Below are 144,179 nucleotides of genomic sequence, written 5' to 3'. Positions count from 1 at the left end.
ATAATATTGCCATTGTTTGTTATTCTTACATTAGTAAGCTGTTCCAAGATAGTCTGAGTTGGTCAAGAGCTACCCATGATGCCTAAGGTTATCAGTACTAATGTCTACAGGATGTACCATTTATTCTCATAATGATTAGAGTCCTCATTAGTGTCGTCCTCTTTTTGCCATTCAGGTGTTTTCCGGCTCTTGACTCCGCACTGCTGTTCCTAAAGGTACTGTCACACTTAGCGATGCACCAGCGATCCCGACCAGCGATATGACGCGGTCAGGATCGCTGGTGCATCGCTAAGTGGTCGCTAGTGAGCTGCCACACAGGCAGATCTCACTAGCGACATCGCTGGGGACGGGGGTCGCTACTTACCTGTCACACCAGGCGATCCTGACGTCCTCCCGCCAAGCTCCACGCGTCGCTCGTCGTCACAGCAGAAAGCCCCAGCAGGAAGCTGACGACGAGAAACAGTCCTGGATGTTCTCGCGCGATCAGCGATAACCAGCTGGGGAGAGGGTCGTAGGTATCAGGCATAGCGATATCGCTAGCAATATCGCTATAACGGCACAAGTTATAGCGATATTGCTAGCGATATCTCTTTGTGTGACATGCCCTTAAGAGTCTAGGTTCAGATCTCAACATGGACAACTCTCCAAGTAGTTTGTAGCTCGTTTCCCATATTTGCACTTTGGACAACTTCTCCCATCTAGGCTGGATTATTAACATCTTGAAGTCCTCTCTGATCCTGGTCCAACCAATTGTTTTTCTGTGAATAGTGTTCGACACTGAAGAGTTTTTTTTGCCCGAAGATAAATATTTTGTTCTATCACACGGGAATCTCTCCTTCAGAGGCACATCTCCTCATTCGCTCCGCTTCTGTATGAGCTGCCTAGGAAGGATGGTTACATCAATGGAAGCAGGTCCATTCGCCCAGTTTCATACGTGTCCCATTCAATTATTTCTACTATCAAGATGGGACAGGTTGAATCACACCCTGGATTGACTAATTACGCTCTCTCGCAGGATAAAGAAGTCTCTAGAACGGTGGACTTAAGGGCCCGTCACACAAAGCGAGATCGATAGCGAGATCGCTAAAGAGTCACCGATTTTGTGACGCAGCAGCAATATTGCTAGCGATATCGCTATGTGTGATACTTACCTCCGACAGGCTCCCCCGCTGGTTATCGCTGATCGCGCGAGAACGTCTAGGGCCGTTTCTCGTCGGCTGCATCCTGCTGGGCTTCCTGCTGGTGCCGACGAGCGACGCGTGGACAAGGGCGAGAGTCTTCATCGCCGCGTCTGACAGGTAACGACCGCTGACATGTCACTGGTGAGATCTGCCTGTTTGGCAGCTCACTAGTGACCATTTAGCGATGCACCAGCGATCCTGACCGGGTCGTATCGTTGTCGGGATCGCTGGAACATCGCTAAATGTGACGGTACCTTTAATCTCTCCTATTCCATTACGGAAGATCTTTCTTACACCACGTTGGAAGATCGTTACAACAGATGCCAGCATTCTTGGTTGGGGAGCAGTTTTTCAGAATTTAACAGTTCAGGGCCCATGGCCTGTCCAGGAATCAACATTCAACAATCTGGAACTCAAGGCAATCTTTATTGCTCTACTTCACTGGCAGGATCTTCTCCTCAACCATCTGATTTGGGTCCAAACCGTCAACATGCATGAACCACCAAGGAGGCACCCGAAGTCCAGTAGTATTGTCAGAAATTACGTGGTTTCTGTTATGGGCAGAGCAGAATGTACCAATGATCTCGCTTGTACTCATCCCAGGAGTGGAGAACTGGGCCACCGATTTTGTCAGCCAAGTGGGTCTCGCCGCAGTTGAGTGGTCCCTAGACCCGTCAGTCTTCCACAACATTTTTCTCCATTGGGGGACTCCCAACATCGACCTAATAGCATCCAGACTGAAACACAAGGTTCCTCCTTTCGTCTCTAGATCATTCGACCCACTGGCATTTGGTAATTCCTTGGTCTTAGTTCTCCATATCATCCTTATTCCCTCCCTTACCACTGATCTCCAGGATGGTCAAGAAGATCAAGACAAAGGGAGTGCCCATCATTCTCATTGCTCCAGATGACCCTGGAAACAGAAGTAATCAACCTCCTCGTTGGCTCTGTGGAAACTCCCGGATCTTCCAGACCTTCTTGCCAGGTCCTCTCTTCCCACCGGAATTCTTAGTCATTCAATTTAACGTCATGGCTGTTGAGGCCACAGTTCTGATATCCACCTTTTTTTCCTATCATGTTGTTCAGACCATGAGGAGAGCTAGGAAGCCTTCTTCCTCTCGCACTTACCTCTGTAGTCTTTTTCCAATGGTACGAGACTAATGACTTCCCTAATGGTCTTTCATCTGCATTCCATTTTGTCCTTCCTACATCCGGGCCTGGAATCTGGCCTGTCTCTCAGTTCTCTCAATAGGCAGGTGTCTGCCCTTTCCATCCTTTTTCAAAAGAATATAGCATCTCGCCTGCAGATCAAGACCTTCCTGCAGGGAGTTGCGCACTCTGTCCCCACCATCAGCCTCCGGTAGAACCTTGGGACCCCGATCTAGTGCTCGATGAGACTCGAGGGTACTACTATTTTACCCACCCTTGGGACTGCACATGGACATCCCATTTTTTTCCTGTGTCCCCCAATGAAGCAAAAGAGAAATGAAGGTTTTGGGTACCTACCGTAAAATCTTCTTCTCTGAGCTCTCATTGGGGGACACAGCACGCGCCCTTGTTTATTGTTGGTTCTGGTTATGTTATGAATGTTGTATACCTGTTGCTTCTCCTACTGCTTTCTCACTAACTGATTAGCTTCGTGCCAGTCAGTGGGTATACACTGCTGGGAAGGATCTAACTTTTTTTATGCATAGCATCAGCCTCCTTGTGGCAGCAGCAAACACCCATGGGTGAAGGTTCCAAGAAAGATTTTACAGTAGGTATCAAAAATCTTCATATTGTTTAAATCAGGTTTTTGTGTAATGATGTAAAAAAAATTGGCAGTTTTTTAACCCCTTTCTGACATACTATCCCATCCATGGGACCCTATGACCGGGAACAGGATAGTATGTCATCGCGATCAGCGGCGCCCCCGGGGGGAACGCCGCTGATCGTGGCCAGGTGTCAGTTGATTATCAGAGTTGACACCTGGCACTATGTGTCAGGGGCGGTCACGGACCGCCCTCGGGACGTTTACCCTTGGCACACTGCGATCAAACATGATCGCAATGTACCGGGGGATTAGAGAAGCATCGGCAGGGAGGGGGCTCCCTCCGTGCTTCCCTGAGACCACCGAAGCAGCGCGATGTGCTGCGCTGCTCCGACGGTCTCCTTCCCTGCAGGCCCCCGGATCCAATATGGCCACGGGGGCCTTCGGGGAGGCGGCTTCCTCAGTGCTTGCAGAGCGCATGCAGGAGGAAGCCTGCTGCAGCATCTGTCAGATCGCTGATCTGACACTTCACAGTAATGTCCCCCCTGGGACAAAGTAATAAAGTTAAAAAAAAAGTGTAAAAATTATTTATAAAAAAAAAAAATCACTAAATAAAAAAAAAATTATAATCCCTAATAAATTCATTTTTTGGAGATAAAAAAAACAAACAATAAAAGTACACATATTTAGTATCGCCGCGTCCAAAACGACCCACCCTATAAAACTGTCCCACTAGTTAACCCTTTTAGTGAACCCCTTAAAAAATAAAAATTAAAACAAAGCAAAAAATAATGCTTCACCATACTGCCGAACAAAAAGTGCAATAACACGCGATCAAAAAGACGAATATAAATAAATATGGTACCGCTGAAAACGTCATCTTGTCGAGCAAAAAACGAGCTGCCACACAGTTAAAAGATATAGCTCACATAATAAAGCGATGCAAAATTATTGACTCGGTGGGTCAAAATATGGAAAAATTATAGCTCTCAATGTGGTGATGCAAAAACTATTTTTACAATAAAAAGCGTCTTTTAGCGTATTGCAGCTGCCAAACATAAAATCCCGCCATATAAAGTAAATCAAACCCCCCTTTATGCCCCCTTAGTTAGGGAAAAATAATAAATTAAAAAAAGTGTATATTTCCATTTTCCCATTAGGTATAGGGTTAGAGTTAGGGCTAGGGCTGAGATTAGGGTTAGGGGTGTGTTGGGGTTAGGGTTGGAGTTAGAATTGGGGGGGGTTTCCAATGTTTAGGCACATCAGGTGCTCTCCAAACGCAACATGGTGTCTGATCTCAATTCCAGCCAATTCTGCGTTGAAAAAGTAAAATAGTGCTCCTTCCCTTCCAAGCTCTGCCATGTGCCCAAACAGTGGTTTATCCCCACATATGGGGTATCAGCCTACTCAGGACAAATTGCGCAACAACTTTTGGGGTCCAATTTCTCCTGTTACCCTTGGGAAAATAAAAAATTGGGGACTAAAAGATCATGTTTGTGGAAAAATATTTTTTTATTTTCACGCCTGGGCGTTATAAACTTCTGTAAAGCACTTGGGGGTTCAAAGTGCTCACCACACATCTAGGTAAGTTCCTTGGGGTGACTAGTTTCCAAAATAGGGTCACTTGTGGGGGTTTCCACAGTTTAGGCACATCAGGGGCTCTCCAAAGGCAATATGACACTCGCAGACCATTCCATCAAAGTCTGCATTCCAAAACGTCACTACTTCCCTTCTGAACCCCGCCGTGTGTCCATACAGTAGTTTTCTCCCACATAAGGGGTATCAGCGTACTCAGCACAAATTGGACAACTTTTGGGTTCCAATTTCTCCTCTTACCCTTGGGAAAATAAAAAAATTGGGGACTAAAAGATCATGTTGGTGGAAAAAATATTTTTTTTATTTTCATGCCTGGGCATTATAAACTTCTGTTACACACTTGGGGGTTCAAAGTTCTCACCACACATCTAGATAAATTCCTTGGGGGGGTCTAGTTTCCAAAATGGTGTCATTTGTGGGGGGTTTCCACTGTTTTGGCGCATCAGGGACTTTCCAAACGCGACATGGTGTCCGATCTCAATTCCAGCCAAAAAAGTCAAATGGCGCTGCTTCCCTTCCGAGCTCTGCCATGCACCCAAATAGTGGTTTACCCCCACATGTGGGGTATCCGCGTACTCAGAACAAATTGCACAATAACTTTTGGGGTCCGGTTACCCTTGGGAAAATAAAAATTGGGGGTGAAAAGATCATTTTTGTGGAAAAATATGATTTTTTAATTTTACGGCTGTACGTTATAAACTTCTGTGAAGCCCTTGGGGGTTCAAAGTTCTCACCACACATCTAGAAAAGTTCCTTGGGGGTCTAGTTTCCAAAATGGTGTCATATGTGGGGGGGTTTCCACTGTTTTGGCACATCAGGGTCTCTCCAAACGTGACATGGCTTCCGATCTGAATTCCAGCCAATTTTGCATTGAAAAAGTCAAACGGCGCTCCTTGCCTTCTGAGCTCTGCCATGCGCCGAAACAGTGGTTCCCCCCCACATATCAGGTATCAGCGTACTCAGGACAAATTGCACAATAACTTTTGCAGTCCAATTTCTCCTGTTACCCTTGGTAAAATAAAAAAAATTGGACCTGAAGTACGATAATTTTTTTGTGAAAAAAAGTTAAATGCTAATTTTTTTTTTTTAAACATTCAAAAAAAATTCCTGTGAAGCATCTGAAGGGTTAATAAACTTCTTGAATCTGGTTTTGAGCACCTTAAGGGGTGCAGTTTTTATAATGGTGTCACTTTTGGGTATTTTCTATCACATAGACTCCTCAAAGTGACTTCAAACGTAATGTGGTCCCTAAAAATAAAATGGTGTTGTAAAAATGAGAAATCGCTGGTCAACTTTTAACCCTTATAACTTCCTAACGAAAAAAAAATTTGGTTCCCAAATTGTGCTGATGTAAAGTAAACATGTGGGAAATGTTACTTATTAAAGTTTTTTGTGTGCCGTATCTCTGTGATTTAAGGGCATAAAAATTCAAAGTTGGAAAATTGCAAAATTTTCGCCAAATTTATTTTTTTTGCACAAATAAACACAATGTATATCAATGAAATTTTACCACTAACATGAAGTACAATATGTCATGAGAAAACAATGTCAGACTCACCGGGATCCATGGAAGCGTTCCAGAGTTATTACCTCATAAAGGGACAGTGGTCAGAATTGTAAAAATTGGCCCGGTCATGAACGTGCAAACCACCCTTGGGGGTTAAAATTTATATCATGATCTATATTGGAAAAAAAATGGTAGTCCTGCAATTGTCACACTGTTCCTCATGGGCTAATTAGACTTATACTTCCTGTCCTTTCAGGATGTTTTCAGTAGACTCTTTAATAGCAGAGGCAGTATTATAACAGGTAACACCCCCATATAGAGTTGATAACACAGGATCCACCAATCATAATAGATGATGCCCCCCTCTCCCTCTTTATACCCTTTCAACACACTCCTTAGATGCTTTAATAGAAACATAGGGTCTTCTGCTAATGTACATGTAAAGTTCCTGAAACACCAGGATGTTATAGTCTAAAATAGCCCCAGTGGCCGGTGTGACAATTGTAAGATTTCTAATTCTTATTTTTATTACAAATTGAAATATGGGAAAAAAATGCCAAAATAAAATACTGAGAAATTTTTTAATGGCTTTATTCCCTATATTGCGATTTTCTGTATGGGAGAGAGTCCCAATTTTCATACATGATCCCCAGGGGTCCCTTTCTCATTATCTATAATGATAAGCTGTTTATATGATCTGCTCAATGCAGAGAAACATCTGGTGCGGCCCAACCGCATGCAATAATGGGAGAAAAGAAACGCTCAGTGTCTAAAGGGGGTTTTACACATAGCGATATCGCTATAACGTCACCGATTTTGTGACGTTATAGCGATATCGCTATGTGTGATACCTCTGACCGGCTCCCCCGCTGTCTATCGCTGATCGCGCGAGAATGTCCGGCTCCATTTCTCGTCGGGCGCTTCCTGCTGTGACGACGAGCGACGCGTGAAGGCGGGAGGGAGGACGTCAGGATCGCTGTGTGTGAAAGGTGAGTATCGTCCGCTGCGTCGCTGCTGCATCGCTGTGAGGTCTGCCTGTGTGGCAGCTCACTAGCGATCATTTAGCGATGCACCAGCGATCCTGACCGGGTCGGATCGCTGGTGCATCGCTAAATGTAAAGGGGCCTTAAGAAAGTAAGAAGGTGCCAAACCCGAAAATTTGAAAAGATTGCAGTATAAAGAATACAAGTAATATCTTGGACTCTTATGACCATGCCAAACATAAAAGAAATATCTGCATTGTCTGTATGTCCTGACTACTATGAATTAGATGAGCTGACAAAAACTTTACAACCTTTCTACAAATGTGAATATACCAGGACGCCGAGCTGCAATTATTGAAAATTACGGTAATCGTCCTGGTCAAAGTTTTTTTCTTCTTCACAGAGCTGTATAGAAAAGAGTGAGAAAGATTTCCATAAATCAGGGTTCCCCCAACTCCAGTCCTCAAGGCCCACCAACAGATCATGTTTTCAGGATTTCCTTTGTATTGCTCAGGTGATAATTGCTTCACCTATGCAATGCAAAGGAAATCCTGAAAACATGATCTGTTGGTGGGCCTTGAGGACTGGAGTTGGGGAACCCTGCCATAAATGATCCCCCAGGATCCTGACCGATCATCCTGCTCATTAGGTACACTGACATACTGTATGTACTCTGTTTACATGATATGCTCAATGCAGAGGAACATCTGGTTCAGCCCAAAGGCATGCAAGAACGAAAGAGAAGAAACACTCAGTGTCTAAAAAAGTAAGAAGGTGCCAGTCACCTGGAAGAAATTTATTCTAAAACCAGAAAAAAAAAAATATAGAAAATATCACAGCTTAAAGGATATAAGGAATGTATATCTTACTGTGTTGTGCATTTATGACAATCGCCAAACATAAAGGGAATAATGAAATGAGTCACAATAGTAGGTAAATATTCTGGCCTTTGCAAAAAGTGGTATTCTTTAGTACTATTCTGGCGGAAAACACATTCAAGTTCTATGGATAGATTAATTTGTCAGCAAAGGGGTTTTCTTGACCAAAAATAAATAAAATAAAACAAACAAGCTGGTTTTCCCTGTAATGAATCCCAAAACCTCCATTAAGTTTTAGTTTTTTAGCTCCCCCTTGAGCCGTCCTTGTGTATGTATCTGTCCCACTGATTACACACTCCCACTCTCTGTAACCGCCAGCTCTACTTTCAAGGCACCATCTTGAGACTTCTTTACAGTCTCAAGGTGGATAAATTGCTGTATTTAGACAGTGGTTAACCACAGTGTTAAAGCAAACAGATGGACCTTGTATAGGTTTTAATTAACAACCAATGACCCTGATTTTCCAGGTGACCACACATAGATCTTCAGAGGTCAGTGATGGATTCCATCAATAGAACATTTTGTGGTAAAGGAATTATTTTGCAAATTTCAGCAAGTTATTGCATTCATGTTAGCTCAATATTATGGGGCAGTCTAATAACATTAGCAACAATGGGCATCAATTATAGGGGTTATTTAGGTTTAGTTATAGCAGTCTCCTTGGTGACAAACCACAATTGCCTTTATCTATTCCCCAAATCTGGTGACTCTAGACATCAGCTCAAGTTTGTTTTGTGCAGATTTTGAGCCATGGAGTCAATAAGCCATTTGCAATTTTTGTAAAAAAAAAACTCAGTGAACTGAAAATTTAGTATGACACAGTTCTGGTTGTTCTAGAGCTAACTATCTTGTCTCAATGAACAGTTCTTGATCCGGTGAAAGGCAAAGGATGTTCAATTCTACTGTAACCTTGCAAAGAAAAAAAAAAAAAGTATTACCACCTCTGCGCCCATATAGAATTAATTCACCATCATTTGTTCGGCCTGAGTTACAGCCGGTATTAAAATTTACACCTGCATTTACCATTCTGTAGATCTCAGAGCTGAAATCTCCCATCATCCAATATAACATTAAAATTTTCACTAGTGTCATCTGCAGAAGTAAATCTAACTGCTCCATTGCAATAAGTCACCTCAGTTATACTATTAGGGGTGTGTCTGCCTACAGACTTGCTGACTGTTTCCAATGACAACCAGCAGACCTTTTTACATTGAAGAGATTTATTTAAAAAGGTAATGCGTTTGAGATCTCTTGCACCTATATAATAACACATGATTGTTTCTATTTTGAATTATTCAGGTTTACAATGTAATCCTATATAAAGTGCTAACATGTCAAAAAACTTCATTCTGTACGTGGAAAACCAATTTTCTCTCTAATTTTCTGTATGAAGAGGATGAGCTGACATAGACTTTCTACAAATGAGAACCTGAGCTGCGATTACTAAAAAATAATGATTGTCAGACTGGTAAAACAATGTAGATCAAGGATCAGTATAATTAGTGATGGATCCTTGTAGGCCATGCATAGACATCTGCCGCCCCATGGACCCCTGGTAGTGCTGAATATCATCTTTCCATTTTCCTCCCTGTTGCTGCCCCCTGGTAATTGATATTTAGGACCCCATTATGGTGCCGGGTTTCCCCACCCAGGACAGAAGGGGTTGGTGTTAAGTTTCCCCCTCCATTCCGCACCTTCTCAAACTCCTGTTCTTTAGAGAGAGTAGTCCTATAAAGGTTGGGACCGACCAGGGCTGGGCCTCCCTCTAACGATCCGGTATTCTAATTTTTTATGGGGTAGTCATAAAACGCATGCTCTGTCTAACGCCTTCCTGTACCCCTCCATTGCATAGGTGGTCAGTGCTTATATTTAAGGGTTTACTATAAGTTGGACTACTTAGTGGATAAAGATGATATACAGAAAGTGTTCAGGGTAGGGAGTATTTAAGAAAACCCGTTTCCAGTCCTAAATGTCACAGTAATATTACTGACAAAGTTGAGATTTTTTTTTTTTTTTTAAAAAGGTGCAATATCCAGAGCCACTTTGATAAGTGGTAATAAGCTAGTGCCAGAGCAGGCGATCACTACAGATATCCACTATGATTAGTTCAGGCATTAGTGATAATCTTCTAGTAGCCATCGGCCGCCATAATGGATGTAAGACTTGGATGGCCCAATTTACAGTTCACCCTTTTTATCGTTACAAGTCTTGCACACTCGGACAGAATGATACCACCCTCGAGAAGGGACCGGCCGCTGGAAATCAGAGCAAGCATGGCAGAAACCCTGGCCACAAGCCCGACAGTGATGTCTTGACATGTTAGGCGTGAACACTTTTTTGCACCCGTGGCAGTGGGTGATCTCTTGGTCCGATACCCAGTAGCTGGGGCGCGCAGCTTCCTTCACAAAATCTGAAAACAAGAGAAAACCCAGTGAGCTGAATTGAAGATAATAATCTATCTAGTAATAAAAAGGCAGACATATTGTTCCAATCCTGGACAAACCCTTTAGGCTGTGTGCCCATGTTGCGTTTTTTTAAGCGTTTCCGCAGCGCTTTTAGACAAGCGTTTCTGCTGCGGAAATGCTTAAGAAAAGCATCTAATGTAATAGAATGGAAAACGCACATGTTGTGCTAATGGTGCGTTTTTTTCCACTGTGGAAACGCTTAGCGGAAAAAAACGCAGCATGTTCATTGATTGTGCGGAATCGCATGCGATTCCGCATACATACACAGTAATTGCAAAAACGCATAGGAAAACGCATGTCAAAACGCTTGACAATCGCGTCAAAAACGCGTGTCAAAAAGCGCATGCGTTTTCCCTGGCAAGGGCATGCGTTTCTGCTCAGGAAAAAAACGCTTGAAAAACGCTACGTGGGCACATAGATTTTAAGACTATTACTACTGCAGACATTCTCATTTTGCAACTCATTCCCACTTTCAGCGGTTTTTCAAATGAATGCCTAAAAAAAAAAAAACCCAACTAAAAACACCGCAAAGAAAACACATAAAACACACACACAAAAAAAAAAAAGTGAGCAAAGCGTTTTTCCTACTAACACCTGCTGTAAAGACACCCTGTGTGAACATATCCCTTAGGCTGTGTGCCCACGTACCTTTTTTTAAAGGTTTCCGCGGCGTTTTTAAACGCGATTCTGTTGCAGAAACGCTTAAAAAAAGCATTCCATGCATTTGTAATAGAAAACGCACATGTGCCAATGGTGCGTTTTTTACCGCTGCGGAATCGCTTAGCGGTAAAAAACGCAGCATGTTCATTAATTTTGTGGAATCGCCCGCGATTCCGCATACCATCAATTATATGGGCAAAAACGCATGCAAAACGCTTGACAATCGCGTCAAAAACGCATGTCAAAAAGTGCATGCGATTTCCCTGGCAAGGGCATGCGTTTCTGCTCAGGAAAAAAAATCGCTTGGAAAACGCTACGTGGGCACATAGCCTAAGAGGAAAACTTCAGGCAGAACTGATACACTGTGTTTAATCCCGGTCATGCTCGGACAAATCTGAGTGCATGATTAAAAATAGCTGTTGCCCGACTATTAAAGCACATGGACATCTTTAGAAAACCATCTTATTTTATTTAAATGCGTGCATTTTTGAATAAAAAATAAGTTTTGCAATTGGGTTTCATTAAAAATAATTTCACCATACGTCTTCTGTATCCTCCGGGTTGCACCGTTTATTGCCGGCTGCAAAATGGGTTAATTGAGAACCTGTCTGCAAGCTCAATCTAACAAGGGCGCTCATAACTCTCATTTTCATTCTTCAGAGCTCCCTCCGTTAAATTATGACCACATGAAAGTTTCAGCAAAGAGCTCAGAAGAAGGAAAACAATAGTTAAACTCACTGGCTAGATAAGATCAGTGACGGATTCCCAATTAAAGGGGTTGTCCAGGATTACTATATTTTTTTTACTATGGGCCTATAAAACTAACAGGCAGGTAGTTGCTAAAAGAGGCAACTACTTGCCTTTTCTATAAGGCGTCGACTCAGAACTGTCACTAACCGGCCCCCTGCCTGTGATTGCTGTTCTGTTGACAAGGAGCAGCTGACTTAAGGTACTGTCACACTTAGCGATGTACCAGCGATCCCAACCAGCGATATGACGCGGTCAGGATCGCTGGTACATCGCTAAGTGGTCGCTAGTGAGCTGCCACACAGGCAGATCTCACCAGCGACATTGCTGGGGTCGGGGGTCGCTACTTACCTGTCACACTAGGCGATCCTGCGTCCTCCCGCCCGGCTCCACGCATCGCTCGTCCTCACAGCAGGAAGCGCCGCAGGAAGCTGACGACGAGAAACAGTCCTGGACGTTCTCGCGCGATCAGCGATAACCAGCGGGGGAGCCGGTCGCTGGTAAGTATCAGACACAGAGATATCGCTAGCAATATCGCTATAACGTCACTAGTTATAGCGATATTGCTAGCGATATCGCTTAGTGTGACATGCCCTTTATTCCAGGCTGCTCTGTCAACAGGGTGCTGGCTGCCCGCAGTTAGGCAGCGGGGAACTGGCTGTCAAACACTGTTGACAGAGCAGAGGAGAAGCATTTCAGTAAAAAAAATGCTGATGAAGATTTCCATATCTTTGTATTGTTTTAAAATGTAAATAAATCACACCAATATATATATATATAAAAAAAATAGCAAAAGAGCATTACACAAAGGATATTCTATGACAGATGACACCATGTTCAGGGAGCTTTGAGCCATCTCTGTCACTTTGCGAGGTAAAAGATTACTCCCATCATCCTCCACCGACTTCTGAACTGTGGTGACAACAACACACACAAAGAAAAACAAAATTACAAATTATCACATGGCTGTCAGACTTTATATGATCCCACGGAAAAACAAAAACACACAACTATGGGCTACAATGGGGGAAAATGTAATACAAAATAACCTAAGGGAAAGAACTAATAAATGATATTCCACTGTGCTCCTTTTCATATCTCACAGTCATTGTAACCCTTAGAAAGGACTGGGCGATTTTTCATTTTCACGCTTGTTTTTCTTCCTTCCCCCTTTTCCAACTGCCAGAACTTTTATATTTTTCCATTACAAGTTGTAGATTTGATTTACACCATTCATTTTTCCATATAAAAACTAACAAAGAAACAGGGAAAAAACATAACAATCCAAATGGGGGAAAATGGTGAAAAAAGAACCAATCTGACAATTCCACCATTGTTTCTATGATGTTCATTTTGCGGTAAAAATGTCCTGGCATTATAATTCTCCAGGACTCCTGTTCTCCCGGTACATGCCTCTCTCGGCATCATCACTCTGCCCCTTACCTTTCCCAGGCCCTTTACTGTGACACTTCTTACAAACTCGCACGGGTGACGGACCCCAGCCTCTCTCAGGAACAGGCATCTTTTGATTGGAGCAGTAATGGCAGAAGCCTTCTCCACAACCTCGGCAGTGGTGCTTCTGCTCGGATGTTTGGAAGACTTTCTTGCATCCGTGACACTCCTTTAGGTGGTCAACAAGTCGTATAGAAAAATATGGAAAAGAGAAATATTTTCATTAGCAGATAAAGAGCTCGGGTTATATGTGAATATTAGGCAAAAGTTAGATTATAGACCAAGTACTAACAAAATGGTCTGTGTGCATGCCATGGGGGGGCCATACTGGTGTAACATATGCGTTTAATCTTACCGTAATCTCTGTATTGGGGCGCCAATAAGTAGGAGCCACGCGGTCAGTTACCCAGGAGGTGACGGCACGGGTGGGTCCAGCACTGTACTCGTTCACAGACTGTATGACCAGAGTAACTCCGTCCAGTACCCGCTGAGCTGCATTGTGTTGGTCCAGGGAGCAAGAGTCGCTCTGTAGGGAGATATTCACATACTGCAGTGAAACACATTCTCATGGTGTATTTTAATTGACAAGTATAACGTGTGATATGGCACTAATCGGCCTCAATTACATTCAATGGGAGGTCCCCTTTTACAAAACTCTGAAGCATTTTGTTATACAGAAAAAACAACAGTGTTCTTTACTCACCTTCCCCAGGTCCATCGGTGATTCTCCGCCGCTGTTCCTTTTGTCTGATATTGGCTCTAAAGGGAAAAAAAAAAAAAAACAGAAGTGTCATGCGCCGACACATGTACTTCCGGCTCATGTACCGGAACTACGTTTGCCAGCGCATGCGCACTTCTGTTTTTCGGCTTTACCTGCAGTTGGGCAAAGCATACTGCGCAGGTGCAAAACGCATTATTTCTGAGCAGGCGTGAGATGTCGCACAGCGCAAGTGGCGCTATCCATGAAGTAGGATGGCGAGCAACAGTCGATGGGAGTGATGTGGAGGCCCGAAACCACGCCCATCGGCCGGGACTGAGAAGATTACCATACAGCGCAGGAGACATTAAAAAACGTTTTTTTGTGAGTATACAAGGTGAGTCAGGGGGTTCTATAAGGATTTAGGGAAAGCATAGCAGACGCTGAATAAGGAAATATTTTTAGCTGCTATGTCACAAAACTGGTGACAGGTTCCCCTTAAAAAAAAAATCTTTTTAAACTTTTCTTTTTCAAATATTTGTTCCATTTCTTTGTTTTTTGCAACATTTTACTCCCACGGGATGTGAACCTGCGATCATTTGCTCTATATGTTGCAATATTTCAGTATGTAGTGAAAATGACCATTTCCTTTAAAGAGCAGGTGGGCGTTTTGTGAGTACAAAGATGGCGGTGGTGACGTGGACCTACAGTTTGTTGCTACTTTAATCCATCAGCACCTGTCATGCACATGGAAGAAAACTTGTAAATTTCTGATTTAAATTGTTAAACACCAGTGATCGAAACTAGTAGATCGATATACAACCAGTGTCAAGAAGGGGTTAAACACGACTCTCTTCTGTTATATGCACAAAAAATAACCAATATATTGCGAGCACCTCGGACCAGACGTGGCAAACCTCCTGTCGAACAACTGATCCATCAGGCTCTCGATTTCCATACCAATATTGGCGGCTGCGATAAATTATCCCACACACTCTGCATTCAAGTACGTACCTGGGAAAGAGAATTATTGTAAAAAGCATCAGTATTTCTACATGGCGTGCTTCACATGCTCAAAATAGGGATTTTTGTGTACCCACCGTAAAATCCTTTTCTCCGAGCCATACATTGGGGGACACAGAGACAGTGGGTGTTATGCTGCTTGCCACTAGGAGGACACTAAGTAAACCAGAAAAAAGTTAGCTCCTCCCCTGCAGTATACACCCTCTCGCTGGATGAGATATCTCCTGTTCAGTGAAAAAGCAGTAGGAGCTTAAACAATCAACAATAACCATAACTATGTCAAAACCTAAAAATGCTACAAATGACCCAGTAGGCTAAACAGGGCAGGTGCTGTGTCCCCCAATGAATGGCTCGGAGAAAAGGATTTTACGCTGAGTACACAAAAATCCCTATTTCTCCTACGCCTCATTGGGGGACACAAGAGACAGTGGGACGTCCTAAAGCAGTCCCTGGGTGTGGAGCATACATCTACTAATACCCCATGTACCACTGAGTCAACAATGAGGTACTGCCGATTGCAGGATGCTTCGGCCGAGAGCTGCATCCGCAGAGGCCCGAGAATGAATTTGGTAATGTTTTGTAAAAGTATGCAGACTGGAACAAGTCGCAGCCTTGCAGACCTGTTGTGCCGAGGCCTGGTTCCGAATGGTCCAAGAGGCGCCCACTGACCGGGTAGAGTGTGCCTTAATCCCGGCTGGGACACGTGCATTCCTGACACGGTAGGATTCCTGAATCGCTGAGCGAATCCACCTGGCTAGCGTTGCTTTTGAAGCAGCTAGGCCCTTCCTATGCCCTTCAGGAAGTATGAATAGGGCATCTGACATGCGGAAGGGAGCCGTCCGGCGAGATGTACCGTCTCAGCGCCCTAACCACATCCAGGGTGTGGAGGGCCTTCTCAATGCGATGGACTGGCGCCGGACAAAAGGAAGGCAAAACAATTTCCTCGTTGAGATGGAAAGAGGAAATGACCTTGGGCAGGAAGGATGGGGGCGTACTGAGAACTACCTTGTCCTGATGAAAATTCAGGAACGGAGAATGGCAGGACAGAGCTGCCAATTCCGAAACTCGTCTGATTGACGTAATTGCCACTAGAAAGACCACTTTCCAAGAGAGGATGGTCAATGACACGTCGTGCAGCGGTTCAAAAGGATCCTCCTGTAAGGCCCCGAGAACCAGATTAAGGTCCCATGATTCCAATGGCCTTCTATAAGGAGGCGTCACATGGGAAACTCCTTGAATAAACGTCATGACCTGAGGCTTGGTGACAATTTTTCGTTGGAAAAGCACTGACAAGTCCGAAATTTGGCCCTTGAGCGAGCTAAGCGCGAGGCCTGATTTTAATCCGGATTGAAGGAACTCCAATATGCCCGGGATGGAGAACACCAGAGGGGAACGACCATGATCCTTGCACCATGAAAAGAAGATTTTCCAGGTACGGTGATAGATACGCCTGGATACAGGCTTCCTAGCACTAATCATGGTGGAAATCACGTCGAGAGAGAATCCAGTCTGTGCTAAAATCCAGGATTCAATGGCCATGTCGTTAAAGACAGGGCCCCGGAGTTCTGGTGGTAAATCGTGCCCTGAGAAAGCAGATCCGTGCGATCTGGAAGTCGCCAGGGGACGTCGGCGACTAGTTGTATTAGTTCTGCATACCATGCTCGGCGCGGCCAATCTGGCGCGACTAGGATCACTGGTACCCCCTCTGCGCTGATCTTCTTGATGACCCTCGGAAGCAAGGGAAGAGGGGGAAAGATGTACGGGAGCCGTAACCGGTACCATGGCAGAACTAGGGCGTCCGCTCCGATGGCGCATGGATCTCGCGATCGGGCAATGAACCGAGACACCTTGTTGTTTAGTCTGGAGGCCATGAGGTCCAAATCCGGAGTCCCCCAACGAAGACAAATGTGGTTAAAGACTTCCGGATGAAGAGACCACTCTCCCGAGGCAATGCCTTGGTGACTGAGAAAATCTGCCGCCCAATTTTTGACGCCGGGGAAGTGAATTGCTGAGATGGGTGAATGGTTGGTCTCGGCCCAATGGAGGATGTGACTCACTTCGTGCATGGCCATCCTGCTCCAGGTACCTCCCTGGCGGTTGATATACACTACAGCCGTGGCGTTGTCTGATTGGATCTTGATGGGGTGACCTGTGAGGACATGGTGGAAACTCCGTAGAGCAAATCTGATCGCTCGAATCTCTAAAATGTTGAGGGGGAGACGTGATTCTCGGGTCGACCAACGACCCTATGCCGCGTGGTGACGAAAGACCGTACCCCAGCCAAGAAGACTTGCGTCTGTGGTTACTACCAACCATCTTACTGGGAGGAAAGACCTCCCTTGATTCAGGGAGGACCTCAGAGTCCACCACCTGAGGGCTTGCCTGACCCGCAGGGACAAAAGGATCCGACGGTCCAGGGAGAACGGGTTCTTGTCCCAAGCTAACACAAGCTAACAGCAATGCGTGTTGTAAGGGACGGAGATGGAACTGTGCAAATGGTACTGCTTCCATTTTTCCGAGAACTCTCATGCTGAAACGAATGGAGTGAGAAGCTGGACGGGAAAGAGTCAGCACTGCCTGTTGTAAGGCTTGCGTCTTTTCCGGAGGGAGAATGACCAACCCGCGGGAAGTGTCCAAGATCATTCCTAAAAAGGAAATCTGCTGAGCCGGTTTCGGGGGAAGACTTTGCAAAGTTTATCTTCCACCCCAGGCGTGAAAGTGTATTTACTGTTATCTCCACAGATTCTTCGCAGGCTGAAAGGGACGGACCCTTGATGAGCAGGTCGTCTAGATACGTTAACACTACTACTCCCCGAGAGTGGAGAATGGCCATGACAGCTGCCATGACCTTGGTAAAGACCCTGGGGGCAGTGGCGAGTCCGAAGGGCAAGGCAACGAACTGGAAGTGTTCCTCGTGAATTGCAAAACGCAGGAACTGCTGGTGAGACGGGCAGATCGGAATGTGAAGGTAAGCGTCCTTGATGTCGATGGATGCTAGGAACTCTCCTTTTTCCATGGAAGCGACAACTGATCAGAGAGATTCCATTCGGAATCGCCGAACCGTGACAAACTGATTTAACAGTTTGAGATCCAGAATGGGTCGCATCGTGCAGTCCTTCTTTGGAACCACAAAGAGGTTTGAATAAAATCCTCTGAACCTCTCGTGATGAGGGACTGGAATGATGACTCCGTCTCTTTAGAGAGCCTGAACAGCCCGAAGGAAGGCTCTTGTCTTTCCCTTGGGCGGAGAGGAAAGGAAAAAGTGAGTAGGAGGGGGAGAGGAAAACTCTATCTTGTATCCAGAGGACACCAGTTCCCTGACCCACTTGTTGTGGACGACCGCGAGCCAGGTGTGGCTGAAGGAAAAGTAGGCGACCCCCTACTTTGTCTGCGTCCGCCGGATACCGCAACAAGTCATTGGGCAGATCTATGAGATCTGGCTCCCTTGGATCCAGAAGCTCTAGGTCTGGGTTTCCAAGAGCGGTCGGGTCTGTACGAGATCTGGGAGCCTCTGTCTCCGTGTGGAGACGGACCTGATCCGGAAGACAAGGTAGAGGATGACCAACTGGAGTTGTTGTGAAAGGATCGAAAGCGTCGGCTGTTGGTTGCGAAAAGGCCGAGCAGCTTTTTGTTGAGGGAGGAATTTACTTTTTCCCCCGGTAGCATCAGAAATGAGCTGATCTAGTTTCTCTCCAAAAAGACGACCTGTTTGAAAGGGGAGAGAAGTCAACGATCTTTTAGATGTGGCATCCGCCCGCCAGTCGCGAAGCCATAGGGCTCTTCTAAAGGAGATCGCATTAGCGGCAGTTTGAGCAGCGCAATTGGCGGCATCAAAAGAGGCGCCCACTACAAAGTCCGCTGCGTGAATTATCTGCCTGGCGACCATGGTTGCCTCCGGAGGAAGATTGGTGCCCTGGAAGGAAGTGATCAAGACCTCTGCCCAAGCGGCCATTGCTTTAGTGACCTAAATTGCCGCGAAAGATGGAAAAAGCGCTGCTCCTGAAGCTTCAAAAACTGAATGGGCCAGGTAATCAGACGATCGGAGGGGTTTTTGATTGAGGAACCCTCAGAAACGGATAGAAGCGTTTTTGAAGCAAGGCGCGATACAGGCGGGTCCACCGGAGGGGACTGTAACCAATCCTTCATTAGGTCTGGATCAAAAGGGTATTTAGCCTGAGTAGACTTTTGCCCTGTGAACCACTTATGCGGACGATCGCTATGTTTTTGGACAACTTCCTTAAAGTCCGGATGGCTGGTAAATAACCTGCGCACACGCTTGGTTTTCTTAAGTGAGATAGGATATGCTGGAGCGTGAACATTATCCTCATCCAACTTCAGAATCCTGTTGACTGATTCTATAAGAGAATCAAGCGACTCTTGATCAGTTGGGGGATTCTGAGGGGCTGACGTGTCAGATTCGAATTCAGAGTCGTGCTCGCTGAGAACTTCACGAGAGGGAGAGCGAGAGACCGGAGTCGCAGACACAGAGGCGCGAACGGGACTAGGGGAAGCGTCATGGGTCCGCTTTCTAGAGCCCTGACCGTCCCTTGAACGAGTACGGCCCCTGCTGGTGGACGGTTCCCGCCCGCCGCCAGAGCCCTCCTCGGGGGGTAAGGACGCCTTCTGGCTTAAAGAGTCCTCCCGGAGGGAGAATATAGCCTGGGTCAGAGACTCCACTGACCGTGACAGGGACGCAGCCCACTCAGGGGTACTAAACGCATGAGGCCCGTCAGCAGCGGCGGCGAGGGGCGACTGAGCTCAGGTCGGAGCGCAGGCCGGGGCGCAGTCAGTGCATAACGAATTAGTCTGTGCACTAGGTAAGGCAGACTTGCAAGTGGTACACACGGTAAAAACGCAGTGTGCTTTTTAGCAGCCCGTTTAGTTTCCTTAGATTGAGACACAGTGCTCCTTAACGGCAGAGTCTGCTGCAGCTGCAGGGAATGTGCCGGGAAGGGGTTAAGCTTTAATCTGAGGGCAGATGCAGCTTACCCCGTCCTATGCTGGGTCCCCCGGGAGGAATAGCGGTGACCCTGCAGTGTCATCCGGCAGAATGCTTGCCTCACAGCTCGTCCAGAGCAGGCTGTAGGTAAAAAGATATGGCCCCCGAGACTACGATTGTGCGTCTCGACAGGGATGAGAGGCGCCAAGGCGAGGGGGCGGCGATAATAGCGCGGGTGGCGCTATTCAAATTGCGGCCTAGTAGGCCGGAAAAGCCGGGGGCTAAATTTTTAAGCCTACCCATGGAAGGTGACGGTTGGCGGGGCGGCGCTAGTGGACGGCGCTATTGAAATTGCGGCCTAGCAGGCCGGGAACTAAATTTTTCGGGCTACCCGCGGTAGCGCCGAGGGGAAGGGGGGGTGCACCGCCGCTGACACTACATCAGCGCTTCTCCCGGGGGCTAGGACCCGACCCCATACCTTCACTCCAGTGCTCAGAGCTGTCAGGCCATCGATGGAGGCTCTCATCCTCCTGGGCTGATGTAGCGGAGCTGGAGGAGTTCTTAAAGGGGCCATGCTCAATCGATCCTATGATAAGGGGATGGAGAGCTATGGGGCTGATTCAGGGCCTACGTAAGCGCTGTCCATTCCGTGCGCCTGCCCTCATATCCGTGGATTACCGGACTCCGATCGTAAGGATCATCGCCAATTGCTAGAGGAATCAGCCCCAAACGTTGCAGGAAAGTGTACGGGGAGGCATACTCTGCGTGCTTGCCTGTTGTTGGTTCGGGGGACAGCGGGCTGTAGAAAGGAACTGTTCGCCCACTTCACTCCGTTAAAAAATAAAAATTTACAGAAAAATTAAAAAATAAAATAAAAACGGTGGGGTCTGAAACAGACCCAAGTGCCTCCTACAGACACTAAGCATGAACTGGAGATATCTCATCCAGCGAGAGGGTGTATACTGCAGGGGTGGAGATAACTTTTTTCGGTTTACTTAGTGTCCTCCTAGTGGCAAGCAGCATAACACCCACTGTCTCTGTGTCCCCCAATGAGGCGTAGGAGAAAAGGAATTATTTTCAGTGTTTGCACAGAATTTTATGAAATGAATAAAAAAAAATAACAAAAAAACCCTAAATCTTAGGTTGGCAAGCTTCCTTTCGAGGATGGTTTTAGGGTACAGCTAAGGCCTCTTTCACACTTCAGTTTTTTGCATCAGATTCAATCCGCCAAAAAGTCATCGGCGGATCCGTTCTCAACTGATGTGAACGGATGGCACAGGATCCGTTTTCAGACGGATCCTGAAAATGAGGAAATTTAAAGGAGAGAGAGAGAGAGAGAGAGAGAGAGAGAGAGAGAGAGAGAGAGAGAGAGAGAGAGAGAGAGAGAGAGAGAGAGAGAGAGAGAGAGAGAGAGAGAGAGAGAGAGAGAGAGAGCTCCGTTTTGAAACCTTTGAGGATGGTGACGGACAGCAACTTTTGGCGGATCCTCAAAAAAAACCGGATGCAACGGACAGCAATCCGTCACAATCCACCGTTAATGAAAGTCAATGGGGAGAAAAAACGGATCCTCAAAAGAAAATTGAGGATCCGTTTTTTTCAAAACCTGGCGGATTGTGACTGATTGTAAAAAACTGAAGTGTGAAAGAGGCCTAACTGAGCATTTCAAGCAAAAATCCACCAGTATTATTTAGTAGTGTATGGCGGTACTATTTGTATTGCATTATTATTTGGCCTCTGCAAGGAGTATTATTGTGATTCTATATGGTGCTGGGATGAAATTACAGTACAAATCTTTAAAAATGGCAAGCATGGGAGATGTTGCCTTATTTTCTATTAACCAGCTCCACTCCCTAGGATATTATAGGCAAAACATAAAGGATTATTCCCATCTTCATATATGGATATTGTAGGATAGAGCTTAAAAAAACAAGCACTTTTGCAATGTACTGCTTATTAAAATTTTCAGCCGTTCTTGAGATATTACCTTACAGCTCGTGGCTTAGAAGACCAATCACTGCTGCTGGCTATCTTGTAAGCACAGCGTTGAAAATGGCCAGGATTAGGAGGCAACATCATCAGCAAAAATAGGATGTCACATCACACTCCAGCGATCCTGGCTAGCTTCAAAACAGTGGTTACAAGTTCAGTAGAAAAGAGCTTGTAAGCACTCTGTTCTACTGTCTACCAGCAGCAGACAGTGTCCAAGGGAACGAGCTGTATGTAAGAGAGAAAAAGTCTTAATATCTCAAGAACGGCACAAAATTTTAATTAGCAGTAAATTGCTTGGATTTACAAGCACTATTCAATAATACTTATATGAAAAGATGGAAATAACACTTTAAAAAGAATAATAAATAAAAAAAATAAGCCAACGTACCCAGACCAGGCGTACTTTGCCAAACCCAACCAGGGGCTGTCTGTGGATGCAACGGTCCTCGGGATAACCAGCATCTCTCGTCCACTCTCATAACATCGCTATGGGAAGGAAATCAGAAATTACAAAACACTTATTCCCGTTCCTTCCAGCTGTCCTATAGCGACTTTTTCTACGATTCTGTACAGCTCGATCCCATAAACCCAACGTTCAGTAAAAAGGGACTTCCTACGTCTTACTGAGCAGATACAAGTCCCTATCCTCCATGCCTCCCACACTTTTCTGTATCTCGCCCACTCACCTTACATATTAAAACTTTGTTGTTATATTCATGGGCGTAATGACACAAACCATCTGCTTGGTGGAGAACGCCGTCCTTCAGATGGTTCATCCTGTTCTTACATCGAGACCTGCGGAATAGAAATAATATGTTTGCGATGAATGGAGGAGACAGAGATGATACCCCAGATATTTAATGGTATCTTAATAATAATAATCTTTATATAGCGCTAACATATTCCGCAGCGCTTTACAGTTTGGCACACATTATCATCGCTGTCCCCATTTGGGCTCACAATCAAAATTGGAGTGTGGGAGGAAACTCACGCAAACACAGGGAGAACATACAAACTCCTTGCAGATGTTGTCCTTAGTGGGATTTGAACCCAGGACCCCAGCGCTAACCACTGAGCCAACGTTCTACCCCAATCTTGTATAAGCATTAAAAGAATGATAAACTAATTTAAGTCTTGCAAACTTTTACCATATACCCTGTAGAGCCCCTTATACACATCAGGTGGCCATCAGCTCAACCGTGCATCGGTCCGGCCATCTCGCCCTTAGGCCTCATTTACACATCAGGCTTTTTCACACATGAGAAAAACTGAATGTTTCATCAGGGTTTTCCCACACTTGGGTCCAAGCTACATCAGTTTTCTTCTACGTGAAAAGTTTCCTTTATTCTTTTCCTATCGAGAAGTCCGTGAAAATTGGACTGCACTCTAATGCCATCCGAGTGCAATTTCAATTTTTCAACGGACTTGCGAGGTTGATTTTGATCAAACACTTGAATTAAAATCAGACATTTCGATGCAATTTTGTGCACATCGCAGAAAGTCACGGACATATGAATGGCTCCATTCACTATTGCATATTCACACACAGCAGGATCATTACTGTCTAATTCGTCTTCTAATAAAGAGATATATAATTCCTAGCGGATGTATAGAATTACCGGCAGCTCAGACAACGCAATGAACATGTGAAGTATTCATCTGGGAAGAAAGAGGTGATATGAAAATGCTCGTCTGGAATATCCCCTGAGAAACGCTCGCTCAGACTCTGCAAGGGAAACACACAGCCATTACAATAGCATTACCATCCTAGACATAGCAACAAAAAGGTCAATAATGCCTAATATATGTGGATCCCACCTGATAGTCTCCAGACTCATGCCCTGCCTCGCAGGAGCCAATGAAGAGAGGTGGTTGGATCGATTTGTGCGATTAACGGTCATTCAGCCAGGTCAGTAGTCTGCAGCCGCTAGATAGGAATCTGGCGAATCTCTTACCCTCTGGAATGCCCTTGTATGATTTTTGATAAGCGAGAGCCGGTATGAAGTTGTCATTGTGGCGTGTCACACAGAAGACATTACACCGGTCTGGCTAATATAAAGCCATGCTGGGGAAGCCAGGAAGGTAAGAGATTGGCGAGATTCCAAGTCCATCGGCTACAGACTGTCCTGGCCGAATGACCGGAATAACGCCAATCAATCCAACCATCTCTAAGCACATAGCTCTGCAAAGGAGATGTAAACACAAAAGGTTGATTTTCACTTAAGACTGGATGACTTTCATTTTGGATGCTTTGGAAACAGATAGTTGCCCAGGAGGACATGCCCTAAAATTAACGGTGACTGCATCATGTTGGAACTTACAAGCATCATTCCCACATCGTACCTGCAAGGCCGTGAACACATGGGCCAGTGGCCTGGATGAACGAGTCGATGTATCCAACACCTGCTTCTTGACGATTTCTTTTAATTGGGAGAAATCAGTGGGGGGAACCACAGTCTTTGCTCCCACATAGTGGATTGAGCTGAAGGCTTCTGGAGGGGTCCCCAGTTCATGAAATCTCTTGAGAAGGTCGGTCTCCGCCTGTCCATGGACTTTACTTCCTGTGGAATAACAATATAGATATGTATAAAGTCATCGCTATATGCTAGAAGTAGTTTATCTCCAATATAAAAAAAAAACCTTCTCACCTTGACCCAGCAGATTTGTCCGTAACGTCTCATGGAAAATAAGAAGAGCTGGTCCAAGACTGGACAAAGTGACTTCCAGACCACAGCGACTCGATAAGGCTTTCAGCTCCGGGGTAAAGAACTTCAGGTAAGCCTTGGAAGCATTTCCAAGAAACTGGAACATATCATTGTGTAACCTCTCTGCCCGTGTTCTGTATATCACCAGATCGGACACCGCGAGGACCTTCAGAAGAAGACGAAGCCTCTGGTTCTGTTTATCAGTGGCCCCAAGAAGACCTTCCGTGTCCAGCAGGACCAGAGACAAGGCCGGGTAGTATGCAGCCCACACACCGATGGTGCACGAGTCTTGAGAAGGGGACGTTCTGAAGACCTCCAGACCACCAAAAAACATATGGTTGAGAGTGTGGGATTTTCCATCTCCAGTGTTGCCAAAAATACTGAGGACTTTTACAGGCTCTGATGGACTACAGCCAAGTTTGGTAATGAGGTCTGAGACATCTTTCACCTTATAGCAAAAAATAAATAAATCTCAGAACATTGCACTTATATTACAGGAGACAGCAGCAGACGTCTGGGGATGAATCAAAGTATTGTTACAGGTAATGCTTCGTAACTATTGATGACATAGGTGCTCTTGAAGTTCCTGAGCCAAAATACTACAAAGCCCCCCACCAGCTTTGTGCCCTTAATAACACCAATGTGGAGTCTCCACTGCTACTCCAGGTACCTGTTATTGTCAGCAGCTCTCCCAAAGTTGACGGCATGAGCCACTGAGCTCACCAATTGGCCACAGCGCTGTCAACGTGATGTCAACGCTGCTGACAATAACAGACACTGAAAGCAGCAGTGGAGTCTCAGTGCCGGACCCAGTGAGGGTGAGTGAAGCTCAGATTGGATTCTTTTTAAACTGTGGCTTTTAGGGAAAAAATAAAACTCAACATGCCCAATCCTCGTCTCCCGAAACCAATTTGGGAGAATTTGTCGGCCACTTCCTTACATACTGTAGTCCTACCGGATATCAGAGAGTTTGGCTGTCTGTTCTGTCCGGGTCCCTTACAATCTAGTTTCTGTGTCGGAGAAGTAAATCTCTTGGTATCATTATTAATCAGTGTATGTCTTCTCTTGGAGTCTGCTAACCCCAAGTAGTTTCCCCCAGGCTCAGGTAAAATGAGTCACAAGAATAAAAATACCCAAAACCTTAATTGTGAGCTATAATCAGACAAGAACAAATTGGAGTCTGTCCTATTTTCTTAATAACACACTTTTCTCACCATTTTGCCTTTGTCTCTGCGCTGACCCATTTTCTCCATCTAACATTACAGGGGTCCGATTTTCGATAACAGACCTCCAAATCCCCCACAGAGCTGTAAATGATAAAATCCTGTCTGCCTGCAGCTACCACCAGGGGGAGCAGTTTACTGCCCACAATGCCCTTTTGGCCCCACTGTGTGACTCTGTACACTGCGCACAGCTGATCGATGGTGGGAGTGCTAGGAGTTGAACCGGCTATCTGATACTGATGACAGGACAGGTCATCAATATCTATGATCTGGACAACACCTTTTATCAAAAATGTTTATTAATTACGTTTGAGGTGTAATAAAAACAACCATTTTGGCAAAAATTTAGGGTTTTGTTGTTTGGTACAGGGGGCCTCTGGGACTGGTACGGGGGGCCCTCTGGGACTGGTACGGGGGGCCCTCTGGGACAGGTACGGGGGGCCCTCTGGGACAGGTACGGGGGGCCCTCTGGGACAGGTAAAGGGGGGCCCTCTGGGACAGGTAAAGGGGGGCCCTCTGGGACAGGTAAAGGGGGGCCCTCTGGGACAGGTAAAGGGGGGCCCTCTGGGACAGGTACAGGGGGGCCCTCTGGGACAGGTACAGGGGGGCCCTCTGGGACAGGTACAGGGGGGCCCTCTGGGACAGGTACAGGGGGCCCTCTGGGACAGGTAAAGGGGGGCCTCTGGGACAGGTAAAGGGGGGCCCTCTGGGACTGGTACAGGGGGGCCCTCTGGGACTGGTACAGGGGGGCCCTCTGGGACTGGTACAGGGGGGCCCTCTGGGACTGGTACAGGGGGGCCCTCTGGGACTGGTACAGGGGGGCCCTCTGGGACTGGTACAGGGGGGCCCTCTGGGACTGGTACAGGGGGGCCCTCTGGGACTGGTACAGGGGGGCCCTCTGGGACTGGTACAGGGGGGCCCTCTGGGACTGGTACAGGGGGCCCTCTGGGACTGGTACAGGGGGCCCTCTGGGACTGGTACAGGGGGCCCTCTGGGACTGGTACAGGGGGGCCCTCTGGGACTGGTAAAGGGGGGCCCTCTGGGACTGGTACAGGGGGCCCTCTGGGACTGGTACAGGGGGGCCCTCTGGGGCAAATATAGAGGCTTCTGGGACAGGTACAAGGGGCGCTGGTCTTGTCACTGCCGTTGATTATCTGCCCTGTGGCCTCTATGTATCTATACACCACGTTCACACTGAAGTCTCCTCCTACCTGCAAGTTCTCGTTGTCGTCCACCAGTAAGATGCTGCCGTCCTCCTCTTTCTCAGCCTGGCCACTCTTTATGGACAGGGGATGCTCGGGGAGAACGGCAGACATGGTCCAGGCCGGGACAGAGGCGACCATTACCCGGCGCGGCCCGCAGACATTGCACCGGGACTTTCACTTTCAATGTTTACAAAACATAGCTGAGATCTGCAGTGCCACCCAGCGGCCCGGCCGAGGCACTGCACTGACTTATGCTCACGTGGTGCAGAGAAGCGGCAGCGTGCTGTCTCATTATATGTGATCTTCATCATAAATCCTCCAAATACTCAATATTTCTGCAGAATAATAACTATACATGAGCCATCAACTGTGCTTTGCTTTATTTATAAATGGCTTTATATAAAGTGACTATTAATACTACCACCCACCTCCTCTCCAACCTCACCACCACATTTATCCCATCCCTAACCCACCTCTTCAACCTATCACTAACGTCCGGTACCATCCCTTCTACTTTCAAACATGCCACAATCACGCTTATCCTTAAAAAGCCAACCCTTGATCCAACAGCCACGTCCAGCTATCGCCCAATATCACTGCTCCCATTCGCTTCTAAACTCCTGGAACAGCATGTCCACGCTGAACTTTCCTCCCACCTCTCTTCTAACTTGCTCTTTAACAATCTACAATCTGGTTTCCGCCCCCATCACACCACTGAGACAGCCCTGGCCAAAATTACTAATGACCTACTTACAGCCAAATCAAACGGACAATACTCTATACTCCTGCTTCTAGACCTGTCCTCTGCTTTCAACACAGTTGACCACTGCCTCCTACTACAGACCCTCTCCTCCTTTGGCATCAAAGACCTCGCTCTATCCTGAATCTCCTCATACCTTTCCAACCGCACATTCAGCGTCTCCCACTCCCACACCATCTCCTCATCCCACCCTCTCTCTGTTGGAGTCCCCCAAGGCTCTGTTCTAGGACCCCTACTCTTCTCAATCTATACACTTGGTCTGGGGCAACGCATAAAGTCCCATGGCTTCCAGTACCACCTGTGTGCTGATGACACTCAGATCTACCTCTCTGGCCCAGACATCACCTCTCTGCTGTCCAGAATCCCTGAGTGTCTATCAGCCATATCCTCCTTCTTCTCCTCTCGCTTCCTCAAACTCAATGTGGACAAATCTGAACTCATCATCTTTCCTCCATCTCACAGATCTTCTTTACCCGACCTAGCTATAACTAATGACATCACACTTTCCCCAGTACCGGAAGTCCACTGCCTCGGAGTAACCTTTGACTCTGCCCTGTCCTTCAAACCGCACATCCAAGCTCTTTCTACCTCCTGTCGCCTCCAGCGCAAAAATATTTCCAGAATCCGTCCTTTCCTCACTCTACTAAAATGCTTGTGCATGCCCTCATCAGCTCCCACCTCGACTACTGCAACATTTTTTTCTGTGGTCTCCCTGCTAACACCCTCGCACCTCTCCAGTCCATCCTTACCTCTGCCTCCCGACTAATTCATCTCTCTCCTCGCTACTCCTCCGCTTCTCCCCTCTGCAAATCTCTTCACTGGATTCCATTCCCTCAGCGTATCCAGTTCAAATTACTAATACTGACCTACAAGGCCATCTATAACCTGTCTCCTCCATACATCTCTGAACTAATCTCCAGATACCTTCCCTCTCATAATCTCCAGTCCTCCCAAGACCTCCTTCTCTCCTCCACACTTATTCACTCCTCACCCAACCGCCTCCAAGACTTCTCCCAAATTGCCCCTGTCCTCTGGAATTCTTTGCCGCAACAAGTCCGACTAACAACCACATTTGGATTCTTCAGACGGAACCTGAAAACCCACCTCTTCAGGAAAGCCTACAGCCTGCAATGACCCCGCTACCTCCTTCTCTCTCACAACTACCAGAGATATCACCCAACCAACACTGGAACTGCTGCAACCCCCAACCTACTGTCTCTTCCCCACCACCCTGTAGAATGTAAGCCCGAAAGGGCAGGGTCCTCTCTCCCCTCTGTATCAGTCTGTCATTGTTAGTTTGTTTACTGTAAGTGATATCTGTAATTCGTATGTAACCCCGTCTCATGTACAGCATCAATGGTGCTATATAAATAAATAATAATACTAATAATAATAATAATAATAATAATAACAATAATACTAGAGATTGCATCCAGGCACTAGGGGGCACTAGGGAGACAGCTTTCTGGATGATAGGTATTATTGCAAGTTGCAGACAGATGTACTATGGCTGCATTTAATCCCTTCATGACCAGGCCTGAAAAGATGTTGACACGCCATTTTTATTTATTTATTTTTTTTTACAATTTTACAGCTTTTCGTTTTAGCAGATGTAACATTACTTTCCTGACATGGCTGTATGAGGGTTTTTTTTAATGTGGGAGAAAATTGTTTTTATTCTTTTTTTTTTTTTGAGGTTCAGATTTATTTAAGCCCCAATTTTCTTATGAAAATAAACGTTATTTTTCTTAACCCCTTACCTACAAATGACGTAATATTCCGTCCATGTGACCATGGACCTAATTACCATGGACGGAATATTACGTCATCGCGATCAGCGGCGCCCACGTGGTGAGCGCCGCTGATCGCGGCCGAGTGTCAGCTAATTATCATAGCTGACACCGCCCCCGACACGTTAACCCCTTGCACACCGCGATCAAACACGATCGCGGTGTACCGGGGGTTAAAGGGAAGCATCGGCAGGAAGGGGGCTCCCGCCTTGCTTCCCTGAGCACCCCACGGCAGCGCAATGTGCAGCGCTGCTGCGGGGGACTCCTTTCCTCCAGGCCCCCGGATCCAATATGGCGACGGGGACCTCCGGGGGCCTGCAGAAAGCTGGCTTCCTCAGTGCCTGCAAAGCGCAGGCATGAGGAAGCCTGTGCAGTGCCTGTGACAGATCGCTGATCTGTCACAGTGATCTGTGATGTGACAGATCAGTGATTTGTCACAGGACAGTGAAGTCCCACCTGGGACATTGTAATAAAGTAAAAAAAAAATAAAAAAAAAGTGTAAAAATAATTTAAAAAAAAAAAAAAAAAAATCGCCAAATAAATTAAAAAAAAAAAAAAAATATTCCCCAATAAATTCATTTTTTGGAAATAAAAAAAACAAAACAATAAAAGTACACATATTTGGTATCGCCGCGTCCGTAACGACCCGCCCTATAAAACTGTTCCAGTAGTTAACCCCTTAAGCGAACCCCTTAAAAAATAAAAAACGAAGCAAAAAATAATGATTTATTATCATACCGCCGAACAAAAAGTGCAATAACGCGCGATCAAAAAGACGCATATAAATATCCATGGTACCGCTGAAAACGTCATCTTGTCCCGCAAAAACGAGCCACCATACAGCATCAGCAGCGAAAAAATAAAAAAGTTATAGCTCGCAGAATAAAGTGATGCAAAAATAATTATTTTTTATATAAAATTGTTTTCATTGCATAAAAGCGCCAAAACATAAAAAAACGACCTAAATGAGGTATCGCTGTAACCGTACTGACCCGAAGAATAAAACCGCCTTATAAATTTTACCGCACCCGGAACGGCGTAAACGCACCACCCAAAAGAAATTCATGAAACGCTGGTTTTTGTAAATTCTGCGTCCCAAAAAATGAAATAAAAAGCGATCAAAAAATGTCACATGCCCGAACATGATACCAATAAAAGCGTCAACTCGTCCCGCAAAAAATAAGACCTCACATGACTCGGTGGGTCAAAATATGGAAAAATTATAGCTCTCAATATGTGGTGATGCAAAAACTATTTTTACAATAAAAAGCGTCTTTTAGCGTGCGACAGCTGTCAAACATAAAAACCGCCATAAATAGTAAATCAAACCCCCCGTTATCACCCCCTTAGTTAGGGAAAAATAATAAAATTAAAAAAATGTATTTATTTCCATTTTCCCATTAGGGTTAGGGCTAGGGTTAGGGCTAGGGTTAGGGCTAGGGCTAGAATTGGGGGTTTCCACTATTTGCGCACATCAGGTGCTCTCCAAACGCAACATGGCATATGATCTCAATTCCAGCCAATTCTTCGTTGAAAAAGTCAAATGGTGCTCCTTCCCTTCCAAGCTCTGCCATGCACCCAAACAGTGTTTTACCCCCTCATATGGGGTATCAGCCTACTCAGGACAATTTGCAAAACAACTTTTGGGGTCCTATTTCTCCTGTTGCCCTTAGAAAAATAAAAATTTTGGGGCAAAAATATCATTTTTGTGGAAAAAAACTTTTTTGTTATTTTCACGCCTGGGCGTTATAAACTTCTGTGAAGCACTTGGGGGTTCAAAGTTCTCACCACACATCTAGATAAGTTCCTTGGGGGGTCTAGTTTCCAAAATGGGGTCATTTGTGGAGGGTTTCCACTGTTTTGGTACATCAGGGGCTTTCCAAACGCGACATGGTGTCTGATCTCAATTCCAGCCAAAAAAGTCAAATGGCGCTGCTTGCCTTCCGAGCTCTGCCATGTGCCCAAATAGTCATTTACACCCACATATGGGGTATCAGCGTACTCAGGACAAATTGCACAATAACTTTTAGGGTCCTGTTACCCTTGGGAAAATAAAAATTGGGGGTGAAAAGATCATTTTGTGGAAAAAATATGATTTTTTAATTGTACCGCTGTACATTATAAACTTCTGTGAAGCCCTTGTGGGTTCAAAGTTCTCACCACATATCTAGATAAGTTCCTTAGGGGGTCTAGTTTCAAAAATGGGGTCACTTGTGGGGGGTTTCCACTGTTTAGGTACATCAGGGGCTCTCCAAACGCGACATGGCGTCCGATCAGAATTCCAGCCAATTTTGCATTGAAAAAGTCAAACGGCGCTCCTTCCCTTCCGAGCTCTGCCATGCGCCGAAACAGTGGTTCCCCCCCACATATCAGGTATCAGCGTGCTCAGGACAAATTGCACAATAATTTTTGCAGTCCATTTTCTCCTGTTACCCTTGGTAAAATAAAAAAAATTGAACCTGAAGTAATTTTTTTTGTGAAAAAAAGTTAAATGTTAATTTTTTTTAAATATTCAAAAAATTCCTGTGACGCACCTGAAGGGTTAATAAACTCCTTGAATGTGGTTTTAAGCACCTTAAGGGGTGCAGTTTTTAGAATGGTGTCACTTTTGGGTATTTTCTATCATATAGACCCCTCAAAGTGGCTTCAAATGTGATGTGGTCCGTAAAAATAAAATGGTGTTGTAAAAATGAGAGATCGCTGGTCAACTTTTAACCCTTATATCTTACTAACAAATAAAAATTTTGGTTCCAATATTGTGCTGATGTAAAGTAAACATGTGGCAAATGTTACTTATTAACTTTTTTGTGTGCCATATCTCTGTGATTTAAGGGCATAAAAATTCAAAGTTGGAAAATTGCGGAATTTTCAAAATTTTCGCCAAATTTCCGTTTTTCTCATAAATAAACGCAAGTTATATGAATGAAATTTTACCACTAACATGAAGTACAATATGTCACGAGAAAACAATGTCAGAATCACCGGGATCCACGGAAGCGTTTCAGAGTTATGACCTCATAAAGGGACAGTGGTCAGAATTGTAAAAATTGGCCCGGTAGTTAACGTGCAAACCACCCTTGGTAGTGAAGGGGTTAAATACTGATCAGAAGATCACATGCAGGTTTGCACTCAATTTATAGTCCACGGGACTGGTGGAAAAGAGCAGAATACAATGCTGGGTGTCAGGGACTTATAACATATCCTAAGAAAAAGTAATAAGGAAAATTGTAGGGACATAGACGTCTTTGGTTTATGTCCTGTAGAGAAGTCAATAGGAGAAGAATTACATAAGAAAACACCTTATTATCAGCACCTTGCATTATGAGTAAATAATAGATTGAATAAAGTGGGTTACTGGTTTCAAAAGCCCCCTTTTTCCTGATGCAGTTGGTCTTAAAAAAACAAAGTAACTGGCTTTACTCACCCTCCCCAAGTCCGACACAGTCTCCGCCGCTTCTCCTACTGTCTTTTATTGTCTGCAGTGCTGACGTCACGTCAGACAATAACTGAGATCAGCGGCTCGTGCTGTCAACTCGGCGGAACTGCTGAGCTCATCGATTGGCTGCAGCGCTGTCAACATGGCGCCAGCGCTGCAGACAATAACAGACACTGCGAGCAGTCACTGAAACTGTGAACACTCTTTAATGTAACAATTAACTAGTCAGCCCCATAGGGAATGAATGGAGCGGGGGTCCAGCATGTCCGCTTCTGCTCAATTCTAATGGGGATAAAAGTGCCCCATTCTGGTGATTGGTGCAGGTCCCAGCGGTCGGACCCCCACGATCAATAAACAATCACGTATCCCATGGATGATAAGTGATAATTTGTTTTTGCAAAAGAAAGAAAAACCCTTTAACTCTCCATCTCATGACGTCACTTATTATCGAGTTAGCCTACGCGGATGGAGGTATATGATGTGACATATATATATATATATATATATATATATATATATATATATATATATATAAACAGAATACAAAGAAATATATTTTCACCTACGGTACATTACATTAAAAAATTACGCAGAATAATGCCATTATTATAAAGTATTATTACAAATAATACCATTGTTAATAATACTACCATTATTATATAATATTAATAGCAATAATAGCATTAGGTATAAGCTAAAATAAAGATATAAACAAAGAAATTAAACAAAAAAGGCACAACTATTTTCTCTATTTGTGTTGTAAAAAAAATATATAAATTACCCCACAAACAGTTAAAAAATATGATACTATTATTCCTGCATAAAACATGGCATCATAGAAGTGGGTTAGTTAAAAAATGACAAAACAAAAAAAACACATTATGGTCGCTAAAATACATAAGAAAAATCTAAAAAAAAATAAACGAAGATGGGTGTGTATACTTGATTATGGCACTTTCAGACCTGGCCTGAGATATAATCCCTAGGAGGTCCTTGTTTCTACCCTTCTTCTGGGATCTTCCTGGACATCTTTTCCTTTCCATCAGGACTTATTCACATCTATCTATACATTAAGAAAAAAAAACAGCATTTTGCACAATGCAGCAGCCGGATCGAGGATTGTTCCTGCAGATTTATGAAACAGACAGGTCTCAGCTTCCCAGGGATCAGAGGCGGCGGGAAGAGAAGGGGTATTTATTACTACTGATACGGGTACCTGAGAGCAGAAGCGTCTGTCCTCCCCGGCCACCAATCAGACTCATGATTTTTGAGCACAAGAAATATATCAGGGCTCTGATTGGTTGGGGCCGCCCACTGATCGGAAAGATTTATTGCCATATACCTCCAAGAGAAAGTCCTGACGTACGCCACTGTACAGATATGCTGCAACATATGTTGCCTATGCACCCAGTATAAGAAAGCAGCCCAGTCTGATGCTCTCTAATTACAGCGGGCTGGGGTGACAATGCCTGGTCACGGCAGACGTAGGCGTAACAATGGTCCCTATGGCTGCCATATTGTTCCTCATGTTAGACCCAAACAAACGACTAGAAAAAAAAGTTGTTTTTTTTTTTTTTTTTTTAAAAAGCTAATAGAAAGAGTAATATAAAAAAAAATCATATCCCCTAAATTAGTGCCAATGAACACGTCAACTCATCCTGCAAACAGACAGAAAAAAAAGTTAAGGCACTCAGAATATGGCGACTCAGGAACAAATTATTTCTTTTTGTAATGGATTTCTTGCCAAAATAGTAAGAAAATTAATAAATTTGATATCGCCATAATTGTACCGACTCTTAAGAATATATCATGTGATGCCTATCTCACAATGTGAACACTAAAAAAGAAAAGAAGAAAAGAAAAAATAGAAAATTTCTGGGGGGTTTCTTACCCCCTCTCCTGCCCCAAAAAGTTTTGCAGGTATTATACAGTATGTGTCCTAAAATGGTACGATTGAAAAATAAAAATTGCCTCACAAAAAAACGGTAGCCATTACTCCATTCATTATGCAAAGCACTGCCCAAAAAACGAGCGCTATACTCGGCTTTCTCTGACAGTCGACAGAGAGAATGGCCACTGCTCTAATGCAAAGAGACATTTCAGAGCCCCGTTCTCAAGATAGATGGGGTTCCCTGCAGTCAGGTCCCCACTAATCTGCAACTTATCACCTATTATTCGGATAACTGATAACTCTAAGGGTACCGTTACACTTAGCGATGCACCAGCGATCCCGACGATATGGATCGCTGGTGCATCGCTAAGTGGTCACTAGTGAGCTGCCACACAGGCAGATCTCACCAGCGACATAGCAGCGGTCGGGGGTCGCTACTTACCTGTCAGACGAGGCGATCCTGACGTCCTTCCGCCCACGTCCAGGCATCGCTCGTCGGCGCCACAGGAAGCCCCAGCAGGAAGCTGACGATGAGAAACGGCCCAGGACGTTCTCGTGCGATCAGCAATAACCAGCGGGGGAGCGGTCGGAGGTATCAGACAGAGCGATATCGCTAGCAATATCGCTGCTACGTCACAAAAACCAGTGACTTTATAGCGATATCGCTATGTGTAACGGGCCCTTTAAAGGCGCAGTCAGACGGCCATATAAATCAGACTGAGATTGGATCTCAATGCACGGACTGGCTGGCGGCTCTCCTGACCCAAATGTGACAGCTTCATATACAAGAGCTTCTCACTAAATTAGAATATCATCATAAAGTTAATTCATTTCGGTTATTCAATACAAAAGTGAAACTCATATTATATAGAGTCATTACATAAGAGTGATTTATTTCATGTGATTATTTCTGTTAATGCTGCTGATTATGGCTTACAGCCAATGAAAACCCAAAAGTCATTATCTCAGTAAACTAGAATACTTTATAACACCAGACTGAAAAATGATTTTAAAATATGAAATGTTGACCTACTGAAATGTATGTTCAGTAAAGGCACTTCGAACTTGGTCGGGGCTCCTTTTGCATCAATTACTGCATCAATAAGGTGAGGTGTTATGGAAGCCCAGATTGCTTTGATAGCAGCCTTCAGCTCTTCTGCATTGTTGGGTCTGGTGTCTCTCATCGTCCTCTTGACAATACCACATAGATTCTCTCTGGGGTGAAGGTCAGGCGAGTTTGCTGGCCAATCAAGCACAGTGATACTGTTGTTTGTAAACCAGGTATTGGCACTTTTGGCAGTGTGGACAGGTGCCAAGTCCTGCTGGAGAATGATATTTCCATCTCCAAAAGCTTGTGGGCTGAGGGAGGCATGAAGTGCTGCTAAAATTTCATGGTAGACGGCTGCGCTGACTTTGGTCTTGATAAAACACAGTGGACCTACACCAGCAGATGACATGGCTCCTAAACCATCACTGATTGTCAAAACTTCACACTGGACCTCAAGCAACTTGGATTGTGGCCTCTCCACTCTTCCTCCAGACTCTGGGACCTTGATTTCCAAATGAAATGCAAAATTTACTTTCATCTGAAAACAACACCTTGGACAACTGAGCAACAGTCCAGTTATTTTTCTCCTTGGCCCAGGTAAGACGCTTCTGGCGTTGTCTATTGGTCATGAGTGGCTTGACACAAGGAATGTGTTAGGCGTCGGGTTCCTGTCGCTGCACAGCGGGAATCCTGAGCCTTACTTCCAGTGGTCTCCCTTTCCTCTCCAGCCGCAGAGGAGGTTGCTCAGCAAACTCATTGGTCCCGGCGCTCTGCACAGACCAGCTCCGTGGGTTTGCTTGCTGCTGCCACCTCTGGCACAGCTATGGCAATACATGCTGCTCAGCAGCGAGATTCTCCAGGGACTAAGTCCCCATGTCAGGCCACTGAGCATGCCCGTGGAGTGATATCCCATTGGAGATCGAAGGTCACGTGCTCAGGTCCTGCTCCTGTTCGGATTGGCCCATCCGTGAAGCCAGGAAGGTCCCGGACGCTCGCGGCTATAAAAGGTTCGCATGGCCGCTCGGCCATGCGCTAGCATAAGACTGTATTTTCAGACTATAAGGAGTGAGTGATGAATGCACGCAAGAATGTCTCTGGTGAATGACTCATTATGAAACCCCTACCCTTGGTACGCATGTGTTGTGCAGCCTAGCCTGCTAGCGCCCAGGCTTAGGCGTAGGTAGGTCAGAGTCTGAGTTAGGCATTAGCCATCATCAGTGACTCGGCACGCCTCAGTGCACGTGCTCCATAGCCAGCGTCTATAGTGGCTTTCGTGGCAGCGACACCGCGCGCTCAGAAGGTCTAGAGAGACTCTAACCCCATGTCGTTGGGGTAGAGTTCTGTGGCCGCTTGCTGTGCGCTCTTTTGGCCGGGCTCTGTGAGCTAAACAGGCTCCGGCATCCACGATCAGCGGTTGTGCGGCTCTGTGAATTAACAGAGTCCGCTCCTGTTCACACTGGGTGACGTAACCCACGTGTGACTGTTTTCACGCCGCGCTATTCTTCCACCATTGTCCAGCAGCAGTGTACCACCTCTGGGCGGTGGACCGCGGGCTGCGAGCGCACTTACTACTACTTTATAATTTGGTGCGTTCCGCCAGCCCTAACAGAATGTGACACTTGTAGCCCATGTCCTGGATACGTCTGTGTGTGGTGGCTCTTGAAGCAATGACTCCAGCAGCAGTCCACTCCTTATGGGTCTCTCTTAAATTTTTTAATGGCCTTTTCTTAACAATCTTTTCAAGCCTGCAGTTATCCCGGTTGCGTGTGCACCTTTTTCCACCACACTTTTTCCTTCCACTCAACTTTCCATTAATTTGCTTGGATACAGCACTCTGAACAGCCGGCTTCTTTAGCAATGACCTTTTGTGGCTTACCCTCCTTGTGGATTTTATCAATGACTGCCTTCTGGACATCTGTCAAGTCAGCAATCTTCCCCATGATTGTGGATCATACTGAAACAGACTAAGGGACCTTTATAAACACTTAGGAAGCCTTTGCACGTGTTTTTTGTTAATTATTCTAATTTACTGAGATAATGACTTTTGGATTTTCATTGGCTGTAAGTCATACTCATCATCATTAACAGAAATAATCACATGAAATAGATCACTCTGTTTGTAATGACTCTATATAATATGAGTTTCACTATTTGTATTGAAGAACTGAAATAAATTAACTTTATGATGATATTCTAATTTTGTGAGAAGCACTTGTATTTCTATGCAGCGGTCACAATCAGTCAGGAGAGCCGCCAGTCAGAGCACTGCAATCCAATTTATAAAACCATCTGCCTGCACATAGGGGCTCATACTCAATTGCGTTAAAAACGGACGAGTGCAATCTGATAAAAAAATCGGATTGCACTCTGACTAATATTATTCTATGACTCCCTGCTCATCTGCGATTTTTTTTCTCAGCTTAGACTGGACTGAGAAAAGAATCACAGCATGCTGAAAATGGCCCTGTATATTGAACGTGACTCACCAATGCAAGTCAACAGGTGCACACATCCATCAAATAGGAAAACCCACATTTCATCAGCCAAGTACAGTAAATTCACAACCTGAACTCTCAGAATGGAATAGAAGAGATATACAAAATAAAAAAATAGCATGGGATCACCCAAATTTTTAAAATTGTAAAATAATAAATCACAATATTCCTCATGAAGAACTCCAGCTCTGCTACATCCAGGTGGTTTGTTGAGCGGTGGCAGGATGTGGCTGCTCAGCAAGTCAGCCGGAACAAACTGAGACAGGAGAATGTTTTATTTTACAGTAACACATGGGAAAAAGAGGGAATTTAGGAGTCTGTGTCTTTCAATTAAAGGACTTTATTTTGGCTGTGCATTTTTAACCATATGACTATGGGGCTAGTATTAGGGGCGTCTTATAGACACCTCTCCATTACTAACCCCTGAGCTTCATGTAAGCGGCCATAAAACAGCTGCCATCGACCTCAATACTATTAAGCCACATGCCACCGCACTAGGGCAAGTGAGAAGAGCGGAGGCAAATGCCAGATTTGGCCCACCTTATGGATGCACCAATTCTGGGGTGGCTGAGAGCTGATGTTCTTAGTCTGGGAGGGGGTCAATATCCATGCCTATTAATATCAGCACACAGATGCCTGCCAGTTTTTGCTGGTTATTAATTATAGGGAGGACCCCACATCATTTTTTGGACAGGTCTCCCATTTTAAAAAATAGTAAAGGCTAAGTATACAGTTGTGAGCTGATATTAATAGCCTGGAAACCTCCATGTCTATTACCCCCTTCCTAGGCTATAAACATCAGCCCCAATTACAGCAGAAAATCTAGAGAGGCAAAATCTGCACCAAAACACAAGAAGATTGGCACAGATTTCCTTGTGGAAATGTTGGGAATTTGCATTTTTCACCGGATTGCATTTCAAATTTACAGCGTTGGTCATTTCCACTGCAGATTTTGTAAAATCCCATCCACAATGGTAATGGTAATGGCTATTATGTAGAGGCAGAGGTAAATTTGTGAGTGGGGATAATGTAATATTTGCATTTTAATTAATAGTGGCCCTTGGCACCTCTGTCCGACACTGTACTGTGTATATGCCATGTGAGAACCTATCCTTAGCTACATTAGATCTTTATACTATATCAACTTTAACTATACTACTGCCCACTAGGGACATCATTTTCACAATTTACTAGAATCATTAGGCCACATTCACATTATCAGAATTTTAGTATTTGGGTGATAAATACAGAAGTGGTGATATGTTTCTATTATACTTTTCCTCTGATTGTTCCTCTCCTGGTTTTGGCTTATAAATACTGATGTAAAAAACTGACCAAATACTGATAGTGTTTCTTTTCCATGCAGAATTTAGTAGCTATGTAATTTCCTTTTTGCAGCCACTAGATGTCACTGTGGCTCCAGTATTGTCCTGCATTGCCATGTGGGTCAGTTCTAAGAGGATCACATCACTGGGCTAGCCGTTAACTCTTTAGCTCCTAGTTATAAAATATTACATCAGAGCTGACATACTAACATATTTTAAGCAGGCCAAACCATCATCATTATTACTGATGCAATAGAAAGTAAAAAAAAAAAAATTGGAAAAACATAAGTACACCTATATAATTATATCAGTCATCGATTCCAATCCAAATAGCGATTACCAGTTATTGTGCCTGACACATGCACACCTGGATAGCATACTCCCGGGCTAAAACACTTCCATGTGTAAGACACTTATGCCTTCAAGCAACCAGGACTATTCTGGCCTAATGCCAAAACCATTCCTGACTTCATCAGTTCACCAATGGAGCTGCACTATATTCTCATGCCGGAGGGTATTTGCACATGGGGGGCTTTTTGTTGTTGTTGTTGTTTTGTTTTAAGTGTTAATAATAAGTCTGCAAAATCACTTTAAAACTTTCCATTAATTTCTATTTTAAGGCACTCACAGTTTTTCAAGCAGAAACTATAAAAACCTCAAAACTCCTCAAAAACTTTTTGAAAAACACTTGATGGAAAAATAAAAGACGGTGCAGATCCTGATGGAAAGATAAAAGACGGTGAAGATCCTGATGGAAACCGCTTCAAACTAGGCACTGATCAATCAGGAGGCTGCAAAAAAAAATTGGGGGAAAAAGTCTCCCAAAAACAGCTTTAGGAAATGAAAAAACTCCTCCAAAAACTCTCCCCCAAAAAGCCATTTTCACTGCCTAAAAAAACTCTGTGTGCACATAGCCGAAATGTTAATCACGGTCTGATCGGGTCCCCCTTTCCATAGAGAAATAAGGCTGGGTTTACAAGTTGGTATTTGGATGATATTAAGCTAAAACTCCCCAGCAGCTCTAATGGTACTGTGAAATGTGGGGGATTCTAAGTGTGTAAAATCCGCGTGTAAAGTTCGGACCAAATACGCAAAGTGTGAACGCAGCCAAAGCAGTCCCATATTATGTGCTCACAAGCACAACAATATATTGCTACGTAGAATTATCGCTGATGCTTCTCCATGTAGTAATCCCAATGAGAACAAAACGGAAAGCTCAGCTCTATGACACCAGGGAATGGATAGTTCGGGTTCTGGTACCTGAGCTGAACTTTTGAGAAAGTTTGGGTATCAGAACAGTACCCCAACTTCCACCAGAACCCCATTGAAAATAATGGAGACCCAAACTTGGAAGAAAAGAAAGAAAAATCTCTCTCTCCCCTCAAACCCATACACTGCAGCGGACTTCAAAAGACAGTCCGTGTTCGCAGATCAGAACCAAACAGTGACAGTCCGGTATGAACGCCGGACATCTCTGCTCAGGTTCGCCCAGCTCTAATCTTGATGCCTCATCAATAGGATTAATCTCTTGGTGCAGCCTGATAATAGTGTCCCCTATTACAGTAGGAAGAAGTTATCTAGCCACAGGTTAGGTGATAAATTCTAGTTTTGCCATCATGCACACCCAACTGCTGCTTCACTCATTATGGACTGCCGGAGCACGCTGACATAGTGATGCCCGGTCCTGCTGATCAGTGCAGGTCCCAACGATCTAGAAGTTGTCACCTATTATATAGATCGGCAATAACTTCTTCCAAGCAGAATATCCCTTTAGGGTTGTCACGCACAGCCGTGCAGATCAAGACTCAATCCATGCAGAGCGACTCTTCTATTGATGCTCACTGGCAATTTGCAACATGTAGGACATTTTTTTTATTAGGGACTAAATTCTCTCGTTATGTATAGAAAGGACAGGATCCCTATGGCCGGTCAGTCGCACCGAGGTTCCCATATAGTCACAGGTGTAATGTCCTACTCTTTTATATGCTGATCTGTCATCCTTCTTTCCTTTAGGTTCTGTATGAACGCCATGGACTGGTCATATTGGCAATCATAAGGTTTCCCTACTCAATATATGTGTGCGAGTATGTTTGTGCGTGTGTATGTATGTAACATGTGTATGTGTATACATACGTGTATATCAAGTGTGTGTATATATTTGTGTATAATGTAATACGTGTGTGTGTATATATAATTGTGTGTGTATGTGTAGTTTCACATTTGCGTTTAAGGCCGCAGCGACGGCCTGCGCACGGCCGCCGCTAAGCCCCGCCCCCTGCCGCGCCTCCTCCGGTAGCTCCGCATACGGGCGCATGACGCTGCATGTGTCCTGCGTCCTCTATCTTTAGCACTGGGGACGCAGGCCGTGCACAGGTATGCATTTGGCGGCGCATGCGTCCTTTTGACGCTGTGACGACCAGCGCCAACGCAACCTGTTGCAATTTGGTGTGGTTGGTGCAGCGTCAAAAGGACGCATGCGCCGCCAAACGCATACCTGCGCACGGCCTGCGTCCCCAGTGCTAAAGATAGGGGACGTAGGATGCATGCAGCGTCATGCGCCCGTAGGCGGAGCTACCGGAGGAGGCGCGGTAGGGGGCAGGCCTTAGCGGCGGCCGTCGCTGCGGCCTTAAACGCAAATGTGAAACTACCCTATTATATAATACATGTGTGTGTATATATATATATATATATATATATACACTCACTGGCCACTTTATTAGGTACACCTGTCCAACTGTGTGTTAAGACTTAATTTCTAATCAGCCAATCACATGGCGGCAACTCAGTGCATTTAGGCATGTAGACATGGTCAAGACAATCTCCTGCAGTTCAAACCGAGCATCAGTATGGGGAAGAAAGGTGATTTGAGTGCCTTTGAACGTGGCATGATTGTTGGTGCCAGAAGGGCTGGTCTGAGTATTTCAGAAACTGCTGATCTACTGGGATTTTCACGCACAACCATCTCTAGGGTTTACAGAGAATGGTCCGAAAAAGAAAAAAAATCCAGTGAGCGGCAGTTCTGTGGCCGGAAATGCCTTGTTGATGCCAGAGGTCAGAGGAGAATGGGCAGACTGGTTCGAGCTGATAGAAAGGCAACAGTGACTCAAATTGCCACCCGTTACAACCAAGGTAGGCAGAAGAGCATCTCTGAACGCACAGTGCGTCGAACTTTGAGGCAGATGGGCTACAGCAGCAGAAGACCACACTGGGTACCACTCCTCTCAGCTAAGAACAGGAAACTGAGGCTACAATTTGCACAAGCTCATCGAAATTGGACAGTAGAAGATTGGAAAAACGTTGCCTGGTCTGATGAGTCTCGATTTCTGCTGCGACATTCGGATGGTAGGGTCAGAATTTGGCGTAAACAACATGAAAGCATGGATCCATCCTGCCTTGTATCAACGGTTCAGGCTGGTGGTGGTGGTGTCATGGTGTGGGGAATTTTTTCTGGGCACTCTTTGGGCCCCTTGGTACCAATTGAGCATCGTTGCAACGCCACAGCCTACCTGAGTATTGTTGCTGACCATGTCCATCCCTTTATGACCACAATGTACCCAACATCTGATGGCTACTTTCAGCAGGATAATGCGCCATGTCATAAAGCTCGAATCATCTCAGATTGGTTTCTTGAACATGACAATGAGTTCACTGTACTCAAATGGCCTCCTCAGTCACCAGATCTCAATCCAATAGAGCATCTTTGGGATGTGGTGGAACGGGAGATTCGCATCAGGGATGTGCAGCCGACAAATCTGCGCCAACTGTGTGATGCCATCATGTCAATATGGTCCAAAATCTCTGAGGAATGCTTCCAGCACCTTGTTGAATCTCTGCCACGAAGAATTGAGGCAGTTCTGAAGGCAAAAGGGGGTCCAACCCGTTACTAGCATGGTGTACCTAATAAAGTGGCCAGTGAGTGTATATGTATATATATATATATCTAATATATAAAGCTCAAAGTGTGTATGTATGTGTGTATGTATGTATGTGTGTGTGTATGTATGTGTGTATGTATGTATGTGTGTGTGTGTGTGTATGTATGTGTGTATGTATGTATGTGTGTGTGTGTGTATGTCCGGGATAGGCATCCGCACCGTCGCAGCTACAGCCACAAAATTTGGCACAGTCACACGTCTGGACCCCGAGAGCGTCCTAAGCTATGTTGTGAGGCGAAATTTTAACCCCACGCGTTCCAATTCACCAAACAATTTTGCCCCTATCCACATAATGGGGAAAAAGTGTGTGCGCGTCAAGCCCCGCCCCTCATTGTGATGTCATAATGCCCCTATTTGCATACTGGGGAAGCAGTGTATGCGCGTCAAGCCCCGCCCCTCATTATAATGTCACAATGGTTGCCATGGCGACGCTGATGTCATCATAGGTTGCAAGCCCTGCCGCCCGTCATTATGATGTCATAATGGTTGACTATGAGATGGAGGATGTGTGATGGGTATATGGGCACCGGACTATGGGATGGAGGATATGTATGACGGGTATATGGGCTCGGGACTATGGGATGGGGGATGTGTGATGGGTATATGGGCACTGGACTATGGGATGGCGGATATGTATATGGGCACGGGACTATGAGATGGAGGATGTGTGATGGGTATATGGGCACTGGACTATGGGATGGAGGATATGTATGACGGGTATATGGGCACGAGACTATGGGATGGCAGATATGTATATGGGCACAGGACTATGGGATGAAGGATGTGTGATGGGTATATGGGCACGGGACTATGGGATGGAGGATGTGTGATGGGTATATGGTCACTGGACTATGGGATGGAGGATATGTATGATGGGTATATGGGCACGGGACTATGAGATGAAGGATGTGTGATGGGTATATGGGCACTCGACTATGGGATGGTGAATATGTATGATGGGTATATGGGCACGGGACTATGGGATGGAGAATATGTATGATGGGTATATGGGCATGGGACTATGGGATGGAGAATATGTATGATGGGTATATGGGCACTTGACTATGGGATGGAGGATGTATGATGGGTATATGGGCACGGGACTATGGGATGGAGGATATGTATGATGGGTATATGGGCATGGGACTATGAGATGGAGAATATGTATGATGGGTATATGGGCATGGGACTATGGGATGGAGGATGTGTGATGGGCATATGGGCACTCGACTATGGGATGGAGGATATGTATGATGGGTATATGGGCACGGGCCTATGGGATCGTGGATATGTATGATGGGTATATGGGTACGGGACTATGGGATGGAGGATAATTATAATTTTCTATAACCACAGTTAGTTACTATGCCCGGGCAGCGCCGGGCTCTTCAGCTAGTATATATATATATCTACTATCAACTAATTCGGTCTCTCTGTTTGTAATGGAAATCCCACGTCGCCCGGCCGGGCGCGACCAATCAGCGACAGGCGCAGTCCGGCCGCGAATTGGCACGGAATTCAAACGACACACGCCACAGCTACCGTCGGGAGATCTGCGGCGCTAGTCGCTGATCTCCTGACGGTTGCTGCGGGTCATCTCCTGCCGCATGGAGGGCAGCGGCGACACAGCCAGGAGATGACCGGCGCTAGCCTGATTGGTTGCGGCAGGCCGGGCGCGACCAATCAGCGACAGGTGCAGTCCGCCTGCGGACTGCCGCGGGATTTGAACCACGCTTTTCTGATTGTTCGCGCCTGGTGACTTTAACTGTAAAATCCTGTTAAATTCAATGCATTATTCTTAAATCTTCATAAATAAACTACATACATATTCTAGAATACATGATGCATTAGAATCGGGCCACCATCTAGTGTGTGTATAATTCTAGATTAATGTCTGTATGTATAGTATGTACACAGTATATATTATGCATATATATAGGCAGTGTCCTCTCTCCCGGTATTCAGTCTGTCTCATTCCTTCCACCTGTCTGTCTCATTCCCTCACATGCCATGTCTGTCTCATTGCTACCTGTGCCCAGACGCCCCCTCCCTCAGTCTGTCTCCCCTGCACACCTCCTGCGTTCTGGAATCACTCCCCTTCCTCCTGCCCCCTCCGCTCCCGTCGTCTCTCCCTCCTCCCCGCAGCCTGTACCCCCTTCTCGTCCCCCCACCCCTCCTTCCTGTCTTTCCCCTCTCTTTGTCACCCACCTCCCCCTCTTACAGTACCCTAACCCTCTCTACCAATCAGCGCCTTTCTCGGCCTCCAAGACCTGTCTCTCGCGCGGCACTCTGGGACACGTAGTTCCTTCCCTTTCCCCTGACAATCCACGGCTCGCTTCCTTAGAACTACGACTCCCGACGCACCCCGCGGCCGGCTTCCCTGAGCTTGGCCTGTGATTGGCTGCTGTGTGCAGAATGAATGAAATTGTACAGTATTGTGATATTAGAGGGGCTGCAGTGTTCCTGCTTAATACCCAGCAGCACCATGAACACAGCCCTGCACAATCCCCTCAAATCGTGAGTAAATTGTGTGTGGCATGGCTGGAGCCCAGGTCCTGCATGTGTGTGAGTGCAGGCATGCATGCAGGCATGACTAATATGTGTATGTGCAGACTCTCATCATGTAGAATGTATAGGTAATGTGCTGGCTGTGTCTAGATCTGTAGGTACATCCTGCCTGTACAGAGAGCAGATCTGTGCTGGGGGTCATACATGTGCATGTCATCCATAGGTACTCTATGCACATGCATGTAACAGGCACCTGGCTGCCATTAGTCAGCAGTTCTCTGCCTGTCTGCACTGGGTGTACATTGGGGGGTCTCTCTGCAGAAAGGTCAGATGGATTGCACAGCAGATCTGAGCCCCCTCTGTACAGCAACCTCTACCTAGTGGCCATAGGTCACATCTGGAGGGACTGAGCCCCATGTGACCGTCCGCTGGGCCCCCCTCCACTGCTGGACCCAGGGGGCTCCGCACTCATTCATCCCTGTGACATTTCCCCACATTCCGCAGGGCTGATATAACATGGGCTTATGCCCCCCGCCCCCTGCGGAGCTGCCATATCTTTCCACCTATTATATGTTGCCTTCGTTTCATATAGCTCGATTACTTTTGCGCCTTTCTGTGCCATTAGTTCAATTATTTGGATATATTTTACATTTTTATTTCTTTTTACTTTTTTTTTTGGGGGGGGGGTAGTTCGTAAAAAGTCAGATGGCTAAAATTGTTTTGATTTTTGGCGATGTTGCTGTTGCGTTTTTTATCCGATGTCTTTCACGATGATTTGCTGTGCTGCAATATTGGGATCCATGTATCTAACAGATAGCAGCGCTGTCTGTGACCTGTCTGCGACTGCAGGGAGCGCAATCATTGGCTTTCTATATATGTGCAGGGCTATTATATGTGCCAGTACATATATATATATATATATCTAAGCATCAGTCATAGGATTTATTTATTTAGGGTTATTGGTTTCTGCTATTTACTAATTTATGTCATTTTCTGACAGTTTGCAGATGGTTTTTCATGTATGCAGCTGTTTATTACTATCGCATAGAGATTTCTATTTATTTACCTTTAATTTACATAACTACTTTTTCATTTATTTATTTATTTACTTAAATATATTTATTATTTGCTTCTTTTATTTATTTGTATTTTTTTTTTTCCAGAAGAAAATATAAAGCTCTTCTTGTTGCTTGGCTATAATCGACAAGATGCTTTTGACCGTCTTTTCATCATCATCATTATTATTATTATTATTATTATTTGGGTAGTGATTATTATAATGAGTATTATGAGTATTATGAGTATAATGAGTATTATGTGGGTAGTTTAAAGTGATTTTCTGTTTTTTTTTCTTACTTAAATGCATTTTAAAAAAAAAATGGTAATTGGGTTTCATTAAAATTTTTTGCAGCATTTGCCTTCAATAGTCTCTATCTTGCGCTGTTCTAGAGCTGGCTGCAGAATGAGATAACTGAGATTCCATCAGCAAGCTCGTTCTGACGGTGAAATGGGAGAGTTTCTAGCGCTCTCATCTGTGTGTTTCTGAGCTCTTCTTCAGATTTTTGACCTTAAACCACATCAAAGAGGAATGTGTAGGGAGATAAAGAGCGTGTGAAAGTTAAATGATGCAATATTTTTAATGAAACCCAATTAAGTAAAGGAAAAAAGTTGTCTCAAGAGGTGGACAACCTCAGGCACATAACTGTCTTGCTATGAAAGGACACTAAAGAGAATGGTCACCAAATGTTTAAACTATCACTTTTAAGGCCACGTTCACATGATCAGTATTTGGTCAGTATTTTACATCAGTATCTGTAAGCCAAATCCAGAAGTGGAACAATCAGAGGAAAAGTATAATAGGAACATGTCCCCACTTCTGGATTTATCACCCACTCCTGGTTTTGGCTACAAATACTGATGTAAATTACTGACCAAATACTGAACGTGTGACCGTGGCCTTCGTATGGACATTCAATTCATTATTTTGTATCCTGTCTTCTGAGTTACATGATGGAAATTACCGTCTCAGACTTTTGCAATTGTTCAGATGTGAATAATAATTGCTTTTACCACTTTAACACCTCCTGATGTCCTGGCGATTAACACATTAATGGCCAAGTGTTAGATATTCATATGCTAATTGAACTACATGGAGTCTCCTGGAATAATATACTGAGCAACTTGGTGCCTTAGGGAAAAAAAAATAGGCATAATTAGAATCCAAAGTAAAGTTGACTAGCCTGCTTGCTGATGGTTTCCAAGGATATTGTTTCTTAACTGCACAAAGTGAAGGGTAAAGATGATCATCTGTTAAAATTATTCATCTTTGGTAAACTGAGTATTGTGCTAGATCATAATTACTGCCGGTATATACTTACAATTGATTTTCTTACTGCAATGAATCCACCCTACAGAGCTACATATAGCTGGAAATCAAACTACAGCATCCAATTCAGATAAATGGCCACTTGCTGTCATTCTCTCTTGCAGTCATTCTCTCTTGCAGTCATTCTCACTTGCAGTCATTCTCACTTGCAGTCACGCTCACTTGCAGTCACTCTCACTTGCAGTCACTCTCACTTGCAGTCATTCTCACTTGCAGTCATTCTCACATGTAGTCACGCTCACTTGTAGTAATAATAATAATCTTTATATAGCGCCAACATATTCCGCAGCACTTTACAGTTTAACAGTTCCAAACATAAGTCACAAGTAACAACATTAACAAAACAATAATTAAAGCACAAAAAGACGACCCTGCTCGTGAGAGCTAACAATCTACAATGAGGTGGGGAGATACAAAGTACAGGTGTGTATTTACAATGGTGTATTTATAATGATGGTCCAGCGCAGCGGTCGGTTAGGCTGATGGACAGAAATGAGGGAGAAGATGTAGGGGGGTGCCGCACCGTGGAGAGCTTTGTGGGTGAGAACAAGTTCTTTGAATTGGATCCTGTAATGAATGGGCAGCCAGTGTAAGGACTGGCGAAGAGCGGACGCGTCCGAGTACCGATTAGCCAGATAGATGACCCTGGCTGCTGCATTAAGTATGGACTGTAGTCACGCTCACTTGCAGTCACACTCTCTTGTAGTCATGCTAACTTGCAGTCATTCTCACTTGCAGCCATGCTCACTTGTAGTCATTCTCACTTGCAGTCATTATCACTTGTAGTCACACTCTCTTGTAGTCACGCTCTCTTGTAGTCACGCTCTCTTGTAGTCACGCTCTCTTGTAGTCACGCTCTCTTGTAGTCATTCTCACTTGCAATCACGCTCACTTGCAATCACGCTCACTTGCAGTCACGCTCACTTGCAGTCATTCTCACTTGCAGTCATTCTCACTTGTAGTCATTCTCACTTACAGTCATGCTCACTTGCAATCATTCTAAACTTGCAGTCATGTTCTCTTCATTCACACTCACCTGCAGTCATTCCCACTTGCAGTTATTTCCAATTGCAGTCATTCTAATTGCAGTCATGCTCACTTGTAGTCATGCTCACTTGTAGTCATGCTCACTTGCAGTCATTCTCACTTGCAGTCACGCTCACTTGTAGCCATTCTCACTTGCAGTCATTCTGACTTGCAGTCACTCTCACTTGTAGCCATTCTCACTTGTAGCCATTCTCACTTGCAGTCATTCTCACTTGCAGTCACTCTCACTTGCAGTCACTCTCACTTGCAGACACGCTCACTTGTCATTCTCACTTGTAGTCATTCTCACTTGTAGTCGTTCTCACTTGCAGTCGTTCTCACTTGCAGTCTTTCTCACTTGCAGTCACTCTCACTTGCAGTCACTCTCACTTGCAGTCACTCTCACTTGCAGTCACGCTCACTTGCAGTCACTCTCACTTGTAGTCACTCTCACTTGTAGTCATTCTCTCTTGTAGTCACGCTCTCTTGTAGTCACTCTCACTTGTAGTCATTCTCACTTGCAGTCATTCTCACTTGCAGTCACTCTCACTTGCAGTCACGCTCACTTGCAGTCACGCTAACTTGCAGTCGTTCTCACTTGCAGTCGTTCTCACTTGCAGTTACTCTCACTTGCAGTCATTCTCACTTGCAGTCATTCTCACTTGCAGTCACTCTCACTTGCAGTCATTCTAACTTGCAGTCATGCTCACTTCCAGTCATGCTCTCTTGTAGTCATTCTCATTTGTAGTCACGCTCTCTTGTAGTCATTCTCACTTGCAGTCATTCTCACTTGCAGTCATTCTCACTTGCAGTCATTCTCACTTGCAGTCATTCTAACTTGCAGTTATTCTAACTTGCAGTCATTCTCACTTGCAGTCACGCTCACTTGCAGTGATTCTCACTTGCAGTCGTTCTCACTTGCAGTCGTTCTCACTTGCAGTCGTTCTCACTTGCAGTCGTTCTCACTTGCAGTCACTCTCACTTGTAGTCACTCTCACTTGCAGTAATTCTAACTTGCAGTCATTCTAACTTGCAGTCATTCTCGCTTCCAGTCATGCTCTCTAGTAGTCATTCTCATTTGTAGTCATGCTCTCTTGTAGTCATTCTCACTGGTAGTCGTTCTCACTTGCAGTCATGCTCACTTGCAGTCACTCTCACTTGTAGTCACACTCACTTGTAGTCACGCTCACTTGCAGTCACTCTCACTTGCAGACACGCTCTCTTGCTGTCATTCTCACTTGCAGTCATGCTCTCTTGTAGTCACATTCTCTTGTAGTCATTCTCACTTGCAGTCATGCTCTCTTGCAGTCACGCTCACTTGCAGTGATTCTCACTAGCAGTTGTTCTCACTTGCAGTTACTCTCACTTGTAGTCATTCTCACTTGCAGTCACGCTCTTTTATAGTCATTCTCTCTTGTAGTCATTCTCATTTGCAGTCATTCTCACTTGTAGCCACTCTCACTTGCAGTCACTCCCGCATGCAGTCATGCTCACTTGCAGTCAAGCTCTCTTGCAGTCATGCTCTCTTGCAGTCACGCTCTCTTGTACTTGCAGTCATTCTCACTTGCAGTCACGCTCTATTGCAGTCATTATCACTTGCAGTCACGCTCACTTGTAGTCATTCTCACTTGTAGTAACGCTCACTTGCAGTCATTCTATCGTAATATACATAGTACCCAAACCCATTTCCTAGAATATAGGATGGGTAAGACTAAGCATGATAGATTAACATACCGATCCTATAGTTATTAAACCATAGATAAGATCAAAATAGTGGCTTACACAAAAAATACTAAAAAATAGATTTTTATTGCAAAATATCATTAAAATTCATACAGAAAAATACATTGGTGCCTCAAACCAGACAACATGAAGGAATCAGGTAAAGGGGAGCAACCACAATTCTCAAGGAACAGGGCTTAGCGCTTTATGCACATATTACAAAAAAAAAAATTTTTATGTTCAAAAATATTGCACAAATTATGCTAAATAGGCTAATAGAGCTCAAAATATGAAGTCCATACCTCAAAATGCTATTTTATAAATAGATAGCAAAAGTGCAAATAATTCACAGTATATTGGTAACCTCCACATGTCCGGAGCCGACTATCTGAAACGTCATGCGTCTCAAGCCTTGGAAGAGAGCCACTGCAGCACTCAATCCAGCTACATAGCCACAGAAAAGCGAAAAAACCCAATTCAATTGTTCCTACCCAAGATGGTGGTCCCCACAAAATGTAATCTCCAGTGACAAGCTGATCCTCCAGACCCTGACGCGCGTTTCGCCCAGCAAGTGCTTCTTCCTGGGGGCGTGTCATTCTATCTTGCAGTCATTCTTACTTGCAGTCATTCTCACTTGCAGTCATTCTCACTTTAGTCACGCTCTCTTGTAGTCATTCTCACTTGCAATCACGCTCTCTTGTAGTCGTTCTCACTTGCAGACACGCTCTCTTTCAGTCATTCTCTCTTGTAGTCATTTTTATTGTAGTCTTTCTCACTTGTAGTCATTCTCACTTGCAGTCACGCTCTCTTTTTGTCATTCTCTCTTGTAGTCATTCTCAGGTGCAGTCTGTTAGGGATGGCGGAACGCTCCAAATAATAAAGATGGTAATAAGGTGCGCTTGCAGCCCGGGGTCCACCCTGCAGAGATGGTAAACTGCTGCTCGGTAATGGAGGACACTATATGGCGGTATAACAGAAGAACACACGCGGGTTAACGTCACCCGGTGTGTACAGAGGCGGACTCTGTTTCCTCACAGAGCCGCACTACCGCGAAACATAAATGCTGGAGCCTGTTGAAGCTCACAGAGCTCGGCAAAGGGAGCGCTCAGTTTGCGGTTACAGAACTCTGCCCCAAGAACACGGGGTCAGAGTCCCTCTAGACCTACTAAGCGTGCGGCATCGCACCTGCGGACGCCACTATTTGACGCTGGCTACCGTGGAGTGCCGACCAAGTGCACCGCAGCGCACAGACAAAGCCACTCTTGGCGCTGATGCCAGTCTCTGAATCTGCCTCCTACCTACGCCTCAGCCTGGGCGCTTACAGGCAAGGCTACACAACACATGCATACCAAGGGTAAGGGTTTCTTAATGAGTCATTCACCAGAGACATTCATACATGCATACAACACTCACTCCACATGGTCTGATAATGCAGTCTATTTTAGCGCACGGCCGTGCGATCCTTTTATAGGCAGAGCCTTCCGGGACCTTCCTGATGACCCAATCCGGGCTGCTTGAGGAACTGGGCATGTGACCTCCGATAACCAGCGGGGGAGCGGTCGGAGGTAAGTATCAGGCATAGCGATATCGCTAGTAATATCGCTATAACGTCACAAAAACCAGTGACGTTATAGCGATATTGCTAGTGATATCGCTTAGTGTGACAGGCCCTTTAAGATCTGAGATTCAAAATCTTATCTCCCCCTCATTGCACAATACGGGATCTGACCTCCTCCACACTGTACAATACATGATCTGCTCTCCCCCACACTGTACAATACAGGATTACAGGCTCTGATCTCCCCCACACTGTACAATACAGGATCTGATCTCCCTCACACTGTACAATACAGGATCTGATATCCCCCACACTGTACAATACAGGATCTGATCTCCCTCACACTGTACAATACAGGATCTGATCTCCCCCCACACTGTATAATACAGGATCTGATCTCCACCACACTGTACAATACAGGATCTGATCTCCCCACACTGTACAATACAGGATCTGATCTCCCCACAATGTACAATACGGGATCTGATCTCCCCATACTGTACAATACAGGATCTGATCTCCCCCACACTGTTCAATACAGGATCTGATCTCTGCCACACTGTATATTACAGGATCTGATCTCCCCCCACACTGTACAATACAGGATCTGCTCTCCTCCATACTGTACAATACAGGATCTGATCTCCCCCCACACTGTATAATACAGGATCTGATCTCCACCACACTGTACAATACAGGATCTGATCTCCCCACACTGTACAATACAGGATCTGATCTCCCCACAATGTACAATACGGGATCTGATCTCCCCATACTGTACAATACAGGATCTGATCTCCCCCACACTGTTCAATACAGGATCTGATCTCTGCCACACTGTATATTACAGGATCTGATCTCCCCCCACACTGTACAATACAGGATCTGCTCTCCTCCATACTGTACAATACAGGATCTGATCTCCCCCACATACAGCTCTGGCAAAAATTAAGAGACCACTTTCAAATGTTCAGTTTGTCAGATTTTTCTCTTTATAGGTATATTTTTGAGTAAAATGTAAATTGTTCTTTTAGTCTATAAACTTCTGACAATATGTGTCCGAATTTCCAAGCACTAAATTTTGTATTTTTTTCTGACAAAGAAAAATGGTCAAAAATAAAAAACAAACAAACAGTGCTTTCATACCACAAATAATGCAAAGAAAACAAATTCATAATCATTTAGAAGCAAAAATCTAAATGTTTTAACTCAGGAAGAGTTCAGAAATCAAAATTTTGTGGAATAACCATGATTTTTAAAAGTAGTTTTCATGTGTCTTGGCATGACTGCCACCAGTCTTTCACACTGCTTCTGATACAAAAATTTAAGCAGTTCTTCTTTGTGTGATGGCTTTGATTAAATTCCAGAGGTTTTCAATGGGGTTCAGGTCTGGAGAACGGGCTGCACAAAACAGGGTTTTGATGTGGTGGTCTCTTAATTTTTGCCAGAGCTGTAGTATAACACAGGATCTGATCTCCTCACACTGTATAATACGGGAACTGATCTCCTCCACACTGTACAATACAGGATCTGATCTCCCCCACACTGTACAATACAAGATCTGATCTCCTCCACACTGTACAATACAGAATCTGATCTCCTCCACACTGTACAATACGGGATCTGCTCTCCACCACACTGTACAATACAGGATCTGATCTCCCCCACACTGTACAATACAGGATCTGATCTCCCCCACACTGTACAATACAAGATCTGATCTCCTCCACACTGTACAATACAGGATCTGATCTCCTCCACACTGTACAATACGGGATCTGCTCTCCACCACACTGTACAATACAGGATCTGATCTCCTCCACACTGTACAATACAGGATCTGATCTCCTCCACACTGTACAATACGGGATCTGCTCTCCACCACACTGTACAATACAGGATCTGATCTCCTCCACACTGTACAATACAGGATCTGATCTCCTTCACACTGTACAATACAAGATCTGATCTCCACACTGTACAATACAGGATCTGATCTCCTCCACACTGTACAATAAAGGATCTGTTCTCCCTCAAACTGTACAATACAGGAGGTGATCTCCACCACACTGTACAATACAGGATCTGATCTTCCCCACACTGTACCATACGGGATCTGATCTGCCCCACACTGTACCATACGGGATCTGATCTCCCCCACACCGTACAATAAAGGATCTGATCTCCCCTACACTACAATACAGGATCTGATCTACTTACAGTACCATACTAGATTCGATCTCCCGCATATGATGGTGTTTTTCTATTTTGTGTATCCAATGAAATTCCCATTTTATAATGACAACCAGTGACATTATTGGATCCATCTAATAGATCTAGAAGTATAGGCTACTTTTACATTTACCGCATTTTTTGCGACCCGCAAAAAAGCTTGCGGATCGCCGTTTTTTATTTTTCCAATACTATGGAAATAATATTGGAAAAAAAATGGCGTTCCGCAAAACTGGAAGTCATTGTTTTTCAATGGGGGCCGTGTCTGTACGCTATATAAAAGACCGAGCAAGCTCGATCTTTTATCATGGCCGCAAATACAGCCCTCATGGCCGTACGGCACACAGCGCACCATGTAATTTTTGCGGGCCGATTTTGCGGCCCCATAGGAATCTATTGGGGCTGCAAAATCGGCCCGCAAAAACACGGTAAGTGTAAAAGCAGCCTTATGGAAATATAGCCCATAATTAGAGTTGCGCGAATATCTTCGGTTCCCCGCTTATTCGGCAAGCTATAGAGCCCAGCACACAGGCTCTCTATGCATGTGCTGTGACTGTGACACGCCGTGACACATGCAGCTGTGGCGCCGATCAGCTGTTCAGCTGGGACGATCCAAGAAGCCGGGTTCCCGCTGTAGCTTATTCAGCAAGCGCTATAGCTTGCCAAATAAGTGGGGAACTGAAGATATTTGCTCAATTCTACTCATATTGTTAATGCATATGTAATCAAGGATTATACATTGTAGTGGGGCTTTTATCATTGAGCTATTTTTTTTTTAAATATAATTTTGGGTAGAATTACCTTTTGATTCCCCTAACTTTCCAACAAATATAGAACATGAGCCACCCCCTATATCTTCAGCACACCAGTCCCTAAAAGTATTGTTGCTCAGTACGTAACATCCATGCACATGGTTCATCCTATGCACCGCATGGCCTTAATCGCTGCAGACGCTGCATAATCTGCCGCCAGCAGGCCCAGATTTTATAGTGGTAGATCTACTTACTCTTATACACTATGCAATACGAGATTTAACCCCCTGATGCATTTGCAAGTATTACAGAAGTATCCCTTGCACCCTTGATATTCGGTTTTGATTTTTTTTTTTTGTTTGTTTTATCCAAAATTTACTGTGGACTTGGAATTTTCTGTTGAGTTATGCTTTAGGATGCCCCAAAAACAGTTCTTCCAAAAATGAACTTATTATCAGCTTTATGCTCGTAAAACTGTGATCAAGATTTCGGTGAGTGCGGTGAGTCCATTTTTTTTGCAGCAGCAGTATAGCATCAAAAACTACGGTATATAACTCTGGGTAAAGGGATCTGAGGAGTAAGAGCGGATTTCAATTCTGGTTATAGAAGTCTCCTCTCTCCTTGGCTACAGTTTATTGAAAACAACAACAAAAATCTTGCTATACTCACTCTCCCCAGGTCCACCGCTAATCCTTTAGGGTGTGTGCACACGCTGCGGATTTTGCTGCGGATGCGCAGCGGTTTTGGACCTGCGGATCCGCTGCGGTGTACAGTACCATTATAATCAATGAAAATAGAAATCCGCAGTGCACACTGTGCGGAATTTTCCGCGCGCATTTGCTGTGGTTTCAAAACCGCAGCATGTCGATTCTTTGTGCGGATTCCGCTGCGGTTTGGCACCTGCTTACCTGCAGATTTTCACAAATCCGCGTGGAAAATTCCGCAGGACAATCCGCAGCATGTGCACACACCCTTATTGTTTCCAGTGCTGCCGTCACATAGACAACACTATATAAAGTGCTCTCAGTGAGAGAAACAAAATAGGAATCTTGTGGGTATGATACCTTTAAATGGCTAACAAATAATAGTGAATGTTGTTACAAAGCAAGCTTTCGGGAAAGCTTGCTTTGTAACAACATTCACTATTTGTTAGCCATTTAAAGGTATCATACCCACAAGATTTCTATTTTGTTTCTCTCACTGAGAGCACTTTATATATTTTTTTCTACTGGCTAACACGGTACCAAACCACTTTTTTCGATAGACAACACTGTAACCAATAACTAACCTCAGCGGCTCGTGCTGTCAACTCAACGCTGAGCTCAGTGATTGGCTGCAGCGCTTTCAACGTGATGTCACTGCTGCAGACAGTGACAGGCGCAGGAGCAGCGGTGGAGACTCAGTCCTGGACCTGGGGAGGGTAAGTAATGAACAGTTTTGTTTTTTTTAAACAAACTGTTATGATTTATTTATTTACAATATTGAAAAACCCCTTTAAAGAGTTACCTCTCACCACAACATTGGGGGTGATATCACGTCTACGGATGCCTGTCTAGATGTATGCACAATTTGTAGTTATCCTCAGCCTGTCCCATTCCAACCTCGATTGCCACCCATTCCCGAAAAATAAAAAAAATCGCTTTTGTTAGATCCTTGGATGATCTTCTTTTGTCCTTTCTGAAGGCTGACCTACAGTAGAGTTCTCTTGTGGGTCGCGTTATTGGGGGTTTCTAGTCTTCCATTTTTATACAACCCAGTTTTTTTAACATTATATTATTGTAATTTTTTTTTATAAATTATTTGTTTTATATTGATTGATATACCGTATACCCTATAAACGGTTTGTGAAAAATGCAAAAACATTGGGGGATTATTTGTGAAACTGTTTTTTTTGTAATATCTATTGTTTTATGTGTTTATTTTAAACTATTTTATGTACTTATATATGGTAATTGGGCATTTTTGGGCCATTTCTTTTCTAGTTCTTTTCTAGTTCAATACTTTGCCATGTGGTGGATCTTTCAGGGTCTATCCTTGCACTATGTTTAACAAAAAATCATTGTACTATCCTTTAAAAATGTGGTATAGCAATGGCGCCTGCTTATACTTGCTGTATGGTTCTGAATTGCAGTGAGGTCTACAGCAAAAAAAATGTTGAGCAAAACAGAGCAATCATAGATCGTGAATTAAACTTTTTTTTTAAAGTTTATTAGGAATTTTTAATGTTTAATAACCATTCTCCATCATATTTTATTAATTTTAATGGCCTTTGGCTTGATCTCGAGCCTCGACCCATGGCCATAAAATGGAAAAACGCTGTCGGAAGATCGATGTCAAGCCTAGATAGGTCCACCAGTGTCTTTTCTGCCACTATTTTGATATCAAGCTATAGGGTTCCTATGGCTTATTCCTTCTTTTCTTCCGACCATGATGTCCTTCTCCAGTGATTGCTCTCTTCGTATGATGTGTCCAAAGTTGGCAAGTCGTAGCTTGGTGGCCCTTCCTTCCAGTGACATCCCTGGCATGATTTGTTCCAAAATTGATTTGTTTGTTCTTCTTGCCATCCATGGTATTGATAACATCTTTCTCCATCATATAAAACTTCAAAAATATTGTCATACATTTCTGAAAAATTTGAAGCTATATATTTTTTTATCAATATTAGTCAGTGTTGGAATATGTTTGGTGCAACAACTCCATTCCTGTCTATGAGTGTTTAGTTGCTAGATTTGTATGCTGTTTATAAAGTTAGGCCGGAGTCACACTGGCGAGGAATACGGGTCGTGAGAGGCGCAAAAAGCACGCATTAGACACGGACCAATGATTCTCTATGGGGTCCCTCGCACCAGGCGTATATTTCTCCTCCGTATCCTCCGCTCCGTGCCACTCGCAGCATGCTGCGATTGTCAGCGTACTACGCCCGTAGTACGCCAATGCAAGTCTATGGGTGGGCAAAAAATACGGATTACACACGGAGCACACATGTGACCTGCGAGAAATACGCACCCGGTGTCTTTTAGCAAAGCCGACAATTCAGTGCGCTATACAGTAATCTGACACTGACAGGTTTAATAAAGAAATGAAAGAATAGATATAGACACATAGAATACATATATATATACATATATATATATATATATATATGCATTCTATGTGTCTATATCTATTCTTTCATTTCTTTATTAAAACTGTCATAGGGCTCCATTATATGTCCATTTTGCAAGCCTGCGAGAAAATCTCACCATACGGATGCCATACGGATTACATACGGATGCTGACATGCGCAAAATACGCGACCACACCTTGATTACGGATGACATACGGAGCACTGTTTAGGGGTCTGTCATCCGTATTACGCATGTAAAATACTGACCGTATTTTACGCAGGTTAGTGTGACTCCAGCCTTAGAACAAAAAACACTCCCAGAGGCTCACACAGGGAGAGCATGTGACTGTATTTCCTGTTTTTCCTGTGTCTATGTTTGAGAGAAGCAGCCTGCTGTAGATACTGCACAGATAGAGACGCACAAATGATTTATTCCTGATCTATTAAGCGTATTATATATTGTTCCTGAATAAAGAAGCTCTGTTGTCACACGCTTGGAGAGTATCCTGAATAATCCGCTGCCAACAATCAGTTTACATGTGATTTTGGGAAAACCACTTAATGTCCTATCCATGAGGCCCCATTCACACGTCCATGTTTCCGGTACGTGTGGCAACCGTTTTCACACTACCAGAGACAGGCCCATGTTTTAACACAGACCAAGTGTCCGTGTGACCCACAGATAGACATGTCTGTTTTTTTCTGGCCGCTCACATGAGAGTACTTACCGCACATGGATAACATTTTTTGTTAACCCCTTTATTCCCAAGGGTGGTTTGCACATTCATGACCGGGCCAATTTTTACAATTCTGACCACTGTCCGTTTATGAGGTAATAACTCTGAAACGCTTCCATGGATCCCGGTGATTCTGACACTGTTTTCTCGTGACATATTGTATTTCATGTTAGTGGTAAAATTTCATTGATATAACTTGCGTTTATTTGTGAAAAAAACGGAAATTTGGCAAAAATTTAGAAAATTTTGCAATTTTCCAAATTTGAATTTTTATGCCCTTAAATCACTGAGATATGGCACACAAAAAACTTAATAAATAACATTTCACGTATGTTTACTTTACATCGGCACAATTTTGGAACCAAAATTTTTTTTTGTTAGGAAGTTATAAGGGTTAAAAGTTGACCAGCGATTTCTCATTTTTGCAACACCATTATATTTTTACGGACCACATCACATTTGAAGTCACTTTGTGGGGTCTATATGATAGAAAATATCCAAAAGTGACACCATACTAAAAACTGCACCCCTCAAGGTGCTCAAAACCACACCCTTCAGGTGCTTCACAGGAATTTTTTGAATGTTTTAAAAAAATGAACATTCAACTTTTTTCACAAAAAAATTACTTCAGGTCCAATTTTTTTATTTTACCAAGGGTAACAGGAGAAATTGGACTGCAAAAGTTATTGTGCAATTTGTCCTGAGTACGCTGATACCTGATATGTGGGGGGGAACCACTGTTTCGGCGCATGGCAGAGCTCAGAAGGGAAGGAGCGCCGTTTAACTTTTTCAATGCAAAATTGGCTGGAATTCAGATCGGACGCCATGTCTCTTTTGGAGAGCCCCTGATGTACCTAAACAGTGGAAACCCCCCACAAGTAACACCATTTTGGAAACTAGACCCCCCCAAGAAACTTATCTAGATATGTGGTGAGAACTTTGAACCCACCAGGGCTTCACAGAAGTTTATAACGTACAGCTGTACAATTAAAAAAATCATATTTTTTCCCAAAAATTATCTTCTCACCCCCAATTTTTATTTTCCCAAGGGTAACAGAACCCTAAAAGTTATTGTGCAATTTGTCCTGAGCACGCTGATACCCCATATGTGGGTGTAAACGACTATTTGGGCGCATGGCAGAGCTCGGAAGGGAAGCAGCGCCATTTGACTTTTTTTGCTGAAATTGAGATCGAACACCATGTTGCGTTTGGAGAGCACCTGATGTACCAAAACAGTGGAAACCCCCCAATTCTAACTCCAACCCTAACCGCAACACACCCCTAATCTCAGTCCTAACCCTAACCCTAATGGGAAAATGGAAATAAATAATTTTTTTTTATTTTATTATTTTTCCTTAACTAAGGGAGTGATAACGGGGGGTTTGATTTACTATTTATGGCGGGTTTTTATTTTTGGCAGCTGTCATACGCTAAAAAACGCTTTTTATTGTAAAAAAAAGTTTTTGCATCACCACATTTTGAGAGCTATAATTTTTCCATATTTTGACCCACGAGTCATGTGAGGTTTTATTTTTTGCGGGACGAGTTGACGTTTTTATTGGTACCATTTTCGGGCACGTGACATTTTTTGATCGCTTTTTATTCCGATTTTTGTGACGCAGAATGAACAAAAACCAGCATTTCATGAATTTCTTTTGGGAGGGTGCGTCTACATCGTTCTAGGTGCGGTAAAAGTGATAAAGCGGTTTTATTCTTTGGGTCAGTACGATTACAGCGGTACCTCATTTATGTTTTTTTATGTTTTGGCGATTTTTATGCAATGAAAACATTTTTATATAAAAAATAATTATTTTTGCATCGCTTTATTCTGCGAGCTATAACTTTTTTTATTTTTTTGCTGATGATGCTGTATGGCGGCTCGTTTTTTGCGGGACAAGATGACGTTTGATGACGATGATAATAAAGCATTATTTTTTGCGGGTTCGCTAAAGGGGTTAACTAATGGGACAGTTTTATAGGGCGGGTCGTTACGGACGTGGCGATACTAAATATGTGTACTCTTATTGTTTTGGTTTTTTTTTATTTCCAAAAAATGAATTTTTTAGGGAATATTTTTTTTTTAAATTTATTTAGCGATTTTTTTTATAAATTATTTTTACACTTTTTTTTAAAAACTTTATTACACTGTCCCAGGGGGGACATCACTGTCATGTGTGAGATCGCTGATCTGACACATCACAGATCACTGTGACAAATCAGCGATCTGACACAGACGCTGCACAGGCTTCCTCATGCCTGCGCTCTGCGGGCAGTGAGGAAGCCGGCTCCCTGCAGGCCCCCAAAGGTCCCCGCCACCATATTGGATCCGGGGACCTGCAGGGAAGGAGGCCCCCGCAGCAGCACTGCACATCGCGCTGCTGCGGGGGTCTCAGGAAAGCACGGAGGAAGCCCCCTACCTGCCGATGTTTCCCTAAACCCCCCGGTACACTGCGATCGTGTTTGATCGCAGTGTGCCAGGGGTTAACGTGCCGGGGGGTGGTCCGTGACCGCCCCTGACACATAGTGCCAGGTGTCAGCTGTGATCATCAGTTCTGGCACTTTGCCTTTGCTCTTCCCTATTGCCCTGGTCCGTTGGCAATCAGGCTAATGAGGTTTGGGGTTGATGTCAGTTATGAATTGTCCAAAAACATATTTGACATCAAGCCCTGGTGATGTCGATGGAGAGGGGTCTATCAGATACTCCCATTACTAACCCAGTAATAAAAAAAAAAACAAAAAAAAAAACTTTAATGTAATAAACACTCCCCGACAATTTCCATTGTTCACTACCTTATAAAAAAAAAAAAAACAAGCAGAGAAGTAAACCACTTTATTAAAAAAAGTTCCCACACAGGTCCGATGTAGTCCACCGAATTTGATGTAGCATTCTGAAGCTCCATAGTCTTTACAAACAGCCACTGCCGGATTTCACTGGGCGAGACTCAGCGGCTCTGAACAGCGGTGATATCATTAACGTTACCGCTTATCAGAGTCGCCGGGTCATGCAGAGGGTATCTTGACCCGGCAGTGACTGTTTGCAATGACTATGGACCGTATTTATTTTTGTGTGGTTTTTTTTATTATTTTTACTGGGTTTGTAATCGGGGTATCTAATAGACACTTCAACATTACTAGCACCAGGTCATGATGTCACCTATGTTTTTGGACAGTTCACAACTGACATCAACCCAAACTACCATTACCCCAATTGCAACCGAACCAGGGCAATCGGGAAGAGCGAAGGCAAAGCGCCAGAATTAGAGCATCTCATGTCATGCTTCACTTTTAGGGCTTGTATTTTTAGTCTGGGAAGGGCCCAATAACCAGTGACCTTCCCAGCCTGATAATATCAGCTCATAGCTGTCTGCTTTACCTTTACTGGTTACATAAAATGGGGGGACCCCCACGTCAATTGTTTTCATTTCTTTTGTAGGTTAATCCATGTACAGTAAGCTACACATGCAAGGCACTAATTAGATATCTCACGGATGGATAGTAAAAACGGACTGTCTCACATACTCTTTTTTTTTTAAGCAGACGTATGAAGGAGGCCTAATATAGGGAATGATTTGCTGACCTCTGAGAATCCAATTATTAGGACCACGAGGCTCTGAAATCCTGAGAATCTGGCTCTAAAGACTGCAGTTGCAGTAGAAACGCGTTGACTCTTCTCTCTCGTATCTATGCGTTTTTTCCATTATGTATTATCTATTCATGGGCAGCACGGTGGCTCAGTGGTTAGCGCTGCAGCGCTGGGGTCCTGGGTTCGAATCCCACCAAGGACAACATCTGCAAGGAGTTTGTATGTTCTCCCCGTGTTTGCGTGGGTTTCCTCCGGGCACTCCGGTTTCCTCCCACACTCCAAAGACATACTGATAGGGAATTTAGATTGTGAGCCCCATCGGGGACAGTGATGAAAATGTGTGCAAACTGTAAAGCGCTGCGGAATATGTTAGCGCTATATAAAAATAAAGATTATTATTATTATTATTATTATTATTATTATCTACTACAGCCCTATTGTCTGCCTAATTTTAGCATTTTTGTAATAAAAAATTCAAAAATTTAAAAAAAAACATTTCATGAAAGCTGGAACTATATTTCTTCTTTTCATTGGCCTTCCTCTGCAATCCCATAGAAAAATAAATGGAACAAAGGCCGAATATGTGCACCTCTTCTCCAGTCAAGACGGAGCTCTGCAACACCCCGTTTCCAGGGCCCTGTTCTCCGAGTCAATTGGGATTCAGCAGTCATCAAATTTCCTCTACAATTTGCGATTTTGATACACCTAACGACTTGTGTTAACTTTCTCCTATCATTTCCCATTTTGGCATCTTTCCTTTTTAATTCCTATGACTAGATAACAGTATCTGGTGTTATTTCACATATCCCTCGTTTTTTATCCTTTATTATGGCTTCTGCATGAACGTTTTCTTCTATTACATATAACCCTGATCATCCCATCCTACCCCTATTCTATTAATCCTTGAAATCCATGGAAGTCTCTACCTGCCGTACTATTATTCTACGCTCCACTCCCTATGATTTATAAGCTCTTCTCGCTGCGACCTCTCCTTGTAATTTCTCTTATTGTCTTACAATATTCCTTAGAGGTGCACTTCTCACCAGGCCCTTTATTATACACCTGTCCCCACATTTATCTCTCCTGCAAATAATTGTATTTTTGGTTAGGTGTCAATCTGCGGCTTCTCTTCCCCGATGCCAGGGCCTTTGAAATGTTAATGTACTTGTACTGCTGAATATATACATATATATTGGGATTTGATGCAGCAGGGTGTGCAAGTATTAATGTGTCAGCGCCCTGCCCCCCCGTACACCCACACAACGATACGCCAGAGTCTTCTGTCTGTTCTGCAGGTTGGCTGTCTGGGGGAATATGTGGGTGGGGGAGCAGAAAGAAAGGGGAATAAGTACGTGTGCGAAGAAAATGGAAGAGTAGATGAGGCTTCCAGCACATAAATACTTCATGGGATATGGAAATTAACGAGTTATTTAGATATATTCTTATCCATTCTTGTTAGTAATTCAGAAACTGCGGAGACCAGACCCCAAATCCTCCATTTTTAAGTCATAATATTATATCCATATTATTCTGCATCTATTTATGACCAAAGCAAAACCAAAAACCCTCATATTATAAAACCCTGAGTCGATCTACAGTTTGTAAGGTAGCGCTTATTGTTAGTGTTGGGGGACACTCGCTTGGCAGCGCATTCATGTCACACAGGAACACTTTCCGTTAAAACAGTCTAATGCAGTTTATTATGGCATCATAAACCGCACCGTAAGCCATGTTATACTTCACAGGCTCACACATAGTTCATAACATTTCAACATATGGCTTTTTCTTGCAGTCCCTAAACACACTGGACTTCCTCACTGTCCAGTTACCGTGTGCGACCGCACGCCGTACAGTTCATTAATGTTCATAGAACACAACAGGCACCAACAGTCATATCCCCATGTCTGGGGTTACCTCGCAGGAGCTCCGGCTCCACATGCCGACTCTTTGTCAGTCCTCTCTTTCCCAGGGAAGCTGCCGAACTGGGATCACCGTCACGGATAACGTCTTTCTCACAAGGCCACCTGACAGTCTAGGTCCACAGACGGACTGTATGTCCCCCAATGCAGTGCCGTCACTGACTCTGCAAACACACATGGCCCGTCCAGGTGCTATTCAGGGATCCGTCCCTACTCCCTGGGACTCCCAACACACTGGCCTCACCAGGTCCAGGGCCTCAGCGGGTGCTATTCAGGACGTCCGTCCCCTTCTGAGACCATCCAACACTCACGCTTCACCAGGTGCTATTAAGGGATCCGTCCCTACTCCCAGGGACTCCCAACACACCGGCCTCACCAGGTCCAAGGTCGCAGCAGGTGCTATTCAGGAAGGCAGCACACCTTCCAACACCTAGACCCTCCAGGACCTTCCACCCTGAACCATGCAGATACACTCTCCCCATGTGACCAGACCTCAGGCACATTATATGGTACATAACCACACCCACAGGTGAGGTATGGATCACATGGTCATGACCTCACTACAGGTCTTATTCCACACACAGCCACACACATACAGGCTTTACATTGGGCATTCAGACACATGCCCCTGGGTGGGTTTGTAGGTGACTGGTTCCACCCATCTCACCAGCCACCTGGAAGCTCTCCCTATTACACTGCAGCAAACCCTCAGCAGTACCTCTGCTGATCAACACATATTCTAGCTTCCATCACAGGGCACCTACCCCTGTGATACATATCGGCCATTTATAATCCTGCCGCTCACCATTTTCCCATCATAACAAAGGGAATGCCAGTATGCATGTCCCGGGCAGGCCATACAGCACCCCCTAGCTATCACAGGGGTCACTGCATCACAAGTTGTACAGTTGAAACCAGAAGTTTACATACACAATATAAAAAGACATATATGCTTTTTTTTCTCAATATCTGACATGAAATCAGAATAAACCTTTCCCGTTTTAGGTGAATTAGGATTACCATAATTATTAATATTTGCCAAATACCAGAATAATGAGAGAGAGAATGTTTTAAGGCATTTTTATTACTTACTGCAAAGTCAAAAGTTTACATACACTAAGATTACTATGCCTTAAAACAATTCTGGACTGCCCATATGATGATGTCATGTATTTGGAAGCTTCTGATTTTTTTTTTTACAACATCTGAGTTAATTAGAAACACACATGTGGTTGTCTTTTAATGCACACCTGAAACACACTACTTCTTTGTGTAGCATCATGGGAAAGTAAAGAAATCAGCCAAGATTTCAGGAAGTAAAATGTGGGCTTGCACAAGTCTGGCTCATCCTTGGGTACAATTTCCAGATATCTGAAGGTGTCTCGTGCATCTGTACAAACAATTACTGTATACACAAGTACAAACAAGATGGGAATGTCCAGCCATCATACCGCTCAGGAAGGAGATGGGTTCTGTTTCCCAGAGATGAATGTGCTATGGTCCGACATGTTTAGATCAACCCAAGGATAAAAGCAAAAGACCTTGTGAAGATGATGGCAGAAGCTGGTAAGATTGTGTCAATATCCACAGTGAAGCAAGTACTGTATCAACATGGGTTGAAAGGCCTCTCTGCCAGGAAGAAGCCATTGCTCCAAAAGAAACATAAAAATGCCAGATTAATGTTTGTAAATGCACACAAGAACAGAGACTTTAATTTTAGGACACATGTCCTGAGGTCTGATGAAACTAAAATTGAATTTTTTGGGCTTAATGACCAGTATTACGTTTGGAGGAAAAAGGGAGAAGCTTGGAAGCCTAAAAACACCATCCCGACTGTGAATCACAGGGGAGGCAGCATCATGTTGTGGGACTGTTTTGCTGCAGGAGATAATGGTGCACTTCACAAAATAGATCGCATCATGAGAAAAGAAGATTATGTGGCAATACTGAAGTAACATCTCAAGATATCATCCAGGAGGAAGTTAAAGCTTGGGCGGAAATGGGTCTTCCAAATGGACAATGACCTGAAGCATACTGCCAAAATGGTAACAAAAAGGATAACAAATTCAATGTTTTGGAGTGGCCATCACAAAGCCCTGATCTCAATCCTATCGAAAGTTTATGGGCAAAGCTGAAAAGGCCAGTGCGAGCAAAGCGACCTACAAACCTGGATCAGTTACACTCGTTTTGTCAGGGAGAATGGGCCCAAATTCCGACCAACTATTGTGAGAAGCTTGTGGAAGGATATCCCAAACGTCTGACCCAAGTCATTCACTTTAAGGGCAACTGTACCCAATACTATTGAAATGTATGTAAACTTTTGACTTTGCAGTAAGTAATAAAAATGCCTTAAAACATTCTCTCTTTTGAATTATTCTGGCATTTGGCAAATATTAATAATTATGGTAATCCTAATTGACCTAAAACGGGAAAGATTTATTCTGATTTCATGTCAGATATTGAGAAAAACATGCAGATGTGTCTTTTTGTATAGTGTATGTAACTGTAAGTCATCTAATTTCTTAATTTGTACAAGTTTTTTTGTGCTAATTTTGCTCAACAGCCCTTTGTAGATTTTGCCCGCCATAGACATTAGATAAAATTTATCCAATATGGTCGACTTCAACAGTGACCAACAATCATCGGCTGAATTGAAAGATTGTTCGCTTCTATTGATTACCAACCAATAAATGTTATTGTTGATAATGTTGGAGGGGACTGATGATGAGCACTGGCTGCATCAAATCCAACATGGCCGATGTGGTATCAGATGTTTGTTTTTTTTTTTCTTCTGACAAACAACATTTCGTCCAATGATCGTTCATCGGGCTATTTTTTTTCTAATGTGTATAGGTTTTTTAATTAAACAAGCACTCCCATTAAAGTTTTTATCCTCTTAATATATTGCAGTCATCATATTATATAGCACTGTGTACTTACAATTGCTCATTTTGCCTTTCTATCCAGCTAATTCTTCTCTTTTCTATGACATCACAGGATTAAAAACTGAGTAGCTGAATCCTTCTAAGTTCTATGTAAGAGCAGGATGTCTCTTTTCCCTGCATGAGTCATCATTAAAACTTTAATTTTACATCACTGCAAAGTCCCTTGCAGGGGAGAAGCAGAACAGCTGGGTCAGGAGTTGAAGATGGGGATGACTCATGTAGGGAAAAGAGAGCTCCTGTTCCTACATAGAGCTTAGAAGGATTCAGCTAGTCAGTTTTTAATCCAGTGATGTCATAGGCCTAATGGAAAAGAGAAGAATTAACTGGGTAGAAAGGCAAAAAGAGCAATTGTAAGTACACTGTGCCATATAATATGATGACTGCAATATACACTCACTGGCCACTTTATTAGGTACACCTGTCCAACTGTGTGTTAAGACTTAATTTCTAATCAGCCAATCACATGGCGGCAACTCAGTGCATTTAGGCATGTAGACATGGTCAAGACAATCTCCTGCAGTTCAAACCGAGCATCAGTATGGGGAAGAAAGGTGATTTGAGTGCCTTTGAACGTGGCATGATTGTTGGTGCCAGAAGGGCTGGTCTGAGTATTTCAGAAACTGCTGATCTACTGGGATTTTCACGCACAACCATCTCTAGGGTTTACAGAGAATGGTCCGAAAAAGAAAAAAAATCCAGTGAGCGGCAGTTCTGTGGCCGGAAATGCCTTGTTGATGCCAGAGGTCAGAGGAGAATGGGCAGACTGGTTCGAGCTGATAGAAAGGCAACAGTGACTCAAATTGCCACCCGTTACAACCAAGGTAGGCAGAAGAGCATCTCTGAACGCACAGTGCGTCGAACTTTGAGGCAGATGGGCTACAGCAGCAGAAGACCACACTGGGTACCACTCCTCTCAGCTAAGAACAGGAAACTGAGGCTACAATTTGCACAAGCTCATCGAAATTGGCCAGTAGAAGATTGGAAAAACGTTGCCTGGTCTGATTAGTCTCGATTTCTGCTGCGACATTCGGATGGTAGGGTCAGAATTTGGCGTAAACAACATGAAAGCATGGATCCATCCTGCCTTGTATCAACGGTTCAGGCTGGTGGTGGTGGTGTCATGGTGTGGGGAATTTTTTCTTGGCACTCTTTGGGCCCCTTGGTACCAATTGAGCATCGTTGCAACGCCACAGCCTACCTGAGTATTGTTGCTGACCATGTCCATCCCTTTATGACCACAATGTACCCAACATCTGATGGCTACTTTCAGCAGGATAATGCGCCATGTCATAAAGCTCGAATCATCTCAGATTGGTTTCTTGAACATGACAATGAGTTCACTGTACTCAAATGGCCTCCTCAGTCACCAGATCTCAATCCAATAGAGCATCTTTGGGATGTGGTGGAACGGGAGATTCGCATCAGGGATGTGCAGCCGACAAATCTGCGCCAACTGTGTGATGCCATCATGTCAATATGGTCCAAAATCTCTGAGGAATGCTTCCAGCACCTTGTTGAATCTCTGCCACGAAGAATTGAGGCAGTTCTGAAGGCAAAAGGGGGTCCAACCCGTTACTAGCATGGTGTACCTAATAAAGTGGCCAGTGAGTGTATTAAGAGGATAAAAATGTTAATGGGAGTGCTTCTTTATGTGGTTACATTTTGCATAAGTGTGTAATAGAAACCATATTGGTTCACAGATATAAATAAATTGCTGTTTTTTGACTGATAATTGGAGAAATCTTATTTACTGGTGATTTATGGACATCTGTCTATGTTGCATCATCTATGCTAACCTAAAACACATCTTCATTGATCTGTAATTGGCCGAATTATTACAAGTTTTGGGCTAACCATGATTTTTATTTAAAAAAAAATCTACAATTGAGGAAGTTTTTTCCTTCACATCAAATATAATGATGAAACGTTTCATATGGAAACAAACTTAAAAGGGTTGTCCCACGAACAAAGTACATTTTATTTACTAGATCTTAGAATAAAATTAGCACAACATCACAAATGGGGCATGCTGGAATAATATAATATGTAAGAGCAGAAAAAGCATATGGCCCAATGGCCTAATTTAAATATGTAATAACATAGGAAAAAGAACCTTGAATTAATAAATAATACAGATAATAATGTATGATGCCAGCAAAAGTGCCCACCAAAGGCAGTGTGAAATCCCCACAGTGACTTCCTCCACAGTACCCTCCACATACACGATATGTGATTCCCACACAGACCTCTACACAGTATAATGGGCCCCACATAGTCCTCCATACAGTATAATTGGCCTCAAATAGTCCCCTATACAGAATAATAGCCCCCACATAGTCCTTCATACAGTATAATGGGCCCCACAAAGTTCTCCATACAGAATGAGCCCCAAAAAGTCCTGCATACTGTATAATGGACCCCACATAGTCCTCAGTACTGTATAATGGGCTCTCACATAGTCCCCTATATAGTATAATGGCCCCCACACTGTCCTTCATACAGTATAATGGCCCTCACATAGTCCTCCATACAGTATAATGGCCCCCCACATAGTCCTACATAAAGTATAATGGCCCCCACATAGCCATCCATACAGTATAATGGCATGCTTGAAAAATTACAGTACCTTATGTTCGAGACCCTTTTTGTTGGGTAATCCCTGCATGTGTTACGTCTGTTGAACAGCCGTGAGACATGGAACCGAGGGGACTCGGAACATATTTTTCAAGCATGCCGAAGACACTCGGTTAGCATCCGAGCATGCTCAGATAATACCTTATTCACTCATCACTAACTCCCTTCTCACTTTCATGAACGGGCTTCATTATTTTACACATTATTGCAGCAGATCTTGCCATATATGCAGGAGTGCACTGCCGAAAATATGCAAACTGTATGGGAAATCGATCAGTTGCCCCATACAGTCTGAGTCGGTCCATGCAAAAGAGTGGAACAACGTGTTCTATCGTCGATCGGCGCTTGTCATGAGCAGATGTCTGCATGTGTTAACAGAAATCTAAACCAAAGTCAGCAGTGAAACCGTGATTTGTACTTATTTTAGGCTATGTTCACGCATTGCTTTTTTACTGCTTTTTTTCTGCTGCCAAAACCTGATATCTTGGCAGTAAAAAAAAATGCTGCAGCCAAAGCATAGCCTCTTTTTACATGTGCGCATGCTCTGCAGCGGCGAACGGGAAGACAGTGGCGCATAGCGTGCGGTGTCACGAACTGTTATGTGGCCATTGACTCACAGCGGCTCCGGAGCACGCACATATGTGAAAAGAAGCTGGGGATGTACACTAGATTTAGTGTACATACCAGGGGGGTCAATGGACAGTGGTCAAGCGCAGGATTTTAGAGGCCAGTGCCGTGATGTCAGGCCAGTCACCCTAATCAATCGCAATGCGATGGACGTGAATGATTTTGAACAGGACCATGAATGACTGTGAATGAACCGGTAAAAAACCGCCACCCTTATGACTGAAACGAAAGGTATGTGATGTAATCTACTAATCTAAAGTGATTTTACACATATCTACTGAGACTTTTCTTTGACATAACAATGGTAGTGATGCACGTTACATCAGTAAGAAAACACTAGGGGCAGTTTAAAACACAAAAAGGACATGATGGATTCCCTTTTTATTATTATTATTATTTATTTATATAGCACCATTAATTTCATGGTGCCGTACAGGAGAAGGGGTTCCATACAAAGTTATAGATATCATTAACAGTAAATAAATTTACAATGACAGACTGGTACAGAGGGGAGGGGACCCTGTCCTTGCGGACTTACATTCTATGAGATAGTGGGGAAGAGACAGAAGGTCGGTGGTGCAGCAGCTCAGGCGGTGGTGAGGCGGCAGAATGGTTATTGCAGGCTGTAAGCTTTCCTGAAGAGATGGGTTTTCAGGTTCCATTTGAAGGATCCGAGGGTGGTGGATAATCGGACGTGTTGGGGCATGGAATTCCAGAGGATGGGGGATATTCGGGAGAAATCTTGGAGGCGGTTGTGTGAGGAACGAATAAGTGTGGAGGAGAGTATAATGTCTTGAAAGAATCGAAGATTACATGAGGGAAGATATTGGGAGATTAGTTCAGAGATATAGGGAGGGGACAGGTTGTGGATGGCTTTGTAGGTCAGTGTTAGTAGTTTGAACTGGATTCGTTGGGGAATTGGGAGCCAGTGGAGGGATTTGCAGAGGGGAGAAACGGGAGTAGCGAGGAGAGAGGTGGATTAGTCGGGCAGCAGAGTTGAGGACAGACTGGAGTGGTGCAAGAGAGTTAGCAGGCAGACCACGGAGGAGAGTGTTACAGTGGTCAAGGCGGGAGATGATGAGGGCATGTACAAGAGTTTTAGTAGATTGAGGGCTGAGGAAGGCAAGGATTCTGGAAATATTTTTGAGTTGGAGGCGACAGGAGGTGGCAAGAGTTTGGTCGTGTGGTTTGAAGGACAGGGCAGAGTTGAGAGTTACTCCAAGTGAGCGGATTTCAGGTGCGGGAGAGAGCGTGATGCCGTTTACCATAATAGATAGATCGGGTAGGGAAGATACGTGAGATGAAGGAAAAACGATGAGTTCAGTTTTGTCTACATTGAGTTTTAGGAAGCGAGAGGTGAAGAAGGAGGATATGGCTGATAGACACTCTGGGATTCTGGAAAGCAGAGAGGTGACATCTGGGTCAGAGAGGTAGATCCGAGTGCCGTCCGCATACAGGTGGTACTGGAAGATATGGGACTTTATGAGTTGTCCTAGGCCAAGGGTATAGATGGAAAAAAGTAGGGGCCTGAGGACAGAGCCTTGGGGGACTCCAACAGTGAGAGGGCGGGGTGAGGAGGTAGTGTGGGAGTGGGAAACGCTAAATGTGCGGTCAGAAAGGTATGAGGCAATCCAGGACAGGGAAAGGTCTTTGTGCCAAGGGAAGAAAGAATCTGTAGCAGTAGGCAGTGGTCGACTGTGTTGAAGGCAGAGGATAAGTTGAGAAGGAGGAGGATTGAGAACTGTCTGTTAGCTTTGGCTGTGAGTAAGTCATTAGTAATTTTGGTCAGGGCAGTTTCAGTGGAGGCGGAAGCCAGATTGGAGGATGTCAAGGAGGGAGCTAGATAAGAGGTGGGAGGAAAGTTGATCATGGACATGCTGCTCAAGGAGTTTGGAGGCAAATGGAAGCAGTGATATGGGGCGATAGCTGGGCATAGCAGTTGGGTCAAGGTTTGTTTTTTTGAGGATGGGTGTGATGGTGGCATGTTTGAAGGCAGAGGGGAAGGTACCAGAAGATAGCGATAGGTTGAAGAGATGGGTTAGGGCTGGAATGAGCATGTTAGTGAGCTTGAGGAGCAGGCGGGAAGGGATGGGGTCGAGTGCACAGGTGGTGAGGTGTGATTTGGAAAGGAGATGAGTAAGCTCTCCTTCAGTGATGTTGGAGAGGGAGGTTATTAGGGAAGAGCAGAGATCTGGTATGTTGAGTGGTTGGGGTGGTGGAACAGTAAAGGTTTGCCTTGTTTGGTCGATCTTGTTTTTGAAGTACAGTAGGTGGCAAAGTCCTCGGCAGAGATGAGGGGATTTGGAGGTGGCAGTGGTGGGCGGAGGAGAGAGTTAAACGTGCTGAACATTTCTCTTTAACTGCATGATGCTGACTGTCAGTCAGCAAGATGTCGGCATAAAAAGATTTGGCTTTCAACTTCAGGAATAATGCTGGTATATTCAATGCAGCCAAAATAAATAAAACATTTCGGCCACAAGCGGCCTTCATCAGTTTGCACACTGCTATAAGGTATTGAATATCTGGTCAAGGAGAGATGTAAAGGAATTTACTATATCATAATAATAAATTTTATTTCTATAGCGCCGACATATTCCGCAGCACTTTAAATTTCAGAGGGGACTTGTACAGACGATAGCCATTACAGCATAATAATAATCACATAGATCATAACAGATACGAAGAGGAATGAGGGCCCTGCTCGCAAGCTTACAATCTATGAGGAAAAAGGGAGACCCGAAAGGTTGGTGGTAACAGTTGCCCTGATTGTATGGACCAGCCATAATGTTAAGTGTGTAACAGTACAGATGAAGAGGGCTAATGGATGCATAAAGCATGTGGGAACATGATGCGGGGAACCTGGTTATGGTAAAAACTTTTGGCTGTGCCACACAGGGATAGATTAGGTTAATGTGTTGAGGCGGTAGGCCAGTCTGAATAAATGCGTTTTCAGGGCACGCTTACAATTGTGGGGATTGGGGACTAATCGTATTGACCTGGGAAGTGCATTCCAAAGAATTGGCGCAGCACGTGTATAGTCTTGGAGACGGGAGTGGAAAGTTCTGATTATTGAGGATGCTAACCTCAGGTCATCAGCAGAACGGAGGGCGCGGGTAGGATGGTATACTGAAACAAGGGAGGAGATGTAGGGTGGTGCTGAGCCATGAAGAGCTTTATGGGTGAGGGTAGTAAGTTTGTACTGGATTCTGGAGTGGATGGGTAGCCAATGTAATGACTGGCACAAGGTAGAGGCATCGGTGTAACGATTGGCGAGGAATATGATCCTGGAAGCAGCATTCAAGGCAGATTGGAGTGGGGAGAGTTTGGTAAGAGGGAGACCGATTAGAAGAGAGTTACAATAGTCGAGACAAGAATGAATAAGAGAAACAGTAAGAGTTTTTGCGGAGTCAAAAGTAAGAAAAGGTCGAATTCTAGAAATGTTTTTGAGGTGCAGATAACAAGAGCGAGCCAGTGATCGTATGTGGGGGACAAAGGAAAGCTCGGAGTCAAGTATGATCCCAAGACAGTGGGCATGTTGCTGGGGAGTAATAGTGGAACCACACACGGAAATGGCAATGTCGGGTATAGGTACATTAGTAGCGGGAGGAAACACAAGGAGTTCAGTCTTTGACAGGTTCAGTTTCAGATATAGTGAGGACATGATGTTAGACACAGCGTTTAGACAATCGCTGGTGTTTTCTAGAAAGGCTGGCGTGATGTCAGGAGAAGAAGCATATAATTGGGTGTCATCAGCATAGAGATGGTACTGGAAACCAAATCTACTGATTGTTTGACCAATAGGGGCAGTATACAAAGAGAAGAGGAGGGGGCCTAGGACTGATCCTTGAGGAACCCCAACAGTAAGGAGAAGATGAGAGGAGGCGGAGGAGCCAGCAAAAGATACAGTAAAGGAGCGGTCAGAGAGATAGGAGGATAACCAGGAGAGAACGGTGTCCTTGAGGCCAATGGAATGTAGCATAGTGAGGAGGAGCTGATGATCCACAGTGTCGAATGCTGCAGAGAGATCCAAGAGAATTAGCATGGAGTAATGACCATTTGATTTAGCTGTTAGTAGATCATTAGAGACTTTAATGAGGGCAGTTTCAGTAGAGTGTAAAGAGCGGAAAGTTTTGGTCGAGGGATGGTTTTTTAAGTAGTGGATAAATGACGGCATGCTTAAATGAGGAGGGAAAGATACCAGAAGAGAGAGAGAGGTTAAATATTTTAGTTAGGTGAGGGATGACAGCAGGGGAAAGGGGCTGGAGTAGATGTGACGGAAATGGGTCAATGGTGCAAGTGGTTGGGCGAGAAGATGCAAGGAGCCTGCTTACTTCTTCTTCTGTGACTGGTTCAAAATCAGAGAGTGAGCTAGATGCAGTGGGGGAGGGAGGACAGTGCATGGTATGAGGTGATTGGGAGATAATTTCCTGTCTGATCTGGTCAATTTTTTCTTTGAAGTAATTGGCCAGATCGTCAGCTCGGAACTCTGTGGTTGAGGCCTGCACTCTTGGGTTGAGTAGAGAATGAAAAGTGTCAAAGAGAGGTTTAGGGTTATTGGACAGTGAGGTGACGAGGGTGTTGAAATAGGTTTGTTTTGAGAGGTGAAGGGCAGTGTTGTATGTTCGAAGCATAAACTTATAATAGATGAAATCTTCGGGTAGGTTGGATTTTCTCCACAGACGTTCGGTGCACCTGGAGCACCACTGCAGGAAACATGTTTGCAGGGTGTGCCAGGGTTGTCGCCGTCTGTGTTATGGTGTTCTATGTATAGGAGGTGCAAATTCATCCAGAGCACTTTGAAGTGTTTCATTGTAATTCTTCAATGCAGAATCGGGACACGATAGGGAGGAGATAGGGGCCAATTAAGACTGCAAGTTCTTCATAAGTTTCTGGGTGTTAATGGCCTGTATGTTTCTATAAATATGGACAGTGGGGGTGACCTGAGCAGCCTGGCAGTTCTTGATAGAGAATGAAAGAAGGTTGTGGTCAGAGAGCGGGAGAGGGGAGTTTGCAAAATCATCCACTGTACAAAGCCGAGAGAAGACCAAGTCTCTTTAAATACGGCAGCTGGAGTGCAGCGGTGGTGTGGATGAAAATAAATGAGCCATTCTTCCAGACGTCTGAGTGGGTGTGCGCGGCCTGCACACGAGCGGCTTGTGGCCGAAACGTTTTATTTGTTTTGGTTGCATTAAATATACCAGCATTATTTCTGAAGTTGAGTGCCAAGTCTTTTTATGTTTACACAAGGTGTGGGTACTTACTTGTGCACCCTCCTAAGTAGTGCATTAGGTGTTTTTCTTTAAGCAAGATTACGGCAGTCACAGCCTTCAACAGAGCAGCCTGGAAGGGGAAGAGCTGCTCTGTTAACGTCTATCTCTGTTAATGTCTATCTGTAAACAGAGAAATGGTGAGGGAACACTTAGCTAACAAAATTGAATTCAAGTATCCAGGTCTAGATGAATTACATCCTAGGGTACTGAAGGAGATAGCAGAGGAAATTGCAGAACCACTAGCCAGAATGTTTGAAAATACATGGAGGACAGGAGAAGTCCCAGAAGTCTGGGGAAGGGCAAATGTTGTCCCCATCTTGAAAAAGGGGAAAAAGGTGGACCCAGGGAACTATAGGCCGATGAGACTGACTTATATACAAGGAAAGGTCTTTGAATAAATTATTAAACAGCATGTATGCAAGTACAATACCTGGATGAGAATGAAGTGATTAACCAGAGTCAGCATGGGTTTGTAACTAATAAGTCATGACAGACTAACTTAATTTTCTTCAATGACAGAATCACTGACTGGGTGGATCAGGGAAATGCAGTAGATATAGTATATATTGACTTCAGCAAAGCATTTGACAAAGAATCTCACACTATCCTTATTGAAAAAATTACCAAGTATGGGATTGACAAGGCTACGGTTAGGTGGATTCATAACTAGTTTAGTGATCAGACCCAAAGAGTGGTCATAAATGGCTGCCCATCCAGTTGGAAGAATGTCTCAAGTGAGGTACCACAGGGCTCTGTCCTTTGCCCTGTGTTGTTCAACATCTTTATCAATAATTTAGATGAAGGAATTGAGGGTAAACTGATTAAATTGGCTGATGACACAAAGCTAGGAGGAATAACTTATACTAGAGAAGAGAGAGAGAGGATTCAAAAAAATCTAAACCAACTGAAACTGTGGGCACCAACTAACAGAATGGTTTGTTACGGAGAAATTAAAAGTCCTGCGTCTGGGCAAAAAAAATTCAAAAAGCATATGCAGAATAAGTGAAAGACTTGGGTATACTAATAGATAAAAGACTGTACAAGAGTCAACAGTGTGATGCAGCAGCAAAAAAAGGCAAACATGATTCTGAGTTGCATGAACAGAAGCATACTGAGATGGTTTAGTGAATCCTGCATTGAGCAAGGGTTGGACCAGAGGATCCAGGAGGTTCCTTCCAACTCTGGCATTCTATGATTCTATACAGTCTAGATCACATGAAGTAATTATCCCCCTCTACTCCTCCTTGGTCAGGCCTCTTCTGGAATACTGTGTCCAGTTCTGGGCACCACATTTTAAAAAAGACTTGAACAAACTGGCCCCTCCAAATCCCCTGGTGTACTGGCCTGTCTCCTGGTATCTGCTTACTGCTCTGGAAACTGCTGACCGACACAGCTGCCCTGCCACAGCTCGCATTGATGTGCCATCCTGGATGAACTGCATTACCTGAGCAACTTCTGTGGGTTGTAGACATTGACTCATGCTACTGTACAGTACCTCTTGGCATAATAGTAATGACAAAATGCAAAAGTGACCAAAACAACAGCCAAAATGGATGATGATAGAGAACTGGTCTGTGGTCACCCCCTGCAGAACCACTCCTTATAGCGGTTGTCTTGCTAATTGCCTATCATTTCTACCTGTTGTCTGTTCCATTTGCACAGAAATGTATTCACAGTCGGTGTTGTTTCATAACTGGACAGGTTGATTTATCAGAAGTGTGATTGACTTGGAGTGACATTGTGTTGTTTAAGTGTTCTCTTTATTTTTTTGAGCAGTATATGTATACAGTGAAGGAAATAATTATTTGATCCCTTGTTGATTTTGTAAGTTTGCCCACTGACAAAGACATGAACAGTCTATAATCTTAAGGGTAAGTTAACTTTAACATTGATAGAATATAAAAAATAAAATCCAGAAAATCACATTGTATAAATTATATAAATTTATTTTCATTTTGCAGTGAGAAATGAGTATTTGATCCCTCTGGCAAACAAGACTTAATACTTGATGAGGTTTGCGCACATGTCAAGAGGAATTTTGTTCTACTCCTCTTTACAGATCATCTCGAAATCAATAAAATTTTGAACCTGTCGTTTGGCATCTCGGAGCTTCAACTCCCTCCATAAGTTTTCTATGGGATTAAGGTCTGGAGACTGGCTAGGCCACTCCATGACCTTAATGTGCTTCTTTTCGAGCCACTCCTTTGTTGCCTTGGCTGTATATTTTGGGTCAGTGTCTTGCTGGAAGAACCAGCCACAACCCATTTTTAATGTCCTGGGGGAGGGAAGGAGGTTGACACTCAGGATTTTCTGGTACATGGCTCCATCCATTCTCCTAGTGATGCGGTGAAGTAGTCCTGTGCCCTTAGCAGAGAAACATCCCCAAAACATAATGTTTCCACCTCCATGCTTGAAAGTGGGGACGGTATTCTTTGGGTCATAGGCAGCATTTCTCTTCCTCCAAACATGGCGAGTTGAGTTAATGCTAAGGAGCTTAATTTTTGTCTTCTCTAACCACAGCACCTTCTCCCAATCACTCACAGAGTCATCCAGGTGTTCATTGGCAAACTTCAGATGGGCCTGCACATGTGCCTTCTTGAGCAGGGGGACTTTGTGGGCACTGCAGGATTTTAAACCTTAACAAGTTCACCAGGTGTAATTTTAGGCTAATCTCTCACCTTCCTCATGATCATGGAAACCCCACGAGGTGAGATTTTGCATGGTGCCCCAGATCAATGTCGATTGACAGTCATTCTGTATTTCTTCCATTTTCTTACTATTGCACCAACAGTTGTCTCTGTCATGATACCAGTGCTGGTGGACCTGCACTTCTGGGGTTAATGTTTTGATCTAAGTGGAGACTCTTGCCTGCACACTTGGGACTTATTATGGTGGCCTCTCATTGGTTCTGGGAAAGCTTCTTATAGCCTCAGGAAGCTTCCATCACCGTCAGTTATGCTTTCGCCCTTGGCCGAGTTGTGTTGACCCCTGAGTGTGTTTGTGCTGTGTTCTGGTTGCTTGATACTTTGTGTACGACTCGGTCTGTTCTCTGGATATTGCTTATTGGATTCTGCTTGGTACCTTCTATGTCTGTTTGGTTTTGACCCCTGCTTGGCCCCGACTATCCGTTCCGTCTCATCCCTGGTACTTTACTGCTATCTCTGTGTATGACCACCATTTTGCCTGACTCTGAGTATTTCTGTATAGTGTCCTGCCGATCTCTGGAAGCAGGACGCTAAGCCCCGCCCCTTGCAGTCACATGACCGTAGGTCCTTCACTGCTTGCTAAATTTCAGCGTCCCCAGGTCCTGTTTGTCTGTACTTTCCGGCCGTACCTGACCCCAGGCCCCCCTACAGTGCGGGTGAGTCCCTGCTCAGCGGAGGCTGCACGCCGGCGCTGACAGGATCCTAACAGTCTCCTTCTCACCCAGCGTCTTACTAATAGTTTTGTAGCCCGTTCCAGCTTTGTGCAGCTCAATGATCTTTTCCCTGACATCCTTAGAAAGCTCTTTGGTCTTGCCCATGTTGTAGAGGTTAGAGTCTGACTGATTAATTGAGTCTGTGTACAGGAGTCTTTTATAAAGGTAACTACGTAAGACAGCTGTCTTTAATGCAGGTAATGAGTCAGTTAGGAGCGTCTAACTGGTCTTTAAGAGCCAGAACTCTTAATGGTTGGTAGGGGATCAAATACCTATTTCTCACTGCAAAATGAAAATAAATTTATATAATCTGTACAATGAGATTTTCTGGATTTTATTTTTGATATTCTACTTACCAAATCAGCAAGGGATCAAATACTTATTTCCGTCACTGTATAACTGTGCGTATATATATATATATATATATATATATATATATTGAAAACCCAATACACTGAGATCTGGTGTAAATGAAGAATGATCTGGATCAGAATTTGGATTTTGTACATGTGTTATCTTTGTCTGTCTACCTTCCAAAATTCTCCACCTGTGGTATTGAGTACCATACATGCCACGTTTCCAGGGGTACTTTCAAAGTCCTTGCCTTATTTTTAATAGATGCTGCACTGTGTATTATCATAGCCTTGGGAGGTACTTTCATGCACGGGAATTTGTCTTAGGAATAATGAGAACCAGTGCTCTAGAGGACTATCTTTTTATTTTTACAGCAATTTTAAGTAGTAGCCTTAAAAGGGTTCACGTAGATAATAGTCTCGGGGCCTATATGTCTATTAATATTTTTTTTTCTTTTTAATTCATTCTTAACATCGAATTCAGTAAAGCTGGTTTTATTACAATATTTAAAATTATATCCACTAATTTGCAGGGCCTGTATGGTCCGCTGTATATTTATGCATTATTAAGGCTGTAAACTGTATTGTGATAGCTCTTGCATGAGGAATGAGGCCTACTAGAAGGGGTGCTGGATGCAAGGACGGATAAGGCAGGTCAAGAACACAGGGAGGATATGAAGAAAGAGATATACGTGAAGAGAACGTGGCGCAGCCCTGGGAAGGAAGGGTGAGATGGGGTGAGGGGGAGGAGTGTGCTTTAATACCGTAGAAATCCTACCACCCGCACCCCCTCCCCTGTACACCTAGTATTAGACAGTATTATTTGGATATTACGATTATTCTCCATGGTGACAGATCACTGGATGGGAGCAGACCCAGAATTGGGAATTGCAGCCACCCCATGCTTCAGGCCTGGCTGTGGTGGAGCACGCTGGTGGGGGGAGTATAGGGGAAGTTAGGGGGGGTGTTTCAGGTCATGATTGATAAGAGGGGGGTGAAAGGGGATAGATGAAGATTGCTGACTATGAGATCTAGAAAAAGCTGATCCCGAGACATCATTGATGCAGGAAAGCAAAAAAAAATCAGAGATTGTAAATTAACAAGACAACATATTGTATTATCTTAAAGATACAGACAAAGAAAATGAATAGTTCTCCATAAAAGAAAATGAGAGGCCACAGTAGTTCAGCATTAGGGATAAGCTAATTTACAAAATTCATTTCGCCCTGGAGATTCAGTTCAAGCTGAATTAATTCCATCCAAATCAAAAATGCCTTGAAAAGACATTTTTCTCCAGACCAAAAAGCATAATAAATGGAGGTCCGGGAACAGGTTATAAAAGAAAAAATAGAAGCTTATACTCACCTGTCCTAGGCTTGCCTCTCATCTGTGATCCCGCTGCAGCTGTTTGCCAGGTCTTCTGGTTGGTTAGGTCCTTCTGTTGCTCAGATTCTCTGGTTCCTCAGATCCTCTGCGCTCTCAGGTTCTCTGGTTGCTCAGGTCCTCCGCTCACTCAGGTCCTCAGCTCTGTCAGGCTCTCTGATTGCTCAGATCCTCTGCTCTCACAGGTCCTCTGATCTCTCAGGTCTTATGCTTTCTCGGGTCCTCCACTCTTCAGGTCCTCAAACAACTCTTTGCTAAACAGAACTTCGGGCGCTAGCTAGTCCTGACTATGCTGCAATGAAGGGCGGGCTTAGGACTGGTGAGTATAAGTTTTTATAACTTTTTATTCCCTTTCTGACTTTATACAGAATCCAAGCTTTAAAGGAATTTTATCATTAAAGTAGAACAGCCGTCTTATCAACTTCATTAGGACGCCCTTGTCCTATATGCTTTAGTGTAAGGACCGATAGTATAGGAATTCTGTAAGTACATATATAATATGTAACAAGTATAGTTGGACCATGTGCATGTAGAGGATCTAGATATTCCTTGCAAGATGTAAGGCCATGTTAACCTTGAGAGGCTTTGATTCCACTGAGGGGCAACATATTTGACTGTCTAGCTTTAAGGCTCCTGCATTCTGGGTGCATTTGCTCCCCGGATAAGGATGGGAGCAGTTAATTGTGATTTTTCAGGCTTTACCCAATGAATAATTCATTTCATACCTGAATCTCTTTATGCAGCAAATGCAATTTTATGTTCCCTCAAAGCTCCAATCAGTCCTCTCAGAGGAATTCATTGAAAATGCAAAGCGCAAGCTTATATAACAGAGCAGGAATCTGCATACATATTTGTGTATACGTATAAATGCATAGGTCTGTGTACAGCACTTTGTATTCTCCTTATGACATGTCAAAATTGTTTTTTAAATCGTCTCAGATTCACCCATGATAGATCCTGATTTTGTAGATTTGTCCTTGGAAGCCTTTGTGACCATGGATGATTAAAGATTCCGAAGTAGCTATTGTAGTGTATTAGAAGGGATGCAGATATGACAGCAGTGAAATAGGAGAGATACAGAAAATACATTGGAGCACTAGGAGAGATGATCTGCCAGCAGCGCACTATGAGAGGTGAAAATATGCAAGCAGTGCACTACAAAAAATGAATAGCGCCAGCAGTGTGCTACGAGAGATGAATAGTTGCCAGCAATGCACTATAAGGCTATGTGCACACACTGCGGATTGGTCTGCGGATTTTTATCTGCAGAACCGCAGGTAAAACCGCAGGTAAAATACCTACGGTTTTGCCTGCGGTTTGGCCTGCGGTTTTGCCCTGCGGTTTGCCACCTGGACAATGGAATAGGTGGCAAACCACAGCAGAATCCGCAGAAATAATTGACATGTCAAATGTTTCTGCGGATTCAAAACCGCAGCTTTTCCGCAGTTAAAAATCTGCAGCATGTGCACAGCAGAATGTTAATCCCATAGGATAACATGTTACTGTACACTGTCTGCAGAACTGCTGCGGCCAAAACCGCAGCGGAACCGCAGCAAAATCCGCAGTGTGTGCACATAGCCTAAGAGATGAAGAGCTGCCAGAAGTTCACTACAAGAGATTTAGACCTACCAGCAGTCCACTACAAGAAATTTAGACCTGCCAGCAGTGCACTAGGAGAGTTGAAGACCTGCCAGCAGTGTACTACGAGAGATGAAGACCTGCCAGCAGTGCACTATGAGAGATGAAGACCTGCCAGCAGTGCACTACGAGAGATGAAGACCTGCCAGCAGTGCACTATGAGAGATGAAGACCTGCCAGCAATGCACTATGAGAGATGAAGACCTGCCAGCAGTGCACTACAAGAGATGAAGACCTGCCAGCAGTGCACTATGAGAGATGAAGACCTGCCAGCAGTGCACTATGAGAGATGAAGACCTGCCAGCAGTGCACTATGAGAGATGAAGACCTGCCAGCAGTGCACTATGAGAGATGAAGACCTTCCAGCAGTGCACTACGAGAGATGAAGACCTGCCATCAGTACACTAGGAGAGATATAGGCCTGCCAGCAGTGCACAACAAGAGATGAAGACCTGCCAGCAGTACACTACAAGAGATGAAGACCTGCCAGCAGTGCACTACAAGAGATGAAGATCTGCCAGCAGTGCACTATGACAGATGAAGATCTGCCAGAAGTGCACTAAGAAATGAAGACCTGACAGTAGGGCATTAGGAAAGATGAAGACCAGACAGAAGTGCTCTACAAGAGATGAAGACCTGCCAGCAGTGCACGATGTGACAACAGTATGCTATGGTAGATGAAGACCTGCTAACAAGTGTACTAAGAGGAATGAAGACCTGCTAAGAAAAATGCAGACCTTACAGCAGGCACGTGGAGAGATGAAGACTTGCCAGCAGTGCACTGGTACAGATGAAGGCTTCCCAGCAGTGCACTAGGAGATATGAATTCTTGCCAACAGTGTTCTAAGAGAGATGAAGACCTGCCAACAAGACCTGCCAGCAGTGCACTATGAGAGATGAAGACCTTCCAGCAGTGCACTACGAGAGATGAAGACCTGCCATCAGTGCACTACAAGAGATGAAGACCTTCCAGCAGTACACTAGGAGAGATATAGGCCTGCCAGCAGTGCACAACAAGAGATGAAGACCTGCCAGCAGTACACTACAAGAGATGAAGACCTGCCAGCAGTGCACTACAAGAGATGAAGATCTGCCAGCAGTGCACTATGACAGATGAAGATCTGCCAGAAGTGCACTAAGAAATGAAGACCTGACAGTAGGGCATTAGGAAAGATGAAGACCAGACAGAAGTGCTCTACAAGAGATGAAGACCTGCCAGCAGTGCACGATGTGACAACAGTATGCTATGGTAGATGAAGACCTGCTAACAAGTGTACTAAGAGGAATGAAGACCTGCTAAGAAAAATGCAGACCTTACAGCAGGCACGTGGAGAGATGAAGACTTGCCAGCAGTGCACTGGTACAGATGAAGGCTTCCCAGCAGTGCACTAGGAGATATGAATTCTTGCCAACAGTGTTCTAAGAGAGATGAAGACCTGCCAGCAGTGTACTGGGACAGATAAAGACATACTATCTGTGCAGTTGGAGAGATGAAGACCTGACAAAAGTGCACTACAAGAGATTAATTCCTGCCAGCAGTGCACAATGTGACAGCAGTGCACTAGGAGAGATGAAGACTTGCAGGTAGTGTACTAAGAGGGTTGAATACCTGACTCTAGAGAGATGAAGACCTTACAGCAGTGCACTGGAACAGATGAAGATCTACTAGCTGTGCACTTGGAGAGATGAAGACCTGCCAGCAGTGCACGATGTGACAGCAGTGCACTAGGAGAGATGAAGACTTGTCAACAGTTTACTAAGAGAGATGAAGACCTGACAGTCAGTAGTACACTAGGAGAGATGAAGACATTACAGCAGTGCGCTGGGAGAGTTGAAGACTTGCCCTTGAAGAGATGAAGATGTGGCGCCCCTGAGGGTTCAGTCGCCACAGAGCTACTGCACCTCCACCAGAGATGTGGTACTCTGCTCTCAGGTAAGAAGGGGGCACTTCCCAGAGCCCAGACACTTGCATCCAACACCAGACCGCTCAGGCACAGGAAGGGACTGGGCAGAGGGTGTGGGTGGAGAAAGCAGCAGAGAGCTGAAGGAAGTGACAGTTAGAGGGAAAGTGAGTAGTTGGTGCTGGGGGACTTGAGCAGTGAGGAGCTCAGCCCTGGACCAGCAGACAGCGGAAAGAGGGAAAGGAAAGACAGAAGAACAGAAAGATAAGCTTCAGTGGAAGAGAGGAAGAAGGGGTCCTAGGGGCACGGGTAGTGAGGAATCCACCCGTGGGGCCCGCATCCACGCCGACCGTAGTAGGGGGGAGGGACCAAATCGCAGTTAGTCGCTAACTAACAGGAGGCTGCAGTATCTGTACGTACTACAGCCAAATCTGCACACATTCGCTGAAAAGGCAGCCATATAGGATCCAGGGGACCTAGAGCACGTCGCCCGACAAGATCCGAGGCTGCTGGTTTGGGACACTGTGTGGCAGGCGCAGGGCAGGAGAGGTGGGAGCCAGCACAGAGAGACGGCCATGAAAGGAACATCTGAAGGTGGTTCTGACACTGTGTACCACAATTTACCTGAGAGCTGTCTGGATCACAGACCCTAAGAACACAGCACCCCAGCTGGGGATTGTAACATCAGAACTGTGAATAAGGCTGTGTTCACACGTTGCGTTTTTTTCGCGTTTTTCCCGCGGATTTACCAAAAAATCAGCTCAAAAATGCTTAAAAGAAGCTTCCCATTCATTTTAATGCATTTTGCACTTTTTGAGCATACTGATGCGTTTTTTTCCGCGAAAAAAAACGCTTCACAGTAAAAAAACACAGCATGCTCATTAATTTTGCGGTAAATTCCGCATTTCTGGCTATTTTCTATGTGTCTGGGGACGTGCGGGAAAAAAAACGCGGCAAAAGCGCGCAAAAAAACCACGGAAAAAACGTGCGGAAAAAAGCGTGTTTTCTGGGAAGGAGTCCTGTTTTTATGTAAAAATTTTCTGCATACGTGTGCACATAGCCTAAAACCTGTGAAGACTGCACACTGCTGTGTCCTCCAATTTATTTACGGCATCACTTGCCTTGCAATACCACCACCATCATCACCATCGTATCACACTACAACTGCCCTGGGGTTTAGCTCTACCTGTGGAGAGCTGTAACAACTCTGCTGCATCACCATCAGCCCCAGCGGTCTCCATAAACAGCGTCGGCTAACATCTCCTATTTGCCGAGTACCACAGGTGTCGTCACAAACTATCTTTTATAAACTTTATTCCCCTTTTAACATAATTTTTCATTGGCCACCCAGGGTCACGGACCGGGTCACTGCTGCTGTGACACATCCCCTCAAGAAACAGCTCGGTACCGAGTAACCCCCTGGCCCTGGCGGGCGCTCCAAAGACCTACTAGCTGTGCACTTGGAGAGATGAAGACCTGCCAGCATTGCACTAGGAGAGATGAAGACCTGCTAGCATTGCACTGGGAGAGATGAAGACCTGCCAGCAGTGAACGAAGAGAGATAAAGACCTTACAGCCGAGCACTGGGACAGATGAACACCTACTAGCTGTGCACTAAGAAAGATGAAAACCTAACAGCAGTGCACTAAGAAAGATGAAGACCTACTAGCTGTGCAATTGGAAAGCTGGAGACCTGCCAGCATTGCACTAGGAGAGACAAAGACCTGCCAATAGTGCACTAGGAGAGACGAAGACCTGACAGTAAATGAAGACTGACAGTAGTGTACTAAGAGAGGTGAATGGATACTAGTGTGACCTATTGAGGACAATTAAAGAGAACCAACCTGTCACAAGGTCAGAAGTCTCCAGTCTTTGCCTTTATTTTGTTTCTGTTGCTGCTCCACTGAGCGATTCTTTTTAAATGTTTTTTTTCTTAAATCCATCATTTGATTTCAGAGCTATGGGCCTCAGTGCTAATTTTCATGGTCCTTACCAAGTGCTGATCTACAAATGATGAAGAGGTGACATCAGTGGTCTTCTTCAGTGGTCTTCTGCTCAGTCAAAGATACATTGATGACATTTGTGCACCAATGGAGTTCGAGAAGAGACACTAGTGATCTGGGGAAAATTAAGGAATGCACCTGGAGATGGACAAGTGATCAATATTTATTGTTTTTGATAAAAAATGTGTTACCATTTGCTAAGGTGAGATGAAATAATGGCAATAATGTGCAGGGAAAGGTTCTGGAGGTTTCAATGAGATGATGAGGTGACACAATAGGTCTTGAAAGGATGAAGAGCTGATACCAGTGTTCTAGGAGAGATGACAAGGTACCACCTTTAGATTAGGAAAAATATAGATGTTCCACCAGTGGTCTAAAAGAGATGAAAAGATAACACTATTGGTCTAGGAGAGACATACAGCATTGTGCAAAAGTTTTAGGCAGCAGCTTAAAAATTCTGCAAAATAAGAATGCTTTAAAAAAAAAGCCAAAATGTTAACTTTTTTTTGCATTTAACAAAATGCAAAGGGAACGATTAAAAGAGTAAATTAATATTTCATGATACTTGCACAAAGTCAGGGAATTTGTAATATTATACTCAGGTGTATGAGTAACCAATTATACCAAGCAAGTGATAATTATCATCATTTCATCTGTAGAGTGAAACAGTCATTATGTGAAATAGGTGCAATTGTGTAGTAGGCTAAACATTGGGCAAAATTCTGCTACAATTTGAGGTTGTGGAAGATGGTTTCATTTCATATCACATCTCATATACCATGGCAAGACTGAGCACAGTAACAATGTACCAGGTAGTTATACTGCATCAGCAAGTTCTTTCCCAGTCAAAGATATCAATGCGGGATAGAGTTTTAAGATGTGCAGTTTAAGCTCTTTTAAGGAAGCACCAACAATTGGGCAAAGTTGAGGACCGTAAACACAGTGGTCGGCCAAGGAAAATTAGTGAAACAGTTGAAAGACACATCATTCCTACAACCCTTCAAAATTGGTAGATGTCCAGCAGTTCAGAACCTGGTGCAAAGAGTGCTATCCGGTCACACTTATCTACTGTTCAGAGAAGTCCAGAAGTTGTCTTCTTTGACTAATTTCAGCCAAAAAAATTATACCTTCTACATGGAAGCAAGATCAAATGATTGACCTATCCTGGCCCAGCTCTGCCAATTTTGGTCGAGCTAGGTGAAACTGTCATGAAAACGTCAAAAGTCGTAACAAATTTTTGCAATTCCACATTGCATCAAAATCTTGCTACTTTTCAGAGCGATCAACCCCAGAATTCCTTATTGTGTTGATGAATCAGGGCTGAAGAGGCGATGCAAGCTGTAGGAGAGACACATATTTTCCGTCAGGGATGAGCAGAGGGTGACAAGAGGCATTTTATTCTTCCGATCATATTGAGGTTGCACTATATAGAAATATCAATGTGTGTGGGTATCACAAAACTGAAATATAAAGACATTAAAATAGAAGATGCTGGATTTGACTAAAGTAGGAGTGCCCTTAGTATTGGGTATATGATTTGCAGTTTCAGTGCTCGTCAAGTCATTTTTTTCTGTCTCTGAAGCTGCTAATAAGCTCGATAATTATTCAAGAAATATTTCACACCCGAATATTTTATCACTCCATAATCTGCACCTGGACTGAGTAAACCGAAATGTTCACACCAGCAGATGTGAGAAGAGCGCTGTAGTACAGGCTTTACAATTGTACTCTAGATAACGTCTGCCGATGAGAATTACCTGCTCTTGTTTGTAGCTGTATAAATCATCACTGGGGTTAAAAGATGGAGATGTGGTTACGAGTATTGGGGCAAAAAAGTTATATTTTAGCATATGTGCTGCATAAATTAGAAAAGATCTTTCACCTGATGAGGATGGCTGATTTGCTTTGAAAACCTAGAATAGATGTATAATTCATTTTGAAAGGTTTCCTCATTTTAAGAGCCCAGCTCTAGCTCATTTAAGCATCCGGATTATACTGAATTACTGACTTGGATTGTCAGAGCAAGTACACCAGTCCCAGTGGGTATAAGTGTTCTAAAACAATGTATTGCGATATCCACTCTTAGAAAACCAAGATTCTCTTTAGCAGAAAAAATTCTGACTGTTTGCCCTTCAGGTTGGTAAGATTTTAGAGAAGCAAAGCCATATGGAAGTTTATGTGATCAATGGTGATGGTTAGGTATTGTAGACCTAGCCTAAGCTGAGCCCCATGCTTCTCATGGGTTCTATAGTACTACAGCAAATGCTACAGTACATACATATATATACAATATATATATATGCGTATATACATATACACAGTACTCAGCATAAATGAGCACACCCCTTTGAAAAGAGATTTTAATCGACATTCTACTAAAGCAAAGTATCTCATACAATCCTTATTGAAAAAATGACTAAGTATGGAATGGACAAGGCAAATGTTAGGTGGATTCATAACTGGCTTAGTGATCGGACCCAAAGAGTGGTCGTAAATGGCTGCACATCCAGTTGGAAGAATGTCTCAAGTGGGGTACCACAGGGCTCTGTCTTGGGCCCTGTATTGTTCAACATCTTTATCAACGATTTAGATGAAGGAATTGAGGGTAAACTGATTAAATTTGCTGATGACACAAAGCTAGGAGGGATAGCTAATACTAGAGAAGAGAGAGAGAGGATTCAAAAAGATATAAATAAACTGGAGAAGTGGGCGCAACTAACAGAATGGTTTTTAACAGGGAAAAATGCAAAGTACTACATCTGGGCAATAAAAATGAAAAAAGCATATACAGAATGGGAGGAATAGGCCTAAGCAACAGCACATGTGAAAAAGATTTGGGTATACTAATAGATCACAGACTGAATATCACCTCCCTACTAACCAGAATCCCTCAATGTCTGTCCACTATTTCATCCTTCTTCTCCACTAGATATCTTAAACTCAACATGGACAAAACAGAATTCATCATCTTTCCCCCATCTCACGTGACCCCCCCTACGAACCTATCAATTACAGTAAATGACTGCCCACTCTCCCCAGTCCCACAAGCTCGCTGCCTCGGAGTAATCCTTGATGCTGATCTCTCCTTCAAACCACATATCCAAACCCTTTCCACTTCCTGCCGACTTCAACTCAAAAATATTTCACGCATCCGTTCATTCCTCACCCAAGAATCTGCAAAAACCCTAGTCCATGCCCTCATCATCTCTCGCCTTGACTACTGCAACCTCATGCTCTGCGGCCTCCCCTCAAACACTCTCGCACCCCTCCAATCTATTCTAAACTCTGCTGCCCGACTAATCCACCTGTCCCCCCGCTATTCCCCAGCTTCTCCCCTCTGTCAATCCCTTCACTGGCTCCCAATTGCCCAGAGACTCCATTACAAAACCCTAACCATGACATACAAAGCCATCCACAACTTGTCTCCTCCATACATCTGAGACCTCGTCTCCCGGTACTTTCCTGCACGCAACCTCCTATCCTCACAAGATCTCCTTCTCTACTCCCCTCTTATCTCCTCTTCCCACAATCGCATACAAGATTTCTCTCGCGCATCACCCCTACTCTGGAACTCTCTACCACAACATATCAGACTCTCACCTACCATCGAAACCTTCAAAAAGAGCCTGAAGACCCACCTCTTCCGACAAGCCTATAACCTGCAGTAACCACCGATCGACCAAACCGCTGCACGACCAGCTCTACCCTCGCCTACTGTATTATCACCCATCCCTTGAAGATTGTGAGCCCTCGCGGGCAGGGTCCTCTCTCCTTCTGTACCAGTTATGACTTGTATTGTTTAAGATTATTGTACTTGTTTTTATGTATACCCCCCTCACATGTAAAGCGCCATGGAATAAATGGCGCTATAACAATAAATAATAATAATAATAATAATAATAATATGAGTCAACAGTGTGATGCAACAGCAAAAAAGGCAAATGCAATTCTAGGATGTATTAACAGAAGCATACAGTCTAGATCACGTGAAGTCATTATTTCCCTCTACTCCTCTTTGGTCAGACCTCATCTGGAATATTGTGTCCAGTTTTGGGCACCACATTTTAAAAAAGACATCAACAAGCTGGAGCAAGTCCAGAAAAGAGCAACCAGAATGGTGACCGGTCTGCAAACCCTGTCTTATGAGGAAAGGTTGCAGGATTTGGGATTGTTTAGTTTGCAAAAGAGAAGACTGAGAGGAGACTTAATAGCTGTCTACAAATATTTAAAGGGCTGTCACATTGTAGAAGGATCAACTTTATTCTCATTTGCACAAGGAAAGACTAGAAGCAATGGGATGAAACTGAATGGGAGGAGACACAGATTAGATATTAGAAAAAACTTTTTGACAGATAGAGTGATCAATGAGTGGAACAAGCTGCCACGAGAAGTGGTGAATTCTCCTTCAATGGAAGTCTTCAAACAGAGGCTGGACAGACATCTGACTGGGATGATTTAGCGAATCCTGCTTTGAGTAGGGGGTTGGAACAGATGGCCCAGGAGGTCCCTTCCAACTCTACGATTCTATGATTCTATGATTCTATGAAGCCAAGATCAGTTTCCAACATTTTGACCAGACTGAGTTCCACAGAACATTTGTTTTTCATAACATGAAAGGTTAATAAAGTAACTTTCATTACAAAATCTTTAGTTTTACTAAAATTAGATGATTCAAAAATGAATACACCCCACATAAAAAACTACTACATCTAGTATTTTGTATGCCCTCCATGATTTTTTAAGGACAGCACCAAGTCTTCTAGGCCTGGAAGGAAAAAGTTGGTGACGTATTGCAGCATCTATCTTTTTCCATACTTCAAGAACGACCTCTGTTGTGAATTCACTTTCTGGCCTACCTCTGGTTACTAGTGAAGGTAGTGGAGCTGGTTGTATTGACAGAGGGGTCGCGAGTTCTCTTTCCGGGCTCCCTCTGGTGGTTACAGGAGGTAATGGAGCTGATCTAATTAACAGAGGCCTGCCACCTGATAATGAGGAGGACGATTGGACATCTGGAGTTTCTGATTGGATTTAAGACAGCCGACTCCCTCTATCCCTGCTTGTCATTTTTTCCTGCCTCCTGAGGTCTTCGTTTCCAGCTCAGTCCCTGCATGCTCAAGCTAAGTGTTCTTTTGCTATTGTTCACATCTGATTTGGTTTTGTCTATTTCAGTTTGTGTGGTCAGCCAGCCCCGGCTGGGGCTGTGCTGAATTTTCATCCTTATGTTACTGTTTGTGCCAGTTTGTTTTTGTCCCTTATTAGATTGGCCTCTCTTTGCTCTGCTTTCAGAATTTACCAGAGTGCTGATATAGTGGGCGAAGTCTAGTGACTTCAGTATTTTTTCTATCAGACGTGTTGGGCATTTTTTGCAGGGTTTTTCGCGTGATTGCAGACAGAGTCTTTCCTTTCCTGTCCTGTCTAGTTAGTGTGGGCCCCATCGTTTGCTCAGTCTATTTTCCTGCCTGCGTTTGTGTTTTCATCTTGTCTCACCGACAATATATGTTTGGGGGCTATCTATTCCTTTGGGGTCTGCTCTGGGGCATTTTAGATTTCTCCTTTCTTGCTTTAGGCTTATTTAGGTCTCCGGCTGTGTCGAGGCGTCTAGAATCATCGTAGGTACGCTCCACGGCTACTGCTAGTTGTGTGGATAGGATCAGGGGTCTGCAATCTGCTTAGTTGCCAACCTCTCTGGTTTTCTGTGGCTTAGCTTGGTCTTGCTTTCCTCGTCGGTGACCCAATCATAACAGACCTCTTTAAGAGCCTGGATGCTGGATGGAGAGTGATGACAACTGGTCTCTTCAGAATTCCCCATAAGCATTCATTTGGGTTCAGATCAGGAGACACTTAGTCACTGAATCACTTTCAGCCTGTTCTTCAGAAAGGCAAAAGTGGCCTTGGATGTGTGTTTTTGATCATTGTTATGTTGGAAAAGTGCACGTCTGCCAAGGACATGGAGTGGTGGCAGCATCTTCTCTATCAACATAGGACGGTACATCTGTGAACTCATGAAACTATCAATGACATGTAGCTCCCCGACACTAGCAGTGCTCATGTGGCCTTACATAAGGACAATGCCACCACCATATTTCACTGTAGGCACCATGTATTTTCTTTGTACGCCTCACCATAATGTTTTGAAACCATCAGTTCCAAAAACATTTATTTGGTCTCATCACTCCAGACTATAGAGTCCCAGTAATCTTCATATTTTTCAGCATGGGCCCAGGCAAATTGTAGACAACTTTTTTGTGCATGGGCTTTAGGAGAGGCTTCCTTTGTGGATGACACCCATGCATGCCGTTCCTCTGCAGTGTACGTCATATTTTGTATCACGGGAAATTCTCATCCGGTTTGAATTTCCACTTCTTTAGCTCACTAAAGTGAACTTGTATGTCGATTTTCTTCAACCCTTCTCATCATTAGACGCTCCTGTTTAGGTGCTATCTTCTGTGGTCGACTTGGATGTCTCTATCTCTCGCTTTTACTACAATATTCTGACTGATAAGTAAAGCTTTGCTGATCTTCTTGTAGCCTTCATCTTTATTGTGTAAATAAATGATTCTTTTTCTTATAGAAACCAAGAAGGATTTGCGGACTTGTTCGTGCTGCTCATTATTGAAGACGCCAATTTCAGAAAATTAATTATTTTACGTGGTTTTAGTCAACGCGTTTCAAAGTATAATACATGTCTTCCTAAGGAAAAACTATTCAGGATCTGTATGTTTTTTTTCCTGAGAAAGAAGTGTGTTATACATTGAAATGTGTCAAATAAAACCGCATGTCTAATTAACTTTCTGAAATTGGCATCTTCAATAATGAGCAGATCGAACAAGTCCGCAAATCCTTCCTGGTTTCTATTGCTAGTGGTTTGACGACCCGTGAATCCAAAGCAGCTGAACAACATTCTAAAATGCACAAATCAGGTTAGAACAATCTGCTGTTCTTAATTCTGAATGATTATCGGATAAGACTCTATTGCGCTATTTTTTACTTATGTCATGTGACATTTCTTTTCCATGTGGTGCCATTACTTACAGCAGAAAATTGGAAGGGGTTTTGAATTATTCCTTTTTATAGTCAACTGTCTGGACACCTGTTTAATAAATAATTAGACTTGAATTCTTGTTAATTAGAATTTTGTAGTCTAAACTTTAGCTTTGCTATTAAGCCTTTCATTGAGGTGTACTCATATTCTCAACATAGAATGAATTTGTTAGAAAAATTACTTTTTTTTGGGTGTGCAAAATAGCAAATCTTATTTGCAATCAATGTCCCTCATTTGTGGGAGTATTTTGTAGTATGGTATCCCATGGAAAATGTTGATTGTGAAAGGAAGCTAAAGGTTTTCTGACAGATTTGTTGGCGTGTACTCATTTATGTTATAGTATATTGCCATATACTACAATTTAGAGCAATATATAAGGGTAAGGCCACATTTAGTATTTTATATCAGTATTTGTAAGCCATAACCAGGAGTGTGTAAAAAATATACAGTAGAAGTGGTGGCATGTTTCTATTTTACTTTCCTCTGATTGTTCTTTTCCTGGTTTTTGGCTTCCAAATACTGATATAAAATACTGACTGAATACTGAACGTGTGAACATGGCATTAGTGGTGTTATTTAGTCTGGAGGCAAATAGAGATGTTGAATTGACAGGTTTAGTTTCGGAGGAGCTTGCTGGGCGAAGCGGCTTACAATGGAAAATGGTATCTATTCTTTCACGACTGAGGCTTCTGAATGGTGGCTACATATTATAGCGGATCCCGCTGATATATAAATCAATAATATTAAGGCAGAGTCTATTTATGAGAAATGTTTTGATTCTGTATACATAGAGGGCCGATACATCAAATTATTTAGGTCAGTTTCTGACATAAAACACTGTGAATAGTTGCAAAATTTTTACACAATACTGAATGGTGCAAAAATTTGTTGACTTTTGGCGTTTAGTTTGAAACAGCTTCACCAAAATGCACAGAGCTGAAAAGACCGCCCACTGGACTGAAAATCCCAGAAACAGCAGAGCGTTAAATGACTAAAACGCTAATTACACTGAATCTTTACCCACTAAGCGATATATCAATCTACCCAGCTCCCCCTGCTCTATAACATGCCGCCTGCAGATTACACTGCATTTTCATGGGGAAAGGTTCCCTTTAAATGCATGAATTTGGGGCTAAAATAATTGTTGCAATTGAGTTTCATTATAAATTTTTGCATGCATGTCCTTTTTTTTTTTTTAAACGTCCTCTAAGAGATTTATGAACACAAGCCACATCACAGTGGAATGTGGAGGGAAATAAAGAGCCTGTAAAAGCCAATCTAAAAATTTTTAATGAAGCCCAATTGCAAAAATGATTTTTAGACCATTTAATAAAAAAAAAAATGTTCCCCAAGGACCCCTTTAATGACTGCTGAAATATAAGTTATTGGGAAATCAAGCATGAAAATGCCAAAGTGGAAACATTGGGGATTTACTGTAGCATAGTGAGCCCAAACTAACATGGAGGATCTTTTGTTCCTGCAGGCTGGGAGAGGACTTCTACCGGGAGGCCATAGAACATTGCCGCAGTTATAACGCACGTCTGTGCGCAGAGAGAAGTATGAGGCTGCCATTCCTGGACTCCCAGACCGGTGTGGCCCAGAACAACTGCTATATCTGGATGGAGAAAACACACAGAGGACCAGGTATGAAGGAACACAATGTAAGGCTGAGTGCAGACGTACTTTTTGGACCTGCGGATTTTTCCGCGCAGAATGGAAGAAATCCGCAGGTCAAATGACCTGCATTTTTCCTGCGGATTTCTTCCATTTTTCATGCGGTTTGCATGCGGTTTTTGTGCGGTTTTCCTTCGTGGTTTTCCCCCTGCGGATTTGGTGACAGGGGAGATGGAAAACCGCACAAAAGAAGTAACATGCTCCGGATTTTGTACCGCGGGAAAACCACGCGGAAAAATCCGCAGCGTCTGCACAGCGTTTTTTTTTTTAGATTGATTTTAAGGCTACTGTACATCACAATGCGGATATGCAACATTTCTGCGCGGTAAAATCCGCTGCGGAACCGCTGCAAATCTGCATCGTGTGCACACAGCCTAAGGGCATTCTCACAAGTCCAGATAATTCCGGTACCGGAAAAAACGGTACCGGAGCTATCAGTGTCCGTGTGGATACATGGTACCTCCGTGTGGCACACGTGTGGCAACGGTGTGCCGCATCAGGACCACATGGACAGCTGCCGGGGAAGAAGCGCTACAGTAAGCAGTGTTGCCCGGCGGCTGGTGCTGAACGCTGCTGTCATTCTTCTCTCCTGCTTTGCTGGCAACAGCGAGCAGGAGAGAAGAATGAATGAAAACCCGACGTGGGGTCCCCCCCAGTTTGTGAACCAACCCGGCAGAACTCACAGCTGGGGGCTGCTATTCTCAGGCTGGTAAGGGGCCATTGATCTTGCCCCCCCAGCCTAAAAACAGCAGCCCCAGCTGCCCAGAAAAGGCAGCTGGAGCTTTGTCGGGTTCTTCCCACTTGCCCTGTAGTGGTGGCAAGTGGGGTCATAAGGGGTTACTGCCACCTTTCTATTGTAAGGTGACATTAAGAGGTGTCAATAAAACACCTATCCATTAATAATCCCAGAGTCAGTCAAGGGTTAAATAAACACACACACAATAAGAACAAAGTCTTTTAATGAAAGAATACACTACACACAGTGTTTAAAGCTTTATTATACTCCTAACTCCATATCGACACCATCGGTCTCCTATAAAAAATAATAAAATAATAAACCAACAATATCCATACCTGTCCGGCGCTCAGTCACGTCTGACGGCGTAATCCATCTCAGAGGTTAGTCAGTTTACAGGCGGAGCGGTGCTAATGCGACCACTCCGACTGAACTACAAGTGGGAAGAACCCGACAAAGCTCCAGATTTGGCGCATCTAATAGATGCGCCTTTTTTGGGCATTTGGGGGCTGCTGTTTTTAGGCTGGGGGGGGCAAGATCAATGGCCCCTTACCAGCCTGAGAATAGCAGCCCCCAGCTGTGAGTTTTGCCAGATTGGTTCACAAACTGAGGGGGACCCCACGTCGGGTTTTCATTCATTCTTCTCTCCTGTTCACTGTTGCCGGCAGAGCAGGACAGAATGACAGCGGCGTTCAGCACCATCCGCTGGGGAACAGCGGCTTACAGTAGCTCTTCTTCCCCGGCGGCCGTCCGTGTACACGGAGGACAGTGTAAACTGTTCTCTGTGTGCCGTGTTCAGCACGTTTTGCGGACCGTGCGCTCCCAAAAACACTGACATGTCTCCGTGTTTTGCACACGGACCGTGTGTCCATGAAAACACGCTGACATGTGCAGAGACACATTCATTTTAATGTGTCTACGTATGTCAGTGTCTCCAGTACGTGAGGAAACTGTCACTACACGTATTGGAGCCACTAACGTGTGAAACCGGCCTAATGGCGTGTGGCCAGATAGGTGGAAAAGAGCCCAAGGACTAAGATTTTTCTTTTTTTTTACTTAAATGCATACATATTGAGCTAAAAATAATTTTTAATGCCTTTTTGTCTCCATGCACATTGCTGGCTACAGTTTGAATTAACTCTCTTAGTGAACTCGTTGTTGGGGTATTTTTATAACTATTTTGTGTGTCTTTTTCTGAACTGATTTCTCACCACATTCCACATGAAAGTTTAGCTGAACTTTGATGTGATCATAAATCAGCTGACAAGATCTTAGACAAAAGACAGATAAAAGAGTGAAAAACTCCTGTCAAAAGGGGTTCACTGACAGATTCTCAGTAATCTCACTCTGTAGCCAACAATGTGCAAGGAAACAAAAAGCCCATAAATGCCAACCACTGCAATAATTTTGATGGTCCGTGCCTTCTGCCAATGTCCAGTTTGGCTCATCAGATTTTCCAACTGTTCTTTTTTGGAGATAAAAAACTACTATTATATTAACACTCTGAATTTCTCCTGTCTCATAGGATTGTCCCCGGGACAGATCTATACGTATCCTGCTCGATGCTGGAGGAAGAAAAGGCGGCTGGATATATTAGAGGATCCTCGTCTGAGGCCCTGTGAGTTTAAGCTTGGTAAGAAGTTAGTTTGGGGGGGCCCAGGTGTTATCATGTTCTGCCATCGTGGGACCTGCAACACATTGGCCATCAGGTATGAAGAGAGTATGAACAGCGAATATGAAAGAGTAAAATATTACTTTGCATTGTAGAGTTTCCATATAGGAAACAAAAATGTCCATGTCATGGAACATTTGGTCAAGTTAGGATTAAATGTACGGTCTATGGTATGGTTAGGTGAACTGTGTCAGATATGGACCTTACTATTAGACCCTAGGTATAGAGAGGGATACATGAAGAGTACATTACATGGAATCCGTGAGGTTTTGATGGCCAAGAACTCAGAATGTAAGACAAAATAACAATGGACTGAAGTCACTAAGTTTTTTTGTTTCAAATTTGGATTTGAAAAATTCCAGATTGCTGACCACCGATCCCAAGAACCGGATGTGTTGTGAATGGAGCGATGGTCGATTGCGAACGCTTCCACTCCATTCATTCTCTATGAGTTCACTGGACATAGCTGAATGGAGCGTTTGGCTGGAGTTGGCACTCCAATAAAAACTAAATGGAGTTGAGGTGCCCTCTACATTCAGAGCCTCGGTTCTCTGGATTGGTCCAACGGTTGGAACCCAGCAATTGGAAAGTTACTTCCAAACTTGATACAAACCCTATAAGGATACTGTGTTTGCCCAAGACAATAAAAGATGAAGACCTGGCAGAAGATAAAGTAGGGTTAAGATTTTAGAAGGTTCTTGGGAGTCCAAATAGAGGCACATTGAAAGCCCGATAATGAGAGGCTACAGAGTCAGAAGGTACAGTTGGTGGTTAGATATGGAGGACGTTTGGTGGTGGCTCGTCAAAGAGAGTTTAAAGTGTAGGCTGCTATGGAAGCATGAAGATTGGCCAATGTGATTGTAAACTGGCATGGTTGTTTGGGACCAGTAACGTTGAGTTTATGCTCATAGTATGGTGTTCATCATTATGATCCTGGAGATAAAACAATGAAGTTGCGTGCTTGGAGGGTGGTCAGTGTAGATGGAAGCTGGCCAGATACAGTGCCAACTGGGAGGCAGCCAATTTTTGAGTCAATGAGAGGGCAGGCAATAAAGCCCAGGATGGTTTGTTAGCAACATGTAAGGTACAGCTGTTGTCTATAAGGAATCGTGAGCGCAGAAAAATGTACAGATTAAATTTCATTAAGTTTTAAGTCTCATGTTTCTTTGTCTTATTAATACATTACTGCACTTTTGACAGTATTGTCCGGTAGATTATATCCTCTTTATAATGCATTTTTATGTTTTGAGTTAATTGAGGAGCGTTCTCACATCAGGACCCTTATCCATTGGAGAATGGCATGTCTATGCATTATAAAAACTGTCCATTGATTCTAATGGTCAATTTGTAATGCGTCACATGCCCTGTGGGGGCACTGCAGAGAAAACAAACACTTGTTTTATATTATTTTTTTAATTACAGTTTTACTTATTGTAAAGTTTTCAATGAGATGACTGGTGCCTGGATATAAGCCTTAATTCTAGAGTTGCACAATGCCTTGCAGGTCTCTTTGAGCGCAAATCTTTTAACACCAAGGGCAGATATGAGGTGGATACTGGTAGGATGTGTTTTTTGGGAATAAGATATATTTTTTTGTAATTGAACCCTTTCTCAATTTAGGATTTATTTAAACCCTTTTATCCAAGTTCACAAACAGACGCAAGTTTTAATTCTTTTATATCAGTGGAAGATGGTTGGAGATATTACTTCATTATTATCTGGTATTTATATGGTGTCCTCGTGATCTGCAGCCCTGCACACAGCATTGATGCCCGTACATTAGTCCCAAGTTTAACTTAATTTTAATTCCCAATCTTCTACACTAAGCCGTACATTTTTGGCGTAAACTGTTCCGAATTATAGGATGACTTGTATGAAGAAGAAATCCGGAAACCGTTGCAAATATCTTCCTGCAAATGTGTCCAAATTATTTTCAGTCATGTGAGTTTTAAAATATTTGGGGTATGTTCACATATTGTACTTTTGCAGCATTTTTTTAGTGCATTTTTTTGGAGTAGAGGTTACATTTTTTTTCTACATGTTTAATAAAGTTATTTTTATTCACCAAAAACAAATCAAATCCTGTTTGCTGTGCTTTTTTGCATTTTTCTACTGATTTCTATGGGTAAAAAAATGCTGCAAAAGCACAGAAAAAATTGCCACGCTGCAGATTAAAAAAAAATGCTGCAGTTCTAAAATTCAGTCAAGACAAAAAAGAAACACAAGTGTGTGCATGAGATTTCTGAAATCTCTTAGTTTTCGCTGGCACTTAAAAACGCAGCTTCTTTTCTGCAGAAAACAACACATAAAGGTACACAACAAAAAAAGCTGCAAAAATGCTATGTATGAACATAGCCTCAGGGTAGCTTCACATCAGCGTCTTTTTGGTCCAAGTGCTGAATGGACAGAACACGGAGCGAACTGGGATTACTGTTATTCGCTTGGGCTCTTCAGATGACCATTTTTTTTTGGGGGGGGACTGAATTTGCGTGTGAAAAAAATCACAGCGTGCACTAGTTTCTTTCATGTCTAAAAAAATATAATGGATCCCATATGGAACACCGTACAGCATCCATTTTTTTACGGATACCTTGCAAACCTTGAAAGAGAAAATAGATACCATACGGATCTTCCATTTTTTTATCAATGAAAATCAAACTTTTTTCTAATGCAGTTAAGAAAGCCCAGCTTTTCTTACATTTTCATAAGAGACTCCATGAGTGTATTCCCCCGGAAGAATAAGGGTGCATATGGATTTATTTCCATACGGTTTCTGGTTCATTTTTTTTTAATTACTTTTTCTCATGTGCAATTTGGAATATTGTAAGAACTAATTACAACCATTGCTGGAGACCTGTATGTATGTGCAAAGTATTTTTTGCCGTACCCTTTACTATTGTATGAAAATGTACCCTAATAGCCCTGGTCCAAATACATTGAAAGTCTGGTCGTGGGGATGCAGAAAACAACACGTGGCTCTGGTCAAGCATGAAAGATATGATCACTGATCCACCTTGCAACTAACTACTTTTAGTATTATTTTTGTTATTTATTTGCTTAGGTACCGTATATATAATTTTGTTTCTCCTTACTTAAAAGTTCCAGTAATCTCCTGTAGAAGTTGCATCATTTTTAGCTTTAGATGGAGCAAAGGTACCGGTCACCTACCCAGACCCTAGTATTTGTTGGGGTCCAAAGGCCACTTTAGAAAACCCCTAATACAGTGGGATAAATAAGGCTCCAAATTGAAAGGAAAAATATAACAAACTGCAATATCAAAGCACTTGGTGGTGTTCATCTCACAGTAGATCTTTTCCATTTGGCAAATGTGAACAGTGCCTTAGAATTTCTACCCTAGCCATGAAACTTGGTGAAAATACCCCAGTAACACAACATTTAATAAAGCATGATATAATTTTCTTATAGCAAAGGTTTATATATGAAATCGACAGGATAAAAAGGTATTTCAGGACCCTGTAGAAATCTTTACACTCGGTAATATGGCCGACTCGTAATACGGTGGTGTGCACAGGTGACAATACTAGAAATTGTATGCAGAATACTACTAGTGACTCTGAAAACGTTTGCTAGAATTCACAGTAATGGATTAGTAGTAGGGATGAGTGGACCTGAGCTTCAGTTTGGCGTTCGTACCACACAGTTACTGTCCGGTGGTAAACGCCAAACATGGACGTTTCCCGGAAGTCCGTTGCAATGTGTTCTGGTTCAAGTACAATTCTGATACCCAAACCAAATTTTGGAATAAAGTTCAGGTCAGGTACCAGAACCTGAACTTCCATGGGTCTGCTCATCCCTAATTACTAGATATTCTTTTAAGGGGTTATTCCCAATATTTCAAGCTGTTGCCTATCCATCCAACCAAGGGCCTCCTCCACCGTTCCCATGAACGAGGCTTAGAAATGGAGAAGTGGCCGATCACACTCACCTCATCTCTATTCATTGGACAGTGCTCATCTACATTTAGCCATCACATAGACTATGAATGGAGTGGTGGCGAGCATATTGGGCCACCTCTCCATTGTGTTGCACCATTTCAGAGTCTCATCCCCAGGATCAGTGGAGATTCTATCAATGGACAGGTGATATCTTGCAATGTTGAGAACAAGAAAACAGAGAAGGATAATGACAGCTCACCATTGTAGTTTGTAGGAGTCCAGCGTGAACAGAACCATGAGCCGACCACTTATGTTTAGCAATTTCAGGAAAAGGAAGAAATGTTTCAGGTTGTGGTAACATTTTCAGAGTAATCTTTATTCCATCAAAAAACAATTAAATAATAGTGGACAGGAACAGGAGCAAGCGATGCGTTTCGAACACAGTTGTTCTTTAAATTGGTGCCATACATTTATGGCAGATGTGCGCACTAATTTTGCTCAAGGGTTCAGGAGTTGAGCCCGCTCCATACAGTGCTGGTGCCAGTGGTGTTACACAGCCGGCAGTCATAGTAAATGCTGTGATTGGAGCTAGTTGAAATGTAAATTGTGGTAGCAGGCGGCTGGGGTGGGTTTATGGTGGCGGTGTAAGTGTGAAGTGCTGATGGATTGTCATAGTGGCTAGTGGCCAAAGTACTGCTCTGTGCAGCCCAACTACAACAAATATGAAAGATTAAATTACCCCATTTTTTGCACAGTGCATATAGCCACAAAAAAAAGACATTTCCTATTGCTACTTACGGAATTGTCTTAACAAAATAAATATAATTTTTCCAATACGGTTAATGATGAAACGTAGAAAAAAATTGTAAATGGTCAGAATCTCTATTGTCTAAACATATCCCCTCTCAAAAAATGGGAAGCAAAGATCAAAAAGACATATAGACCTCAAAAGCTACAGCTCAACTTACAAAGAACGGATACAACTCTGTTGCTTGAAAAAATAAAAAAGTTATGGTGACTGAAGACAATGTTTTTTTTCCCAACTTTCTTTTAAACTAGTAAGAGAACAAAAATAGATTACTTTGGTATCACCATAACTGTACTGAAAAATATAGTTACCGAGTCATTTTTGCTGCCAAGCAAATGTTGCAAAAGCAAAAGTAAAAAACAACAACATTAGAAATGCTTTTTTTATTATTTTTTTTTTCAATTGTACCCATTCGGAAATATTTTAACTTATTTTTTAGTACAATATATGGTAAAATGGGGGGGGGGAGTGAAACAAACTGGTAGGGCTTAAATGGAGTAGTTTTTTCTCCATCAAATACACGGTTTTTAAGATCTTTGCTTGTTGTCATTTCATAGGAATCTAATTTATCGGATAAAAATCACAACTCATCAGAGGAATGGGAATATTTATAAAAAAAAAGTCTGAAAAGAAAACCCTTGTCATTGTCGCTCATAGCGACCAATCATAGTGCAGCTTTCATATTTTCAGAACACAATTCAGAATGGAAGCTTCCCTGTGATTGGTTGCTATGGGTAACAGGCAGGTTTCATAGTTCTCTCTTCATAACTATCACTTTAGTACATTTGTCATCGACCAGAGCAAGCTGTCAATCACTGCCTTTTAACCATTTAGATGCCTCTGTCAATCACAAAATTGTGATGGTGCCAATGGGTTGCCATGGCAGCTGGGGACCTACTGGAGGCCACCGTCACCAACAAATTTGTAGTCCTATGAAGCCCAGACTGTTTTTATGCTCGATAGGAAAATGTCAAGTTCATTATTCATCTCAGTGTTGCAGTATATAGGACAAGCGATGAAACAATCGGAGTGGTATTAAAGAAAAAAGTTAAAGGAATATTCCCACCTCCAAGATCCTATCCCAATATTTAGTAGGTGTAATAATATTAGCAATTACCTCCAGATAGAAATGTAGTAGAGTTCTCCTGATTCGCTTGGTTACTCCATATGCAGGGCATTGCAGTATCTTAGGTATCCATGGTTACGACCACTCATATAGTGACAGTTAGTTGTTAGTGGTCGTAACCATGGATATCTAAGCTACTGCAATGCCCTGCATATGGAGTAAGCAACAAAGCGAATCAGGAGAACTATACTACATTTCTAATTGGAGATAATGAGATAGGATCTTGGAGATGGGAATACCCCTTTAAAGAAAAATACATTAAAAATATAAAAAAATTAATCATACACATTTTTAAAAGTAAGAAAATAATTAAAAGAAAAAATAAAGATATATTGTCGTATCTGTAAAAATATGATCTATCAAAATCTAAAATTATTGAAAAGGTAAAAAGGAGTTGAAACACCCGATTTGTAGTTTGTTAGGCGCTGCTGCAGCTGATCACTGTCCGCAGCATTTATTTATTTATTTTTTTAAATTGTTTTACTGCATTCTGGATTTTTTTGGGTATTTCAGAGCTGGTCATTCCCGTTAAATTCTCCCTAGAGCATATGCATACATTAAGACTATGTATAGTTTATGGATTTTTGGGGTTTGTATTATCAGAGTTGATTGCCTAGGGTACAAGAGGTTCTCACCGCAGTCTTAATAGCAGCGATATTAGAGTGTTAGGGTTGTCACAAGGGCAGAGATTCTCCGCTAGAATATAACTAGAAATCACCTGCAGGGTATTACTCGAGCGGCTGCTAGACATCACATCCACAGGCTGCCTTTGGAGGATTTCCTTTGTGCACTACTGGGAATACTATGTGATTATTTTTGTCGTTTTGTTAGGTCATTACTATTATTATAGACTTATTGGTATTTACTATTATTTGCCATTACTATTATTAAATTAGGGTGTTAATTGCACCATAACTAATTCAGATATTACTAGCACCGTTCCTAGTGATGAGCGCAGTCTGACAATTTAATCAGGTGAGAGCATAAGGTGTAATCGAGCAGCCGTAGGAAATTAGACCCCATATACTTGGTAATGAACCCACCATGCGGTCCTCTCAGCAGTATGATCTCTGCTCTCGCCTTAGAATATTCTCAGACATTGCTTTGCCTAATATATTTCCCCGCCACCCTTACTCCTCATTATCCATTTCTTCCCTTATATTCCTCCTTTTTATTTTTGCTTTCCTGTTTTCTTTATATCCCATCTCCCCTTTTCTAATTCTTCCCTTCCTCACTCTTCCTCTTCCCTCCTCCCTTTCTCCTCTTCCCTTCCCCCGTTTTTTTTTTTTTCCTCTCACATTTTTCTTCAGTTTTTTTTTTAATTCAGCTATTCGGTAAATGAAAAAAGCAGTTGCCATGGAAACTATCAAACCACATGACCAGACGTATTAATGCTCTTTTTTTTTGTATACTTGTCTGGAAAGAAAATGCAATTTCACTTCTCATAAAAAATGCAGTCCTCCTGATCAGAATAAAAAAATTTGTAGAACTATAGAAAATGAAAAAGAAACCCGTAGATGTGTATATAAATACACGTATATAGAAATACATTAAACACACTGATATATAAACACATTAAATACGCACATATATAAATACATTAAATATTTGTATATATAAATACTTTAAATGCACCTATATACGGTAAATACATTGTATATTTAAATACATTATATACACGTATATATAAATACATTAAATACATGTATATAAAATTATCATATACCTTAGTGCAATATTCCCGGCATATTTTTGGATCTATAGACTACAGTATTAGAACCAGAAAAAAATTATTTTATTTGGAAATATCACAAATTATAATCTAAGCCAGACTGTGGTCCCTGAGCCATCTGATTAGGGCTATGCCAACACTAAAATTTCATTTTTGGCCAAGGAAGGTTTCAAGATCCTACATTAATTCACAAGATCTGATACTTGGTCCAAACTTGTGTTACTAGTTCATAAGGATTCATTTCCAGGTAATTCATAGTATTAGGGTACTTGACAAATTATGAACCACGAAAACTACCATCTCACAACATTGAAGTTCCCATTTACAGGACTATTTAAGCTCCACTGCTTTCCTATAGGGATTACCAAATATCCACACAAAAACACCCATTTTGGACACTTTTGCATCAGCCCTGCGTCATTATAATCTTTTAAAATAGGACAGTCCCATGAAAAACTCTAAAACTGGGAAGTAATATAGGTGAGACATCAATAAATGGGAAATTGGCTATAGGTATGGTCATGGATAAAGTGCTTAAAGAGGACCTGTTACTAGGTTAAAAGTGTCCAGTTTGAGCTGTTCCCCTGAGTACTCTGGTGGGTTTTTTTGTAGTTTTTTTTTTCCAAATCTGTTATACAGTTCCAGAGATTTTTTATTTAGTGCTAATTTTATGGTCTTCGCCAAAGGGGTGTGGCTCACAGAGTAATAATACAGAGCAGCTTAAAGACACACCCCCGAGGATCCTGTGAGCCACTTGTAAAGAGCATTAAATACAGGTCCATATCTCTGAGACTATATGGCAGAATTTAAAACAAAAAAAACCGCACGCAATACTCAAGGGAAGAGAGAGAATAAAATAAAAACAAAAACTGCAAAAACTATTGCCCTGGCTACACCTCCTCTTTATCTAAGCTATGACTAGTTGTAGGGATCCAACTATGAAGGAGATATGCTCTTGCCGAGCACCAATTGAGATGGAATGAATTTCCGAATAGAAATATGAGCCAGGAGAACAGACGCACAAATTTCTCCTCCTAATTTAAAATTTCATTGATCCACATATCGCTTTTTAATTCGCCAACCATTAAAATAAATGATGAAATCCAGATTTGCATTTGTCGAATGGGAAGATGAATCCGACAACAAATAATATCTCTCTGTACTCCATGTTCTGGAACCTACTGATGTGTATTATTAAGAAGTAGGTGGCGGATGAAAGAGTATGACTGTAAAATCAGACCACGCAAGGTTTGTTTGTGGTCTGTTACCCTGGAAACATATAGGCTAATATAGGAGCTGTGCATACAATACAATATATTTAATAATATTTTTAATTAAGATTGTGCTGTGTTGCCTATTCATTTTTTTTTTCATTTTGATTTTGATGCATTGGAATAATAAAAATCAAAGGATTTTCACCATGTCGAGCCTTCAAGGTCGCGTTTAAGAATTCTGAAACTCTCATAGAGTAGAAAAATCATCCCAAGGTCAAACCAAGAACCCAAATAACACGAAAGAGAAGCTAAATTCCTTCTGCTGTGTCTTGGGTCAGCTGCTGTTGCTAAAAACTGCAGATCCCATGCCAGCCTCAGAAAGAGCCCCGCACTCCCTCCTCCTCCTTTGATTATTTGCCGCCTACACCAGGATTGGCTTTTTATGGCTAATTGCAGTACAGAAGTGTCTTTTTATGGCTTTAACTGTGCTAATGATAGTTAATGGATCTCCAAGCTTACTGTGTATAATACGGAAGGAGGGAGACCTTCCTGTATTGCACCAAGACACACATAAGACGTATACATGTACATTCCGTTTTTCACCCTTCTCCTTTCCCAGTTGATGAACATCTCATTTTTGGTTGTAGGAATTTTTTTTTTTTATATGAATTTATTGCAAATAAAAACAGAGAATAAACATTTCTTACAATCATAATGGAAGATGAATTTTGGAATATAATTAAAAAAAAAAAGTTAAAATAGTTTTATATATTTTTATTACCATATATTCCAAGGCAGCCCAATATAATAGCTTCAACGTAACCTGATAATTAGATTTGAAGAACTTGCAATATTACGTACTTGTATTGAAGAAACATTTTTTTTCTTTTTTTTTTATAATTAACTTGTCATTCCCTAAGGAAAAAATCTGACATTTTATGGGGACAATGTATGTAATCCAGAGAGCAGAAATACTACTCAATGACAATATTGATTCTTCTTATTATTATTAATAATAGTAATAATAATTCTTAATATACACTTATAATAGTTGGATCTTAAAGGGATTGTCCAGTAAAAACAAGTTATCACCTATCCCTAAGATAAGTGATAACATGCTGATCAGTGAGGGTTTGGCCGCTGGGACCTGATCAGGTAACTTTTATAACTGAATCTAGTATAGACTGTAGGTGGCGCTAGTAACTGTAAAAAAGAGAGAGGAACACTTGCTGCAAATTAGGAACACATACCACCAATGTGATCAATAAAATATGAATAAATAATTAAAATTTGCGCTTAATAATGAACCCCTTTAGCTTGTAGTGACCTAAAAAATGCACACAAATGAATTGGATTGCTCCAAGTTAGGTAGTTATTACCTTAAGGTGTAATCGGAGCGAATGTCTGGACTCCAGAGGACCAGTAAAGAGCGCTGTGTGTCTTGATGTGAAGTCAGTTTGAATGATGTCTGCCAGATAAACGTGGGTTAATACCACGGCTCTTCAGGAGTGCTGTCCCGGCCGGTGACAGACACTCCACGCTCCCCTCTTCCTCTGGCGCGCCGGGGTGCAGTGTGCAGGATGTGAAGCTGTGGCGTGAGATGAGCCAACAGGACCTTCGTGATGTCACCAGTCACGTGATAGATTACAGGGAGCACAGTGGACCAATTCCTCTCCGACTAGTTTTGGAAAAAACACGGTTTCCTTCATCTTTGGTTGTCACATTAATAAATCACTTGTCCCTGGGGAAACGTTTTTAGATAACCATTACAAATTTGACTCCTCATAAATATTTAGTTCCATACTTGGTTGTGCACACTGAAATTAATACGAATTGATACCAGTTCTAGAATATATAAATCAATATGGCAGCACAATGGACCTGAATTCAATATTCAAACAGATCAACGTATGCTTGGTGTCACATACTCGCTTCTCAGCACATGACTTGGGGTTGCGCCTGCAAGGGTTAATCTATCTCCTCTCACTCAATCCAGCATTCAACCTCTGTCCTATGCTGCAATGGGGGCGTAAATCACACCATGACACAGACCACACTACCCCGCTTCACACATGCTGGCACCACTCACCGAACATACGGGCGATAAGTCACAGAAGTACTACTATTACTGTCTGCCAATCACCAGGATCATACACTCTAAGGCTATGGAGTCTTTTAGAGCATACAAGGTTAAAACTTATTAAAGTTTTAAGCTTTAATAGAAAAGGTACAGTGCTTACAATAAAAGGATATAAAAAATATGGAAATAAAAAGACATACATGTCATGCCTACTGTCATGCCGCGCTCACCCTTGGCACAGCGCCCGATGTCATCACTTCCGGTGTTGCGGTCGCTCCAGAGGTCCCGTCGGGTGCGCAAGCGCACCTCTCTTTCTTCATTTCATGGCTGTGCACTCGGCTCCAGGGCTTTTGCGCTCACTCCACTGTCCTGACTGTGACCGTGCCATCTCTGACGTCTCTATGGTCCAGGAGGACCTGACCCAGCAGAAGTCCCAGCACACTTGCTCTATATCAGGCCGCCTCTTCCTTTTGGCGGCGCCTGATTATCGTTCTGGCTCCCTTGCTTGACCTGCTTGGTCCTTGCTTGGCTGCTCTCTGTACTCAGGTCCCCTATCTTGTACTCTGGCGTGCTTCCCTGCACGCGCTCTGCTTTGCCTAGTACGCAAGCATGCTCCCTGCATGCGCTTTGCTTTACCTTGTACCCAGGTGTGCTTTCCTGCAAGCGCCCTGCCTTGCCTTGTACCCAGGCGTGCTTCCCTGCACGCGCTCTGCTTTACCTTGTACCCAGGCGTGCTATTATGTGCACGCTATATGCAGTCCTGTACCCACTGTGCCCCCGTGTACACGCTCTGCGCCATCTAGTACTCAGCGTGACCCGTGTACATGCTCTGCACGATCCAGTACCTGGCATGCACCGTGTCCACGCTTTACACACTCCTGTATCCTGCGTGTTCCCGTCTTTTCCTTACTGACACAGTCTCCCTCATCCTCTGTGAGCCGGCCACCAGGTTCCAGCAGTCGTGATACTTTTCCCCCCTGGGTCTGCCCCTGACGCTCCCTGTATAAAGGGTGGTCCTCACTAGGTCAGCTCGCAGCTCGCCCAGGGTGGGTTGGTATCTAGAGGGTCCACTCCATGAGTCGTCATAATACAAATATGCAAAACAGTTATAAAATAAAAGGGAGAGATTTACAGAAATATCTAAACTTTGAAGTCTGGTATTCTGTTCCCTGAGAGGGGGGATATGAAATGGATCACATCAGCTTGGCTGCCCTCAATCTGTGAACACCTTTGTTTTGTGGCGGGCCCAATTTTTAGGTTTAGCCTGGAGATCATATTCTAGACCAGCCCTTCATGTTAATATTCTAATTCCTGGTTTATGACGGACCCCGGCTGCTTTACCAATGAATACATTATTTTTCCTAAACGCTCTTCATCTTATCCTTTCTTTCCCATAGTAGATAGTGTCAGGCTGCAATTTGGTGTCTCCCTTCAAAAGCATCAGAGGTGTGAAATGTTTCCAAATCTGTGCCTTCTCAGTAAGGCACCCAGTGGTCGGAGACCCTGAGGCCAGGAAAGCTACTTTTGCAATAGATAACATAGGTTATGACCTTTGTGAAGAGCTGCAGCCTAAGAACAGATACTAATTTACTGCTGGTCCTACATCGCCTACAAATACTTATTTCCACTACACTTGGATTCTGTACGTTCTCCTGAAGTTTGCATGGGTTTTCTCCAGATTTTTGAGTATCCTTCCCCAACTCAATAAGATTGAACTAGTCCCTGGTGTTTGTTACCTAAACTAGATTACTTGTGAGATACACAGTTGTCTACTCGTCACAGCTCAAGATTACCGTGAGTATACATTTCTTTTCAGCTATGCTTCTAAGGAGACACAAACCTATTAACTGTGGTGCTAAATCATGTTTTATTTCTGTCTTAGACTATGAAGTTCCTATGAAAAAGGAAAGTAGTTTACCCGAGGGACCGGTCTTAGAAGCCTTACTATGTGCAGAGACAGTTGACAAAAAGTTGGAACTCAAAGAGGAGGAGATAATTAGTGACTGTCAGGTGAGGTCAGCATGCCGAATATTTGTCATTTAGGTCTTCTGTCATCATAGTCATCATATCATAAAGCCATCTTATATATTGCCATCTGTTGTTTAATACCCATTTATACATCCATTCTACATAACTTCTGATCAGGTGTCTTCTTTCTCTCTGCCATTGTTCCCAATAACAGTCATCTTTATGTTCACACAAATATAAAATAATGACCTGTAGAAATATGGACATTCTAATTCCAGACAGAAGTATGGTTTTCTTCTAGTGTTTGGCATCTAAACTGTCCTCAATCTTGGTTCTTTTTCCATCCACTTGTCCAAAACCAATCTTTCTCCATCTATGGACATGTACAGTGAATTTTAGGGGAGGGAAATTTTAAGTTTGGTTCCCATGTTTCCAGAAGATACAGGTGGGAGATATCCCACACGAATTAGAGGGAGAAGACCTAGAAGATGACACTCCAAAGCGCAAGATCAGAGCAAAAGGAAAGGTAAGAAAATTTTGGAAAAATATATGGGTTACATTAAGCTGAAAGTTCAATTTTAAAAAGGTAAAAAAAATATCATGAAGAGTCTCGAGAGTCATGGATGGTGTAACTGCAGATAAGAAAGGAACACGACATCTGTGAGAGTCTTTACTGGGGTTTGTCAGACATATGTACGGCTAGTACTAGACTTGACTAATACATTAATTTGTTCCATCTCTAATTATCTACTAATTCTGCTTGTCCTTTAAATGTGATCCTGGACTTGTAGACAATGCAACTAGACACTAGCTGTGCTCATAAGGTGGCCATAGGTGATTTTTCCACAGCATGACCAATAGTAACTCTTTGTGTACTTTATGACAGCAGCAATTAATTGGACTTTAATGGACAGAAAACTCCATACATTAATAAGATATACACAACAATATGTAATAGTATTGTCTTTAAAGTAGAGTATAATTGACTCATCCACCCTTAAAAATAAATTATGAGATGACTCTGCTGATCATGTTCATGTCTATAAAGCAAAGATAAGAATTAGGTTGTGGAACAGAACAAAAAAGAAAAGCCTACTATGTAGTATCCATTATCTGAAAGCTGAAGTCATTAATTTTTTTTTCTGTTAAGAGACAAAAAGATAAGTTTTCACATTTTTGCTCAACATTGATCGTAAAAGTGATGTGTCTGTGTATCTATCTGTCAAGTTGAGAACAATACATCACCGTGAGGTGCTTTGAACCTTGGGGTTGTGGTAGCGTTTGACTATAAGATAATGTGAGCATAAAATCAATTTGTTCAGCCCGAAGAAAAATAAAATTTTCTATACCTTCGGTTCATATTTTTAACCAAACGTTTCTTTAAAATAATTTTTATTGATTTTGTACACAGAAAAAAAACCCATATAATCACAAAGCATAGTAACAATAGAGTGAATGGCTTTGCATCGAGGTACAATGAAAATGACAACATGTCATATGTTGCTTTAACAATATAGAATAAAATAGCCCATAGCAGTGAGAAAGAAGATGCTATAGAAAGAACAAAAGATAAGAAACATGGAAAAGAAAATGAAAAAGGGAAACTTGGGAGAAAAGCTGGTGTGTGGTGTAGCCTTAGAATACCAAATCTTTGGGTTGATGATGGGCATATGCGATGCAGGGTGACCAAATTTTGGTGAATTTACTATGTGTATCGGTAAGAATATTGGCTTGTTTTTCATCTATTAAAAATCCATTTGGTCTGGATTTTATTTCTTGAAATGGGACAGGTTTTTTTTCCCTTGCTTTTACAATCGTAACCAAACTTTGCTGATTTGGAGGCAGCTTTAGTCAGATTAGAAAATGTAGCCATACTTTTCTTACTCCACGCCTATGTACACTATATGGACATGAGTATTGGACACACCTCTTCACTGTTGAATACAGGTCTTTCCTTCAGTCCCTTTGCCCTCGGTGTATAACATGTGGTCCCCCCGTCATGCCGTCTGCCTTTACTAATGTGGCAGAATGGCTGGTGGTGCGGAGTCCACTGATACCAGTGCAGTCCTGTAATAGGAGCCACCAAGGTATCAAGTCCATCTATGGCATTTCTTCCCTCCTAAATATCCACCCATCATCTTTTAGCGATAATATTGAGAAGTGGAAAGAACCGCAACAACTCAGCCACAAAGTGGAGACCCCGTAACATTACAGAGCGGGGTCAACGAGTGCTGAGGAGCAGAGGGCAGAAAAGTCACCAACGCTCTGCTGACTCCATAACGGCAGAGTCCAGACCTCCTCTGGTATTATCATCAACACAAAAACTGCACCCTCGCAGGGAGCTACATGGCCGAGCAGCTGCATGCAGCCTTACATCACCAAGCACAGTCCAGCGCGTTGAATGGAGACGTGTAAAGCCACCACCACTGGACTCTGGAGGAAACGTGTTCTGAGCAGTGATGGATCACAGTTTTCTATCTGGTGTCTGATGGAGGAGTCTGAGTTTGGTGAATGCCAGGAGACCGTTACCCTCCTGACTGCAATGTGCCCACTGTAAAGTGTTGAGGAGAGAAAATGCTATTGGGTTATTTTTTAGTGGTTGGCCTCGTCTTAAGTTCCAGTGAAGGGAAATCTTAATTCTTCACCACAAGACATTGTCGACAATCATAGCTTCCAGCTTTCTAGGAGCAGTGTGAGGAAGGCGCTCTTCTGTCCCTCCATGCCTGTGGCCAGAGCACAAGGTCAATAGAAACATGGTTGGTGCAAGAAAATGACCGACCGCACAGAGCCCCGACCTCAATCCCATCCAACACCTTTGATATTTGGGAGAGGCCGGGCCCACAATTTCTGTTCTGGTTTATCCCAGTGTCTGACCTCACAAATGCTCTTCTGGATGAAGGGGCAGAAATTCCCACGAACACCTCCAAAATCTTGTAGAAACCCTTCCCAGAAGAGCAGAAGCTGTTGTAGCTGCAAAGGGACCGACTCCATGTCTCAGTTCTTTTGTCCACATAGTGTATGTATGATGGCTGAACTTCAGAGCTGTGTTGGGCAGGTGATCACGTCTTTATCGTGACAAGATAGCAAGTGGACTTCCTGTAATAACTGTTTCTTTCCTGTAGGCTTGTGGAATTGGGGGCATGAAAAAAAGACAGGATCCTTCAACATTAGAAGATCGAGACAAACCCTATGTGTGTGACAGTAAGTGGCAGCCCAGTGTTTCATATTACAGCTTCATGTGAATGTCCACAGTGTCAGGAAGGCGCCATAGAAAACTTTTTGCACCAGAATTCTTGCGATCCTGCTGGGATCCACATTTAGAAGGTGTTTTAGATTCGTACTAAAAAAATCTATCGCTTAAGATTGCCCACGTTAACACGACATTTAAAAAAAAATTGCTTGAAGTAAGCCAAAGGAATGGCTTCTAAGGCCTCTTTCACACATCAGTTTTTTGCCGTCAGGCGCGATCCGGCTTTTTTTTGTAAAACCGGATCCGGCAAAATGCAATGCCGGATCCAGTTTTTCCCCATTGACTTGCATTAGCGCCGGATCGCATTTCATTTCATCCGTTTTTTGCCGGATCCGGCTACTTGTCTAATTCCGGCGTCTGGAAAAAACGGCTACTGTAACGTTTTTTGTCTCCGGCTAAAAAGCCGGAAGCGCCGGATCCGGCGCTTCCAGCTTTTTGCTACAATGAAAGTCTATGGGCGCCGGAATGCACCGGATCCAGAAAAAGACGGATCCAGCCACCGGATCCGTTTTTTTAAGTCTGCGCATGCTCAGATCCAATTGGCCAGCCCCCAGGAAACAGATATAACCTGCTAGACGGATCCAGCAAAAAACCGGATCCGTTTCTACAGTTCTCCAAAATTTATGCCGGATCCGTTTTTTCTAAAAATAGCCGGATCCTGCCTGACGGCAAAAAACTGATGTGTGAAAGTAGCCTTAGGATGTATCATCAATATAAGATCAGTGGAATCCAGCAGCCGGCACCAGCACCAATTAGCTGATTGTAGCGCCTAAACCAGCCCAGATGTAAATAAACTATGGAAACGGCACAGCTCCCTACACCATGTGGTGGCCATTCTTGGGTACTGCAGCTCAACTTCCATTCATTTCAGTAGGAGCAGAGTTGCATCACCCGAGAAAGGTAATGTATTACTTGTAAAGATGTTGTAGAATGCTTTGGATGCATAGGTTGCAAATATATGTTTGCTGTCTTCATAAGATAGTGCTGATAATATCATAATCCACTTTTTCCTTTTCCAGTCTGTGGGAAGAGATACAAGAATCGGCCCGGTCTCAGCTACCATTACACCCATACTCACCTGGCTGAGGAAGAGGGCGAGGAAAACGCTGAGCGATATCTAATCCCTTTCCATAGGAAAAATAACCACAAACGTGAGTACCATGGATTTCATCCGTTGTCAATGTGGACACACTCTCAGGGTCACATTTTTAGGATGCGGTGTTACATTTAAGCCCATGGCCCGTATACACTCGCTAAGATTTTCTTGCTAAAAACTAGGACACTTAGGCCTTTGAACATACTGCGAGTGTTCTCAAAACGCCCACTTATGCTCGCCTCGCCCCCTTATGCTCGCTTCGCCCTTTTTGCGAGTCGATTCACAGGATTGTATTGCCAGAATCAGGACTGTCGGCAGGTACGCCCTTTCCAATACGCCATGCCTCTTTTCAGGCCGGCTCTAAAACATGTAAGAAATGTGGCGCATGACATGTACGACATTTTTTGAGTGCGAATAGAGTCAGAATTCTGGGACATTTAGCTTGGTAAATCTCACCCCTCATGTGTGTTAGAGCAATTTTTCCTTAATTTTAGAGACATAAAAGAGACCTCTGAATCTAAATGCTAAAAAGCTTGTTCCAAACCCAAATATTTCATGAATTTCAGGGTTTTATCCATAATTTTTTTAGTCTTTTTTGTTTTTAAAGAAAGGGTTTTAGAACTATATTCCACTTTTTAAAATGCATATTTTTCCCAAGATGTGTGCACTTTTTGGTTGTTACTTTTGGGAAAACTGGCTGGAGTTAACATGGCCTACAATCAAATGACTAACCGGAAAAAAAATAAAACGCTGGTTTGTGGTTGATAATATGTTTTATGACGGCATAAAGATTTTCATTTTTTGACAACGCTGTTTATGTGTGCGTGGTAAAGGACCTTATAGGGGTTGTCCAACAGAATTAAAAATATATTTTTCAAAGAGCTCAGACTAAAAAAAAAAAGTGGGAGTCACACTTCCCAATTCCTCCGCTCCCATTCCTATATTTTCCCAGTCCCCGTTGGTCTCTACTTCTTGGTGCAGTGTTGATACACTTGGAAATCACAAGACCCGCCAATTCAGTCACTGGGTGCAGCGATGACCCGCAGTGATCGGATGCGTGGGCATTTTTTTTGCTGCTCCCAATTTGTTGAGATGTGACCAAGAATTTGAGACCAGTTGAGCATCGGCGTGGGCATCAATGATCCTCTACTAGAGCTGCAGGGTCGCACTGTCGCTCCATTCTAACTGGGATAAAAGTGCCTCATTCTCCGCGTGGTCGGACCCCTACCAATCAGTAAGTTATAACCTTTCATCTAGTCTAGATTTATGATTTGTTTTTGTTGGACAATTGCTTTAAATAAACACAATGAAGCATATCAGCGCAATATAACATCCGGTCCCAAACCTAAACCCCTCTGCTACCTCCACCATTGTGACCCTTCAAAGAAAAGTGCCTTGTCAATGGGGGTGTAAATTATTGCTGTGTCTGTGTTTTTCATGTACTCATTATAGTCTTTGGGCATGTTCACATATCTGTTTTTTTTTTTTTTGTTTTTTTTTTGGGGGGGGGGGGGTCAAATTTATTGTCCAGAAAAAATCAGGTGTATCTATATTTGACCTGATTTGCGGTTCCAAATTGCCCATTCAAAGGGTCCGTGAAAAAAACGTATATCACTCAGATGCTGTCCGTGTGTCATCTCATGCGCTGTCCATTTTCTTACCATTCAATGGGTAAGTGAAGCCTGAAAAATTATTTTTTTTTGTATGCGTTTTTTTCCGCGCGTTTTCTGACTCATAGAATATAGCAGAAACGCAGATGTTTCCGCAAAATTAATGAGCATGCTGCGTTTTTTATCGCAAAGCGTTTTTTTCACGGATAAAAACGCATCAATGTGCACAAAAAGTGCGGAATTCATTTAAAATGAATGGGATGCTTCTTTTATACGTTTTTGAAGCATTTTGACCGGGACGAACGCTTCAAAAACGCGCAAAAAACGCTTACGTGGGCGCACAGCCTGATTGTGAAAATGGAAAAACTGAAGGAAGAAAATCTGATCCAGCTCACTAATGAGTCTCAAAAAGATGGACGTCTGAGTGAGGCCTGCTGTCAGCATGCTGGATGTTGTAGTTCCCCAACATTCACAGAGCTACAGGTTGCAAACCACCCAGGCAAAGAAAAGTGGTTCTATTTCATTTAAACCCAATTTATGTCTCGAAGGGTTTTTTTGTACTGTTTTAAAATATTATGCCCACTAGGGTAGTGAATTTTTATCTCTGAACATCATGTTAAGGTATAAATATATATATAATATGTATGTAATATTAATTATTTACATAGAATATAGAGTGACTTTGTAACTAAATCTTGTACTGAGTTTCATTATAGCCCAGAGCAGCATTCATACTTCAGCAAATTGTTATTGGAGACAGTCAGCAGGAGTGTCCCTAGCAGATAAGCCCATCTACAGCCTCATTCAGACTTCCGTGATTTTAAAAAAAATGGCCCAAGTGTCGTCATTATTTTGGATCTGAGTGTCATCCGTGTTTGGTCAGTGTTTTACCGTCAGTGATTCATCAGTGTTTTTCACATATTGATAAATGAAACAATACTAATCACAGACAGCACACTGATACCGTACGTCCGTGTGCCCGCCATGATTTTCACATACTCATATTCTTTTTTTTTTTTTATCTGTGATGCCAATAAAAACCGGATATGTTTCTGTGATTTTTTTAACAAACACATAGTCCACAAAAAAAACACAGACATGTGAACAGTCGCATAGATTACAATGTGTGCGTGTTGTAGCCATGAAAAACACAGCTAGAACACGTACATGAAACATTGACGTCTGAATGAGGTCTTACCGTTATGCTTCGGTTCATCATTTGCATTTTTTAAATGTTTTTTTTTGTGTAGTATTTGTTCGTGAGCTGGCGGATCTTGAAACCGATTCATCAAAATCAAAAGATGTTTTTTTTTTCTCTTTTGCGCTTTTTTAGAGTAAAAAGTCGCACAATTCTTTCAATTGTCGCATGTTCGTGTTCAACTGCATAAAATAAACAAAAAAGTACAAAAAGAGTACAGGAGTAAAATTGCACAAAATATTTTCCACATTTTGAAAAGTTACAAATTATTAATTAGGCGAAAACATCTGGATAATGAAAACTAAATCCATAATTTTTGACCCCCCCAAAAAAAAAAGCAAAGTAAAGTTAACTTTAAGACTCAAATTAAATAATGAGTAAAGCAAATAAAATACAGTCACAATCAGACCCATTTTTACTCTAGAAAAAAAGCGCAAAGCAACGATGAATCATCTCCTCTTGTTCTTACTACATCAGATGAATGTACGACATCTGGTGACCAACCACCCAGGACCCCAGAAAAACTTCAGGGCTGTGGTCTTCATTGATGATTTCTGCAGAGCGCCATCCATACGAATGTGGCTGTGCCATTTACTGCATCTTACTTAGTAAGGGCAGTTTCACACGTCAGTGGCTCCGGTACGTGTAGTGACAGTTTTCTCACATACCGGAGACACTGACACATGTAGACCCACTCTAAGGAATGTGTCTATGCAGATGTCAGCGTGTTTTCACGGACCGTGTGTCCGTGTGCAAAACACGCTATGTCCGTTTTTGTGCAACAGCACGGATCACACGGACCCATACAAGTCAATGGGTCCGTGTAAACACGTACCGCACACGGATGGCGTCCTTGTGCCATCCGTGTGCGTTTTTAGGAGTCATAGGGTTAATATTGAAACCAATTTTTTCACTACACGGACAGCATACGGATCACACACGGATGGTACACACGGACATACGAATAGCACACGGATCACACACGGATGGCCTACGTATCCACACGGACACGGATAGCTCCGGTACCGGTTTTTCCAGTACCGGAATTATCTGGACGTGTGAAACCGCCCTTACATGTAGAGCAGTGTGTCAGGATAAAGAATGGCGGGGTTCTTGGCATCGGGTCCCTTATTGGTATAGCATTCATTGAAATAATGAAAAAGGTTTAAAAGGGGTTGTCCACCAATGGGAACAATTCCTTTAAGGCTAAAAAAAAAAAAGATTTTGCAATTGGATTTCATTAACAATTTTGCATCGTTTGTATTCCACAACCTGCAGAATGAGTTAACTGAGAATCTGTCAGTCAGCACACTCAGATTGATTGACCACAGACTATACATCAAAATGGAGTGCAGAGTTAGGCCGGGATCACACTACCGTGTATGTGTGATGTGAGAAACTCGCACTAGTCTCTCGCATCAGCACCCGGCGCTGCCAATGGCACTCTGGACCGGAGCTGCGGCTGCATAGAAATACATGCAGCCGCAGATCCGGTCCTGAGCGTGGGTGTTGATGCGAGAGACTCGTGCGGGTTTCTCGCATCACACACGGTAGTGTGATCCCGGCCTTAAACACAGAGGTTGTAAAAGCCAAACTGTGTCATATTTGCATGGTAACACAATTACAAAAAATATTTTTAACCCCAAGTGGGAACTCTGTCAGCAGGATTTAACCCCTCTCCAAACTATTTATATGCGAATGTAGCTCTTTCAAAGACAAGTCCAGCAATACCTTTACATGACCAATCTGTTCCTCTGTTACTGAGAAATTAGAGTTTGTATTGATATGCAAATGAGGCTCCGAGCTATGGTAGAGCTAAAGCCTCTGTCACTCCAGCTCTATTCCCAGCCCCACGTTGCATCCTCCTCCTGCTTAATTCATGGCTCTTTTGCCTGAAGTCATACAGCATCAAAACTTTCAAAAGGAACTAGGAGAAAGAAGTAGCGCTGGGTGGGGAATAGAGCTGGAGTGACAGAGGCTTCAGATCTACTATAGCTCTACAGCCTCATTTGCATATCAATTCAAACGCTGATTTCTCAGTATTAGAGGAACGGATCGGCATGTAAAGATATTGCTGGACTTGTCTTTGAAAGAGCTACGTGCACATATAGTTTAGGAGGTTAAATCCTTCTGACTGATTCCCTTTTTAAAAAATAATAATAATTTTCCTTAAAGGTAGACAACTCCTTTAATGATTTTGAATTGAACCTAATAAGATTGGATTGTGTTTATCATCCCTTATGGTTTATGGTTGGCGATCTAAGGGTGTGTTCACATTGCATCTTTTTACGTCATGGTTTTGAACAGATCCATTCATAAAAACGTTGAAAAAAAATTGTTAAAAAAGCAAGAATTGTCCCATTCATTTCTATGGGAAAACAACTTGCTGTTCACATGTTCAATCTTTTGCGCGCCAAGAAATAACATGTCCGTTCCTTCGCATTCTCCCCTAGGAAGATGGTTGAAAAGTCAATGGAAAGGCTAAAAAAAAAAAAGCATTTTCGCCTGAAAAAGAAACACTTGTTTTCTCTGTTTTGTGTATTCCGTAAAGAAGACAGGAAAAAAAAAATGAAACATAAAAAAAATTAAAAAAAACGATCAGGAAAGGACAAAAAAAAATAGTACTTTTTTTTCCTCTGCTTCAAAAACGGATGTTTTTAGCAAGCAGAAAAAAGATTGAGTATGAGCATACCCCTAATGGATTCTCAGTGATGTAAGGATGTGCAGAATGTTACGTGTCAGATAGATTTATGTAGACATATCTAGAATGGGGCTGATTCCAGACGTCTGCACAATATTATGCGGCTCTGATTCCTTTGCTGGAGAAGTTTCTGCAGTATTGCAGGGACAGCTCCTGGATTTCTATGAGCGCAGATTCTTCCATCCCCCATTTCTACGTCTGTTTCTCTAATTGAAACAATAAATCAGGGAGAGATATATTAAATCCATGCTGCATGTTTTTTTTTTTTTGGCGGTCCCTCCGATGCAGACAGTTGCTATGGAAACAAAGGAGTGACAGGGGTAGGTTATCAGTTTGGGTGATGGCAATGCCCCCCCCCCTTCCTTCCCTGTTTTCCTAAAATAATCATACCACCCACTTAACCCCTTCAGTGCCTGTCTCTGTATCAGCTGTGGCATTCCCCCCCACACACACAGTTCTGATATCATGCGTTTTTCCCTCTCAGACTTCTACAGAGAGCTGAACTGGGTACCCGAGATGCAGCCGCGACATACAGGTGAGAACTTGGGCTCCTCTGCTGGGCCAAAAAAATAAAAAGTTCTTCTTGCATTAAGCAAATGATCAATAGTCTTTTTATTGTTGCTGTTTAGGCCAAAAAAGGGTGTTCAGTGTGTCTAAGAAAAAGTTCTACAATTTTCTAATTTTCTTCAAGATCTCTGCTTGCTGTAACCCAGTGGAGTCCTTTGTGGCTAAAAATCTGGCCTGGTTCATGTGATGGACCCTGTACTGTAAGGAGCCGTGTGTGGCTAATAATTCCCAGGAGTCAGGACAGACATATCTCCTGAACAAAAATTCTTATACACTGACTGCAAGCAGAGATTTTGAAAGCTATGAGGGTTTGATACAGAGAAGGGCATATTGTAGATTTTCTGCTACATGAGACAAAAATTAAATTGATAACCCCACCCATAAACATCATTACTAAGAAATCCACATAAAAATACAATTTCAAATTGTGCTTCTTTAGCTTAAAGGGGTTGTCCAGGCTTGGGGTTCAAGTCTGAAGTCACTCCATGCAAGCATACGATTTGCATACAGTGGGTATGGAAAGTATTCAGACCCCTTTAAATTTTTCACTCTTTGTTTCATTGCAGCCATTTGGTAAATTTCAAAAAAGGTCATTTTTTTCTCGTTAATGTACACTCTGCACCCCATCTTGATTGAAAAAAACAGAAATGTAGAAATTTTTGCAACTTTATTGAAAAAGAAAAGCTGAAATATCACATGGTCATAAGTATTCAGACCCTTTGCTCAGTATTGAGTAGAAGCACCCTTTTGAGCTAGTACAGTCATGAGTCTTCTTGGGAATGATGCAGCAAGTTTTTCACACCTGGATTTGGGGATCCTCTGCCATTCTTCCTTGCAGATCCTCTCCATTTCTGTCAGGTTGGATGGTGAATGTTGGTGGACAGCCATTTTCAGGTCTCTCCAGAGATGCTCAATTGGGTTTAGGTCAGGGCTCTGGCTGGGCCAGTCAAAAATGGTTACAGAGTTGATCTGAAGCCACTATGTTGTGAACACTCTTAACCTGGCTTCTGAGTTTGGGCTCCCTCTGGTGGTTGTTGCGGGTAGTGGAGCTGGTCGGGTTGACAGAAGTCCATCACCTGAAGACGATGAGTGGAAGTCAGGTGTTACAGACTGGGAAGATTTAAGTGAACAAGCTTCCCTCAGTTGCTGCTGGTGATTTGTTTTTCTTCCTGTGCATCTTGAAGTCTGCTTGTCCCTTGCTTGGTCTTGCATCATTCAGGTAAGTTATTTTTTGCTGGAATCTTTTTGCATTTGATCCAGTTTTGCCTTTCTCTGCTTTCTGCTTTGCTGTGTGGGTTCAGCATTGTTCCCTGCTGGTACCGGTGCTGGACCCCGCTCCATATGACACAGCTTATGTCAGTCTGTTCAGTATTGTGCACTTGACCCGATCCCATCCCACTTCATCCCAAACCTCACCACAGTCTTCAACCCAACCCTAACCCATCTCTTCAACCTATCACTAACAACTGGTGTTTTCCCCTCAAGCTTTAAACATGTCTCAATCACACCTATCCTCAAAAAGCCCTCTCTTGACCCATCCTCTGTATCTAGCTATCGCCCTATATCACGTCTCCCCTATGCCTCAAAACTACTGGAACAACACGTCCATCTTGAACTATCCTCCCAACTCTCTTCTTGCTCCCTCCTTGACCACTTGCAATCCGGCTTCCGGCCACACCACTCTACTGAAACTGCCCTAACTAAGGTCACCAATGACCTACTAGCCGCCAAGGCCAAGCGACACTACTCTGTCCTCCTCCTCCTGGACCTGTCCTCTGCCTTTGACACAGTGGACCATTCCCTATTACTACAGACCCTCTCATCTCTTGGTACCACAGACTTGGCCCTATCTTGGATTGCGTCATACCTAGCAGACTGGACATTCAGCGTCTCCCATTCTCACACCACCTCCTCACCGCGCCCCCTATCCGTCGGAGTCCCGCAAGGTTCAGTCCTAGGGCCCCTGCTCTTCTCCGTTTACACCTTTCAGTATCATCTCTATGCTGAATGCACACAGATCTACATCTCTGGACCAGATATCACCTCCCTACTAAACAGAATCCCTCAATGTCTGTCTGCTATTTCATCCTTCTTCTCCGCTAGATTTCTAAAACTTAATATGGACAAAACAGAATTAATCATCTTTCGCCCATCTCACGTGACCCCGCCAACAGACCTATCCATTAAAGTAAACGGCTGCCCACTCTCTCCAGTCCCACAAGCTCGCTGCCTCGGATTTATCCTTGACACTGATCTCTCCTTCAAACCACATATCCAAGCCCTTTCCGCTTCCTGCCAACTTCAACTCAAAAATATTTCACGGATCCGTACATTCCTCAACCAAGAATCTGCAAAAACCCTAGTCCATGCCCTCATCATCTCCCGCCTTGACTACTGCAACCTCCTGCTCTGTGGCCTCCCCTCTAACACTCTCACACCCCTCCAACCTATTCTTAACTCTGCTGCCCGACTAATCCACCTGTCCCCCCGCTATTCCCCGGCCTCTCCCCTCTATCAATCCCTGCACTGGCTCCCCATTACCAAAAGCCTCCAGTTCAAAACCCTAACCATGACATACAAAGCCATCCACAACCTGAGTCCTCCGTACATCTGTGACCTAGTCTCCCGGTACTTACCTGCACGAAACCTCCGATCCTCAAAAGATCTCCTTCTGTACTCCCCTCTTGTCTCCTCTTCCCACAATCGCATACAAGATTTCTCCCGCGCATCCCCTCTACTCTGGAACTCTCTACCACAACATATCAGACTCTCGCCTACCATGGAAACCTTCAAAAAGAACTTGAAGACCTACCTCTTCCGACAAGCCTACAACTTGCAGTAACCACCGATCCACCAAACCGCTGCACGACCAGCTCTACCCTCGCCTACTGTATCCTCACCCATCCTGTTGCAGATTGTGAGCCCTCGCGGGCAGGGTCCTCTCTCATCCTGTACCAGTCGTGACTTGTATTGTTTAAGATTACTGTACTTTTATGTATTATGTATACCCCTCCTCATATGTAAACCACCATGGAATAAATGGCGCTATAATAATAAATAATAATAATAATAATAATATTGCTAATCCTCTGCTATAGCAGTGTCTTTGGTTTTGCTTCCAGTTCACACCAGAATGCTGATCTAGTGGGGGAGAGGTCGTGTGGCCTCAGTATTTTTGCATATCAGACTTGTTGGATTTTGTAGGGTTTTTGCGTGATTGCAGACAGTATCTTTTCTGTCCTGTGCTATCTAGACAGTTTGGGCCCCATCATTTGCTTTCTCTATTTTCTGCCTGTGTTTGTGCCTCATCTTTTCTCACCGACAATATATGTTTGGGGGCTATCTATTCCTTTGGGGTTCTGCTCCAGGGCAGTTTAGCTTTCCCTTTTCTTGCTTCAGGCTTAGTTAACACTTTGGCTGTGCCGAGGCATCTAGGGCATCATAGATACATCCCACGGCTAATTCTAGTTGTGTTGTTAGGTTTAGGGGTCTGCAATCCGCTAAGTTGCCAACCTTTCTGGTGTTCTGGTTGCCTGGCTTATTTCCCAGCTATCCTCGGTGACTTAATCATAATACCAATCCTTTATTATTTTAGCTGTGTGCTTAGGGTCATTGTCTTGTTGGAAGGTGAACCTTCGGCCAAGCCTGAGGTTCAGAGCACTCTGGAAGAGGTTTTTATCCAGGATATCTCTGTACTTGGCCGCATTCATGTTTCCTTCAATCGCAACCATTCGTCTTGTCCCTGCATCTGAAAAACACTGCCATAGCATGATGCTGCCACCACCATGTTTCACTGGTGGGATTGTATTGGGCAGGTGATGAGCAGTGCCTGGTTTTCTCCACACATACCACTTAGAATTGTCACCAAAAAGTTCTATCTTCGTCTCATCAGACCAGAGAATCTTATTTCTCATAGTCTAGGAGTTCTTCATGTATTTTTCAGCAAACTCTATGCGGGCTTTCATATGTCTGGCACTGAGGAGAGGCTTCAGTTGGGCCACTCTGCCATAAGGGCCTGACTGGTGGAGGGCTGCAATGATAGTTGACTTTGTGGAACTTTCTCCCATCTCCATCTGTGGAGCTCAGCCACAGTGATCTTGGGGTTCTTCTTTACCTCTCTCACCAAGGCTTTTCTCCAACGATTGCTCGGTTTGGCTGGACGGCCAGGTCTATGATGACTTCTGGTCGTCCCAAACTTCTTCAATTTAAGGATTATGGAGGCCACTGTGCTCTTAGGAACCTTGAGTACTGCAAAAATTATTTTATAACCTTAGCCAGATGTGTGCCTTGCCACAATTCTATCTCTGAGCTCCTTGGCCAGTTCCTTTGACCTCATGATTCTCATTTGGTCTGACATGCACTGTGAGCTGTGACGTCTTATATAGACAGGTGTGTGCCTTTACAAATCAAGTCCTATCAGTTTAATTAAACACAGCTGGACTCCAATGAAGGAGTAGAACCATCTCAAGAAGGATCACAAGGAAATGGACAGCATGTGACTTAAATATGAGTGTCTGAGCAAAGGGTCTGAATACTTATGACCATGTGATATTCCAGTTTTTCTTTTTTAATAAATTTGCAAAAATTTCTACATTTCTGTTTTTTTTCAGTCAAGATGGGAAAAAATGAACTTTTTTGAATTTACCAAATGGCTGCAATGAAACAAAGTGTGAAAAATGTAAAGGGGTCTGAATACTTTCCGTACCCACTGTACATGTGGTCACATGCCGACTAGACGTGTGCGGCTCTCGCAATACAAATGAATTGAGCGAGACTGGTTATGTTTAGTTGGAATGTGACCAGAAGTATGCAAATTGTATGCTTGCAGTTCCATGACTGCCCGCTTCCATCGCCGCCACCGGAGAATCCTGACAGAACGAACTGTGCGGTGTGATGATTTACAAGTTTGCAGTTACAAAGAGTGACTGCAGAGTTGAAACCCCAGCCTGGACAATCCCTTTAAATATATAATACCAGTAAATACAATACGCACAACTATATACTAGTAGTGAATAAATGTGAAACATTAATATATTCCAGTAGTGAATAAAGTGCATATACGATTATAAGGCATATTCATAAATCTATAATAGCACTGAAATTACTGTAAACAGAAACACATTTTGCATATATATATATATATATATATATATATTTTATTATGTTTGCATGTATAGCGGCATCATATTCCTCAGCACTTACAGACATCATCACTGCCCTGATTGTGGCTCACAATCTACATTCCCTATCAGTATGTCTTTGGAGTGTGGGAGAAAACCAGAGTACCCGGAGGAAACCCACGCAAACACGGGGAGAACATACAAACTTCATGCAGATGTTGTCCTTGGTGGGATCTGAACCCAGGACCCCAGCACTGCAAGGCTGCAGTGCTGATTGATATATTATAAAATATATATATTCAGTTAAAAGGGGTTATCTACTACTGAATAACCCCTTTTTTATTGGACCCAGGAAAAAAAAAATCAATTCTCACTTCCTGGGCTAGAGCCCCTCTGCTGCGCTTCCCATTTTTCCCTGCCACACATCTCTGTCTGTCTTCTGGCATCAATATCTGGCGAGGGAGTCATGTCAGTGCTGGAGCTTTCACACTGCAGCTTGGATAGAATGTGAACATTGAAGCCAATCAGAGACCATTGACTGGCTGTAGCCAGGCTCAGACTGGCCCATAGGGGAACAGGGGAATTTCCCGGTGGGCCCCTGTGCAGGTCTGGTCAACCATCCCCATTTTATGGGCAGTACTTGGTATCATTCACTTGATTCACTCTGTACAGAAAAAAGCAGCATCTCATCATTCATTAACCAAACTACCCAGTTTATTATTATATAGAGATATAGGCAAATTTGAACGAGAGTAGTGTAGTATTTATATGCAGGTGAAAAGTGGGCCCCCCAAGGTCAATGTTACTGGTGGACCCTTGGCACCCCAGTCCGACACTGGCTGCATCTCTTATCTGACTACCCTGCTAGATGTTTTTTTACAGGAGAAGAGAAACTGCCTTGGTTGGGGAGGTAGTTTTTTTTTTTTTTGTTTGTTTTTTTAACTATTTTGCTCACGTCCCTGGGCCTATTAATACAGTGGGGGAAGTACATATTTGATCCCTTGCTGATTTTGTAAGTTTGACCACTGACAAAGACATGAACAGTCTGTAATTTTAAGGGTAGGTTAATTTTAACATTGAGAGATAGAATATCAAAAATAAAATCCAGAAAATCACATTGAATAAATTATATAAATTTGCATTTCACAGTGAGAAATAAGTATTTGATCTCCTACGGGAGTTCTGGTTCCTACAGACCAGTTAGACGCTCCTAATCAACTTGTTACCTGCATTAAAGACAGCTGTCTTACATAATCACCTTTATAAAAGACTGCTGTCCACAGACTCAATTAATCAGTCAGACATGGGCAAGACCAAAGAGCTTTCTAAGGATGTCAGGGACAAAATCATAGACCTGCAAAAAGCTGGAATGGGCTAAAAAAAACATAAGTAAGATGCTGGGTGAGATGGAGACAACTGTTGGTGCAATAGTAAGAAAATGGAAGACATACAAAATGACTGTCAATCGACATCGATCAGGGGCACTGTTCTGCCCTCTTAATAGGGCAAAGAATGTTTTATGTGCTGGGTTAATTATAGCACCATCTAGTGGTGGCTGAATTTATAGCAGTGTCTTCAATAGCATTATAAAGCCTGTGACTTTAACAGAAGCAATGCACTATGGGATTAAAGCAGTGCTTTGTGGGAAGGAAGCAATGTATTCTGGGATGAAGAAGGGCCATTTTTGCTTCTGTGGATCTCATAGGATGCACATGTTATTTTGTCCTCCTGTGTAACCTTTGTTTTTCCTGTAACTTCTCTATTTGAGTCACTACCCAGCTAAAGCATATCTGTTTTACCGTGCATGTTCTATACTCTTCACAAATAAACAAGTTAGACTACAGAGAACAGTCTGCTTATTTTGGAAGACAGAGCTGTGGTTTATACTGTATGCTGGATTGCACATCGTGTCAGCGTGCCTGAAGGCAGAATAAGCACCATACAGAATCTCACCTCGTGGGGTGTACTTGATCATGTGGAAGGTGAGAGATCAGCCTAAGTTCTACTTAGACAGCAAGGTAGTGCTTGGGTACATTTGCAACGAAACTCGACACTTTTATGTTTACGTTATCAATCGGGTGCTAATGATCATGAGATCCACTTGCCCTAAACAGTGGCACTATGTGTCCACACACCACAACCCTGCGGACCAACTAGATCTGTTGAATCTGGACACCTTAAGGACACAACCTGGTTTATGGGCCCTGCATTCTTATGCCGTTCAATACCTCACAGTGACGAATCAGACACCTTTGAACTGGTAGATGCAGATGAAGAAATCCGCCCTCAGGTATCCGCTCTAAGTACGGTGACTTCAGACAATCACCTCAAATCCCACCATTTCAGTAGGTTTTCAACCTGGACCTCGCTTGTTCGTGCAATTGCTTGTTTAATTCATGTGGCTCAGTCTTACAGGACAACATCACCCACCAGTCAGAAGTCTTGTAAAGGTTGGCACCATTGCAAACACCCATTTACCGCTCCTAACCTGGAAAACGCCAAAAACACGATAAGTCGTACCTTACAATGCGAGTGTTACGCCAAAGAACTAGACAACCTTAACAAAGGTCAACCCATTTCTAGAGACAGTGTCTTGAAAAAGCTTGATCCAATAGTTGACCAAAATGAGCTGATAAGAATTGGAGGTCGTCTTCAGGAAGCCAAGGTGGAATTCGTGGAAAAACACCCTGTAATAATTCCTGGTCATCACCATGTGACTACTCTGCTCGTACAGCACCATCATGTTTTGGTGAAACATCAGAGCCGATTGTTTACCGAAGGGAATCTACGAACTGCTGGACTATGGATAGTCGGAGCAAAGAGATGTGTGAGTAAATTCATCTTGAACTGTGTGACTTGTCGCAAACTCCGCAGCGCGACTCAAAGCCCAAAGATGGCCAATCTCCCATCAGACAGACTTAGTATGGATCCTCCCTTTACCAACGTTGGACTGGATGTATTCGGGCCGTGGTCTGTGGTTGCACGGCACACCAGAAGAGCCCAAGCCAACGCAAAACGCTGGGCAGTTATGTTTACCTGCATGTCCATCAGAGCTGTCCACATCGAAGTGATTGAATCCATGGACACATCAAGTTTCATAAATGCACTCCGACGCTTCATTGCCATCAGAGGCACCGTGAAACACATTCGCTCTGACAGAGGCACAAATTTCGTAGGAGCAGTGAAAGAACTCCAAATTCCTTCCAACCTAGACATTACCAGTGTAGAAATATACCTGAGTGAACAGGGATGTACCTGGACCTTCAATTTACCACACTCTTCTCACATGGGAGGTGCTTGGGAGAGGATGTTAGGAATAGCATGCAGAATCTTAGACTCTATCTTCTTGCAAGAAGGTAGCACAAGACTCACACACGAAGGTTTGACTACATTCTTGGCAAAAGTTTTGGCCATCATAAATGCCAGACCATTGACTACACTCTATAGTGATGCTGAAGATCCAACCATTCTCACTCCCGCCATGTTACTCACTCAGAAAAACGACACTCCTAGCGCTCCACTGGGAGAATTCAGCAACAAGGACCTCTACAGACGTCAATGGAGACAAGTTCAAAGTCTCTCCAATACTTTCTGGGACAGATGGAGAAAGCATTACCTCTCCACCTTACAGCCTAGGAAGAAGTGGCAGATCGACAAGCCGAATATCAAACCTGGTGATATTGTGCTCATGAAGGACAGTCAGTCACATCGAAATGAGTGGCCTCTGGGCCTCATCACCAAGGTGTTCCCAAGCAAACATGAGAAGGTGTGCAAGGTCGAGGTCAAAGTGTGGAAGGCTGGGGAGAGTAAACTATTCCTCAGACCAGTTGCAGAGCTAATTCTATTGCTTTCGCCTAAAGAGCCTGTAAGCGGCATTAGTTAATGCCAAGCGGGGAGTGTTCTGCCCTCTTAATAGGGCAAAGAATGTTTTATTATGTGCTGGGTTAATTATAGCATCATCTAGTGGTGGCTGAATTTATAGCAGTGTCTTCAATAGCATTATATAACAGAAGCAATGCACCATAGGATTAAAGCAGTGCTTTGTGGGAAGGAAGCAATGTATTCTGGGATGAAGGGCCATTTTTGCTTCTGTGGATCTCATAGGATGCACATGTTATTTTGTCCTCCTGTGTAACCTTTGTTTTTCTTGCAACTTGTCTACTTAAGTCACTACCCGGCTAAAGCATATCTGTTTTACCGTGCATGTTCTATACTCTTCACAAATAAACAAGTTAGACTACAGAGAACAGTTTGCTTATTTTTGAAGACAGAGCTGTGGTTTATACTGTATGCTGGATTGCACATCGTGTCAGCGTGCCGGAAGGCAGAATAGGCACCATACAGAATCTCACCTCGTGGGGTATACTTGATCATGTGGAAGGTGAGAAATCAGCCTAAAACTATACGGGGGTAACTTGTTAATGATCTCAAGGCAGCTGGGACCACAGTCACCAAGAAAACCATTGGTAACACATTATGCCGTAAAGGTTTACAATTCTGCAGTGCCCGCAAGGTCCCCCTGCTCAAGAAGGCACATGTCCAGGCCCGTCTGAAGTTTGCCAATGAACACCTGGATGATTCTGTGAGTGACTGGAAGAAGGTGCTGTGGTTAGATGAGACAAAAATTGATCTTTTTGGCATTAACTCAACTCACCATGTTTGGAGGAAGAGAAATTCTGCATATGACCCAAAGAACACCATCACCACTGTCAATCATGGAGGTGGAGACATTATGTTTTGGGGGTATTTCTCTTCTAACGGTACAGGACTACTTCCCCGCATCAATGGGAAAATGAATGGAGCCATGTAACGTAAAATCCTGAGTGAAAACCTTCCCTCCGCCAGGACATTAAAAATGGGTCATGGCTGGGTCTTCCAGCAAGACAATGATCCAAAACATACAACCAAGACAACAAAGGAGTGGCTCAAAAAGCAACACATTAAGGTCATGGAGTGGCCTAGTCAGTCTCCAGTCCTTAATCCCATAGAAAACTTATGGAGGGAGTTGAAGCTCCGAGTTGCCAAGCGACAGCCTCAAAATATTAATGATTTAGAGATGATCTGCAAAGAGGAGTGGACCAGAATTCCTCCTGACAAGGTGCGCAAACCTCATCATCAACTACAAAAAATGTCTGACTGCTTGCCAACAAGGGTTTTGCCACCAAGTATTGTCTTGTTTGCCAGAGGGATCAAATACTTATTTCTCACTGCAAAATGCAAATAAATTTATATAATATATACAATGTGATTTTCTGGATTTTATTTTTGATATTCTATCTCTCAATGTTAAAATTAACCTACTCGTAAAATTATAGACTGTTCATGTCTTTGTCAGTGGGCAAACTTACAAAATCAGCAAGGGATCAAATACTTATTTCCCCCACTGTAAGGGGCTGCCCAGTAATGGACACCTCCTTTAAGGAATAGGTGGTCACTTCCTCTCTTCCAACATTTGTGCTGATTAAGGGAATAACACACAGGTCAGATGTTATGGCTTCCTGCAGTGCATTACTGTAGCATCGTTGTAGAGACAATTTCGTGCATCACACACTGCAAAGAAAATCCGCAGCAGAAATTGACCCTCGCTGTGTGTAGCTGACATCTGCAAATGTCAAACTAAGATGCAGATCTTTCAGTGCAAAGTGAAATCTTCAGTAAATTTGCAGCGGAATCTGCAGCAACATTTGCAGGATTTTTTTAATCAACATTTTACTGTATTTTATTTTTGCAATATCAAAAAAAAGATCGCTTTTCAGGTTTGGTGAAGTTTATCCTACATGGTCCAAACATCAGAGATTCTCGATTTTTTTTTTTTTTCTTTTTTATCTTTTATTTTTATACCATTCTTTTTCAAATATTCTTTATGTTCCCCATAGAGATAAGCCACTGATATTATCTATAAATTTGTGTACTGGGTTACTCTTAAAGCAGTTTTTTTAGTACATGTTCCATAATGGTTAAATCACCACGGTAACCCATCGCACAGACATATGTCACAGGATTTAATAATATACGTTGATCACCTGCTTGATTCCCCCTATCCAAAATGGATTCATTTTTGTGCATGACCACATTGTGAGTAGAAGATCGCGTTTGTGGCCACGATTCATTTAAACTGGCATTCTGCATTCTAGTCCTAACGAAGGAGGCGCTGTATTAAGATGCACCAAATTAATTAAGAGGTGTGCGGCCCTTTAATGAATATGGCATATGAGTATGCCACTGCCAGAGATGTATGACAGGAGGCCTTTGTACTTTTTTGTCATAATGTACACCACATTGTGGTGTAAAATGTGATACATTTTGTTAGAGACACTTGGCCGCGGCCCGTTCCACCCGAGCTCTGAGCACTTTTTAAAAAGTTGGCCAAGTTGGTTGGGACTTGTACAAAAATACAAAAGTCGCAAAATGTTTGCACAATTTTGTTGTTGCGGAATTGGGGGGGTCTCTTACAGATCAAACGCATCATATATAATTTAGACTTCTTATGGGTCTCATTAAAGGATGGTGTGTCCAACTACTGAGTATCTCCTTCCAATTGGTGTTCCCCGTATAGCTTCACATTTATCTTTAATGGTATATTGTGTGTTTTTCCATTTACCTTTGTGTCCCAAATGTACTTATTCATATCGGCATGATATTCCGCAGCACTTTACAGACATTATCATCACTGTCCCCATTGGGGCTCACAATCTAGATTCCCTATCAGTATGTCTTTGGAATGTGGGAGGAAACCGGAGGACCTGGAGGAAACCCACGTAAACAAGGGGAGAACATACAAACTCCTTGCAATGGACATATCTGGTGTAAACCCCATTGTTCTCCAAACAACTCTTCTTTTTTCCCTGTGGGATCCAAATAGGGAGATTGTGAAAACTAACAAGCATTTTTGTCATCCAAATCAGTTTAACACGCTTTACTACAGTCATGGCCAAAACTTTTGAGAATGACACAAATATTAATTTTTACAAAGTCTACTGCTTCATTATTTCTAATGGCAATTTGCATATACTCCAGAATGTTATAAAGAGTGATCAGCTTAACAGCAATTACTTGCAAAGTCAATATTTGCCTAGAAAATGAACTTTATCCCCCAAAACACATTTCAACATCATTGCAGCCCTGCCTTAAAAGGACCAGCTAACATCGTTTCAGTGATTGCTCCATTAACACAGGTGTGGGTGTTGATGAGGACAGGGCTGGAGATCAATCTGTCATGATTAAGTAAGAATGACACCACTGGACACTTTAAAAGGAGGCTGGTGCTTGGCATCATTGTTTCTCTTCTGTTAGCCATGGTTATCTCTAAAGAAACACGTGCAGTCATCATTGCACTGCACAAAAATGGCCTAACAGGGAAGAGTATCGCAGCTAGAAAGATTGCACCTCAGTCAACAATCTATCGCATCATCAAGAACTTCAAGGACAGAGGTTCCCTTGTTGCCAAAAAGGCTCCAGGGCGCCCAAGAAAGACCAGCAAGCGCCAGGACCGTCTCTTAAAAGTGTTTCAGCTGTGGGATCGGGCTACCAGCAGTGCAGAGCTGGCTCAGGAATGGCAGCAGGCAGGTGTGAGTGCATCTGCACGCACTGTGAGGCGGAGACTCTTGGAGCAAGGCCTGGTCTCAAGGAGGGCAGCAAAGAAGCCACTTCTCTCCAGGAAAAACATCATGGACAGACTGATATTCTGCAAGAGGTACAGGGAGTGGACTGCTGAGGACTGGGGTAAAGTCATTTTCTCTGATAAATCCCCTTTTCGATTGTTTGGGACATCTGGAAAACGGCTTATTTGGAGAAGACCAGGTGAGCGCTACCACCAGTCTTGTCTCATGCCAACTGTCAAGCATCCTGAAACCATTCATGTGTGGGGCTGCTTCTCAGCCAAGTGAATGGGCTCTCTCTCAGTCTTGCCTAAAAACACAGCCATGAATAAAGAATGGTACCAGAATGTCCTCCAAGAGCAACTTCTCCCAACCGTCCAAGAGCAGTTTGGCGATCAACAATGCCTTTTTCAAAATGATGGAGCACCTTGCCATAAAGCAAAGGTGATAACTAAATGGCTCAGGGAACAAAACATAGAGATTTTGGGACCATGGCCTGGAAACTCCCCAGATCTTAATCCCATTGAGAACTTGTGGTCAATCATCAAGAGACGGGTGGACAAACAAAAACCTTCAAATTCAGACAAAATAAAAGCATTGATTTTGCAAGAATGGACTGCTATCAGTCAGGATTTGATCCAGAAGTTGATTGAGAGCATGCCAGGGAGAATTGCTGAGGTCCTGAAGAAGAAGGGTCAACACTGCAAATATTGACTTGCTGCATTAACCCATTCTAACTGTCAATATAACCTTTTGCTACTCATAATATGATTGCAATTATATTTCTGTATGTGATAAAAACATCTGACAAACACACATAAAAACCAGAGGGCAGCAGATCATGTGAAAATATAATATTTGTGTCATTCTCTAAACTTTTGGCCATGACTGTACTACTCTTCAACTTTTGCATAAACCTATTCACAAGGGGTTCTTGGTTCAATTGTGTAAAGGGGACATGTCATCAGAAAATTACCCACAGGTTTTTATTTTAAATGTATGGGGTTTTTTTTAGAAATAAAAAAAAAAAACAATAAAATTTATATGTGTGTGTGTGTGTATATATATATATATATATATGTAAAATATATATATATATATTCCTGGTGTGAAGTACCTAGTCGTGGCCACTATTTCGGCAACAGAGCTGTTTTGTGCAGCTCCGCAACAGAATAGTTCGGTTGCCGCCAACACTGGAGACGACCGATCATCGGGGTGTCGGATGTTGCGCCCCCCACCTATCAGACATTTATGACTATCCTAATGATAGGTCATCAGTGTTAAAGTCCCGGACAACATTTACCGCAGTAACTTGATGTATACAATAGGGTATTTTCTGATGATACATTTCCTTTAATCTAAGCCAAGGACCTTGAACACACAAATCCTTCAATATTTAATACAGTTTTTCCATTTTTCCATGATAGTAGTCTTTTGGTTTAGTCAGGTTCCAAAGTTTGGCTATATAGCGCCAATATTTCCGATTTGTCCCCATTAATGGATAAACCGGGATACTTACTGCACGAAGGTCACAATAGTAAAATTTGCATAGTTTAGTGCAGAATTTAACTTTGCAAATTTGCTGCCGATTTTGCAAACTGATAAGATTATTGAAAGGAATAATTGGATAGAGGAAGGAAGAAGAGACTCCTGAAAATTAATATATAGTGAAATCAATACTTTGTATACATGCAGAGGTTTCTTACAATTTTTAACATTACAGTAACTGGTATTCACATTTTATTCATTTACACTTTTGTGGTGAACTCTACAGTCTGGGTGAGAAATGAATCGGTAAATCCAGTGACCGCAGCCATCACAGGTATCAATAAGGACAGCTGAGGCCAAGGTCGGAAACCCAGGAAGCGAGCCAGAATAAAACCAAACAGACAGAATCCAAGCCATTGGGGATCTCCAGGCTGCGAGACGCTGCCAGGGCACACCGGGAGACACTGGAAAACAACACTTAGGTTTAGACACTTAAACTTGTACTCAGAAACAAGTCACGGAGGCATTTGGGTGCAACTGATACTTTTTTGTTATGTGATTATAGATACATACAGTCATGGCCAAAAGTATTGACACCCCTGCAATTCTGTCAGATAATATTCAGTTTCTTCCTGAAAATGATTGCAAACACAAATTCTTTGGTATTATTATCTTCATTTAATTTGTCTTAAATGAAAAAACACAAAAGAGAATGAAGCAAAAAGCAAAACATTGATCATTTCACACAAAACTCCAAAAATGGGCCGGACAAAAGTATTGGCACCCTCAGCCTAATACTTGATTGCACAACCTTTAGCTAAAATAACTGCGACCAACCGCTTCCGGTAACCATCAATGAGTTTCTTACAATGCTCTGCTGGAATTTTAGACCATTCTTCTTTGGCAAACTACTCCAGGTCCCTGATATTTGAAGGGTGCCTTCTCCAAACTGCCATTTTTAGATCTCTCCACAGGTGTTCTATGGGATTCAGGTCTGGACTCATTGCTGGCCACCTTAGAAGTCTCTAGTGCTTTCTCTCAAACCATTTTCTAGTGCTTTTTGAAGTGTGTTTTGGGTTATTGTCCTACTGGAAGACCCATGACCTCTGAGGTAGACCCAGCTTTCTCACACTGGGCTCTAAATTATGCTGCAAAATTTGTTGGTAGTCTTCTGACTTCATAATGCCATGCACACGGTCAAGCAGTCCAGTGCCAGAGGCAGCAAAGCAACCCCAAAACATCAGGGAACCTCCGCCATGTTTGACTGTAGGGACCGTGTACTTTTCTTTGAATGCCTCTTTTTTCTCCTGTAAACTCTATGTTGATGCTTTTGCCCTAAAAGCTCTACTTTTGTCTCATCTGACCAGAGAACATTCTTCCTAAATGTTTTAGGCTTTTTCAGGTAAGTTTTGGCAAACTCCAGCCTGGCTTTTTTATGTCTCGGGGTAAGAAGTGGAGTCTTCCTGGGTCTCCTACCATACAGTCCCTTTTCATTCAGATGCCGACGGATAGTACGGGTTGACACCGTTGTACCCTCTGACTGCAGGGCAGCTTGAACTTGTTTGGATGTTAGTGGAGGTTCTTTATCCAGCATCTGCACAATCTTGCGTTGAAATCTCTTGTCAATTTTTCTTTTCCGTCCACATCTAGGGAGGTTAGCCACAGTGCCATGGGCTTTAAACTTCTTGATGACACTGCGCACGGTAGACACAGGAACATTCAGGTCTTTGGAGATGGACTTGTAGCCTTGAGATTGCTCATGCTTCCTCACAATTTGGTTTCTCAAGTCCTCAGACAGTTCTTTGGTCTTCTTTCTTTTCTCCATGCTCAATGTGGTACACACAAGGACACAGGACAGAGGTTGAGTCAACTTTAATCCATGTTAACTGGCTGCAAGTGTGATTTAGTTATTGCCAACACCTGTTAGGTGCCACAGGTAAGTTATAGGTGCTGTTAATTACACAAATTAGAGAAGCATCACATGATTTTTCGAACAGTGCCAATACTTTTGTCCACCCTCTTTGTTATGTTTGGTGTGGAATTATATCCAATTTGGCTTTAGGACAATTCTTTTTGTGTTTTTTCATTTAAGACAAATTAAATGAAGATAATAATACCAAAGAATTTGTGTTTGCAATCATTTTCAGGAAGAAACTGAGTATTATCTGACAGAATTGCAGGGGTGTCAATACTTTTGGCCATGACTGTATATAGGTGTAGATAAGCAAGTAATATCATGAAATGTATAGAAAATATTAAAGCTGTAAATAATAATAAAAAAGAAAATATCCTCATAACACTAACCATGAAGTGCTAAACTCATCCTCTATTTACTGTATTGCAGTAAAGAAAGCCCCTGACGGCTCCGTCATTGCCAATGGTTATTGTGACTTCTGTCTAGGAGGGGCCAAAAAGACGGGGTGTCCAGAGGACTTGATCTCCTGTGCCGACTGTGGTCGTTCTGGTAAGAATAAGGGCAGGAGTACTCCTTTTTTCAGAGTAAAGTTGGTGCTTATATTATCTGTGTGTTAATGGGGTATTCTCAAGTTTTAAATTATCCCCTATCTATTGGGACCACCACCAGTCTCAAGAACTGGTGTTCTGAAGAACCCCGCGTGAATGGAGCAGTGGTCGATCATGTACATATCCACTCCACTTATGGCTGGTCTTTGACACTGCGAATGAATGCAGGAGCGAACTCTGCTCTCTTTCATTTTCTTTGGATATTCCAGACCCCCTGTGGTCAGGAAATGATCCCCTATCCATTGGATAGAGGATAACTTTTTAACCTGAGATAACCCCTTTAATGGGTTAGGTGAATTCCTTGACAGAATTCGATGATGGAAACCCAACAAACCCTCGTATAGTCATTATTTTGTCTTGCGCCATTTGTGTCAGGAAATATATGAGAAAAGAAAAAAAAGAATACCTAATGTGAATGTGAATTTAGCAGTATTGCAGTTCATTAAAAAGTTCCTACCATTTACCTTCTGTAGAGTTTGTGTACGTCCTGTACATAGCTGGCTGTGCTGCAGAATCTGACATAGATCAAACAACATGCTGCTCCTTGTTGTGTCATAGCTTTTTGTCCCTTCTTTCCCTTCTCTCAGTGTTGGAGATAGCATCAGATCAGCGTGTAGAGAAGGTGGAAAGTATCCAAGTCTTTAGGGAGGGAAGAACACACATTCTGTACTGTATGAAAGTGTACATAGAGTGGAAAGTATATCCAGAACTAAATCACACATGAAGTATACTGTATCTGTACACAGAGTAACACACCCACAACAGATGCCACAAGAGAAAGGTGGGCGAATCACATACTGCTCAGCATCAGTGTATGTTAGCTTAAGGTGGAAGAGAATCTGAAGGAGAGGGAAATCAGTACAGTAATGAAGCTGTGCTAATTCATAAAAGCTTGTGAATGGTAGAGCATCCTGGACACACAGACCTCAAATCCAGCATGTATTACTGGGAGGGACACATCTACATGAGAAAAAGCAACAAAAAGCAGATAGATTGCATATCAGGAGGTATGAAAATGAATGAAAGAGGGTGCTGGGTGCTAGGAGGTGTACCAGCAAGCCAGTCTGCCAGGATTGACACATAACAGCCTAGCCCAATGAAGGAGTGTCGACTTCCGACTTTCCCCATTATTGTACCATTGCAATAACTCTCTTCTTGTGTAGGTCACCCCTCATGTCTACAGTTCACAGTCAATATGACAGCCGCCGTTAGGACTTACCGCTGGCAGTGCATTGAGTGCAAGTCGTGTATTCTTTGTGGAACTTCAGAAAATGACGTGAGTGTATAGAATATTATGTGGTTTACGTGCAGCATGTATATGCGGAGGATGGACGGCGGTGTTCTGTTCACGGATTGTATTGCTACTTTTTGGGGCTTTTTCTTATATTTTAGTTTCACGTTGCAAATATCTTTATCTAATGACTGTATGAAGCCATTGACCCTTCTCTTACCACAGGACCAGCTGCTGTTTTGTGATGATTGTGACCGAGGTTATCACATGTATTGTCTGAGCCCACCAATGTCAGATCCCCCTGAAGGTGAGTAGCATTTCCTACGAAAACATGTATGATCTTGGCACTTACTGGAATTTTCCTTTAAAGTGGTATTCCCATCTCCAAGACCATATTCCAATATGTAGTAGGTGTAATAATAATATTAGCAAATACCTCCAATTGCAAATGTAGTATAGTTCTCTTGATTAGCTCTGTCGCTTACACCATGTGCAGGCATTGTAGTAGCTTAGGTATCTATGGTTACGACCACTAACAGCTAACTAACTGTCACTATACGTGTGGTCGTAACCATGGATACCTAAGCTACTACAATGCCTGCACATGGTGTAAACGACATAGCGAATCAGAACTATACTACATTTCTAATTGGAGGTATTTGCTAATATTATTAAATCTACTACATATTAGGATAGGATCTTGGGGATGGGAATACCTCTTTAAATCTTAACTATACCTTGTACTCAAGTTCAGACAGCTCTACGACGTGCATTATATACATAAATTATACATCGATTTCACTTGTTACATTCTCAAATAATCTAAGCACAACACTAAAATGATAGGCTTGTTTTCGCTTGTGCTGAGCATAATTATCCCTTTGTTACCTGAACCCTATCTATCAAAAAGGAGCTTTTTCGGTTTTGAAAAACCTCTGGCTGCTGTTTTTTTTTTTAAACAATCTGTGCTTTGCTCACCCTCCCCGGGTTCAGTACTGAGTCTCCACTGCCGCTGCTCCCATTGTCTGTTATTGCCTGCATTGCTTATGTCAGGCCGACAGCACTGCAGTCAATTAGTGAGCTCAGCAGCTCTGAGGTGACGGCACAAGCTGCTGCACTCATTGATTGGCTGCAGCGCTGTCAACGTGAAATCAGCGTTTCAGACAATAACAGAAAACGGGAGCAGCAGCAAAGACTAAACGATGGACCCAGGGAGGGTGGGTAAAGCAATTTTTTTTATGGAATATCCCTTTAATCCCAAGCTTTCCCTTTTCATTTTGCAGGTAGCTGGAGTTGTCACTTGTGCCTGAGACAACTGAAGGAGAAAGCATCGGCCTATATCACGTTGACCTAGAGCAGATGGACAAAGATCACTGAGCCCATCAGACTGGTCTTGTTATTCCCGGAATCCTCTGCTCCTCTCATTTCAGCACTATGGCCCCTTCCCCTGCTCTGCGTCCTGAGCAGTGTATAGTAGTTTTATTGGTTTGGCTGTGAATTAATCCTCTGAAGTACATACGTTCTGCTCCTATTTATTTCTCTGCTACTTCCTAAATCTTTTCATAAGCGTCCGGTACCTCCTAACCTGCGAGTCCCCTACAGGCTGCAGCCCAAAAAGCTTGACCACTGATTTTTTTAAAGATATCTCAAGATCTCATCATATTTTCTTTTCTCCTTGCTCTATTTTAATGAGATTCTTCTATGTGACCGCTAACCTGTTCACATCAGACGTCCTTTAATCTGGCATTAACAGGATTGTGAAATATTCTGGATTCTCTTTCTTCTTTGAGAAGAATCTCCAGGAAAATAGAATATTCTTTCCTGTTGCTTATGTAGCACCAACATATGCTGCAGCGCTGTATAGAGATTTCCATAACTTATTGCCCACTATGAAGAATGTTGCTATGTCTCTTCTTAATTTTCTGCTTCCAGCCTTGCAAGGTTCCAGGTAACCTTTCAATTTAGAGAAATAATTATCTGGATTCAGGGTTGGACTGACCCACCAGAGAAGCGGAGAATCCTCCGGTGGGCCCTGGCTTCTTCTTCAGGAGAGTTCATAGTGCAAACTTTGCAGCTGCTATGGGGCTCTTGAGTGGGAGAGAAAGGTGGGCCCTCAAAATCAAATCCTCTGGTGGGCCCAATGTTCTTTAGGGCAGTTTCACACGTCAGTGTCTCCGGTACGTGTAGTGACAGTTTTCTCGCGTACCGGAGACACTGACAAACGTAGACACATTCGAATGAATGTGTCTATGCAGATGTCAGCGTGTTTTCACGGACCGTGTGTCCGTGTGCAAAACACGCTGACATGTCCGTTTTTGTGCAACAGCACGGATCACACGGACCCATACAAGTCAATGGGTCCGTGTAAACACGTACCGCACACGGATGCTGTCTGTGTGCTGTCCGTGTGTGGTCCGTGTGCGTTTGTAAAAGTCAAAGGGTTAACATTGAAAATAATTTTTCAAAAACACGGACAAGGACACACAGACAGCATACGGACAGCACATGGATGGTACACACGGACATACGGATAGCACATGGATGTCACACGGATAACCTCAGTATGGACATGGATAGCTCCGGTACCGGTTTTTCCGGTAACGGAATTATCTGGACGTGTGAAACTGGCCTTACTCTGACACTGTCTGGATTATTAGGCCGGAGTCACACTACAGCAAGATACGGCCGAGTCTCGCAGGTTAAAACCAAGCTCTGGCGCCGGCACTCCGGAGTGCAGCGTGCAGCTCCATGTATTGCTGTGCGGCTGCACGCTCCGCTCCGGAGTGCCGGCGCCAGAGCTTGGTTTTAACCTGCGAGACTCGGCCGTGTCTCACTGTGTGTGATCCCGGCCTTAGACTTTCAGATGCCAAATTAAAGGAATTCTGCAGTTTTTATTCACATTCGGAGAGTTCTCCTCCATCATTCCGGTTATATACATTGCCCTTTTATATCTCCAGCAGTGCTGGTGTCACAGTTGGGGCAATACGTCAGCAGTTTAAGATTCATTGTTGGCATATTTTGGGGTGTTGTTGGGTTGGCGTCAAATTTACAATTACTTGTATCACCCTTTTTTGTGTTATTTATGACATTGATTCAATCTGGTATGGCAGAATGTGGCCTGATGTTACCCAGGCTGTGTCTACTTCTAGACACAGCACATATTTTCCCTATGTTATGCTAGTGTAATATTTTAGGCACTTTATGGTGCCAATTTTTTGGGAGACTTTATGGGCCTGTATTTGATACATGTGCCCTCTTGTTTGGGGTCAGAGATTTAGCGTAAAGAGGTTTTTCCAACATTTAAAGTCATCAACTATCCAAAGGAGTCCGATTGCTGGGACCCCGACGGAACCCAAAAACGGGGCTTTGAAAAGCCCCATTGGTGTAGAGCGTAGATGATGGGCACCACTCCAATCATTCTTTAAAGGACTGCCAGAGAAAGTGGAATGCTGTACTTAGCAGTCCCATAGAGAGTGATTAACATGGGAACAGGCATGAGTGGCCACTGCTATATTCAGGTGGGCAACTCAAAGCCCCATTCTCAGGTTCAGATGATCTTTTGGGCCATTTCAAACACCCGGACTTAGATGTACCCCATGTAATTAGTAGCTTTCCCATTGGGGTATTAATATTAGGGGCCAGACAGTATGGTGGTGATTTTCTCATCCTTCCCAGCACAATTTGCTGTAGCGGTCAAAGCCATAACAGACTACAGACCTTACAATTACCTTTTTTTGTTTTTTTTTTAAGAGCAGTGCTTGTAAGTATCATCATTCCTCCAAAGCTTGTTAGATATATCAGTCCGGTATCAGTTTTCTATGAAATATCCGTATACATTTTATTCTGCAGACAACCCCAAACCCGTATGTATATGTGGTCATAGAAGTCATCCCCTGTAAATACACTTTCCTTGTATCTAGCTTCCTCCTTTATATAATTCTCCCTTCTTCTGTCTCAATGACATATTGTCATACAGTACCGGGGAAAGGGAGACGCAGCCTGGAATATAGGACATTAGTCGTCCTTGAATATCAGGGGCACAATTTTTCTTTTTCATTGTTTCTTTTGAAGAAGAGACAATGTTGTCTCCAAAGCTTGCAACGCAAATATATTCCATTAGCTGGTGAAAGGTATCACTTGAATTCCGCCTCTTATCGCTTTCTACAATGGCTGCCTGTAATTTAATGATCATGCATTCAAGCCATGAGCGTCCCTTCATTGTGACTCCTGAACACCTGATAACCTGGTTATACAATGCACAATGCTTCTTTTAACCACGGACCCCAGATTTGCGCATGACTATGAACTGTATTTGGGGTCTAAAGAAATTCTTAACTCACCGGGGATCATGGGACCATTGCGTCCGAGTGACGGTGCTTAGCCTTGGAGTGAATGCTGAGCCTGTGTGTCGCTATGTACTAATGAAAACACAAATCACTTAGCTTACCGAGAGCTTGAACGAGGAACG

At 43.2% G+C, this 144,179-nt stretch overlaps 2 protein-coding genes across 3 annotated transcripts; one reads left to right on the top strand and one right to left on the bottom strand.

Annotated features, from left to right (window-relative positions):
* Positions 1-8,296: 8,296 nt before the first annotated feature.
* On the bottom strand, positions 8,297-27,652 carry LOC141052103 (zinc finger FYVE domain-containing protein 1-like). 2 transcript variants are annotated; one of them, XM_073549326.1, is made up of 11 exons: positions 27,557-27,652; positions 24,516-25,020; positions 24,211-24,428; positions 23,487-23,593; positions 22,554-22,662; positions 22,256-22,353; positions 14,813-14,930; positions 13,575-13,745; positions 13,211-13,388; positions 12,572-12,679; positions 8,297-10,305 (listed from the first exon to the last, which is right to left on the bottom strand). In XM_073549326.1, exons 2-11 carry the CDS (start codon positions 24,904-24,906, stop codon positions 10,073-10,075), a joined length of 1,731 nt encoding a protein of 576 aa, XP_073405427.1. In that variant the 5' UTR covers positions 24,907-25,020; positions 27,557-27,652; the 3' UTR covers positions 8,297-10,072. The 2 variants fall into 2 exon arrangements, with proteins under 2 accessions (XP_073405427.1, XP_073405426.1); XM_073549325.1 differs by lacking the exon at positions 27,557-27,652 and adding an exon at positions 27,007-27,256.
* An 18,442-nt stretch (positions 27,653-46,094) lies between these two features.
* On the top strand, positions 46,095-142,391 carry DPF1 (double PHD fingers 1). The gene is made up of 12 exons (XM_073549324.1): positions 46,095-46,197; positions 95,907-96,067; positions 98,359-98,451; positions 111,244-111,371; positions 111,766-111,855; positions 114,452-114,530; positions 115,599-115,730; positions 121,669-121,719; positions 138,302-138,421; positions 139,644-139,756; positions 139,937-140,018; positions 140,995-142,391. Exons 1-12 carry the CDS (start codon positions 46,100-46,102, stop codon positions 141,063-141,065), a joined length of 1,218 nt encoding a protein of 405 aa, XP_073405425.1. The 5' UTR covers positions 46,095-46,099; the 3' UTR covers positions 141,066-142,391.
* Positions 142,392-144,179: the final 1,788 nt, after the last annotated feature.

Source organism: Dendrobates tinctorius, unplaced genomic scaffold (assembly GCF_039654945.1).
Source record: "Dendrobates tinctorius isolate UK_male_01 unplaced genomic scaffold, ASM3965494v1 ptg000158l, whole genome shotgun sequence".
NCBI lineage: Eukaryota > Metazoa > Chordata > Amphibia > Anura > Dendrobatidae > Dendrobates > Dendrobates tinctorius.
The sequence above is the reverse complement of the archived record's forward strand: the minus strand, read 5'-3'. Positions and strand labels throughout refer to the sequence as shown.

Excerpts from the sequence above, each read along its gene's own strand:
- LOC141052103 (XM_073549325.1), bottom strand. The coding sequence starts at position 27,138 with ATGGTCGCCTCTGTCCCGGCCTGGACCATGTCTGCCGTTCTCCCCGAG. Across the intron at positions 23,594-24,210 it reads ATGTGTTCACGGCCTTGCAG|AGTCTGAGCGAGCGTTTCTC; the intron begins GTACGATGTGGG and ends TTTCCCTTGCAG. Across the intron at positions 14,931-22,255 it reads GCAAAGTACGCCTGGTCTGG|GTACGTACTTGAATGCAGAG; the intron begins GTACGTTGGCTT and ends TCTCTTTCCCAG.
- DPF1 (XM_073549324.1), top strand. The coding sequence starts at position 46,100 with ATGAAATTGTACAGTATTGTGATATTAGAGGGGCTGCAGTGTTCCTGC. Across the intron at positions 46,198-95,906 it reads CTGCACAATCCCCTCAAATC|GCTGGGAGAGGACTTCTACC; the intron begins GTGAGTAAATTG and ends TTGTTCCTGCAG. Across the intron at positions 139,757-139,936 it reads GTGGAACTTCAGAAAATGAC|GACCAGCTGCTGTTTTGTGA; the intron begins GTGAGTGTATAG and ends CTCTTACCACAG.